Raw genomic sequence first — 133,224 nt, 5'->3', positions numbered from 1 at the left:
GGTGCCAGTGAACAAGAAGGACGGCACCGTGAGACTTTGCGGGGACTTCAAAGTCACACTCAACCCAGCACTCTGCATCGACAAATACCCAATTCCTCGTATTGAGGACTTGTTTGCTTCTCTCGCTGGAGGTCAATGCTTCAGTAAGCTGGATCTATCCAATGCATATCTACAGATGGAAGTAGAAGAGAGCTCCAAGAAGTTGCTGACCATCTCAACACAAAAAGGACTCTTCTGCTTCAATCGCTTGCCGTTTGGTGTAGCGTCATCACCCGCCTTATTCCAGAAGGCAATGGACCAGGTGCTCCTCGGACTGGCACACACTCATTGCTACCTGGACGACATACTTGTCAGTGGTCCTGATGAGCAGACACACCTGAAAACACTGGATGCAGTGCTCAGCAGGCTAGAGGAATACGGCCTGCACATCAAGAAAGAGAAATGTCTCTTCTTCCAGGAGTCCGTGGAATACCTGGGCCACATCATCGACGCTGCTGGGCTCCACAAGTCACCGGAGAAGGTACGTGCCATCGTGGAAGCACCAGCACCAGGCGATGTAAGTCAACTTCGATCTTTCCTAGGCATGCTTAACTATTATGGACGCTTCATTCCTGATCGGGCCACTGTGCTAAAGCCGTTGAATGAACTGCTGAACAAAGAAAAGAAATGGCAGTGGACGTCAGCCTGTGCATCAGCGTTCCAGAAAGCCAAAGCACTCCTGATATCTCAGGAGGTGCTTACACACTACAACCCCGAGTTGCCTCTCCGCCTCGCTTGCGACGCTTCACCCTATGGGGTCGGAGCTGTTCTCTCTCATGTCATGCCGGATGGCGATGAAAAACCAATCGCCTATGCATCCAGAACTCTCAGCAAAGCAGAACAAAACTACGCTCAGATTGAGAGGGAGGCGTTAGCGATAGTCTTTGGAGTACGCAAGTTTCACCAGTATCTGTATGGCAATACATTCACTCTACTCACTGACCATCGCCCGCTTACAACCATCTTCAGTCCAGGGAAAGGCACACCATCCATGGCTGCCGCTCGCATGCAACGCTGGGCGCTCCTGCTCTCCGCTCACAATTACACCATTGAGTACAGAAAAGGGGCCCTACATGCCAATGCTGATGGACTGTCGAGGTTACCGCTCCCTCATGCCCCCAGGGAAAAACAAGATGCAGTGGAGGTGTTCTACACGTCACAGTTGGACACCTTGCCAGTCAGCCACACCGAGATCAAGCGTCACACCATGGCTGACCCCACTCTGTCCTGTGTCATGGAAATGGTCACAACTGGCCGTTTTCCAGCTGCAAACAACGTAGCGGACGAGCTGTCCCCCTATCTCCAGCGCCGCCATGATCTCACTGTGCAGCACGGATGCCTCATGTGGGGTTTGAGAGTGATTGTGCCACCCAAACTACGCCCCTGGGTTTTGGCAGAGTTACACTCAGCACACCCAGGTGTAGTAAGGATGAAGAGTTTAGCCCGCAGCTACGTTTGGTGGCCCAGCATCGACTCCCAGATCGAGCACCAAGCAAAGTCATGCCACTCATGTCAGCGAGTGCAGAAAGACCCGGGCCTAGCACCCTTACACCCATGGATGTGGCCATCCAGTCCTTGGGAACGGATACATGTGGACTTTGCCGGTCCATTTGAAGGGCACATGTACCTGGTCGTAGTGGACGCACACTCCAAATGGCCCGAGGTGCACATCATGGATAGCACCACGTCTAGCAAAACCATCCAAGTGCTTAGGGGACTCTTTAGTCGCTATGGCATTCCACACAGCCTTGTAAGCGACAATGGTCCTCAGTTCTGCTCTGAAGAATTCATCACGTTTCTGAAAGCCAATGGCGTCAAACACATTCGCTCAGCACCGTACCACCCAGCCTCCAATGGTTTAGCGGAGCGCTTTGTGCAAACTTTCAAGCACGCTCTGAAATCTTCTAGAGGACATACACCTGTGCAACAGCGTCTAGATACATTCCTCCTGACCTACCGCAACACCTCCCATGCAACAACCAAGGAAAGCCCTGCAATGCTGTTCATTGGACGCAAACTGCGTTCTCGACTGGATTTCCTGAAACCAAGTATGGCTGGAACAGTGCACCAGTCACAAGAGGCTCAACAGCAACGGCGCCAGCTACACTCTAAACAGAGACAGTTTGAAGTTGGTGAGCCAGTGCTTGTGCGTGATTATAGGAGGGGGGAGGATAAGTGGACGCAAGCTGTGGTGATCGAGAAGACCGGACCAGTGTCCTACAAGGTAAATGTGGGAACACAAGGGGTCTGGAAGCGTCATGTGGACCAGATGCTGACTCGGTTCGAGTCAGACCCATCAGAGACTGCAGTGAGTCTTCCTGCGAGTGGTCCGATGTCACTTCCTCAGACAACCACACCTGACCCAAATACACCTCAACAGAAGGAGGATACTGATACACTTACACACACACTGCATGCTCCATCAAAAACACCCACGACACCACAGTCCACAGAATCCACACCGAACGTTCAGACTACAACAGAGACTGTACGACGATATCCGGTGAGGATCACACGTCCACCAGTACGTTACAGGGATTAGTGAATTAAAAAAAAAAAAGTTGAAGAATGTTTGCTTTCATAGAATGTTGTTAAATGGTTCTGAGTTTTGAAACTTTGAAGTGATTATAAGTTGTGACGTAACTCCTATTTTCTAGTAAGGTTATTGAGAAGTTAAAAAAAAAAAAAAAAAAAAAAAAAAAAAAAAAAGATATGATGTCTTAAGTTTGTTTCCTAAGAAATGTTTTGTTAGTGACAACAAATCTTAGTGGGGAGGAGATATGTGATGTATGTACCTAGAGATGTCCTATGTACAATGAACCCACCAGAGGGCAGACCGCCACTAGGGCATCTAGGGATTCTGAATGTAATCAGTGTGGCAGTAGTTCAATTAAAAGAAGTGAATCAGCCAGAAGTTGTCCTCCTTGCTCTGTGTGTCGAGTAATAATGTTTACTTAGTTACACTATAAGGGAGCAACATAACACTGTACATTAGCATGATTCTGCTCTTGTACCATAGGAGGCAGGTCTACAAAGCCACATGTTGTAGCAAGTACCATGTAATTCCTGTGATAAGATAACATCTTATCTACGTCAATATAAACATCTCATGTATGCAAGTCATCCATGCACCTCCAAAACCATGAGATGCATACTTTTTTGCATCTGTCACTTATAAGAGTCTGGATGGTCTTTTCCACCATTAGCTAGGAAAGCACAATGTCCATTTTTTATGGCAAAGAAATAAGATGAAACTTGGACTCCCCTGATGACAACACATGTTTCTACTGTCTTTTGGACAATCTGAGATAAGTTTGAGTATCTCGTTAGCAGTTCTGCATAGAATTATTTGTGGTCTTCTTGCACAAAAGAGTTTCAAGTTGAAATTCTTGATGCAAGGGGAGAAAACATGGTTAAACTAGCTGGATGTCAGATTTTAGTGTGTGTATACTAGTGACAGAGAGGTAATGCTCAATGTGTGTGAAGACTTGATATGAGTTCAGTGTTTTCCATACAATGTACCTGTAAAATATAAAGTGATTTTACTGTATAGTTGTTGAGTAAATAGCCTTCAAACTCCATAATATTCCACTGTTTTTAATCATGACTCAAGTTTGCAGCTTTATAAAAGTTATTTTGAATAAGTAGTCCATACAACCAACAGGTATGAGTGCAGTGTTTGCCATAGTATTTATATATGATATATGAAGTGATTTTACTTAGTTTTTGAGTAAATTACATTAAAATTCCCCATAATTGTCAATTGTTTTGAATGACGCAAGTTTGTTGCTTTATAAAATGGTTATTTTGAATAACTAGTCCATACAACCAACAGATATCAGTTCAGTGTTTACCAATCTATATACCTATGAAATGAGGTGATTATACTGTATAGTATTTGAGTAAATTGCGTTCCAATTTTCCATATTTTAAAATGGTTTGCTGCTTCCACACATTCTTACTATGGATCAGTTTGGTGGTGAGCTGTGACACAACACTAGGAAAGCAGCTGGACCAGACAAAATGTGTCTTAAATTACTGAAGTCCTGTGCTGCTGAGGTGGGGGAATCTTTACAGCACACTTTTAACCTGAAGAGTCTGAAATTTGGGAGGGTCCCCACACTCTGGAAAACATCATGCCTCATACCTGTGCACAAGAAGGTGCGCACCAGTGTGCCCAATGACTTCAGGCCCGTCACATTAACATTGCATGTTATGAAGACCCTGGAGTGACTCCTACTACACGTTCTCAGACCCCAGACTGGGCATGCAGTGGATCTCCTGCAGTTTGCATATTTGGAGCAAACTCATAAGTTGTGAGTTGAGGATGCCATCCTCTACTTTCTACATCGGGCTCACTCTCATCTGGACAATGTGGGTAGCGCTGTGAGAGTAATGTTTTTCTACTTCAGTGCCTTTAAAACCATACAGTCCTTTCCTGCTAAGAGATAAGTTAGCGATGATGCAAGTGGACCCACACCTGGTCACCTGGATCACCGACTACCTCACTAGCAGGCCTCAGTATGTCAGGCTGATGGACTGAGCGTCAGAGACTATAGTCAGCAGCACAGGAGCACTACAGAGAACTGTACTCTCAACATGTACTCTCAATATGCTCTACACCTCAGACTTTATGTACAACTCTGAGATGTGCCGAATGCAGATATTTTCGAATGGCACTGCCATTATGGCGTGTGTAAAGGGAGGACAGGAGCAGGAGTACAGGAGTGGAGGATTTGTGTCATGGTGTCATAGAAACAACTTACAGCTAAACACTTCCAAGACCTAGTAGATGGTGATGGACTTTCACATGGCCGGCCCAACCCCCCAACCAGTCCGTATTGAGGAGGTTTAAGTGGAGGTGGTTGCATCTTACAACCCAGCTAGCAAAATTTTATTGGCCCACACTCAGGCCGAAACAAAAACACACTGCCTGATGCCGGCATTGTCTCAACTGTGATGTACAGCAGGCTGATAGTTCTGACCTGAGGCTGGGAAACTCTTTGCCCAGACTCACAAGGCAGGATCACACCCTGGAGGGGGCACCGTTCCTTCACAGGATGACACATACACTCACAGACATTTTTGAGTTGTCAATCCACCTACCAACTTGTGTTTTTGGACCGTGTAAGGAAACTGGAGTACCCAGAGGAAACCCACGCAGACAACAAAAACTCCTCACAGACAGTCACATAGCGTGGGACTTGAACCCACAACCTCTAGATCCCTGAAGCTATGTGACTGTGACACTACCTGCTGCGCCACCGTGCTTCCCTCAACCCATTAATCACTAGCCCAAAATCAGTGCTACTCCCTAACAAAAAATTATTGTATGTGGAATTATACTTACAACATTACATTACACCTAAAACCAGCACTGAATTTGAGAATGTATTTTAACCTACTTAGCTACTACTTTGTCTTCTTAATGCGTTTAAGCAGGTTTATTCATTCATTCATTTATTCATTATCTGTAACCACCAGTTCAGGGTCACAGGGTTGTGTCTGGAGCCTACCCAGAGTCATTGGGCGCAAGGCAAGATCATAACCTTGAGGGGGCGCCAGTCCTTCACAGGGCAACACATACATTCACTCACACACTTGCACCTACAGACACTTTTGAGATGTCAATCCACCTACCAATGTGTGTTTTTGGCCCATGGGCGGAAACCAGAGCACCTGGAGGAAACCCACGCGGACACGGGGAGAACACACCGAACTCCTCACAAACAGTCACCCGGAGCAGGACTTGAACCCACAACCTCCAGATCCCTGGAGCTGTGTGACTGCAACACTACCTGCTGCACCACAGTGCAAAGCAAGTTTATTTCTTATACTGAGGGAAGCAGTTCTGCGTGATGTAAAACCCCTTAATAACGCTCATGTCGTCTTGTAAAATACACCATCAAAAATTTTCAAGTACAATACAAGTATTCAAAAATATAAGGTTAAACTGAAATACTTATTGGATGAGGCTGTCTGAGGCCAGCGAGAGCTGCTCACACACTGCAGTCACAGGAAAAGAGAGCAAATCTTCATTTAATTATTCTTCTGTGTTTTTACAGCGATTCACTTCTGACAACTTCTGGTTTCTCATTCAGAGTTCATTCATTTTAACGCTGTCATTCCAGTCCAGTCATCTACAAAAACTAAATAACAATATCCTCCTTTCAGCAGGACACTGTCTCCATATTAACCCTATTTATCATAATCATTTCTGTTGTTCGTATCTCAGTCATTACATCAATTTTCTAAAATATTACAATATTAACAAAGCTTAACTGTATGGCATTTAACAATAAAATAGCGTTTCTGTTTATTTAACATTTTTTACATTGCTTTCCAGACAGTTACCATTATTGTCTTTTATTTTTAGATGTGGGCCACATATGATTAATATGTATTTAATAACTTAGAGTGGCAAATGGAGGTTAGCCCACCAAAACGGAGTGAGTTTCAAGATGTGGTGCATCATGCAAAGGAAGGTTCTGCTCCAGTGCCTAATGGTGTGCCGTATCAGGTGTACGAGTATGCGCCTGAGGTCTTGAAATTTTTGTGGAGGTTGATGGTCATAGTTTGGAAAAAAGGGATCATTCCAAAAGAGCAGGCAGTGTCCTTATCCCTACAGAGAAAGATGCTGTGAATATAGAGCAGTTTCGGCCCATAAGTCTTCTTAATGTGAAGGGTAAGATTTTCTTTAGTGTGATAGCACAGAGACTTGCCTGCTTATTTGAAAGCAAACAAATTAATTGATACGTCAGTACAAAGGGTAGGGGTTTTTGGCTTTGCAGGATGTTTGGAACATAGCAGCATGATCTGGCATCAGATTCAGACAGCAAAGAAAGAGGGTAGAGATCCACATGTTGTTTTCCTAGATTTAGCGAATGCATTTGGCTCAGTGCCACATGAAATCATGTGGAAAGCCTTTAAATTTTTCCAGGTGCCAGATAAGGTTACTAGGCTTGTTACAGCATATTTTGAGGACATTAAGTTTTGCTTTAGTACAGTGGAATTTGTTACATCTTGGCAATGGTTAGAAATAGGTATAATGGCTGGATGTACAATTTCACCACTAGCATTTACAATGGCGAAGGAAGTAGTAATCAGGGCCTTTAAGTGGGTTGTAGGCGGGGAGAGGTTGCATGACAGTACTCAGCTTCCCCCAATCAGGGCTTACATGGATGACATGATGACCCTGATGACTACTGTGCCTTGCACACGGTGGTTGCTGGGGAAGTTAATCTAAGGCTAGGCTGAAAGTTAAACCAAGCAAGTCTAGAAGTCTGTCGATTGGAAGTTAAACCAAGCAAGTCTAGAAGTCTGTCGATCGAAAGGAAAACTTGTACAGAAAAATTTTGTGATGGAAGGAGAACTGATTCCTACAGTACTGGAGAGACCAGCGAAGAGTTTAGATAGATGGTTTAGTGCAGCACTAAATGATACCAACCACATTGTGTGAATAAAGGCTGATTTAGTGAAGGCTATTAATAGCATAGATAGATCATGTTTGCCAGGGAAGTTGAAATTGTGGTGTCTGCAGTTTGGCTTACTACCTATTAGATGACCGTTGACAGTTTATGACGTTTCGATCACAGAAGTAGATAGGATGGAAAGTGTTATGAACAAGGCCATAAGGAAGTGGATAGGGGTGCCACAGTGTTTAAGTAGCGTGGCACGGTATGAGAGAGGGGTACTGGAGCTACCACTCACAGGTTTAGTTGAGGAATTTAAATGCGCAAATGTGAGTCGTGAGATGATTTTGTCAGGATCGAAAGATGCAGTGGTTAAAGCAGCAGCAATGTTGATACATGGAAATCTTTTACTAAGACCACATCATTCAGAAGGCAAATGATGACTAGATTTATTCATGATCAGGAAGACGATGCACGGTGCGCAACAGCAGCATCACAGGCAAAACAAGGCCAATGGCTTTGCTGGGAGAATTTAGGGGAGCGGAATATCCCTTGGCAAGAACTGTGGGCAATGGAGGCAAGTTGTATTAAGTTTTTGCTTAAAGCAACTTATTACGTCCTTCAAACTCCACAAAATCTTGAACAGTGGGTAGGTGAAGAACCTAGTAGTAGACTATGTACAGATGTTGGCACGCTTAGTCCATACAACCAACAGAAATCCTTAGAAATAAAAGCATTGACGAGTGGTAGTAGTAATAAAGTGATTAGGTTTGTGCGTGAGGGGGGAACGTATTCGAGAGCATGCACAGGATATAAATATTAGTAGATGAGGTGAAGCACGAGATTGGAAATTACTGGTAGACATAGAGAAAAAACTGCAAGTCCCAGAGTGTATTGCGTTAGGTACACTGAGGCCAGACATGGTGCTGAATTCTGAAAGTAAACAGATAATTTATTTCATAGAGTTAACAGTTCCATTTGAGGATGCAGTTAATTTGAAAGGAAGAAGCTGAAGTATGCAGAAATGGCAGCTGAGGTGAAGGAATGCAGGTGGCAGGCATATGTATACCGGTGGAGATAAGTGTTAGGGGATTTTTAGCCAAGTCTGCCACATTCATGCTTGTGCAGTTCAGCATCAGGGGCAGCTGTGAAGGAGTTATTAGAATCAGGTGAAAGGTCTAGTCAGTGATTATGGATAAGGAGAACACAGACTAGTTGGGGAAATGCACTGTAGAGGTGCTGTTGTGATGGTTGGTAATGTAGCAGGTAAAGATCACATGGTACTGGTGGCACTGAGCATGCGTTAGCGGTGCCAGTGCAGCTAGGTACAGCCTTAGTCACCAGGGACCATCAGGTGACGGGCTCAATGATTAGCCGTAGATGGTAAGGGTAGCTGGTTGCTGATCGAATCATAAATGGCCACAGGAACTATAAGGTGTAGCTGTAGGATTGGAACATTGGAAATTGTGTGGCTGCTGGTAGGAAGAGAATGGGGTGAGCCCTATGTGAAGCTCTAATGGATTGGCATAGGATATTTTACATCTTATCTTGTGTATGATTATTATTAAAATGCTCTGATCAGTGGCAATGGCAATCGTTTCGCCAGCTGACAGTGCCAACGTGCAGCCGGAATTGGGCCAGATACAGGGTGCCGCATTCACGCAGAGACAGCAGCCAGCCGACAATGCCGAGCCTGAGCCAGAATCGGCACAGATCTATCTTGCTTGCTGGGAAGTATCTTGGGCTGCAGCTTGATGATAAACTGGACTGGTCTGAGAATACAGACATCCTGTACAGGAAGGGGCAGAGCCAACTGTATTTTCTTACTTTGTGACTGTGTTAACATATAATCTTTTATATTGTGGAAGTATGATTCAGAATTCTGGGGTTGTCAGGAACAATCTTCAAGTCTTTGTCTTGTCAAGGGTCATACATTTGATGTGATGTCACTACCAAGGTACAGGAAGCAGCCAATCAGGAGCAAGAGAGGCTCCAATTCTCAATCTCTGACGACCAATCAGGTATTCAGGGCAGGTTTTCTAAACACTGGTTAAAAAACCCAGTGGCGCCAAATGAGAAAGGGCTTCTTTCCACATTTTTCCACCCTCTTCACACACCTTCGCTTCACTTCACACTTTTTCTCTTTTAGCCTTTTTTAAGGCTAAAGAGAGAAATGACTCGGGTTTTGAAATGACTCTGCAGATGTCAGACTCTCATGGCTTTCATAAATAGTCTTGGGCCCCTCAAGCCTGGTCCAGATAGAACAGAAGTTCTATTTAAATTTTATCTCTTGTAGAAAATCATAGTTTAAGAAAAGCTATAGTTTAACTCCAGCAAAATTAAACGCCACTGTCGGAGCATGAAGGAAACCTCAAGACCTTCAAAGTGATAACAAAAGCTTCTGGACCAGCGAAGAAGACGGCCACACGCAACCTTAGAATGACCTTCGGAGATGAGGCCCAGGAGAGACCTGCATGGACGTGTCTCTTACAAGGAGGCAGATCAGCGATGACGGAGAATCCCCACAGAGAACTTCAGAAAGCCACCAGCTCCGACGGAGGGGTCGCTGTGTCTAAAAAGGGGGAGAAAAGGAAATCCCACTGCTGCAGCCTACAAGGACCGTGTCAGCAGTTCTCCAGGAAGCCGCGCCGGAAAGCACCGCACGTCAGCGACATGCTCTCAGTCTATCTCCTGGGATACATAAGGTCACATGCTTTCATTTCTTTCATTGCTCTGGAGGTTGGTGCTGAATGCTTGCTGGGATAAACAATAGCCTTTCTAGAATTTAAGGTAATTATCATAGAGAAATTCTCTCATGTATTAATCTCCCTGTTCCTTCATGTATCACTGTAATCCATTTCATTATATGAATGTATATTCAATATTCATTATTTGATATTATAATTAATAAACCAGTTGTGTGATAAAACCAAATCCTTGGTTATTTGTTTGTGTACACTTCTTGTACGGATTTATTCCTTCTAGTTCAGATTCAACTTCAGAGCCAAGAACCTACGGCGGGTCAATGAGCATAATTCATTAATAATGATTAATTGTAGTTAATCGTGCTATATAATATGTAAAGTCATCTAACATGATGACCTACATGTCCAAGCTAAAATTGGACAGGTAAAGACACTACATATTATTTAATGACTTCCAAACATGGAGCTTTGCAAAATGAATTAAATAATTAATTATTAATCAAATAATAATTAATTATCATTGAATCCACTATGTAGTGTTTATGCCACCGCAACGTGTGCATACTATTTCAACTGCACATATTTGGGGCAAAACACATGAATATCTGTGACAGTGAAATTTGTAGTTCTAGAAAATAGTCACACGTGTAATATCAGTAAAATTGAAGTCACGGGGAAAATTGCTTTAGCAGTTGTAGAAATTATTTCCCCTCCCACAAATACATCACAGTTACACCTTCACAAATCCTTTATTGCAGGTGCACAAATACAATTCTACCCACAAAAGTACAAAAATATACACTCACTGTTTTGCTACAATTGCCATGGTGAATATGGTGCAAAACACCTTCACACACGTGTATAAACATGCACAGAAGTTGCACATTCAGAAACCAATATTTTTATCTGTGCAATGCGAGTTACATACATGTATTTTTTATTTTAGGTAGGTATTGTGGGATATTTGTCTAGCACCAACACTAGTCAATGAATACACCTGCTTGAATCTGAGGCTACGAGGCTCAAATACTGTCTTTTTCGCTCACACATGACAAATTCTGCATGATTTCTTTGCCCTTGCTACCATAGTTTCCCATCTTTTTATATGTTATTCTCTGCCCTTGCATTAATATTTTATTTTCCAATTCATTTGATATTTTGTGTGTTCTTATACTTTGATCTGCTTACCATGTCTTGTAAATGTAACATCCCCTCTATAGTGAAGTCTATTATGACGTGTTTGTTGCTACTGGCTGCTAAGTTTCCTAAATTTTCTTTCTTTCTTTCTTTCTTTCTATCTATCTATCTAGAAATAACCATTTTATAAATCATTACTTGATTCATTATTAAGAGCAATAGATAATTCTGTGGATTTTGGATGCCATTTACTCAAAACCTGCACAGTAAAATGACTTCATATTTCATAGGTACATATTAGGGTAAAGACTGAAATGATATCTGTTGTTTGTATGGACTAATTAGAAATTATTGAATAATAATTGAAAAATATTTTAAAATATGGGGATTTTGGATGCTACTTACTCAAAGACTATATAATAAAATCACTTCATGGGTATATAATATGGAAACACTGAACAGGTATCTGTTTATTAGAAATGGCCACTTTATGCAGCATGAAATCTGACAAATCCTTAAAAACAATGGACAATTATGGGAACTCTGAATGTCATTTACTCAAAAACTATACAGTAAAATTATTTGGTGCATAGTAAACACTGAACTTATATCTGTTGGTTGTGTGGACTATTAGAAATAACACTTTTATGGAGCATATAACTTGAATAACCTTTAAAAACCATTTTAAAACATGGGGAATTTTGATGCAATTTACTCAAAATCTACACATTAAAATAATTTCATATTTCATAGGTACATAGTATAGTAAACATTGAACTGATATCCGTTGGTTATATGGACTGCTTATTAAAAATGACCATTTTATAAAGCAGTAAACTTGACCCATGATTAAAAACATGGACAATGCCCTGTGCACAATGGACAATTATGGGGAGTTTGAATGCTATTTACTCAAAAACTATACAGTAAAATCACTTTATATTTTACAGGTACATAGTATGAAAAACTCTGAACTTATAACTGTTGGTTGTATGAAATACTTATTAGAAATGATCAATTTCTAAACCATTTAAATGCGGTTACTTTTCCTTTAAAATTAAGGGCTTACTTTCAGGTCTTCATGCACATTGAGGATTACCGCCCAGTCATGCGCATTAAAATCTGTCGTGTGGCTAGTTTACCGTGTTTTCTCAAACGGTGGCTGGCTTAACTGCAGTGTTTGGCCTGGCGCTCAGCACTGCATGAGTGTTAACTCAGAGGGGTTAAGGCGGGAGCTTGTGTGCGCCTCGGTTCAGATCTGAGTCAGAATTCTCACAAGAAATCAAATAAATGCCCAACACTTTTTGAGGGAATTGATGGGTCGTTTTTATTTTTAAATATTGAAGAATGAAGAAAAGAATTGGGTTCCAGCAGAAAGGGCACTTATCTCATCCAGAGCAAAAGGTGCTTGAGCACCAATAATAGTCTATCTGTGCACGCGCCTGATTGCTGTCCAGCCTTACCATAAATGAAGGGGTATTTCTCCAGATTTCTTGAATCATATCATGAAGTACAACAACTTACTTAAAAGAAACACTGATGAGGTCAGGTGCCTACCTGATTGACCACTGTGAAGATCTAGAGTAACTTTGGCGGCATGGTGGCACAACAGGTAGTTTTGCTGTCACACAGCTCTGGGGTTGTGGGTTTGAGTCCCGCCCCCGCTGTGAGGAGTTTGGTGTGTTCTCCCCGTGGGTTTCTGCCCAAGGTCCAAAAAACACATGTTGGTAAGTGGATTGGTGACTCAGTGTCCCTCGGTGAGAATGCGTGAAGGACTGGCGTCCCCTCTAGGATGTGTTCCCACCTTGCGCCCAGTGATTCCGGGTAGGCCTCACCCATAAGCCACAGTAACCTTAGCGGTGGCACGGTTGCACAGCAGGTAGTGTCGCAGTCACACAGCTCCAGGCACCTGGAGGTTGTGGGTTCGATTTCAGCTCCGGGTGACTGTCTGTGTTCTCCCCGTGTCTTCGTGGGTTTCTTCCGGGTGCTCTGGTTTCCTTCCACAGTCGAAAATACACATTGATAGGTGGATTGGACTCAAAAGTGTCCGTAGGTGTGAGTGAATGTGTTGCCCTATGAAGGACTGGCGCTCCAGGGTGTACTCATGCCTTGCGCCCATTGATTCAAGGTAGGCTCTGGACCCACCGCAACCCTGAACTGGTTACAGATAATGAATGAATCTTAGTTACCATGAACGTATAGTGTTTAATGTTAATATCCAAGTATTAATCTCTTTCCTTATTGTACCTAATGATGTCACATCAACTTACAAATGTACTTACAATTTTATTCCTTACATACTAAGGCTAATTTAGGTGATTTTTTTCCCCAATTAATTCAATAACCAAATAAATCTGTTAAACTCTCAAGTTATGGGACCAAATGATATCAAAACAACTTAGAATAGTACAGATATTTATTCTTTACACACTACAAGGCTTATTTTGATGAAAAATTCAGTAATTTATTGTATAACGATTAAAATAACCATATAAATATAATAATCTTTCATGTAATTGGACCTAATGGTGTCAAACCGACATAGAAAAATATTTATTCTTTATACACTACAAGATTTATTTCATTTATAGATTATTTAATGTATAATGTTGTTAATAGACAAATAAATCTAAAAATCCAAAAGAGGTGAGACATTGTGTAAAATGTAAATCAAAACAAAATGCAATGATGCACAAGACAACATTTTAAAAGTTGAAACTGAGAAAGTTTATGGCTTTCTGAGAAATTTTTTGAATTCAAAAATTTTGAATTTGATGCCAGCAACATGTTCCAAAATGGTTGGGACAGGGGCATGTTTACCACTGTGTTACATCACACTCTGTAAACGTTTGAAAACTGAGGAGACCAGCTGCTGTAGTTCTGAAAGTGAACTGTTTTTGATTCTTGGTCAGTTATTCTGTGTTTTTCATTTGATAATACACCAGATGATTTCAGTTGGTGACAGGTCTGGACTAGTTTAGCTCTTGGACTCTTTTACTAAGGAGCCATGCTGTTGTACCCTGTAGAATGTTCATTGGCCTTGTCTTACTGATATAAGCAAGGCCTTCCCCGATAAAGACGTTTACTGGATGACAGAATTTTGCTCCAAAATCTGTAAATATCGTTCAGAATTAACGGTGCCTCCACAGATGTGTAAGTCACCAATGCCATGTACACTAATACCCCCTCATGCCACCATGGATGCTGACATTTGAACTGGTCCCTGATGGTCCTTCTCCTCTTTAACCCAGAGGATGCATAATTCATTATTTCCAGATAAAATTTCACGTTTTGATTTGTCAGACCACAGGGCACTTTTCCACTTCACCTCAGTACATCTTAAATGAGCTGGGGCCCAGAGAATGCAGCTTATTTATATCTGGTTTCTTCTTTGCATTTGTGAGTTCTAACTTGCATTAGAATGAATCATGTTCACAGACAGTGGTTTTGGGAAGTGTTTCCGAGCCCATGCAGTGATTTCAACTACAGAAACATGTCTGTGTTTAATTCAGTGTCACTGGCCTATTGCCAACACACCTCATTAATTAATTACTAACATATGCAAGGCCCAAATCCAGTATTACCTGGCTGTGGTCTTTGGGGCTTCAGATGGTACTGAATTAAGTAGAAATACTTTTATGAGGAATGTAGCAAACCAAACGGAATATAAATGCAGACTTGATTTTTTTTGTGTGTGTTTGTATGGGAATTGTCTGACAATCTGGCATATAGAGACTCCAAAAAAATTGTTCAATCAAACAAAAAAGTTCAAACAAACAAAAAAAGTTGTATGATTATATAAATCTTTATTATATGTCTATAATAAAAATGCTGATGTTTAAATCATTGCTATATACCGTTTTTATCAAGCAAAAAAGCAGCTTAAAAAAGACCTTGTTGACCAGCAGAGGGCAGCACTTTACTTGAAAAATTGTCAGCCTAATGGCCCTACATTTGCAACTTCAACTTGCAATATATATATAATTTCACCGTGTAAATGAAATGGTTTTTAATAGAGAGAGGAGAATTAAGAACAAGGGACCATTTAATTAAGACCACATGACCTTATGCTCATTCTTCCATAGACAGCTGCAAACTGTCAAGACTCAGAGGAACCAGTTCTATTGTACTTTCCTCTGTCTGTGTATTTAAAAATTCTATTACCTGATTTCCTGACACTAGTTCAGGGTTACCGGGCCCTGTGGTAAATGTGGGAATAAGACCAGCAGTGGTGTTAGTCAAGGTACAGTAATTCTGACCATTTTGAGTAAAGGATGTAGGTTTTGAGGTAATTGTCAGTGTTTCTGAGGGTTCCATATCCTCATTGCTGAGCTCCAGATCTTCTATACACACAAAGCCTCCAACATTGATTGGATTGAACGCTGTCCAACAAAGCATTGGCTCCTCAACGGTGTCCTCTTCAGGTAGGAAATTGAAATCTTTAGAAGAGAAACTGGCAACACTACGTGCATTAGACATTTGAAAGGGGGCCGCGACATCTGCTGAGGGGCCTACATAGGGGGTATGATACAGGGGTGTGAAATTCATGCTGCAAGTCATTACTTGATCCTGCACTACAGCTGTGATCTCTGTTATTTTGTCAATTGTTGAAATTTCTTCACTGTAGATTTCTTGCACGTGACTTTTGGGCATCCTGTCCTGTTAAACAAATCATATTATAGTTATTTAATTATTTTAATATCAGTGGTGGTATAACACTGAGATGCTTTTTTGCTTTTAGACATCAACTAAACCTGACAAGGACTTGAGTTGAATCAAGCATCTTTTGAGCAGGCAAGGTATTCAGTGTTGCTCCATCACTCCAGTCACACACAGACCATTTCCTCCCACAGAACTGTGTGTTCACCACTGCACTCTAAGAAAAACACTACAGTAGAGGTCAGTGGTGGACAAAGTACACAAACCATGTACTTGAGTAAAAGTACAGATACGCAAGGTAAAATATTACTTCAGTAAAAATAGAAGTCCTCAGTGTAGTACCTGAGTAACAGTACAAAAGTATATACCTTAAAATGTACTGAAGTATTGAAATTAAAGTACGATGACATATTCATTCATTCATTCATTATCTGTAACCCTTATCCAATTCAGGGTCGCGGTGGGTCCAGAGCCTACCTGGAATCATTGGGCGCAAGGCGCGAATACACCCTGGAGGGAGCGCCAGTCCTTCACAGGGCAACACAGACACACACGCACATTCACTCACACACTCACACCTACAGACACTTTTGAGTCAGCAATCCACCTACTACCATGACGTATTACGGCTGTATAATAATTTTTGTAACAAGACTCATGCTTTACACATTGTAGATGAAAAGACTCTAGTGTCAATATTGGTTCCCCAGTCTTTAAATCAAATGTCATGAATTAGTCTGAGCTAATTAGTCTCATCTTGTGTACGCAGACCAAAACAACTGTGATTGGTCTGCAGTCAGATGAACATGGTTCAAGGTGCTCAAGTGCTCAAGTCAAGAAGTCCAGAAATATTAACTCCTCTACACTACATGCCCTAAATCAAACAAAATCAAATATATATAAAGGGCCATTTACAACTGACGTTGACACAAAGCAAAAATAATTAGTATCAGAACAGAACATTTAAATCAAAACCCAATATGGGCAAGCCGAAAGCGACAGTGGCAAGGAAAAACTCCCTCAAGGCTGGAGGAAGAAATCTTGGGAGGAACCAAGACTCACAAAGTGGATCCACCCTCCTCTGATCAAACTACAGATTGAAATTTAAATAATCACCATTTAAGTGTCACTAAATAGTGCACTTTAAAGATTTGTAAAACTAATACGCAGAAGTATACACTTTCACAGTGGTATACGACACTTTAGTGTATTTTTTTTTACTCATTTAGGAACACTAGGCAAGATTTTGTTTTTTTCTGCTCCTCGGGCTCCCCCTAGTTAAATGAACTTTTACAGCAATGTAGTGAAATTGGTAGGGAGGGGAAGGAAAGGGGTGGTTTCTTACCCTCCTCCAAAAATTGCATAGTGCTGAGCCCAGATTAGCAATGAAAGAGGCTCAAGTCTCCTTATTATATGTCAGTGAAGCATCACAATGATTTTGAAGATGTAATTTTAGGGAAAAAATATTACATAGTGTTCTTTAAGCTCTCTGTTTTGTCTACATATTGGGAGAACATAGTTTGAGGTGTAGACATTGTTTTTTTTTTTTTTCCATACTGACATGATTTTTTCCATTGGAAGTCTTTTCAAAGAGAGGCACCATACCTTGAGATTACTCGGATGATTTTGGAAGAGTGTTTGGAGGGATGGTTCTGGTCTTACCACCAAAATAACCTTTTTCAGCTTCATTCTGCAATAACAAAGAGGTTTGTTTATAATCCTAATTTGTGTCATTATAATTTCTGATAGAAAATGATTTGTAGTTACCTTGCAACAGGGTATAATAGCAGAAATGTCATTGCTACTGCCAAACAAATCAGAATAACCACCCCAGCTGAGGAGGGTAGAAGTGACCAATAAGACTCTTCGACTGTTGAGAAAAAAAAAGTGTAAAATTTCCAAGCAGCCAAAACAAGCTCGTCTTTAGTGGTAATGGAGTTGCATTTGGGCAACAGGGGCGAATGCCAGAACACAAGGGGAAAAAATGTAGTTTACACATTTCTCACCTTTATCTCCAACCCAGAATAAATTCACATTTAGCATCTGAAGTTTGTTTTTATAATTTTACACTGGAGCTAAAAACGGGCAGCACGGTGGTGCAGCAGGTAGTGTCGCAGGCACACAGCTCCAGGGACCTGGAGGTTGTGGGTTCCAGTCCCGCTTCGGTGCAGTCTGTGAGGCATTTGGTGTGTTCTCCCTGTGTCTGCATGGGTTTCCTCTGGGTGTTCCGGTTTCCTCCCACGGTCCAAAAACACACGTTGGTAAGTGGATTGGTGACTCAAATGTGTCTGTGCGTGCGTGTGCGAGAAGGACTGGCGCCCCCTTCATCGTGTAATCTAGGCTCCGGAACTATGGAGAGAGATTAGTCTCAAAATACATTACAAATGCGTAAATGTTAATCCACCCAATACAAATGCAGCCTGATCCACAAATGTGGCCAGGCGAACAAACCATCGCTAGGTGGCACTGTTGTTTTCGCCAGTGTCTCAGGACTGACCTGTTGCTGTCAGGGCCGCAGCAAAACAACCCCCTGTAGGCGGGACTATGACGGCATTGGCTGCCACAATAAATGATAGACAGCTATCTCTGGCTGCTGATTGGCTGAATAAAAAGTGATGACCAATGAGAAGCGCATATTCTGTTTCGGAGCCGTGGGGTATCCCCTCCCTGCGGCTGAGAGAGAGCATCTGTCTGAAACATTTAATCATTCATTCATTCATTCATTATCTGTAACCGCTTATCCAATTCTGAAACAAATCACCCGTTTTAACAATCCAATCTCAAAATTACTTCCCGTATCAGTCCAATAAACAACACGGGTTTAGTCCAAATACTGGATGGTTTTAACGTATATTATTTGACAACAATAGTCTGCTGGATTTTAACATCGTTAAATTTAGGGCACCTTCAAAAGCGTTCCACGGTGATGACCCCCTCCTCACTGTCTGTGATATGAAGCTGAATTCAGCGGCTTAGGGGCTTTTTGTTCGAACTTCCACATTAAATGTTGCGCAAATGCGTCTCCATAAGTTGGCCCCCACGTCCTAAAACAACAGTGCCACCTAGCGATGGTTTGTTCGCCTGCTGGTCACACTTGTGGATCAGGCTGCATTTGTATTTGGATCAGGTGAAATGCGAGAGGAAAGTCTCAAAATCCAAAAACCCGCGAGAGGAAATGAACAAATGTACGTCACGAAAAACACGTGAGTGACTTTATGGAATCGGATTTCTGCTCGTGCTCTCTGAGTTTTGAGCGCCTCATCCCTGAGTTTTGCGAGCAGTTTTGGCACAAAGCTCTCGCGTGGGCGGGACTTCCCAGGGGTGCCTTTCCATTGGCTAATGAATTTTTGAGTGACAACTCAGTGCCCAAAGCATTCGTTGCAGCAAAAAGAACTATCTGTTTAAATATTATGAAAGAGGAAATTAATTAAATATCAGAGCTATTCAGCAATGTAAATGTTCACAGGCGTTATATTCTGCAAACGCGGAGTCCCAAAGTCGAATACACGCTTGCTGCATTCAGAGTCGTGAACAACGTTCAGGGCACTGAGTTGTCACTCAAAAATTCATTAGCCAATGGGAAGGCACCCCAGAGAAGCACCGCCCACGCGAGAGCTTTGTGCCAAAACTGCAAATCTCAGGGATCAGGCGCACAAAAGTCATGGAGCACAAAGGTCTGAGCTGGATATTTTGTTTGTAAGTTATAAGTTTTACGTTTGAGATCATTTTTTTTTGTGCAATTCTTTTTGGCACAAATCTGATTCCATAGACTTGACCCACAAATACAGATTCTACAATTTACAAATAAACTGGGTAAGTGGTTACAGATAATTAATTAATTCATTCATTCTTTATTTGTAACCACTTATCCAGTTCAGGGTCACGATGGGTCCAGAGCCTACCTGGAATAATTGGGCGCAAGGCGGGAATACACCCTGGAGGGGGCGCCAGTCCTTCACAGGGCAACACACACACACACACATATTCTACGGACACTTTTGAGTCGCCAATCCACCTACCAACGTGTGTTTTTGGGCTGTGGGAGGAAACCGGAGCACCCGGAGGAAACCCATGGAATCGAATCCACAACCTCCAGGCCCCTGGAGCTGTGTGACTACGACACTACCTGTTGCGCCACCGTGCCGCCCTGTTACAGATAATGAAGAAGGAAAAAAAAAAAAAAAAAAAAAAAAAAAAATTATATATATATATATATATATATATGGGGGGGCTAAACGCGTCAGAGCTAAACGTGCAGCAGATGGCGAGTTTTTTCAAGCTACAACTTCCATACAAAATATGCTGAGCCATATCTCAAAGCAAGCGCATACCACTCACTGAAGAGATTAGGGGATTAAATGTGTCATTTTTCCTGAGCAAATGTGCACGTTTTAAGCATTTTCTCTCAGGAAGCTGTTTTATAATTTCATTTATACAGTATATTTATTTATTTTTGTGCAGGGAAGCAACCAAGAGCAACTATGTTTTAAAAAATTACTGTTATCATTGTTATCAGCACAAACACTATTATTATATATTTTCTATGAGTACTTGCAAATTTGTATGAATGTATAAATAAATTCCAGTGGAGTTTGGAAGTAAAAGCACAAAAATATTGTCATCTACAAAAAGTGGGGCACGGCAGAAAAAAGTTTGGGAACCACTGCTGAGACAAAGATCAGTCTAGCAGATTGACGTAAAGAACCCTTATCAGATGTTATGTCTACCATTGAAATTTTACTGTCACTGAACTAGATCTTTCAGTTTGTCCCAGTGGCTGCATGCTTACCTTGGTGTGAAGTCTTCCATTTGACAGCAGTGCTCCATTCACTTGTAGTCCCATAATATTTACTTCCATTTATGACTTGATTGCATACCTTAGCGATGTACTGGGTATCTGGTTCTAGCATAGATTCTGGAATATCAATCCATGTTTTTTTTGCATGTATTGTTACTTCCTTCAAAGAAAGTGTTGAAACTGTTGTAAAACAGGCAGTTTTCTGGCACGTTATTGTAATTCAGTCCTTTAGTGAATCTGACTGTAACAGATCAGGAAAAGGTTCAATCTCATACTTACATTTTCAGGATTGTCCTCTTTGTGGTATGATAGTAAGTACTGGAAAGACAGGACCCGAGCATATTTATGACTCTCATACCCACTTATCCATGTAAATGTATAGTTACCATGTGTTCTATTCACCATCAAATTTTTTGGCATTGGGGGTTTGACTGTGAACAGAATAGAATATGTTATGGAAGCATCTGTTGTTTTGAAAGGCAGTAATTATAACCACATTCAAGTCATGGATGTACAATGTAAGACCCCATCTCCAAAATATTTGTAAAATCCAATAATAATAATAATGTGTGATTTGTTTACTCCCTTAAACCTTTATTTAACTTACAAAAATTACTTCTCGGTTGTTCACAATGTTATATTAAGTTTATGGTGAATGATCTATATTCTTTGTAATCTTGTGCTGAGGATTTTTTAAAAACAGTGTCCCATGAAGCTTGTCTCATGAACAAAATGAGCTGTTTAGATGCTCCTTTTATACATTTTATGTTCACCTGCTTACAGTTCAGTGTTGCAAGACAGGGTAACTGGAATGTTTTTTACTCATTTTTTGCTCCTGTCCCAAATTGTTTGGAGTGTGTTGCAGGCATAAAATTCTAAATTAGTTTATATTTACCAAATACAATCAAGTTGACCAGAAAATAATGGAAATGATTACTTTGTGTGCTTGTCAGTTAAATAAAGTTCCAAGAGAATTTAAAAAATAATTAAATAAAACATCTGATTGTTTTTAACTGCATATACAAATATGCCCTTTTTTTTGGAGCTGTAGTTGTAAATTCATAGTCTAAAGCACCGTTTCTTAACCCTGGTCCTGCACATTTATTGCTTTCCTTTCTCCCACCACACCTGATTTAACTAATCAGTTAATGAACAAGTCTTTTAGAGTAGCAGTAGGTGTGTTTAAACCACTAAAATATGCAGGGCAGGAGGCCTCCAGGACCAGGGTTGGAAAATGGGTATAAAGTTACAGTACATTGTTTATCAGATATTCCCATTGCCACTTACTGTGTTGTGAAGGTTTATATCCAACTGCCTGCACTGAAGACTTTTTAATGCCATTCTCCATATGAAAAAGGGATATAGTGTATATATAGAAGTCACTGAAAAATTGCTGTTTATCTTCAGTTGAAAATGTACAGTTATAACCATTTTCTCCTTTCATAAGTGAACAGTTAAAGACCCTGTATGTGAGAGAAAGATTCCAGTTTCCATTATAATTTTGAATAAAGCAAAAAATGACTCAACAGTTGTATTAATTTGTTAATTATTACCTTAAATCATAAAAATTAAATTCTAGCCAGTAGGAGTTATTTCCACTGTCATTGGGGAAGGTTGTGATGGATTTTAAAAAGCAGTTGATGGTGAATATATAATCAGTCACACATGTGAGTCCATTCACCTGAGCTGAAACTTCAAACAGGAAAAATTTCAGGTTAAATAATAACCAATGCATCTAAACAAGAGAAATCCGTCTCACAGATTTAATTGCTTTCCGTGCTTTAAAGTGTGCTAAGCTGATTTAATTAATGACATTTATGGATAATGTAATTATGTAATGTAATTCAAAGACAGAAACTTGTAGTACTAAATTAATAATTTTAAAAAGTACTCAGTAGAACAATGGAACAGAGCAGTGCATGTGCCAACAGTATAATTCCAAACAAAACATTTTTGGCTGCTGCATTTCTTATACCATTTGCTTTTGCTTTCAGAACATGCCCACAAGCACTTCCTTAATTCACAGTTCAAAGTCATTGATGATTACAATTCTATATATACACACAAATGCATTCTGTACCTTGTGATTGTGTAATGGTTAGAAATGTACAAAGAATTCCAAGTAGAAGCTTCATTCTCACAGAGCAGTTCACATAACTTCTGAAAGCTGAAAAGGTAGAGCTCACTTTTCTGGGTCAGTGAACCTGCACATGAGAAACAGCAAAACAGACCAAATAAATTCCACATGGGACCTTTCAGGTGAGTGTCCACAAATCTCAAAATTCTAATGACACTGGCATAACCTTTTCATTAAGGTTTTTGAGAGCCTTCTGTTTGTTAAATCCAGATAGAGACCCCAATGATGAGCAATATAAACTGCCAGAATTAAGTGTTTATTAATGACCCAAGCTTTTTATTTCACACTGTCTGAAAAACGGTACGGTACAGGTTCATTATTGCATCTACATATACAAACTGTAAATGCACTTTTAAAAGGTTCAACAGTGGTTTTTAAAATCCAGTTTAAAGTCTACATTACAATCTCTTCTCCAGAAATAGGGGTGAATATTTGTAATCCTTCATTACAGAAATGTGTCAAATAAAACAAAAAAAGCATAAGCCAGAGGAAAAAAGGTATTGGAAATTAGTGCAACTTAAATATCTACAATTTAAAAAGAATATGGTACAATTACGTTCCCTAACTAAAGGTACTGTATATGTACCTCTGAGAGTAACACCACAGAGACAGTTTGTCTGAGAGTGCAGTGGTAGAGCACAAAACAGACAGAAACAAAATCAAAGTCAGAAGTAGCAGTCACATAACATTTCCTTTTTGTAATTATTATTAGCCTGGCTGGGTTATTCATGTCACAATTTACAGACATGTCTTATACAACAAGGGAGACAAACCCAAGGAACTAATAACCCAAGGAAATGTAAAACAGGACGTGATTAAAAAAAATATGATCATATTACCTTGAGTACCAAAGCTTTGGCAGGTGAATGGGTGCTATGCTGACGCTAATCAAGCCTGGCTTTATATACACAGCGGTTCCTGTTTTTTTCTGAAGTCTAAACCTCTACACCTCTATCTTGAACATCTATGATCAGTTAATGAACCAAGCGTTTTGAAGATTTCTTTTGCAGGGTATTTACAGTTATATGTCCCTCCCCATGATCAGAAAGTGTGAATCACACAGCTTGCTGACATTAATTCATACCTAAGCCACAGTAAGTCATACAGTTCACTTTAATTATGTGTACCTTGTGTCATACAACTTACAAGCAACTAATAGTAGATGCAGTGCTCTACATTTTAAAATGCCCAAAACAAGAAATACAGCCATTAAAAAAGAATCCTCAAATCAAGGACATTAATCCAATTCTTTTACTAGGCTTATTATTAAGACCCCATTCTCAGTTCATTTTAATGTACATAATACATTTAATCTCCGCAGTTTCCCTTTATAATGACAAATGTAAACCAAAAATATTCAAATATTTAATACAGATTTAGCAGATTGTGTACAGCTCCTACAGTTCTTAGGCACGTTAAAGAAAGACACGACAATGAGGGTTTCATGTTTTCATAAAGTAAATGCTTTTTCCCTTTGTGAGAAAAAGTTGGATCAGACAAAGCATAGTTGTGCAGCATCTTCATGTAAACAAAGTGTTCCTGGACATTTACAACATATTTGCAATTCCCCATCCTAAGCTGGAAATCAAACACACCTGGCGTGACCAAGCAAATTGTTTGATTTGGACTCGTCATGACAGCTGTCAATCAACAGGGTTGGGGCAACAAAGCAAGGAAAGTGTGACTTAGAGTGTATTCACTGAATTAGGCCAGAAATCAACCACAGTTGCCAAAAGTGCTAGAGCTATAACATTAAAATATTCACAGCATATTCTCCCTGAGTGCATTCTTCAAACAATGATGAGAAAGGTCAGTAGCTGAGCTCAGCAACTCTATTTGTGCATATGGAAGATCTGATAGGGTGGTACAGCAATGGCATTATCAGATTGAAGGCACTTCATAACAGCGTCTGAGTTGGTTTATCTTCCTGCAAAGGCACAAACTCATCAGATCCCTGTCAGTTTGCTCTTGCCCACTAAAACTCAGCATAGCATAGAACTGTGTGTAAGGTTCGGGCTATCTTTGCATTGCAAGTTTCCATGTCCTCTGGACATTAATACTACCTCAAATACTGAAGATGCTCACTTTTTCAAATGTTCTTACCTAAAAAAGATATAGTAAACTTTTTATAAATCACTGTTTATCACAGGTGATGGCATCAGCTGTCTCACTCCGCTCAAGATATGCTCAGAATTGTATCAAGTCTATTGTATCTGCATCACAGAGCTGCAATAGTTCCACTGTAGTAGGTAATTAGTCAATAGGTCTGCAGTCATGCACTGTAGCACATGTAGACACATTTAAGTCCGGTTGGTTCAGCTATTGTTACTGACAGTTACAAACACCACAGCATGATGTGCATCATGTCCATGTAGAGTTCAATGAAATGCTGAAGATTTTTTTTCTCTTAAATTCAGAGACACTCCTACTCTTCTGACATTGGTATGATGGCCACCCACTGTTTGACATAGTTTGAATGGGCACCCACACCACCCCCTAGCAAAGGGGCATCCGGGTGTTCGGATGTGTCACATTCAGAGTTCATAGGACTTGAGCAGTCAGATTCCAAGAAGCCACTGTCGATGGTGTCCAAGTCCAAGCCCATTTGAGGGTAACCATCATCTGAATGTTCATTAGAACTGTACGAGTCCAAAGAGATTTCTTCAATGTTGTCAATGTCATTGGCCTCCAGCTGCCAATTGTCTAAATGTCTATGCTCCAATCCCTCCCTTCCACCCAGCTCCAGGACATCTTCCTGGTCTGAAACCCCAGGTGCCCTCTGACCAGCCCTGTGGAAACTGGGGTCAGCTCTGCTCCTGCCACTCTCTCCTGTCCACTCTGACATGGTACCCTCTTGACCAGATACCGTCACTGTATCCATGGAGATGTGGCCACTGGAGTGTGTGGTGCCCAGACTGCTCCCTCCAAGGAAATAGAATTTGGACCCAGGGTTGACCAGACTGAGAAGGCTCCAGTCCCTCAAGCTGCTCTCGCCACTGTTTGTCTCCTGGAGAAGCTCTTTCTGCAGCGGCAGAGCAGCCAGCTGCTTCTCACTAAGCACCTGCAGAGGAGCGCTCTTTTCCAGTATGTCCAGGCTGTTGAAGGTAAGCACAGGACCAACCCACTTCTGCAATAGAAGAGGAAATGTGACCATCAGTGTGCTGCATGTGACAGCCAGATTACTTTCAAACATTTTGTCGTATACTTTTTTAATTCAAAGAAATGCAACCCAAATAACAAGCCAGTATTCCTAATGCAAGACATCAGATAGCTGTACCTCTGTGTTTACTCAAAGCATGTGTAATAGATTTTAAACTAGTTGTATTAAGTGAGAGCAAAAGCTATGTTTGCACTTATGAAAAAGCTCCTCTTCAGTACTCACTCATGCATATTTAAAATAGCTTGAACAGTTTGTACTCACATTAACGGTTACTGATGTAAAAAAAAAATTCAATGCATTATACATTTTTTATTAAAAACTGATTTTGCACTGCTCGTGATGGACTGTATGCATCTGAAAGATTGGAAGGATGAGTTTCTCAGCTGTATTCAAAAGGATCCTACAAAAGAACTGACTTCACTGAGTCAATGACTGTGAGAGGTAATATTTCAATTTTGTGTTATGGATCAGTCACAGCACAATTAGTGTTAAAATTCTACCATGTTGTTTTCCTTGCTACTCAAACTCAAGTTCTACTCAAATTCTACCATGTTGTTTTCCTTGCTACTGGCTGCTAAATTATCTATCTATCTATTTAAAGTTTGCTTTCTTTTGATTAATGTGTCCAAAATGTAAACAGGGCTTTCACAATTTATCACTGTGCAAACTTCATATTTTAATCAGACACTTGAAACTATAATACATTGCTAACTGTAGAACCTTTTGTAAATTTCTGTTAAGGTTACAAACCTACTTCTCCAATGACCATCACCTATTGGGCTTTAAAATCTTGTAGCTGAAAACTTGCAAGGGGCATGGTGACATTTAAGCCTTGGAGCTATCGAAATCACAATGGTTATTATAGTGTATGTTGAGCTGATAAGCAAACTCCTACAGACACATGTGGTTTCCACATTCAGAGGTAAAGTGAGTGGAAAACTGTAACTGTGATCTCATGTTAATTTTGAGATAGATTCTATGAACAAAATGATTTCATAATTGGGGAAAGCATACTGGAAATGATGTGTTTTTGGTTTAGAAAGGGGAGACATTTGCAAAAGGGCATAATATTGTGGTGTAAAACGTATTCTAAGTACATCTTGGGGCCTCATCAAAACCACAAACAGAAGAGTCGAAAACACTGGTTATTTAAGAGTACAGTAGTTTAACTGAAGAAAAATATTTACATTAATTTAATAGTTTGAGACAGTTTTACCCAGTTTAGGTAGAAATCATATCAGTGAGTCATATCAGGTAAAATGTCTTAAATGTCACATTGCTGACTCATAACTATAGATTTTCACTTATTCAGAAAGTCAGCAACAGTCTGAAAAAGCTCAGGATGAACTCATATTTCAACAGAACTTACCATGTATATATTTCAAAGAAGATTATACAGATTATTACATTACACATTACTTACCTGTCAGTACAGTTTTAAAGTTAATTCGGTAGTGAATTGCAGGGACCCATTTTTAAATGTTTCCCTTTGTAAGAATGTCTTTGAGAATTTAGTTAGCTCTCATATTTTCAAACCAGTAATCTTTCTTAACTTAATAGGTTAAAATGTGTGTGTGTATATATATATATATATATATATATATATAAATAAGAAGATTAACTACTTAAGAGGTAGTTAATCTTCTCTTAGTGAATCTTCTATTAGTACTCAAATTTTCTACATTTCACTGTCCTCTACTGGGCATGTTATGTCTCTGCACATCACATTATCTTCTCAGCAACGTGCCAACCTTTAGTCGTCACCACTTCCTCTGGAAATATTTTCATATAATGAGGGTCATGACATAATAGAAACTCCTCCACTGCTGCTAGATACTTGGTTTTTCAAAGACATTTACAGCATTAACCACAAACCCACAAATACATAAAATGTAATAGAAAATGGTCTAAATTTCTGTGCTCTGAGAACAAGGACGCAACGCAGAAAGTTTCTTTAAGCTTCTTTAAGGCTATACCCTGCCTTACCCTGTGGAATCTTCATAAAATTTCCCCTAGAGTTGAAAACATCTATAAATAACTACCCACCTAATCTGAGTTTGAGTTTGAGCTCACAGTACTTTCCATATGAGGGGGGAACCACTACTTTCATTTTGCGCATGCAACACACGTCCACCCAGATGTCATCTCCACAGCCCTCCCTTGTGTCTTTTGAAGCCCCTTTACACTGACTCATTTGCTAAATGTCATAATCCCTTCTTGTGTGTGGTTTCACACATGAAAATCCCTCTGAGGGGCACATTGAGTCTCGTTAACACGGTTTGCTTCTTAAGCTCACATATGTATGTCTGGGTGTGTGTGTGTGGGGGGGGTCCTGATTATTTTAAAAATCTATTTTAATCATTATAACTTATTATATTGTGATGGATATCTGAACATAAATAAATTAAGTATCACCACGACCATAAATACTGTGTCCATACCTTGAAGTCCCCTTGATATGTGTGGTACAAGGGTTTGAAAAAATCTTGAGGGTTTGGGATGTACTGTAACACACCCATCTTCTTAAGCCATCCCCTAAAAAAAAAAAAAAGAAGAAATGTGAATAGAGAAGTCTTTTGTCAAACAGCTTAGCTCAGGCGCACTATGTTTATAAACAAATATGGGTTCCTCATTCCTTACAGGAATTCTGGTTCCCTAAAAATACATTTGTCAGTGTTTATTAAAAATAAGATGTGCAAGTGTGTAGAATCAATCACATTACACTTCAAAATAAGCTAAACATTTTGTAAAAGTACTGCACCAATTAAGATATACTATGGAGCCAAGAACTATTTAGGACCACTTCATTTTAAAAAGACTGTAAGCCTAAACTAATCCATGCAGCATGAACTAATGAGCTTTGCAAGACTATGTGGACAAACAAGAAAGCAATGCCTCTTTCAAATAAACCAATGTCAACAGAATTTCAGTCACATCTCCACTGAGATGAGAATTTAGTGCACTCAAAGGTTAGAATGTTCGATGCACCAAAACTGCACGCACGTCTGACTTCCTCCACTTTCTTGCCTACAAGAACCGAGGTCTGACTGCAAGCAATACTTCTCTGCCATTGTGGTTTCACTGAACGTGGGAGGTATGAAGGGACGGTACATGTACCGTAAAAGACGTGATATCAATTACTGGAAAAGGTGGAGGTTTATCAGTGTTTGAAATCAGCCAAATTGTCTAATTTGATATCTTATAGGGCAAGTGGTTTGAAGAAGGAAACTCAGATATCAGTCTATCACTAGAAAGGTGGGCATATCTTTGGAAAAGGGATGAAATGATGTGAAGCAGTTTCATATAAAGAATGATTCGAGTCAACTGGTGGATTGAGAATTTAAAATTTTAGATATGAAAATACTGAATGATATAGATTCCATAGAACTCCATGAATATATTGAAAGCTTTATACAAAATATTATAATTGTACATGTTAAGGTTCTCCTTAAGAATTATATCAAAAAAGAAAATGTAAATAAAATAAGTGTATAACTGGGTCTAAAGCTTACCAAGAAACATTGGACACAGAAAATGAATGAATGAAAGTAAAATTATTACAGCTATTTAAAATAACTTACTGCTTTCCAAAGAAGATCAAAAGTGCAAACAGGAGCACTAGCAACAGCAAGAGCAACAAGAGGTAGTGGTTTGGCTCAGTGAAAGAATCTGTAATAGTGAAAAAAGTTCATATCAGATGATTCAAAATAAGCTCTACAATGAGTCATGAAGGATAAGAGCATTACCCGCCTAATTAACACTATTTGAGAATAGCTTATTTGAAATGATTTTCTTTATCATGCACATAAAGAAGCCAGCAAATTGTTTTTAGTAAGGTGATAAACTATGTCACAAATTTCATGAAGTGAAACAGATTAAATCAGGGTTCTCTATACCAGCAAAGTCTCCTCTCTGCGCAGACAGCAATCCAATCCACACTGACTGTTCTGACCTTTAGCAAATTAGACCCAAGTGACTTTCATAACCTAAAACTTGCATGAACTGAAATTGAAATGTGTGAGGCCCTGTGACTCGATAAACTCTTTTGCTTTTGACATGTTTTTTTACCTTCTTTTGATTTTGAGACACATTTCTCAAGCATGACATGTATGGAGATTGTTTTGTTGGAGCTTCATGGGATATATACTGTAGTATTTTGCACACAGTATTTCTCAGTAAGTCTGAGAACTTGGTTCTTCTTTCTGGAATTTTGAAAAGTGTAGTGGGTAGGACTGCTCCTTTCCACACAGCAGACTAGGTTTCAATTTCCAGCTTGAGCAGTAGCACCACAGTTCAAGTCCTTGGACTTGTAAAGCTACATTAATCTGCCTCTGTAACATGATTAAAAAAAAATGTGTCTGCCTAAATGCAAGAAATCTAAAAGTTTCCAGTCTAACTTTCAGGCTAAATCTGGGTTTTGGAAAGCAGCCCTTTGTTATAACAATCTTGAACATGTGGCTTTACCAGGTTGGGGGCAGGTCCACTCAGAGCTGATGCTCCACTCACTCCATTCACTTGAAAACAATCTTGGCGAGACTGCGGCCTGGACAGAGGCTACATATGCTTTTCCAGGTGAGACCATATCACACGTGATTTCCTGGTATCTGCGGTCCTCGTTGATAGTGAACTCCTTACGTAGTTTCTGTGTAATTAATTTCATATTAACGATCAGAGACCTTTGCGTGATGCTTAATTTATTTTTAAAAATCATGCCTAAGTTATAAATAATGTTTACACTTTTATGAACATGTCATAAGAAAAACTGCATGAAGCATTTACCTCATCTAGATCATCTTTTGGCTGTAAACGCACCCTGTAAATCAAGTCATCATCCAGGCCACCATCTAATTCATAAACCATGTCCCACGAGAGGTTGAAATTCCCATCATTTCTTGTAAGACTAAGATTGAGAGGCTGCTGTGGTTTAACTTTGTAAAATAAAGAAAAGAAAGTAGATAAGCATAAGTTTATTTGCATTATTATAAAGTAATTTAAAGAAGATTAAAGAACAAGATACATACCAATAGCATACAATTCCACGATTTTTGAAGTGTACTCTGATTCCTGTGACTGTGATCGTTTTGCTTTTAGTGTGCATGTTGTATCAGGGCTCATTAGCTGATAAAAACCATTTTGTTGTATTGTGCACCAATGAAGTGGCGGCCTTATGACACAACGCCCATTCACAGACTCAGACTCATCTCTGAAAAATAAGAACACAAAATGGGTTACAATTTCCATACTGTCTCTGTCCACAAACAAAAATCAAACATGCATCTCTCAAATATAAACCTAGTTTTCTGAAAGGTTTGGTAAAAGCTGTGGTTTTTAATTATCTTGTATCTTAATTTAACTGACAAATAGACAAAGAAATGTTTTGACTGAACAACTTTATGTTTTGATTATTTGATGCCTATAACACAAAAAACGTTTAGAACAGTAGTAAAATAAGAGTTAACTGTTTATAGAATATTCAAATTAAACCATTTTGGAGCAATTAAGAGTTCAGTTTTTAAAAGCAAAAGAAAAAATAGTAAAAAAGTAAAAATTGTTTGAAATTTTGCCTTTCGCCATCTACCATAAATAAAAATGTGAGAAGATTCAGGAAATCTCAGAAGAGAGCTCAGGCAGTGTTGGGCAAAGCCATAAACCACCAGTGAATGTGCAAGACCACAGCAGTAGGCACTGATAGGGGTACCTCATTAGCCATGGTTTGTGTGACTTGCAAATGTGTGATGGTTTAACTGATATGGAGGCATATAAATGGGGATTTCATAGACACATATGCTGCCATAAGGGTATCAGTCAATGTATCACTCTACACATGCTACAATAGAGAAATAGAGATAGAGAAAAAAAATAAATTTGTAGAGAAAGAATGTGTGTGCTTGACTGGTCTGCCTGCAGTCCACATTTGTCTCTTATGTTGTAACACTGCAGATTACTGAACTGCTGAATGATCAACAATCTGTGTGTTGCCGGCATTACATTTTAAATGTGATTATTTTTACAAAACAAAATCAAACTTTCCAGTGAAAACACTGGAAATCTTTTCAATATTTTCCTTTTAAATAAAGATTCAAATTATTACAAATTCTTGATTTTATTGTATTTTACAAGAATTTCCAACTTTTCTGGAAATTGAGAATTTTGCAGCTTTACTATAATAAGCTAAAATGTTCTTAATTCTCTTGTCAGCATTTCTATTAGTCCATTAATCAAGCAACACCAATAACCAATGTAAATGGACAGTTGCGGTTTTCAAAAGAAAGAAAACGAGACACTTTTTCCTGGCCAATTAAGATATTCGGTCTGTCAGGCTTTTGCAAAAATGCTGAACAAAGTAAAGCCCTCGATAACAAAATATAAAAAGAGCAAAAGGATTTTGTCAGACCTAATCTATTTTGGTACTAATAATAATAATAATAATGACTCAAATTAGTCAGAGGCACTGGCAGAATATTTTTACGCAGAAGTTAAATAAAGCCTTTGATAAATAAAACTTCTTGCTCAGACAGGAAAAAAAGGTGTAAATGAACAATAACCTGCACTCTGCCTCCACATCACAAGACACGGGTCCTTCTGAGACTGAAATGGAACAGTTGAATGAAGAGATGTAGTCCGTGGTGCATGTGACGTTGCATGTACTGTCCACTGCAGAAGCAAGAGAGGTCATTGCAGAGGTCATCTTTCATCTGAGCTATTGCTGAATTTTACAGCTAGTAAATTTTACACTGATATAAATCAGCACAACCATAACTCTTTAAAAGCAAGTGGGGGAACTTAAGACTTACTGCACTGAACAAGTCCACAGACCACAAGGAGGAAAATGGCTTGGCATATAGCAGCCATTACGAAGAATCACAGGCAAACCCAGCGTCCAGCTCAGCTCAGACACAGCTTGTTACACAGAAAAGTGGTGAAATCTGTAATTGGAAATCAAATCCAATTTATTATTTATTTATTTATTTATTTATTTATTGGTACTAACGTTCCACACAGTCCACAAAAATAAACATGACCTTTCTTACACAATGAAGTGAAAACAAGGCATTAAACCTAATGCCACATTACCATAAACAATGAACATGAAATTTTCACTTCCACAGATTACACTGCTTATGAGGAAGAGGAAACGAGGAGATGAAAGAAGAATTAAGAACCAAGTTATCTTTATTACTATTCTGTAATCTCTTCAGGAAAACAAAATAACCATGAAAAATGTACTGACTTACCTTGATAAGCCTAATACTCTCAAAGAGGTGTTTGCCTCACGCATATTCATATTCCAGTAAAAGATTTCATCACTGATGGATCACAGCTCACACAGAATTTCTACTTACTTAACGTTTTAGCATTGTCTACTCGGATACTGCTGCTATCCTATTCATCTACATGTTCAGTCATTCAACAGATGACGTTTGGGACAGAAGACACCGAGGATGTGGTTTTTGTGGTGACCTGCATATAAGCACAAATGCGAAGCGCCACCTCTTGCAGTCTATTCATTTACATCTCCTCTAAAAGTGCAGTATCATCACTAACCAATGTTTAGATTTGTTTTGACCATAACAGCTGTGCTACATTGGTAAATCATCAGGCCAGACCTTTGAATAATTTTGCTGTGGTCAGGAAATATATCCTGAAAGATTAGCACATACATTTCCAGACTGTTCTGTCTTTACCATGGAAGATATTTCATGTGAAGTCTTTATGTAGTGCAGGAAACTGGAATGATAGTTAATTCCTAAGTATATTCTTGTTGTTCTTATATATAAAACACGTACTATCAGGGCTTTCAACTTCCTTTTAGTGTCTCTTTATGAAAAGAATAAATGCAACTTGTTTATCTGCAACTTGTTATGAGGTTAAAGTTGTAGGTTTTGCAATGGTCATTAAACTATGACTTCTACACCCAAACAGAGTACTAACTATGAGGCAGCTTGAACATGTTATGGCTTAATTTAAATGGCTTTGCTGAGATAGGTAGTGCATATTTTTATTGTAGCATTTATTGTTTCATGACCTAGTGTGGGTGCAATAAACTATTTCATGTTAATTTTTTTAAATAACCTTAAAATTGTGCTGATGTAAATTTGTCCTGCTAAACGTCTGATTTGTTTTTCCTGCACGAAGTTACTACAGTGCTTTCCATGGTTTTAATAAATGGAGGGACATGTGCAAGTTTCACTAAATTAAAACATTGTTAGACAGACAAATAACATTTGGGAAGAATTGCTAAAATTGAACAGAAAAAAATCTGACCTGTTTAGTGCTCGGACACAGGGTAAAATGCTGTCCACACTCAGCTGTGGTGGAGGAGGAAAGTCTCACTAACAGGAATCTCTCCACTGTTCTCTCATGCTGTATATAAATATATGTGCTTAAAAAAAAACCGCGTCCGCGAACGACAATGTGGTATTTGTAGTCTTTGGCGAAACTCAGTTGTAGTTCTTTCAGCTCAGTGCTGTGTCTTTAAACACGGCCGCCCAGCACGGCGCCTGTCTAAAAAACATGAAAGACAGCGCTCTGACGGCCATTGCGGTGATACTTTAAGGAGCTCAAATGCTGTAATTGTTTTCCAATGTTTATTTGTTCTTACTAGAATTTAATTTTGTCCCTAAACCCGGCCGTTCTTTTTTCTAACTATTGTAAGCGTTTGGAACGCGTTCCCTTCGGCTGAGTCTCGAATTGCCCTGCATTCCCTACATAGTCCACTAGCTAATACACGTAGCCCCTGGCGTTTACTGGCGCAAAGTAGGTGGGTAGGTGTGTAATGTTTGTAATTGACCATGCAATTCAATTTTGTCTTTTATAAAACATATGTCATGAGCTGTCAACATAAAGAGAGCAATTGTTTTGTTTAATATATGGGAACCCCTAGTAAAACTTCATCTTGATTGATTTACAAACGTGTACATTTTAAAACACAGGTTCGGTGTACATGCTAATCATCACTCGGTTGATCACACACGTAAGTAGAAAATCGTGTACATTTAGTATATTCACACACACATATGTATATATAATTTGTAGCTGGGGATGATAGATGAGGTCACACTAAGGATATAAATCAAACACTGTAATATACCACCGTTAACTTAATGTCTACAAAATTAAAAAACTAAATAGAGCTGAACCTCAATGTCGGATATATGCGCAGGCTGTAAAGGCCGTAGGGACAAGTCCTAGGGCACTCTGTAGGGCGTAGGGAGCTACATTAGACGGAACCCCGGTTTTCCTAAGCGATTATTCTGGGTTTATTTGTTAATCACAGGGTAGCTTTCACTGCTGATTTTCATCAGCTGTTGTAAATGTAGACATGAGTGGACGCAGTTGGTCGTGAAACCCGCTCTTTGATTAATGTAAGGCTTTTGATCAGGCGCCAGCCTGTTTCTCCTTTGCGGTCCTGTTTATTCAGTGTTTTTACAAGGAGGGAAACTTGGCCGTCCGCTGATTAGCGACGAATTGTGTCGAGTTTGATTTGCGTTTTTCCTCAGAAAAGTCGGGTACCGGCGCGGAGAGACTGCGGCCTCTTTTACTGAGTGAAGGGTGAGTGTGAGACAGAGGTAAAGGCCGTATTTCCCGCTGCTGGTGGGCGATGTGCGGCGCTGTTTTTGTTCGCTCCGCGGCGTCGTTAGCTCCAAACGTTAGCGGCTACTCGGCAATGCTCTGCGCCTTCTTCAGCGCAGCTTTGAACACTTCGCAGTTAAAGCCGCTTTGTTCCGCACAGGAGCGCCTCACTTACTCTCCGGCCGCATATGTTTTCTGCGAAGAGTGGTCTTTCAGTCTCTCGGCGCTGTGGAGGGCAGGAGTGCGCAGTGGCGCTGTGTGCGCCTCTCAGCGTTTACACAGCGGACACAGATTTTGCGCCAAATATGAACAAAGTGCAGTAGAAGCCTCGGCGCCAGCCGCTGTTTAACAGCAGAGAGGTGCTCCTTCTCGGAGAAAGCGGCACACTTTTGCCTTTTAACAGTTTATTTTTATTTTAATTTTTTGCCCTTATTTTGTCTTATGTATGGAGTCTTACTGATGACATCCCTCCTTAAGAAAAAAAATGACGTGCTCTCAACTTGGTGTGGATGTTTATTTTAATGTGTTCCAACGACATATTTTTGTTTACATTTTTATACCGTATTTCATTACTTGAGTACGTCGTTCCCACATCATTTTTTTACCACCATTTATTATTATTATTATTATTATTTAAAGTTAGTCTTATTTGAAGGTTCGTCACAGGTTTCTGTGCTGATATTAAATGCAAGATTGTTAACTTAGGAGTAGTTTCAATGAGAGACTTTTTGGGGCAGGTCACTGTTTAAACTTTAAAAGAGACTTTATTCAATGATTACTTTTCGCTAAAAGTGCAGGACTTCGCACATCTGTCATTTAGATGTTTGTGTCTGCACTAATGCATATAAACAAGTTTTAATTTACATTTTATTAAACCTTTACATTTAAAGTGCACGTCCAAGGTTTTTTTTTTTTTGTTTGTTTGTTTTTTATTTCAGTATAAAGAATTTTGGCAAACCTAAATTGTTGAAATAAGTGATTCAGACTGTTTTCCTCTGAAAGTGGTTTCTTTACAGAGACGTTTTTGGGAACCAGGGATTTCAGTATATACAGTTACAACTGTAGACATATTATGTACACTCCAAATCCATTAGGAAGGCACAATGTGACAACTGAGCTTGTTAATTTGTCCATGGTTTAATAGTCTTAAACTTTTGGAGAACAATTTATGTTAAAAAGTCCTTTATCTGACAGCAATATAATGAATGTGCGTTTAAGAATACTTACTTTTATAGAAGAAAACCAAAATGGCTGGAAGAATTTAAAAGTGAAAGAGCTGTAATAATTTTAACCTACTTTTAATCTATATATAACAAAACATTTTCATTCATCATTTTCAACGTTTTCATATGGGGACATGTTATATATAAATAAGTCAGACAACCAAACACTGCTGAGTAAACAACAACATAAGCACCCACACTACAAGGCTCTACATTCATATGTTCAGTTAGTCAAGTCTTTTTGTTATAAACAATATATATCTGGACCTTTTTTAAATTAATAGAGAAAAACTTTGTCTGAAAATGGCAAATATTCTTCAAATGGAGTAGCTAATAGATGTTTTGTACAGTACCTTTCTGCAAAGATACTTGTAGAAACATTACTCTCTTTAGACAACTGGTTTTGTCACCCACACTAAAATCAATTCTGTCTAATGTCCATTTTAATGATTTAAGCAGAAAACCTCGACATCTGCGACACATCCTGTTTTAAATGAGTTGAATAAAATCTTTTCATTTAAGTGTTTTGCTCAAATATACAAAAACGTGTGTGTGTGTATATATATATATATATATATATATATATATATATATATATAGAATGTTTGTTAATTCATTTTTAAAGCTCAAAATGCTGTATGTAATTGAATGAGAATTCTTCAGGTGTATTATGCAGGTGACCACAGAAACATGGCAGTTGTTGACCAGAATGTTTACTTTTTTTTTTTTGGTCTAAGGCTTGAAGTCTGGATTGCCAGTTGGGGTTGTGATGTCACAGTACACATGTCTTTGGCTTGTTTTTATTGGTCTGTCTCAGCACATTTCCAAGATTAAAAATAACATGTTGGTTCAATTCTCAGCTCTAAGAAATGCTAACAGCAGAAATAATAATAACATTTTTTAAATTAGAAAATTACACCCTCAGACAATTTTGATGTAGATGATGAATATTTCAGCCCTGCTGAGTGCTCTGACATTTGTCTGTACTCCTTCCTTCACTCTCTCTCTTGAATCTTCCCTAGGTTTGTCTCCATCATTTTAAGGAACCATAAGTCATGTCTGGTATAGCGTTAAGTCGTCTCGCACAAGAACGAAAGGCTTGGCGAAAAGATCACCCATTTGTAAGTATGACTGACTTTTATATCTGTTACAAATTACTGTACTGATTTGACAGTTTACTGATCTCAACTGCAGTGGTAAGATGAAGTTTGGTTTTATAGTTAAACATTTTTGGTTTCAGAATGTTAATCTCTGAAAACTAGTCTAAGCCTGTGTTTAATTTAGTCCTGAGATGACTTGTTTACATGCATTTTTAAATTCCATCTACAGCAGTTATACTCCACTTTGAAATAAACGTTCCATGCTGAGTGTTTCAGCTTAATTTACAGAGGAGCCCGTCAGAAAAGAGATGCAAAATCACACTCCCAAAATGGATAGGGATAAAAATATATATATAAAAAAAAAACATTTTCAAAGCACACTGCTGGTCTAAAAAAAGGAGCCAATGACTGGAAGGGTAGATGTTCACTTAAATATAGTATAACTTTTAGTTACATAGACACACACGTCATATGTAAACTGTGGAGGACAAACAACAAAGTAAAAGGTATGTTGAGTCTTTTAAACATCATGGGTACACGTGTAATGGGAATAACCACCCACTGCAAGTTTTTAATAATTTATATGTATAACAAAAACATGTTAATGCAGCATTAGTCCTCAGAATAAACTGTTCTGCAAAGTTATTTAACAGGCAAATGGTGTCTCTTTCACCTTAAAACGTTGTTTTAAAGAGTAATGCTTCATGCATTTTCAAGTTTTTCATTTTTCTTTGGATTTAAGGAGGAGAAATGGCAGTAGCAAATAAATTAAAGAAGAAAAAGAAATCTTACTTGAGCGATATTTGAGCATGTGATGTACCTTCCTGTACTGAAATTTACTTGCAAGTTTAAACAGTCTTTTTTTCTCTCTCTCTGTACTTTCTTATTTGCAAAAACGTTCCAAAGAACTATTCCTTCAGTGCTTTACTAGTGAACCAAAAAATGGTGGTCTGGTGCAAAGCCTTTTCTAATCATTTATATGTAATGATTAAAACAATGATTCTGTTGAGTTTTGCATGTACAACACTGCCCTAAAATCAACTTAACAAGCATAACTTATCTATAAATGTGCTTGATACATGGCTCTAAATATAATGCAGAAGATTTTTGACCTACTTGGGACAGTGATTTATAATGTCATTTTCTGCTTTTTAGATTTTTTGTAAAATATTTTACTAATCTCCACACTTCCACAAAAGCTCAAAATGCAGCATTTACAGGCTAATAAAGGCTATTATATATATAAAAGATAAAGGCTAGTCTGAGGGTTGTGTGAGCCTTGAATTTGTTTTACCTTCAAACCCATGTTGCTTTTTGAGTTTTGTGAGCTAACGTTTGGTGACTTTGCAGTCACCAGTGGTTAAGACATTGCTTTGTAAAGTTTTTGTTTACATCTGGTTTGTGTGCCTGCATAAGCACCAAGTGCGACTTTGTACAATCACGTCCTATATGGCTTAAAAATAAGTCATTTGTATCGGTTTAGAACAATGAGCTTCAGAACAGTGTTACTAAACACTGGATTATGCGCGGAGATGGAAAACTTTGACAACATACCTCAGGTCTTAGTCCCCACCCTTGAAGACAGAGTTGCTAGACCACCTTGTACTGAAGTCCCTCACTGAATTAACGAGATGATAGTCTGCCCCAGTAAATGTAGTCACCGCCCACGACGTTTCCACTGTTTGTGCAGCTTCTTAAAATAAAAAAAGAAGAAGAAAAACGTTGACCAGAGTTGAGTGCATATATAATTGAGGATTTGGTAAATGCAGCAGTGAACAGCTTCAGTTGAACACATTTATATGGAATCTGGCTTTAGGAAGGTTGAATCAGGCATAGGTTAAACTAGTCCTATCTGTTAATTGCCAGCTGTACTGGTATGTTTATGGGAATAGCCAAACTGCTGGACAACTGCCTCAGGGACAAGAGTTGTGCACTCTAAATCTTTATTTGATGAAAATATATATATATATATTTTTATTGCACCTAGTGTTCTTAAATGGTCTTCCAAGACCCTAGTGCATGATGCCCTCACCTAGGCAGGGTAAGACCTCTCAAGCATTGCCTTCGTGAGCAGTGTAGCCTTTTTCCATATTATTAAAACAACTGATTTGGCTGAGAGGAATTAAGCTGTCCTTCCCATCTATGTGAATAGAACATGACCAATGATATTGAAATTTTGATGTTCCTCCTTCCCACCACTGCCTTAACCACACAGGGTTTTGTAGCTGTGCCGACCAAAAACCCTGATGGAACTATGAACCTGATGAATTGGGAGTGTGCCATTCCTGGAAAGAAAGGGGTGAGAATCTCAGCTCTTGAGATTTTGTCTGTCTTTATGCTTTTCTTAACTTAAATTAACCATGGTTTAAAAAAAACAAACAAAAAAAAACATTTATCTTGTTTGTCCATTCCAGACGCCATGGGAGGGAGGCTTGTTTAAACTGCGGATGCTCTTTAAGGATGACTACCCTTCTTCTCCACCAAAATGTGAGTTATGGCTTCATGTTCTGTTGCCACTTTCTGTTTATTGTGTTGTGCAGAACAGCGGGTACCTTCTGAAATGTTGTATTGTGTTGCTAAAAAAACCCCACTTTATTTCATTAGGTAAATTTGAGCCTCCACTATTCCATCCCAATGTATATCCATCTGGCACAGTGTGCCTATCGATTTTAGAGGAAGACAAAGACTGGAGACCGGCTATTACAATCAAGCAAGTAAGCAGTAAAGAACTGATGACTTTCCACTTATTTTTACCTATAATGTATTATTAGATTTTGCTAGTGCAATTTGCTGCCTGTTGAAGGAAGCAAACATGAGCCTGAAATAATGTACGCAGAACATTTTGAGAGCTGCTTATAAAAGATATCAGGTTTGGGTGAATGAAGTTTTGAAACAAAGTCACCATTGAGTCAATACAGGGCAGATAGTATTCACGTTCAATCAATTCAAGAAAATAAAGGCAGTAATCCAAGGGGGAGGGAGGGGGTGGTTCTGAAATTAAGCCCAGAGTAGCAATAAGAGGCTGTCTTCTCCCTGTTACAAGTCAGTGAAACCTCTCAAATGATTTTTAAGGTAAAATTTGACCTAGTGTTGCTTTTAGGGATGTTCGGCTGTTGTGAATCAGGGTTAGATTTCTGTAACAACTGATCTTTTGCATGTGGCCTACAAAGACTTGCTGCAAAATACAGTAAGCATGCCAATGTCAAGAACAGCTTCACAGAGCAATTGTGAATTGTCAAGCAAGTTCTTTATAATATCAATTGGCAGAACATTCATCAAGCAGCATACTGCCACCCACTGTTTGTTCCATAGGGTGCATGTTTGATTCAGCAAATGAGTATCAGGGAAATGTCTGCTAGTTAAAATATTTATTTTAATGGTTCTGCTGAGCAACAATATCTACAAAATGGATTTTTTTAAACATAAGGATTCCACAGTTAGAAATCATGCAATGTCAAGATATACATAGTTATTTGCATTTTGTTTAATTTTTTAGTAATGTCTGTATAGTAGTTTAAAAATGCTTGCTGATTATTTCCATTGAATTAATCATAAGAATATTGATAATGGTTCAAAACAGAGCCTTAATTTAACAACATTAGTTATTTTGAGTATTGTTTCATTAACTTAATCATTTTTAATCATTTTAAATTGAGCATTTTGTCATTTTACAGATGGCAAATGACTAGTATTTTAATGTTTATTTTCGTTGATTTCTTGAATACTGTGACCAACAAAGCTTCATTGAGATTTATGATCTTGTAAACATTCAAATGCAGTTGTTCTGTCTTGGTGGAGACCATGATATATTTTCTCCCTTGGAAAATCTTGGGATTTGTTTTGTAAACTTGTAGTGGCACTGCAGCAACATAGGACTTTTTACAGACGAGAAAGGAATAAAACAAACTCTACTTTTGAGACCAGGAAAGTAGCACATTAAGTTTTCTCTAGAGCACTTTTCATATGTATAATATAATTCAGTGCTTCTCAGGGGCTAAAATTCAGAGGTAATCAAATAAAAAAAACATAAATGCAGCGGGAAAGTGTTTTTTTGTTTGTTTGTTTGTTTTAATTTTTACTACCAATTGTGCCCTTCCTCTATTGCATATAAACCTGAGTGTAGTATTTGAATTGCTTTGTAGGCTGCATCCCTGAAGGGGGCAGCATGACTTCATGAAAAACCGCCAGTTCAGTTTCTGTAAAATCACTTTCCCCCTTCTAGATCTTGCTAGGAATCCAAGAACTCCTTAATGAGCCAAATATTCAGGACCCTGCACAAGCTGAGGCATATACAATTTACTGGTAAGCATTTCAAATATCAGTGCTCTGAACCTGAAATTTCAAGTGTCACATTTAATTTCCAAATCATTGTTTGCTCAGTTGTTGTCCTTGTGTTTAACGGCATGCTGACTTTTTATTTACTTTTTCTGCAGCCAAAACAGAGTGGAATATGAAAAAAGGGTCCGAGCACAAGCCAAAAAGTTTTCTCCGTAAGCCTCAAGATTTTGCCGTGATGGAAAGAATGAGTTTTGAAAGGATCCCTTCAGTCCACTTTAGCTCACCCTTCCTTAACCCTTATCATTCACACTAATTTCCACCTGGTTTTAAAGAAAACGGAATGTGTCGTGCCATTGTCTGTCCAGTGACACTCATCTAACAAAGCACTCTGCTGGCTCTTAATTTGGCTTTTTTTTTCTCTCCTTCTCCTGCCCCCTTTTTTTTGAAAGACGTTAAGAGTGTCACCATTGCTTCCCTTGTCCCTCCCCCCACCCCCCGTTGAAGCTAATTCACGGCACAAGCACTCATACCAGGAGTGTCTGACTCCAATCCCCGAGGGTCACAAGTGTGCACGGTTGAACGTCTTCTCTGTTCTAGCCTGCCTGATTTATGAGGGGCTTATTACTTAGCTGATGAAATGACTTGGGTGTGTTTGAGCAGGGTAAACAAGACTGTGACCCTTCCATTCTTGAGAGTTTGAGTTTGAGATCATTCTTGAGAATGATCATTACAGAACATATGTGCAAAAAAAAAATCAGTGAAAAATAATAATAATCCATATGCAGTATATTGTTAAATTCCAAGTGTGAAGTTTATTTTTTCTTCCCCCTCCCTCCCCCATTTTGCTTTTATTTTCATTCTTTCAGACTGGCCTCCTTTAGACTCTTCCATGGTTTTAATGATGTAAGACTTGCTATAACTTAATGTCAGTATTTCAACTGCTGTAAAATGATACTTTTATACTTTGTTGATTTTGAACTAGTGTCTCTCTATAGAACTTTCCATTCCTGGTGCGGGCAGTGTAGACAGCATGTTGTAATATACAGTAAGATAGCATTGTGCTGCCTTGGCCAACTTAAGTATGTTCTGCGAAAAAGAAGAAAAGAGGGGGGGAAAAAAAGGAAAGAAAAAAGGCCTCTGAATCAAAACCGGAAGGCGGGTTAGTGTGTCGCTGCATCAATCTTTGTGTTTATATGGTGTTTTTGTTCATGTAAGTGTTTAGAGTAAATAAAAATGTTTATACAAAGCCAGTTATGATGTGTTAGATTTTATTCATTATTTTCTATTTGTTTAATATATTTAATATTGTGTTTCCTGTTGAATTGAAAAGAACAGCCCCTCCTTGCGCTCAGTGATATTCTGGGGAGGCTCCGGACATCACCACAACCCTGAACTGGATAAGCGCTTACAGGCAATGAATGAATAAAAGAACCACATTTCTTAGGTAAAGAATATCGTCAAACCACTCTCGGTTCTAACAGATTTTACTAAAGTTAGTTATTTAATGAGTGTTACCGCATTTCCAGTTTTAAGCCAAGAAAGTCCTTCAACGGATAGTTTCTATTTGACTTGAGACTCAGGGTATCAGACTAAAGTGAGAAGTCATGTATTCTGGTACCCCACCCCTGTCTCCAGATAGAGGCCTTGCGGTAATTCCTATCCAGTATTGTAATGGTGTTTGTTGACAGCGGCAGTGTAATAACAGGTAATATTTCAGGTTGGCTGTATTGTACTGGGAACTTGACAGTTTTGAATCTTTTTGTGTGGGATCTTCTCATTAACGTCCTACACAGCTGGAAAACAGTCTCAAGAAAGATGCTCTTCCCAACCCAACCCCCCCACATAGGCTGCCATAATTTAAGGGGAAAAAGACAATTTGCAGGAGCTTATTAAACCTAGTACCCAACTAAAGACCTTATCAGTTAGTAATCGAGTTTAACAGCATACTTATGGTCTGAGTGGGGGAGTATAGCAGTCCAGAATGATTGGAGGTTTTGCAAAAAGAATGTACTTTAATATTAATGTTTATGTAAGATTTTAACTCCAGTTTCCCCATATTTATACTATGAGTACAGGCGTACTGGGAACGTTTTTGTGTTGTCAGCTATCAAATCATCTAGGCAAAGGCATTAAATAGAAGTGCTTGCAGTTTAAATAAACATGGGCTGTGTTGAACATGGCCACACTGAAAGTGTTATATATTCTGTTGAAACAAGGCTGCAAACAAGTGCCCTTGTCACCTCCTTTCACAAAACCCTGCCAATATTCTGTTTTTGTGCCAGCCTTGAAAACCAGGATACAATACTAGTATTTCTTGATTGGGAATTGGTGATGGTGTAATGAGGCTGATGAAATCTTTTGCCATAGTTTAATGTCTCAATCATTGCTATGCCACATGGGAATTCTGGAAGCCAGGCAGCATAATTACCTTCAACAAAAGCTACTCCTCTTTTTATGTTACAGGCGATGGTATTTATACCCATTCGTGTGTGTCATTAATTGAAATATTTACAAAGATCTCTAATATTTGCATGCTGCGGTATTTCCATGTTCCATTTAGAGTCATTCATGTTGCATGAAAAGGGAATCCTTACTGTAAACTCAAAAAGGCCCAGCTGATTACTGTCTTTGAACAGCAGGTTAAACAAAATTAACGCACAATGCAAATTATGGCTCTGCAATGCAAATTAAATCATTAGTGCTGCCACAAACACCGCACATGCCAGAGCGATACAGCTTGTTTCATGTCTCAAGTCTTAATATGTGTTGGTATGCTGAGTGCAGATTCTGCTTTTTTATATGAGGATTACAGCACAGAGATTTTGCTGTCTTAAAATATCATTTACAACACATGCAAATCATGACAAAGCTAATTAGCCACGTTTGTCCTATTGAGCTATCAACAAGCGTTTGAGCATCACAGATATTAGCTAATGACAGATTTACTGACAGGGCATCATAGGACATTGCTCCCTATTATACAGTGGCAGAAAGCTTCATGTCACCTGCCAGCTCATGTTTTTCTTGTCGATGTAGATTCAGCTGTAAACAGCACACAAGTAAACGGGATTTTAATGAATATAACCCCAAAGTCCTATGATTAACTCAAGTTTCGTCTCTGTAGCTCTTCCCCGACCAATTCCCTTTTTTTTTACTGTCTGGCTGGTAACAAGACGAATAGTTATTTTAAAGATGCTGTGAGGCAGCCACTTCAAACAGTCCACACCATCTGGGGCGGTGCACTAATGATGTGCCCATGGAAACAGGGCAGAGGGCCATTGTGTTCCTGTCCTCTGATCAAAAAACCAACCAGCATCTTTCTATGACCGTTCACCAAATGGCTAGAGCACGGACAATGCTGACTTATAATGTGCGTCATGCTGAGATGTTAATTCCCTGGTCTTTTTATTGCCACATCAACCACAGGGAGAAGGTAATTTTTGTCCCAAAGAAGGCTCATAGGTTACATAACCTCTTCGCTGTTTTCGGAGTCTACCGGACACTTGATGTTCTCTCTGAGTACCTAATTAACTAGAAAAGCACAGACTATTACCCAATGTTATTTCCCCTTGCCTGCTCCAATAAAAGTAATTTGCCAGTCTTTGTGCTGCGTAGAAATAGTAAATTTTCCAATATAGATGTTGTTGCAGTTTTGGCTGTAGCTAATAAAAATATCATCAAGGAAAAATCTACCCACATGAATGCTTAATGCTCCTCGAGATCTTCATTTGATGTTGCCTCTTTACGTAGGAATGCCTCAAGGGTCATCAGTAAAAGAGATCTTAAAACAAACATTTTCATTTGATCTTGTTCAAGCCAGTTGTACACATCTGAATATGAAAACAGTATAAATGCTCGCTGGTGGCCTATGAAGCTTGGAGAGCCAATTACAAAACACCAGACACATAGCAATCATTCAAAAAATATTCATGAAGGAGTCTTCATCCAAAATAAATACATTAACATGACAAAACAATGAATGAAAGCCATCGCTACCAGTTACCCTGATCTATCTCCATAATGCTAACTAGCCAATAGTGGCTTTCATCGTTTATTAGCATTCTGAGATTGAAGCAGGGTGTTCCATTAAAGCATGAGCTCTGCATTTTCTGCGTTCATCATTTGAAAGATTGAGCACTCACCAAGTTCACACAGTAGAGGGGATTTCAGCCAAATTCGGGTCACTGCAGTCCAGTTACTCAGAAAGTCCTTGAGACGAGAGGTACCTGTCTGCTGCGTCAAGTGGCACTTTAAGCCAGGGGTTGTGGTCTAAGAGCCAAATGGTGATTAAGCCTAGTTGAATTGGCACAAAATGAGAGATACATTTATAGTTCTTGAGGTACTGTAGTATATAGCGTGTGGTAATTACACTTGGGATTGCCCCCAACAGATTACAGTTTATAGAGTATAACCTGCACAACAAACCGCAGTAAAATTAATTGTAATGTTATATCCGAGTGACTTGAAAATTATTTATAATTTTGCAGTTTTCACTCATTTCCACAGTTATCAGCCCACATTACTCCTGTTCTCTATCAGTTAGATTAGATTAGATGCCTTTATTGTCACTGTATACAGGACACCATGAAATTACAGCTGCCCAAAAGGGCTCATGTCATACAACCACATAACAAAGATATACGTCATCAAACAGAACAAGTGAGACTTGAGACAACACTGACAGAGAACGAGATAAAGTGCTGAGTCACAGATATGGCATGGAATATAAATTACACCAGTTACCTATCTTACAATGCATCCCGTTTAAACTCCTCCTGCTCGCATACAAATCACTGCATGGTCTTGCATCTCCTTAATTAACTTCTGCACCCTTACTGCCCTCCATATACATTTAGGTCCTCTGATGCTGGTCTTCTTTCCATCCCCAAATTCAGGCTGATCCCTGCAGGGGGCAGATCTTTCAGTAGTTTCCATGTCCCCAAAACTATGGAACTCAATCTCAATCTCCCCATCTCTCCTCTTCTCTCTCTCCTTTTAAATCTCAACTGAAAACCCCCCTGTTTTTTCTCATGGGTGCTATATAAATTAAACTTGTTATTTTTAAAGCCTCAGGTTGATTGATTATGTACACTCTTAAAAAATAAAGGTGCTACAAATGGTTCTTTATGGAACCAAAAGTGGTTCTTCTATGGCATCGCTCAATGAACCCTTTGTAGCACCTTTATTATTAACTGAGTAGGTCAGAATTGTCTTTAGGGAAGTGTCAGCTGTTGACTGCTCTAGAGTGTAATAAGTTCTCTGACTTCAAACTTTGTACTAACAGTCAACAAGCTTGGGTTCCTGTGAGCATCTGGCCAAGTAACTGAAATCAAATGTAATGAGGCCTATGGAGCAGATGGCTATAAAAGATATTAAAAATCTTCCACCTTGAAATTAAATTTTTATTTCATAATGTCATTAAGAAATTGTAGTTAACTGGAAGTGTGGGGCCGCATGGAGACTGCAGCTGGTATCATTTCCACACAGCTCCAGGGTCCTGGGATTCTACGTTAAATCCTTTTCAGATTTTTCTGTCAATCTATGAGGAGTTTGTTGTGTTCTCCCTGTGTTTGTGTGGGTTTCCTCTGTTTGTTCTGGTTTCTATGCACAGTCCAAAAATGAAATCCCCTGAAATGGATGAGAGGTTACAGACAATGAATGAATATGCCAATGACAAATGCCAAAATGTTAATGCATGAATAAGTCTGAATGCCCCACAGGTTTTTCTGAAACCTGTCAAAACATTTTCATTTAGCAAGAACAGAAAAACTACTAGCTATTACATAAATACTATGACAGGTTCAATATATGCCAAAGAGGGTGTTAGTGAGTCTTTAATTGTAGGGTACATAATTTTGCACATGCCAAGTTTTTAAGTTTGTCAAATAGGGTGTCACAACAGGTAGTGTCGCTATCACATAGCTCCAGGGTCCTGGGATTGTGGGTTTGAGTCCTGCTTTGGGTGACTCTCTGTGAGAAGTTTGATGTGTTTGCATGTCTGCGTGGTGCTCCTGTTTCTTCCCACGGACCAAAAACACTTGTTGGTAGGTGGATTGGAGATTAAAAGTGTCCATAAGTGTGAAATTGTGAATGTGTGGCACCCTGCAAGGGACTCGCACCACCTCCAGGGTGTGTTCTCACTTTGCACCCACAATACTTTTCTGCAAAGTTTGTGTTCATTCATTTGTTCTTTCTTTTTCTGTAACTATTAATTATTTCAGAGTTGTGATGGGTCCGGAATCACTGGGCACCAGGCAGGAGCACACCTTGGATGGGGTGCCAGTCCCTCACTGGGCACTCACCCAGTCACTGATAAACTTAAACATTCAGCCCCTTTTGAATATTCACCTAATAGCATGTGTTTTTGGACTGTAGGAAGAGACCTACACAGACACAGGGAGAACACACTAAACTAGTCATAGATAGAGCCCCTAGGTTGGGATTGAACAAATATTCCCAGTACTCTGGAGTTGTGTAACACCGACACTACTTACTGCACCACCATGTTTTTCTTTCAATTCACAAATCAACTCAGTATGACTTTTTTTCCAAAGCAATTATCTGATTATTTTCAACAATGTTAAGGTGAGGATTAGAGCATGGCTTGAAGTTAGCTTTATGTTTTAAGCTGAATGTGTTAGATATTCAGGATGTACCTAAAGGTAAATACATGGTAAACATTTAAAGCATACTTTGGATCTGTTGATGGTAGAGAGGGTTTTTCCTGCTCCAACACACTTCCATTTATCATTTGCGCCAAGAGCTAAATTGGGTGAAGCAGGGAAAAAAAAAACCCACCAGGCTGTGAAACACACGGATTCTCCAGGATCACGACTGATAAACACTACACTCCAGCAGGAGGTGTCAGGCATGCCTTGTTGATTAGTAATGCACTCTAAAAGGGCACAGCTCTAACAGAGCAGATACAAAAAAAATAAGGTTTACCATTGTACATCATTCATGAGCATTTCATGTGTTGATATATATGATGTAATACATGGTGTACATAATCTCACATTTTCAGATTTTTACTATGACTTTACATTCACATTCAGTGTTGAAATCTATAAAGGTGTTTGGATATACTGTATATTCCTAAGGGCACATCAAAGTCCAGTCTTAAAATCCAGTTGCATTTTCTCCAATTCAACCTGTTACAAACTACAAACACATATAATAATGTTGATGTCTGGTCTATGGAGTAGGCAGTCCATCATTCTGAGGACACCAGCAGGTTTTTTCTGCTTTTTAAGTAATGTTTGAAAAGCTACATGCCCTTTCAGACCCAGGGTTTTGGGACGTATTCTCATGGTGGGAGGATGAACAGAAGCAATGGATTTTTTATGAAAGCTAAAGGAAAGGAAAAGCTATATTTAAAGCTGAGAGCTTTAAAAGACGATTATATTACATTTCCTGTGGTCTGAGAGGTCTTTAGTTGCAGGGTCAGTGTCTCTGTTATGTTTCTGAATTTCTGGATTCTCATATAAATAAAAAAATGTAAAAAATACAAAATACTCCCACATCCACATGATTAACTTGCAAATCAGTGAGTGTCATACCCCTGTAAAAGTGCCAGGGCCATTAGCACTATTGAGCTCACACTCAAAGCACACGCTGATCCAAGCACATCAATTGAATCAGGAGAGTGAGCAGCTGGAAGTTGGGTCCCCAGCGCCCATGGATTCCCCAGCATTCTCTCATGCACAGTTGAAGCTTTTTAAGAGTTTTTTACTGGCCACTTGGCAACCCCTCCGCCCTTGTTTTACTGCCTGTATGTTGGATCATTTCAAAGCCATGAGAGGCACCTCAACCCAGCAGCCACGCAATTAATGGGTCTGAGGCTATTTTTAGCAGCAAGATAGCAAGCGAAAAAGAGAGAGCTGGTATATATGAGTGGGTGGTTACTGGTGGTGGTGGTGGTGGGCTCAGCGGATGGATCTAGTAAGGGTTGTGTCACTGTTCCTTTTCATTCTCCCATAAGGGGATTCTGGGTGTCACATGCAGGTGGAAGATAAATCTAAATAGGTCACATAAACGTCTAGAAGTCACTACTGAATAAAACATTAAGTTTTCTGCACTTTTTCCTTCCACTCAACTGAAAAAACAGAAGTGGTTCATGTAATTTGGTTACATTGTATGCTTCTTGCAGAGTCCCAATAAATCCAAACAATGATGTTCAATTCTGGATTATGGGATGGTTTTTTCATCGTTCTGCGAACACCACCAGAAGCTTCTTCTTCCTTCCATTTCCTTTTCTGAGAGGTATGTTCTAGACTGCTACACATCCTTTCACTCCCATAATGTTCTGTTCTTTTGGGGCCGGACACATCTGTGGGTTTTTCATATACTAAAATGTATAGTGTTTATTTCACAGTGACTGTGTTGGTGGTTTACTTGGACTTGCATGGCTGGTAGGAATCCTATTTTCTCAACAGCTTTGATTTGTTTTTTGTTTTTTTTTTATCCTTTGGGTAATCAATTTCCTCAGAAATATCTGCTGAAAAATTTATCTATTTTATAGCTTTTGACTGGAAATTAAATAAATTCTAGTGAAGGTTTAGAGTTTTATAATTTAATAATATATGGGCAGGACAGAGGCGCAACAGGTAGTGTCTCAGTCACACAGCTCCAGGGACCTGAAGGTTGTGGGTTGATTCCCGCTCCGGGTGACTGTCTGTGAGGTGTTTGGTGTGTTCTCCCCGTGTCCGCGTGGGTTTCCTCTGGGTGCTCAGGTTTCCTCCCACAGTCGGTTGATAGGTGGATTGGTGACTCAAAAGTGTCCGTAGGTGTGAATGTGTGTTGCCGTGTGAAGGACTGGCGCCCCCTTCAGGGTGTATTCCTGCCTAGCGCCCGGTGATTCCAGGTAGACTTCTGACACACTGCGACCCTGAACTGGATAATTGGTTATAGACAGTGAGTGAATGAATGAATAATATGTCGGTATAGGTATGAAATTAAACACATTTTATACATTTCAATATGATCGCCATTTATTTCTATGCATTAGCAGGTAACAGGTAAAAATACCTTGCGGTTGTCTGGGCTGTAAAGTGGATGACTAATGCCTTGAAATCAGCAGTCACTTGCATTGCAATGCTTAATTTTTGGTCAACATTTCATCAAAATGGTCTGATTTTTTCTTTATATATATATTCAGAAAGTGTCAGTTCCTAGAACCATTATAAAATTACCTGCAGGATTAGTTGATTATATCATTACATCAAAGACCTTACTGAACGTCCCTCATATATAGTAATATCTGTGGTTGCAGGTTTAAGATCTTACTCAAAAGTCTGGATGACTTTAAATGATCTGTGTGGTGCATTAACGCTTTAGCCAAAGCAAAGATCCCTGCTTTATTAAGTCCATCTGCAGAGCGTGAAACTCACTGGCATGGTTGCTATGCTGACATTCACTTAAATAATCCAGCTTCACTAACTGACAGATAATCAATAACCACAGATCAATGCTAAGTTTTTTATGAAGACCAACTGGCCTATTTTAGGGACTATGCCCACTCTGTAATGTATAAGTCTGTGTATTGCTTCTAACAATCATTGCTTACAATGTTTATAAGTAAAGTCAGTATGTTATTTAGTAACATTAGTGACACTAAAATAAATGATCCTGCTCAGAGTAAAAATCTAACGAGACAACAATGAGTGTGTTTACATGTACACAATAGTGTGTCAAAATTTGAATTTGTTTTTCACACGGTTCACACATTTAAATTGATGTGTGAACACTGTTTTTGTGTTGTCTACATAAGCTCTGCTGTCTTTTTTTCACTGAAAGTGTTTACACACATCAATAATAGAGTAAATATATTTGTAGTTATCTGAAACTTAGTATGGGTGGCACGGTGGTGCAGCAGGTAGGTGTCGCAATCACACAGCTCCAGGGACTTGGAGATTGTGGTTTCAACTCCTGCTCTGGGTGACTGTCTGTGAGGAGTTTGGTGTGTTCTCCCTGTGTCTGCGTGGGTTTCCTCTGGGTGCTCCGGTTTCCTCCCACGGTCCAAAATACACTGTGGTAGGTGGATTGGTGACTCAAAAGTGTCCGTAGGTGTGAGTGAATGTGAATTAATGTGTCGCCCTGTTAAGGACTGGTGCCCCCTCCAGTGTGTGATTCCGCTTTGCGCCAGGTAGTCTCCGGACCCACCGCGACCCTGAACTGGAAGGAGTTACAGACATTGAATGAATGATGAAACGTATTAATCAAATGGTCATGTAGACAGCATATATGATTTTCTTGAATGGGATTAAAGGAAAAACAAAAAGAAAAATACATTGTATTTACTTTATCTTAAGTGCATAAATATCCTTACTCTGATTTCTTTTCTTTTCCACATCTGAGCTTATACAACCTGCTTTTTCTTTTTCAAATCTTATCTTGGTATCTGTGCCTTTATTGCAACTGAGCATGGCAGAGTGTGAATCCAGTGACATTTCTGGACACAACCATCCATCACGTGCTTTTTTAGGACCATATGACTCATCAGGCTGTTAAGAGAACATGAAGCTTTACCTGTGCTAATAAACTTCTACACTTGGTCTGTCTGCAGGATGTCACCTCCTTCTACTGCCACGTCTAATTGGAATAAAACAGAAATGGCAGGACTTGTCTGTGGTTTACTGTCAGCTTGGTCATTCCTGCTTGGGCAATAAATACTAGCAAATTAGTTTGTCAACCTACTTATTTAGCTTTAAACAGCTTTCCTATTCTACTGAATTTTGATGAATTTGGAAATGAGCACATGGTAAAAAAACACAAGTGTATTGCTTGCAAAAACCCATTTCTCTAACTTTGCATTAGCTAAACTACAACAGAGTACCACTTAAGACTGAGTCTTAAGTTAAACTAGGATGTGTTTACTTTAAACTGTGTGTTTGTCGTGTCACACCAGTTTGAAACATGAGTTAAAAATCTCTGGTACACCATTAAACTGATGTTAAAATTTGGTGCAAATTAGTAACATGAATGAATTGTTCTAAACACTATGAAATTGATATAAAAATAAAGAAATCAGATCAAAATCTGACTGAAATCTTTTTAGTGTTAATTAAGAAAACTGATCCACGACAAGGCCTCATCCTGAGAAGCTTTTTTTTTCTTCTTTCACTAAGCCAAGCCCAACTCCTAATTAAGGTGTGTAAACACTCCATTTTAACTGCACGCTAGTCTTTATTTTTAGACTTGTTTTAGAAATATATATTACTGGATGATTCCATTAGAGATTTTACCCCCCCCCCCCCCCCATCTTTAATCTGGCGCATTATATGACATTCATTCTAATTATTTAAATTAAATAGGTTGAGGTATTTGTCACAGAGCCAGAATGTCCATCTATTAAACAAAATATATTTTGTTTATTTGCTACAAAGTAATAAAGCTGAGTAAAGTTCCTGAAAGTGTTCCATAATTTTTGCAGGTGTAGTGTGATTTACTCAACAGATTAGCTGTTTCTGAATTAAGCATGAATTTATGACTAAACTGGAGTTCCATTCACCACTGACATTTCTTTTAGTCAAAGATTAGTCTTAATCTGGGTCTGGAAAACTGGGCCTAAAGCTAATCTCAAACACCATAGTATGTTTGACTGTCCATCTATACAAATACTCTAGATCTATTGAGGTTTAGAACTCAGAAACCATAGATCTGAGACTAAAGTATATAAGGACTCGAGAGTCATGGCTCTAAGATGATTGATCTAAGACCGTGAGTCTTAAGCTTAAGAGTCTAAGCCTAAAACCATTAAAGACCACTGTGACTTAAGACCATATAATTATAGCATCTCAGACATGGATTTGAGAACATTGTCCATAGAGAGAAGAAACTGCACCCACATTATAGTGGACTTAGCCAGGTCCTGGGCTAAACTGCAGTGCTAAAAGTGATTAGGATGTGGTCAGGAAAAATTTAAATCACTTGGCCTTGATTTGGTGAATAAGACCAAGGCTTATGAGACGTAACTTTGTCTTATGCCTGGTCCACACTACAGGATTTAAAAATCCTAACTGATGTTGAATCATGAAATACCCCACGTAATGAATAACGTTTTCACCAATTATTCTGTCTATTTACTTGAATGTTGTTAGACATCAAAATCCACACACAACACACATTTAGATTATACAGAGCTGGTTTCTGCTCTGAAAAAGCCAAGAGAAAGAATAGGACGTAGCCATGATTTAGCTGCCAATGTTTTAACCTGTTCTGTACACACTGACCTGTACAGCTCGGCTCTCATTGGTTAAAGGTGAAGAGTATCAGTGTCCACCCCACCCTACAGGGTACTGAGTCATAAATATTCATCATATTTCATATTTACGATTCTCATACGGGGCTGAGATCAGAGGAATAAATATTGGATTACTGACTTCCCACATGCCTCCTCCAGGTTGTGTTCCCGCCTTGTGCTCAATGATTCTGGGTAGGCACTGGACCCACCACGATCCTGAATTGGAGAAGCGGTTACAGACAATGAATGAATGAACAAATGACTTCCCACACTACAGATAATCTAGGAAGAACATAGTTTACGGTCACCCTGAAAGCGGAATCAATTATGTGATTGTTGGGAGGAGCAAATCTACTTTAGAATCTATCCAGTTAACCTGTAGGCTGGGCTAGGCATTAGATATTGTCGCTTAGACAATTTCTTCTAAGGCTACAGCAGCTTAAGACTTGAGACCAGTCTTCTAACACGTGGACTGCAGCTTTATGCTGCTCTAAGACCCCAAACACTCAAAATCTACAGTGTGTTCCTAACAGGGGCAATGAAAGGAAAGGGCTAAATCGTGTAATCCCCCACTTTGTGCTCTTTTCTCCCTCTTTCTCTGGTTCGAGCGCAGAACTGATCGTCCCCACAGCAACAGCTCAAACTGCAAAGTCCTGCTGCACTTCCTTTGACCATATATGGCACACGGCGCCGGGCGCGAGCGCGCGCGCGGCAAAAAGCTGAGCTCCAGTCTAGAGCCGAAGCGTTTTTCTGTCAGCGAATGAGGACAAATTAACGTGTGCTTTTTCTCTCTCTCTCTCTCTCTCTCTCTCTCTCTCTCTCTCTCTCTCTCTCTCTCTCTCTCTCCTTTTTCTCTATCTGTCCCTCTCTCTCGCGCTCTCTTTCTCTCTCTGAGTTGACTGTCTCCTGTCTTAAAGGGGCACCACCGAGCAGCTGCGCACATTTCCATGGAAGAGCAGGCAGCGGCGGAGAGCAGCAGTGTGTGAGGGAGTCCACAGGTGAGCGGCTGCTTCTCTCTCTTACGTCTCTCTCTAAACTCTGAGGTACTGGACGTACAAAAGCCCATTTCTGGAACATAAACAGCCACAAACTAGAGTTCAGACATCACAAAAGGCGATTTCCCTGTGGTTTAATAATGGTTTCCTTTGCTTAAAACCTTTGTTTTGTCGTCTCCTACTCTCCAGACTACTTTTTACGTATGCCGCTGTAGTTTGTGAAGATTCACTGTCTGGGCTGCGTCGTTCTATATACTAGACCTCGCCAACCGTCATTACAAGTGTGTTTATTAGAAGAAGATGTGGGTTTTGGACGTAGCCCTAGTTTTGTTTTTCTAGAATGCCTTCTGGGGGTCACCCCGTCTATGTTATGTCTGATAGATAATTGATTGTATGGGCTGTTCTTAACCTTCATGGTCTAGTACCATTAGAAATGCGCTCATTAATGTCGTGTGTATCCTATACTGTGGTAGTGTATATTTTGGACGCAAACCAAGTCTTTGTTGTGGTTTGATGGGGTATTTCTTTATATATATTATTGTATCACCTGTGGATGCATCTCAGTAGACGCCTTGGGTTATCTGGGCGCTAAGCTGGCTAGACTAAGACTCTCCAGGACGAGGTGGGAGGAATAGACTTTCTTACTCCTTTTCAGTGTGGATGACTCCTGCAAAGAATATTCCATAACTTTGTCCGACAGTCGCATCTCTGTGCAGTGGAGAGAGCTTTAAGCCTGGGGATCCGTGGCCAGTTGCTTTTGTGGTCAGCTGAAATGAAACACTAAGCAGACCCACTCGTTGTCTGCCTAAAAGTGGGGGAAAAGCAACTCTTATCTAAAGCTAAAGGATTCGTCAGTTTTATATCATAACAACAATATAATGGGACATTTGTATTTTTACAAAACTCGTAAAATAGTCAAAATTGTGTCAGCAAGATTTGATCTGGAAAATGCCATCTATAATGTAAATTTTACACTCCACATTCAACATACCATTGTGGAAAAAATGAGTAGTTCTTGTGTGTTTATGATATGTCTTTTATGATTGCAGGTACAATGCATATATTAATATAAAAATGTAAACATATGCATTGCAATTGCAATCATAATATTGGTCAGAAAATGTCACATAGATGTTTGCCTCAATTTCACCAGAAGTCACTGAGAAATCATGAACGTTGTTTGTTCATGATTGTAAACAATGGTGTGAGAAACTAGTGTTAAAATTTTAAAATGAAGCTATGAAATAAATTATGAACCATTTACAAAATCTAATCTTCCTTAGAGAGTAGGAATGTGCAGGTCAATTTACTGTAAAATAAATAAATAAGAGCACACAAATTCCTTATTACAATTATTATTATTATTATTATTATTATTATTATTATTATTATTTCTGCTTTAAAGAAATGTAGATCCTTTGCTGAGGAAAAATGCAGTTGCCTGTGGATTCTAAACACAGGATATGATCAAATGCCTAACTAGAGAGAGAGAGAGAGAGAGAGAGAGAGAGAGAGAGAGAGAGAGAGTTAATTTTCCATTTGAATATACTTTTAGCAAACCCAAAAAAAGGAAGATAAGTTTTTAGGGCATTTTGTTTAGACTCTTTTAGTAAGGTGGCGCTGAAGTATGTGCAGGAGGGTTTGTTGCCAAGACAACAGCGCATATAAGAGATGACACTGAGACTGACAGATACAACCAAGAAATCATAGAAAATATGGACAGGCTCGGGTGACATTTTTGAGGAAAGCTGAAATCAACTGAAGGTGTCAAAACTTTCCGTTAGTTTGTGTGTGCAGATGGTCAAAAGGCTATTTCCCTTGAGGCGATGTTTCAGTGCAGAGTTGCTGCAATCCTCATGGGGTATATGAGCGAATATTCCAGAGGAGAGCTGAACAGGATCCATAGGGCCCAATAAAAGGATGTGAATGTCATGAATAAAATACTTCTCTCTGGCACTGCCTGGGTTGGTAAGTGTAAGCTGTGTAAAAACCAAGCTACCCTCACCTCTCCAACCACCCCCAAACCTTACAGCTCTGATTGACAGTTCAAATGTGTGCTTGGCTTAATAGGAGCTTTTGCGGAGAAGCTCAGCGAGATTCCACCTTCAGGTAAAAGACAGTATTTGATTCCCCACCACTTCCTTTCTGTGGATCCTAGAGCACAGAATACGAGAGTTTAACAGAGGGGAGAAAAAAGCAGAGTGAACCATGTCTCTTCTTTGTTCGGTAGGATCTGTCATTTTTTGATACCAGAGATGAACTAAAGCAGCTCTACCCTTGCTGAGACACAGTTTTGCATTTATTTATTCAAGTGTTTATTTTTGCATTTAGACATTTCATGATTGGTAGAAAAATGTGCTGCTTCTTCCACTGAAATTACTTATCAGTTTTTTTTTTCAGGCTTTTTTCATTTGCAAAGTGGTAAAAAAGACTGCACAAGTGATTCCTCAGTACAAAATATATTGAAAATTGTTTTTTTTTTCTCTTAATTAAACCACATTTTGCCTGATGTAGCGGTTCATTTGGTGTCTCACGTGGATCTATATCAGCTTCTGGTACATTCTAACATTTTTCTTTCTTTCTTTCTTTCATAAACTTTAATATATAATGCAATAATCTATACATAATATTGGTTTTCTATTTCATCATCCATCAAATATAATAGCTTGTTGCTACAGAAAAAAATCTACCGTTACCATCAATTATAACAGTCTTGTTAATCTTTATGATAAGCAACACTGGATACTACTAACAGCTCAAGGTCTCTTCTTCAAAGCCAGATAATATCAGTCACCAACTGAGACATCTTCCACAAAAGCTGTACCACCACAGTAGAGGCTGGGATTTCATAAGAGCCACAGAGAAGACCAGAGCCATGAGTTCCACTTGCAGCACAGCGCTAAGAAATCAATTACACTGTGCTCTCATAGAAGGCCAGCGTTGAATGCCATTCTGATTTGTTCTGTTACAGGGCTGAATGTAAAGGCATGCACAGCTGTCCTTCAACGTGTTTTTTTTTCTCCTTGTGACGACAGTAGACACTATTCTTCACAGTTACAGTTCTTTACTTTCCTTTACCTCCCGCTTACCGACAGCTCTCTGGATCAATCTCCATTGCAAAGTGCATGAGTGGTATCATGGTTGACGTTAGGGAAGATCACACTCGCAGATTGTCCTATTGGAAATAGCCAGCCAAGACTTAAGATGGCACAAATCCTCTGATGGCCCTTCGGAACTTTTATCACAGCCTGGGGGATTATGGTCTTTATCTGCTCATAGATCCTAATGATAAGCCCTGTGGTTCCTAGTGCACTGCTTTTGCCAACATGACTGATGGAGGCTCTGCATTTAAAGAAAAAATTGCACTGGTCACTCTATTTCAAGCTTTGTCAAGCAGAAGTGTTAGACTAGGACCAGTTTTTATATTTTATGTTCTGATGAATTGACTAATAGTGTGTGTGGGAGCTGGAAGTAGATCAGCATCACCACTCTCAATTATACTTGTTATTGGATTATTTTATATAGTAAATGAAACATTTTTGAATTGATTTTCATCACAGTATTCCCTAAAGTAGAAAACTGGCTTAATTATTTTTGCTGTATCTTCTAACAGACTGTTTTGGCTTGAGTTCATAATTGTACTTGTATTAGATTACATGTGTTTACTCCAGAAAAGCTGCTTATTTTTATACAGTGGCCTTTTATACAAAAAATATCTCAAATGCTGTTAAATGTCTACAAGTTCAAGTAACACTGTAAAAATAAATGTTTCATTTCATTGAAATTATAATGTAGGTATTTCTACTCCCAGTTTCTATATTTTGTGAAATGTTTGTTAATCAGCACAGACAGAAATGCACATGAATAATGTTGGGTAGTGGCATCACTATAGAATTTTAATGGTGGGGTTTAACCGACGTCTTAGTGTTTTTGTTTTCTAAAAATTCTAATCTATTAAATATTTGTCTTAGAAACTTCTGTTGTGTGTTATAACATATTATCCTCATGGGAAAATGTGTGTTTAAATTTATTTTATACAGTTTGGCTATTTTGACCAAGGTTTTCAAGTTGACACGTTTGGTTTGCTGTAATAGAATTTAAAGGATGTTTACTGTCAATTATGGAGATTTTAACATAAGAATAATTTGTTTATATCAGAGGCTTTTGTTTAGAATAGGAAGCAAGTCACTAAAATGGTGCTAGTATTTGCAGATACCAGTAAACCTCTGGGGTATCGACCAGGCACTAGAATAGATATTTCATTTGAGTGAGCCACGTCAGATACATGAGACACTAGCTCACCATCCTCATTTCTTTCTAGTCCCTGATATGCACACTGACTTTGTGTTTATTAAGTGGCACTCAGGTCTCAAAACCAGTGGTGGCCCTGACTCATTCTGTCACACAATGAACTCATCAGTTGGAGAAAAACACACAGACCATCTCTCACCCTGAGCGAAGGGTCTTGGCCAAATGATAATAATGCCAATGTGACCTCATGAGAGCCTTTGCCTTGTCTGATTAAGAGGCTGAGTTTTCAAGCACCGATTTGATTGGGTTACTTGGACAGTAGCAGTACAATTAAAATGTTTGGTTGTACCATTTTTTTAATCAGTCAGCTACATCATCAACCTGTTGCCACAGTTGAGTAACTAAGAATGAGGAGGCTCCTTGACATTTGAGCAATTTTCCTAAATTCTGGAAACACTGGTTTGTGCTCACCCTCACTGCTTTTTCCGACAGCCTTGAGACGGAGAGGAGAGATTTGTGATTGCCACACAAAACAATTATAGGCCCTGCTGTCATAAATAATTGTAGAAAATGATGTGCTTGTTGAATTAGTCTGCAGAGAGCTGCACAAACACCAGCCATGCCAGTTGGAAAGAAGGGGTGGACAGAGAGAACACAGAGAGGACATCTCCAGCATACACAGAAATGCAATCTATACGCTTTTAGAAGACCACACTTGTGGAATTGTATTGATGTGGTATGTATGTGATCCTACCAAGATCAGGCAGTACGCTGGTTCCTTCCACCACGTCTGGACAACTTTTCACGTCTTCAAAGATGAATGGCGAATTGGAAAGACACTATTGTGCTGAAAGGTCTTCCTCCCTTGGATGTCAAATCTTGTCAGGAAGAATTTGCTTCAGTCCCTTAACACATACAACGAGGCTGGAGAAAAATGCACCGCCAATTGCAGTGTGTCAGCCCAATGAGGGCATTATGCAGGAGCCCTGCCTGATTTCATTTGACAGAGACCACTAGGTTAATCCATCTGGGTGAATGAGAAAAGATGGCAGCGGGATGAGTTTTCCAATAAGATGGATCGCTCCTATTTTGCTGATCCGCGTCACTTGTCAATTTTATTACCATGACAGGAGCTTTGGGACAATAAGGCCAACCAGGTGGTGATCTCTCTGACATGGTGGCTTTGACAGAACTGACTTGTAATCTCTCTCACTCCATGGCATATACTCCAGGTTTGGAGGACACAGGTTGTGATGAATCCCTCTCGAGATCTACTGTTATTTCTTGTGTGCTTAACCAGCTATGAAATACTGATATAATAGTGCCAAGGCTGTTCATTGTGCAGCCTTTATGGAATCCTATGTACCTGCGTCCACGGCCCCTCTCGCTCAGCCGTTACCATAGAGACCCCTCCATGCCTAGCAGATGAAGCTGGGTCTGCCTGACTGTCTCTCACAGGAGCCACTCTGTTGAGCAACACTGCCGTTCACATGCCCAGGACTGTGTGTGTGTGTGTGTGTGTGTGTGTGAGGGGGGGTAGGGGTGGGTGTGTTGTCGGCAGTGTCCATGCTGTTGGTTTGCGCCATCGCTCCCTTGGCAGCTGGTGCCATGTGTCATGTGGCACGGTAGTTTCACACAGGCTGATGGCTGAGACAGAGTGATACCCGGTGTGAACAGAGCGCACTTAATTGAAACTGGTTTCATCTCATAGGCACCTGCTCGCCACCCCTTTGCTAATTGCTGCTGGCAACAGCTGGGAGCATGGGAATCTAGGCGGCAGGTAGCCACGACTCCCATGTGCCTCGTTCTCAGCTACTGGCAGATCCAGATCTAAAAGCAGACAGATAGGGACGGAAACGATTAAGTGTGAAAAAATGGCCAGCCTGCTCAGGGGACCCTGACCTTTCTTAATGCAAGTTTAACGGGTGTGGTGTGCAAACCACGGTCCCTTTGACTCATCCCAGTGGGTTAATGCTACCAGAACTAGACACATTTTCAGATGTATTTCCTCTGCTGCAATGATAGAGCTGCAACTAACAATTATTTTTGTAATTGAGTCATATATTGACCTTTATTTTATTAGTTAACCATTGAAACCTCTTATGAGCTCTTCTCTGTCTCAGGTACCATCAACGTAGACAAAGTTCAAAATGATTTAAACACATTGCATTCTCTTTACAGTGTGTTGACATTTGATGAATAGACCAGTAACAATGGTCCAGAATTATTTGGTAGATCATTTCCATACTTTATGAAATACTGAAACTCCTTCTCTTACAGTATATAAAAATAAAACAACCTAACACTGGTCAACCTTTTTTTTTTTTACATTTTGTGTCAAAACTTTGTCTTTACCGGAATTCTGTGAAGCTGATTTGTGACATCAGTTGTAAAAAGAGTTATACAAATAAATTTGATTTGATTTGATCTGTACTGTGAAATGGCAATATTTCATATGGACAACACAAAGACCTGTATATCGTTCTTTTGTTTTCTCCACTTTTCTGGTCAAGATTTATTTTAACTTACATTAGAAGAAACAATATGTTTGCTTTCTTAAAATGAGTAATTAATTATGTGGAATTTTCCTCACACTCAGTTTGGTCATTGCCAGTTTCCACACCTAAGCCACACTCCCTCTCAATAGACTCCTGACAAAGAAGTCTGATGGCAGGTTTGTACTTCCACCTGTCATCGTCATATGTTCGCCAAGGTGTCAGCCAACATGAATTAACTGTATATGAGTTCACTGAGGCAGCATCCAAACCAGAATATATAAAACTGAGAAGCACAGAAGAAAGTCTTGTTTTATACACTTTAATTGAGGATGACCCGTGGCAGTATTACGCCATAGTTCTTCTAACAACTGATATTTAAACTGCTCCAATTAGGTTTGTTTGGGTTCAGCATTGCTTGGATCTTGTCTCTGTCAGCATTTACAGAGTGTAGTTGATACTCTGTAGAGGTGCTCTGCCTGCTACACTTACTCATGGTTCAGCATTCACATGGATCTATGCAGAAATATAAACCAGCCTTGAGATGTCACTTGAAATCAAAAACATGACCTCTTGTTTCTTGACTAACTACACAGTTGCATCTCTATGAAGCAGTGAATTTACATAAGGAAACAAAGAAAATGAGCCAGAGTAATATGTATCAATTAAATATTCTGACAGTTTGAGGCTAAATCTAGAATCAGAATAGTGGGGTTAAACCTTTTTATTTGATATAGTAAAAAATTAAACCAATTAAAATTTTTGTTTCAATTTAATAGTCGTTCATTACTTTTTCCCTCACAATGAGTTTCAGAAAAAATGTATAAAAAGACACTTTACTTGATTTTCTGATTGTTTTCTCCATTATTTTGTCTTGTAATGAAAGTAGTTTGACTATATAATCAGACTGGGTGAGAACATGATGCCTATCTGTTATAAAAAAGAAGCATTTTCAGACTTATGTTAGAGTTACACTGTGGAATGATTTATCAAAATTTTCCACTTCATTAAGATCTCTGAAAATCCTGTAGGTTACTCTGGCCCAAATCAATCAAAACTGAGAAATCTTATGACCTTGATTCTCTTGATTTTTCTGCTGTGTCTGTATCTAATGTTGGCCCTTGACAACTAGGAAGATGTTATTCACAGTTTAGTCGAATGTCTGAGTTTATGTACAGAGAGGTATAGGATGCACTATAGATCCAGTATGAGCTTTAGAGAGAGGTCAGTACTTATCAGTTTACCAGTTCTGTGCAGTGCGAGATATTCATCATTTTGAAAATGTAAAACATCAAAAGAGATGTTTAACCATAATTTGGTTTCATTGGCTGTGAACATATGCGGGCTGGTATCTGGCATGAAAATGGTGAAGGACCTGCTGGTTTTAGTACGGGTGAAAGGAACATCAGACATGCATTGGCTGTTCTCCCCGAGTCTGATGGCACTGTTCTACTGCTTTCAGTGAAAGACGTAAGCTAAATCAAGTGAAGGGTCTTTTTTCTCCTGAAATTTATATTGTGAGGAAATACTAAAAAAAATTGGACAAAATGAAGGAAATCCTGGTTATGAAAAAACAATGATAAAAACTGAATTAACCCAATTCCCAATTAACATTATATAGACCAAAATGCATCTAAACCATTAATAACTGAAAACATTCCACATGTATGTATTAGCTTAGATAACTGTTCTTTACTCTCTCTCCCCTGTCTAAACCTGAGCACTGGCCTGAGAGCTCTGAGATCATTTGCTTTAAAAATTCTTTAAGCAGCTTTTTGGGTCCTGAGTGATAAATCAATCTAACCACCTAACTGACAAGAAATTTAGAGTTCAAGTCCTATGTGTCCCTCTGCTTCCTGGACTGTAAAAAATTAAATTTGCCCTACGTAAAATTGAATCACCCTCCAGCACAGTAGCACTTTTTCTTTATATTATCTTAGGTTATCCTAATTTACATTTCTCATACTACTTACTTTACTGTTAATTTTTTTTAATTGAGCTTACTCAAACAAGGGGACACACTTGGTTGCTTCCTCAGAAGTTACTTTGTAGTTCCTTAGTTTTCTGTCTTGCATTTTTTTCTTAGTCTCTTTTTCTCAGTTTAAGTGATTTTCAGTTCCCACCTACAGGTTACATCCCAAGCACCCCTCTCATATCAACAAAACAATGAGATGTTTATGATATTTAAACTCATAATCTTTTGTTTTCTATTTGTCAGACACAAGTGAATCTCTGGAGAAATGAAGACCACAAGTTTTCTTCATTTAACTTGTACAAAATATGAAAAACTCACTCATGTTTTCAGTTCTTATGCACATTCATTGAGTGCCTACCAAACTGAAGAACTGAAATAAGCCCAGTAATTTTTGTGAGCCATCTTACAAAAACATGGGATTTAATGAGCTGTTCATATTTTGCTCCACTTCTAATGTCAGGAAGCTTTACAATTGTATAACACCCTCATTTGAGTGTCTCCAGTAAAGCGCTGGAGCCATGTTTATTTGAGAGCACAAAGACGAGGTTAAACCAAGCAAAACATTTACAATGAGTGTACTGAAAAAAAAAGAACCAGGGAAAAAAGAAAAATGACAGCTTCTGTGCTTCGCTTCTTTCTGCTAGTGGCATATTATCATTTAACAGAACAGGCGCTGAAACAGGTTGTTTGGAACAGGGCTGTTTAGACAGGGAAAGAAAGGTGCTCTGTTATTTGATTCCTGTGGTATTTTGACCAGGAAATGTCACAGACTTCTAATTAAGACCTCAGAGATCTGTGTAAATAAACTTGTGAAAAAAATGGTGTAATATGTCCCTTATAAGCAAAGACTTAGCCTGTAGGACTGTGTAGGTACAGAGGCAATTCACATTTATGTCCTTTTTTTGATACAGAAATCTAAGCAGTGTTGGCATTCTGGAGTTGTCACAACTAGCTCACTGCTTAATTATCAAAAGATCATTAATTCTAATCCTAGTGACTCCTCAGCCCTCTGTGTTCAGATGGATGAGATGAGAAAGTCCTCACCCCACCAGACTTGAGGCACTGTGTGATACGAGGAATCATAGCCTGTGGGTGGGAATTAGCAATGACTAAATGCAGGGAGTAATTGAGTAATGAGAAGGCAAGTCCCTTTTTCTGCTATTGAGTAAGCACAACCTAAACTGGTTGACTTACCCCAAAATGCAGTCCAGAATGAGAGTTTTAATGAACGGGAACTAGACTAAACTAGACTGAACTAAAAAGATAAAATTGACAATAAACTACGCAGAGAGTTGACTTAAGATTTAAAGTTGACGTTTATGTATGACTTAGTTTAGTTTAGTTTAGTATACAACATGTTGTAGCATAAAGTGGTTCCCACAGCTGACAAAGAAAACAACTGAAAATTTAGTTTTAATCCTGCATTCGTTCTTTTCCTGGAGGTGCCGTAGCCTGCATAGTGATGTATTTTCTATCCTAACACTCATTTCCACTGATAATTGATTAGGATTTATTTGATTCCATTGGATGTGTTAGGGATGGATAAAATGTGTAAGACAAGGGTGCTTTAAAACTGCACCACTATTCTCCCTCCTCTTGCTGTGATTTCTATAGGTGAAAATCCAGTCTGAAATTTTGGGGCTACAAAAATAGATTGATTGATGCCCAGCTTGCCAAGGTTATGCATATCAATATTGCTTGTCTACACTATATATTTAAAAAATGAATGTCCAAATTAGCCCGTTTATCATAAGTGACATTTCTCAGATTTATTCGAAAGGAAAAGCGGATGGCATTGCTTCCAGTCTGCTTTGAGGACCATCAGCATGTCATGGCTGTCTGGCAGCTCTATCAACCCAAAGGAAAATATATTGCTTTAACATCCTGGTTCTGATTAGATTTATAGGCTTCAAATTAGGGCTGAAATAGCACCATTGCAGTCTGACACTTACACTGGACTAGACCAGTTTACTAATGAAGAATATGATACCATTACACACAGCAATTATAAAATTGTATAAAATGGCTGTGAGAAAAGCTGTTCCTAGTCTCCTAAGCACATACAGTGAAGTAGGCTGGGTCTTGTACTGTGGTTGTGTAAAAGGCTTGCTGCGATTCCTTATTGTGGTTTGAAAGGCCTGTCAGACTGTGATGCTGTATAATAGACTCTAAACAGACTGAATACGGAGCTTTGTGCCTGCTGAAAAAAGAACTTGCCTTTGAACACCCAGATAAACGTTTCTCTTTTTCCTTTTTCTGCACTCTTCATATAGAAGATGAGGCATGAGTAGGCTTTAGAGCACCTCCCCTTAGCATTTAGGGATTTGACAAAAGGGAACATTTGCTGTCAGTTTTCTGAACGTGGTGTTTGTGTGTCTATTTGGAATGTCTCGATCAATCAAAACCCCTCCCATCATCGTTTAGTCATCTCCCCCTCCCTTCTGCGTTTTCTGCATTTGTTTGTTTCATTCCTGTCGATTGGTCTTTCTTCCCTCTTCTGTAGCTTTGGCCTGTCACGGACTGACGGAGGCAGCGCTACATCACTGAACAAATTCTCAATTTTACAGATGCGTTAAAAAGACTTATACAGATCTAAAATGATCTATGCTGCCATAATTTAATGAATGAATTAATCTTCTGTAACCCTTTCATCCTGATCAGGGCAGTGGGAAGTCTAGAGTCAACTCAGAATCAAAGGGCGCCAGGCAGGAACACAACCTGGACAGAGTGCCAGTCCATCATGAGGCATTACACACTCACACCAAAGCTAGGGCACCTACTAGCATGTGTTTTGAATTGTGAGAGGAATAGAGAACACTTGGAGGACACCTACATAGACACATGGAGAACACACCAGACTCTCCAGACAATGACCTGAGGATTGAAACCAGTACCTTATAGCTAGCAACACTCCCATCTGTTGCACCACCATGCTTCCTTTTAATATTTACTTGCATTTTTTACATTTTAGTTGTTAATATGGAGCTGACACAGTGTTTGCTTTTTAGAGGACATCATAAATTGGTGCACACCCAAATACTGAAAGAGGTATTTAAAGTCTTCTGCATTCAGCTACAAAGCAGTGGATTGTCATTCTCTGGAGGGACGGAACACCATTTAAAACATATTGGATGAGCTGAATTGGCATTTTGATACAAAACTAATCATCCAATATACTGACCTCACTAATGCACTTGGGCCTGAATGCATTCAAATCCTCATAGCAGTGATCAAATATTCCCAAAAGAATATTATAATAATATAATAAGACTATTACTGCACCACGAGGGATAAAGTTGGCCAGATAGAGCATGCAATTGACTTGGGGATACCCTCAAAAAAAGCAAACAATTGCAGCTTTCCAAGGCTAATCACTCCAGTGGGTCCTGGGTCTGCCTTGAAGCCTACGGCTAGTTGACCAGGCCTGGAGGCCAGTGGGAGGCTACCGGGGGCTTCCTTATCAGATGCCTGAACCATCTCATGTGGTTTCTTTTGATGTGAAGTGCTCTTCACCCTATCACAGAGAGTGATCCCAGCTGTCTGGCAGAGAAAATTAATTTCACCTATGTGCAGTCTTGATGTCATTCTTTTGGTCATTACTGAAAGTTCATGAACATAGGTGAGGGTAGGAATGTAGATTGACAGGTAAATCAAGAAATTTGCTTCATAGCTAAGCTCCTTCTTCAGCAACACACTCCGGTATAGGGTCCACATTACTGCTGCTTCGGCACCTAAGCTATGATTGTTAAGTCACATAGATACTTAAAGTAGTCCACTAGGGTAGGTTTTCTTCCCTGACCTGAAGGGAGCATGCCATCATTTTCTGGGACATAACCATAGCCTCTGACTTTGAGGTGCTGATCTGCATGCCACCTCAAACTTAGCTTCAAATTGCCCAGCTGTTTGTTGAAAAACATTATAAGAAGAAGTCTGAAGGACAGCATTGTCTGCAAATAACAGAGAGACAATCTTGCCTGGTGACATAAAACACACAAAGTGAGAAATTACCCTTAATATTGTCATTAAACCTCCCTTAATGTTACGTGGGTTGCAGAAAAAAAGAAAGTGATACCTAAGGGTTTACTTAAGGAAATCATCATAAACCTTGTTTACAAACAAGAGGTGTTTTTTTCCCCCTCAGACATGTTCCACCTTAAAAGAAGCAGAGCTCCTGAATGCAAACAAACCAGAGAGAGCTGCAGTTCCCCACAATCGTAGAGGTTCCCTTTAAGTATTCCCTTAAAAAGAGTAAAGTTTCTTAATGGTCAATTCCCTTTGAATAATTTAAGGGACTTAAACGCTCCTTTCAACTCTCAGCGATGGACCACTTGGCTGAGCTTTTGATCATGTAACTAGGTGAAATTTTTGAGATACAGTCCTCTAGACCATCACCAATCTTATCCACAAATGGCTGGGGTGGCTGCAAGTTTTCATTCCAGTTAAGCAGAGCACACCTGATTCTACATGTTTAATAAGCTAGTCTCCTCTCTAAACTGCTAGAATGTGTGCTTCTGTTAGGTTGGAACAAAAACCTGCAGCCACACTGGCCCTTTGTGGATAAGGTTGGTGACCCTGCTCTAGACCCTGATGTGCTTGTTAATATACAGGTGTATCTCAATAAATTAGAATATCATCAAAAATGTAATTTATTTCAGCAATTCAATTAAAAAAGTGAAACTCATATATTATATCGAATCATCACACACACTGTGATCTATTTAAAGCGTTTATTTCTTTAAATGTTGATGATTATGGCCGTCGTTAAATATATGAAATCTAGCGAGTTAACAGCGAGTTTACAGAGGTGTCAATCACAGAGCAAATCTGCGAGCTAATCCCGCCCGCACTCCGCCCAAGTGTAATAGTGCGGCGTCTCTTCTGAGACTAAGTGGTTTTAAAAGACAAAATATTACATGAGATTACAGTTTACAGTAGTTTAGGAGAACGGGTTTAAAGGGCGGTGTACTCCAGGTGTAAATAGTTAGGACATTGTCATTTAGCCGCCCTCACAAATATTTTGGAGACAGGCCAGTTTTATCATAACTCATAAAATTCAATACATTCTTCACACTTCAGTCTCCAGATAATATTTTATATTAGGTGCAGGAGATTGATGAATATTGTGACGTTTATGGTAGCCATAATGACCAGATCACTAGCTACTCCACACGACTCTAGCTGTTCCACTTATCCATACAGAGTTGTGCCCTAATCACTATATACTTCACAACATAGTGAGCAATGTAGGGAACAGAGAAGGGGGCCATTTGAAACACACCATACGTCAGGGCCAGACTGTACAGTTGATCCGGAAGTTCTGTCGGGTGCTACCTTGTTGAAATGTGCTACATTGCAGCTCTGCGCATGCTCAGAAAATTGTAATGTTTTCATTTGTTTTTCATGTTAAATCTGTTTTTCTCCGGTGCATTACACATTACACAATCTGAACGAAGTGGAAAAGTTTGAATATTGAAATGACAAAATGCGAAACAGCGAAGGAAATAAGGAGGGGTGGGGTGTTCTGGGATATATTTCAGTTGGCTCCGCACAGATTGTGCTGGATTGCCCAGTTTGAGTTGGTTTTAACAGACTCCCCCAACTATCCTTCCTTTTCTCTCCTCTTTACACATTGGAACCACTCTGTTTTCATACCAGCACCACCTGAGATTCGTATTTTAGTGCATATGTCAGACTGCACAACATTAATTTGCTTTCCTGTCGAAACATTAAGAACAAGTTATACAGAAACAAGCCCCCCAAAAATAAACAGTAAATCAAACTTTTTGATATAGAAGTCTTTAAAAACCATTCTGATAAAAGCAAAACCTCACTCAAATCCCTTCATCTCGCTCGTTTCGATCCCCCCTGCCCCATCCAGACCAGATGACAGGCCAGGTCTGTCTCACCTTGTGTATGACCTCCCTGAACCCACAGAGAATTAACTTAAGAATTTGCAGCTGGAAAACAAAAATAAATTAAAAAAAATGTAACCTGAGGGTTGTTCTCCCTGTCCCAATACTCACACTTGTACCCTCATGCTCCTTTGCACATGTCTGCTTAGGATGCAAGGCTTTAGGGTGTCCCAATTTGTATATATTTTTTTTATAATGTTCTACAGAAAAACTGTGGTGAACTCGTCAAAAAGGCATTAACGTGTGTCCAGTGAGGGTTATTCTGAGGGACAAGATGAGTTTTGCTTTGTAAAAGAGCAGAACATTAAAAGCTTGTTGGTCACAGCCTCCAAATATCCACATTATAATAAATAATCTCATCGATTTTAGACATGTATGTTGAAGTGTTTTATAAAACACTGTAAAGTTAAGCCCAGTTTGGCTTTTAGCGGTGGTGTTTAGCATTTAAGTTGTAGTGATGTAATCACCTGAAGGGCGCAAGTGTCCCATTCTGCTCTTAATGCTCTCAACACTTGAACACCGTGTGCCTCTTTTGATCACACTTTGATAACGTCATCAAACGTCTTTGAAGTGTACACTTCCAGGAAGGCTTTAGGGCTTAGGGCAAGAAAGGGAGGTTAAGTGGTGTCAAGGGAAATTTCCCACCATCTTGACATCGCCCAAAAAGAGGCGGGTCTATACTGTAAAAAGTTGAGTGGACTGTGATACTAACGTTGATTGGACTGTGATACTGTGGGTTAATACTGTTGTAGAATGAGAGAAAAAAATGCCCCCGCTTTCCCTTTTGCTGTTGTGTCGCCCCATCACCCTCATGAACAAACCAACAATGCAGAGCCAGATGCCAGGTCTGGCCAGCCCACAGTACCCAGTTTGGTTCAGAGGCAGTGTGGGAGGACCATGGGGATCCCCTTACCCACTGTGCAAAAGGCCTCTTGGTGTTGCAGAACCTGGCAGTGGAAGAAACTGACTCTTTGTATTATATATACTATGACACTCATTGTTTGTGAATATGCATAAGCCAAGATTTTGCTTCAATGCAAATATCAGAGAAGGGAACTTTCTTATTTGAGAGGAGGCCTTCTGGAAGAGGGTCTTCTACATTAAAAGTTCCTTGAGTTAATTTTTTTTGCTGAAAAATTACTTTAAAATAGTTGATGAACTTAATGTACAATCTTCTGACTCTCCCGTCACCCTCGTGCAACCTTTGATAAGAACTCTGCAAGTGCTGTGAACAGTGTATCTAATTGCTGGCTTTTGATGTCACATGACTGGCCACTTGTGGCCACTCAGACAAACGTGCTGGTAACACACATCAATTAAGCGCAGAACACATGCAGAACTGGATTACGGGAAGGAGGCCGTGATTACAGTAATTACTCATTACCCTCTCTGTGCACCCAGCCAAAGGTAGGCCAGCGAGGTGGACGTCGGGTTAATTGTTTTTGTTTTCCCTCCAGTTTTGGTTTGGGTGGTGGTGGGTCTGTGTAGGGGGGATTTAATTCACCAGAATGAAACTGTCATGGTCGCCATCAACCCACACATGTGCCTATAATACAGCACTGTCTCTGCTGTAGGTGGTGAATGAGCAATGTCGACGCTGCTGGAGCTGAAGAGCAGTGTGCTGAGGCAGGTGCAGAGGAGCCAGTCTCTGAGGAGCAGAAGGGAGCCTCCTCCAGCTGCTGCTGCTGGACCACTAACTCCCACCAGGGCCCCTGAGCAGGTCATTCTGGGGTGAGTTCACACTACACACTGACAACGATAACTCCTGATCAAAACGTTAGAGTCACCTGTCATATTAATAATTGCTGTTACTTCATTATTCATTGTTGACTAACACAGTGTGCTGGTGAAATATTAAATGCCAGTGCTCTCTTTGAAGCCCCCCAGATTGTGCATGGTTTTGTTCCAACCAAATTTGGTGTATAACAGTTTTAATTGTATAGGGAACACAGATGATATATTTGAAGACCACTGTTACACAGTGTAGACTAAACATTAAGGGTGTCTCAAAGATCGGTATCGGGGCTAATCACAGCATTATTTTACAAATATGTATCAGCTTTATTGGGCTCAATCTTAAGTCCGATCCACCGTAACCTCAAGGCAGCAAGATCACTCTCCCTCCTCCTCTTGTAGCACGCTTTGTAAATTTTGTTGTGATCTTTCTTTCTGACTCAAATACACTTTAGCACAAATACACTTTCCCGTAAGTTGGATTCAGAGCTGGAGCGTGAAGGAACATGATTAGAGTCGTTACCCGTCCCGTATTTGGACACTAAATGCCGTGTTGTGTTTTGGACCCATATGGGAGGCATTTTATTCTGTTTTTTGAAGCGAGACTGTTAATACCATGATTTGTTTGAGACACCCTGCTCTCCATCAGCTGGAGGAAGAGGAGGATGCTCCATGGCTCCTAAAGAGAGAATGGGCTTCTCATTGGTCATCACTTTTATTAAGGCAATCAGCAGCCAGGGTTAGCTGTCCATTTAGTGCTGCTGCCAATGGAGTCACACTTCCACCTTCAGTGGTTTGTTTTGTGGTTGCACTGTAAGTCAGTCTGAAAGTCAGTGCTGAAAATATAACTTATTTTAACACCATGTCTTGAAGAAAGTCAGGGCTGGCGCTAGCCATTTGGGTGCCCTAAGCATTGTGGTTTCTTTTATACAAAATGTACATTATACACAAAAAAAATACAAAATTTCTTGTTATACAAACGCTTTGTTCTACTGGCAAGTGATGGGCAAGCATCATCTCGCTGTCTCTTCTATTTTCTCCTTTCTGCTCTCGACTCTTGATGCATTTTCACGGCCATGTCCAAACACAGGTGCCAAACTTGAGATTAAGGCATAATTGAACAGACCACTGGGAGGCTGGGTAGGGATGCATCACAGGGAGACAAGAGAGAGGGCGGCAAAGGAGATTAATGTTACTTTTGTTTTGCTTACATCTATTAACATGTTTTCCTTATTTATAGTAATCCACAGGATAAGATGTTAAATATCCTATACCAATCCATTAGAAATTCACCATATCCTCTTCCTAACTGCAGCCAAAATATTTCTGTTGTTGAATCCTACCCCACAAAACTAAGGTTGCTGTTGCTGTTTATGATCCGACCAGCAATCAGCTATCCTTAACAACTACAGTTACTCACTGAGCCCAGCTCATGAGTACACAAACCACCCACTGTATCACTAGCTCTTCACAGGGGTCATCGGGTAGGCATCTCCCTTCGTCAGTGTTTTGCTGAATTAAGCCAGAGCACCTCCAGAAGGCTTAACAATGAAGTCTGGTGTCCCAGACCCACCCACCTCCAAGCCAGCTTTACAGTCCTACCTTACCCTTTACCATTGTGGTGGAAGTTTTACCCTGAAAATATCAGACAGGCAGTTCTTGTGTCAAGTAACAAAAAGATTTATTAAGAGTAAGGGAGAGCGTGCGTTGTTGGATGAAACCAGCGGACACACTCACACTGAGAGAAGGTTACACACAGTTTTGTCTTTTCCTGACGATGACGTAAGGACAGTGAAACAGAGCTTGCTCAATGTTCTGTAGCCTTGTTCTCCTGTCTTATCAGCTTCAGCAACCTTGTAAGCTTGGTTCTGTAGCCTTGGTTGTGAGTACGCGATGTTCGTGTTGCAAGGTGCAACTGTCAGTTTAATCTGATGAATGTGAGCACCTGCTGGTCACTTCTTCACATCAAACGCCAAGGTACATTTTGCTCAGTATCAATCATAAATGAGTTTGTCATTACACCATCAACAACCATAAATCCACACTGGCCTCCCTGGTGACTAAGGCTGTACCTAGCCCCACTGGCACCATTAATTCATGCTCAGTGCCACCTGTTGATTATATGATTATAGTTATTTTGATAATTTTTCATGAGCCTGTTTTTTTTGGTTCCCTACATGTAATGCATGACCCATGTGGGCAAAGCGCCAATGCTGAAGAAACTACATTTCATTTCATTTCCCCCTCAACACATCTGACTGATCAAAGTAATTCTTTATACATAAAAATCACATTAGATCATTACATGTAAGATAAAAACATTTAATTATTTATATGAGCCGTTTGTGAAGGCACCATTTCATTACTTTGTTATTAAAAAAAAAAAACAGCAGCTTGGATGCAAGCAATTTCTGTCTTAATGTGAGAATGCAGTTAAGCAATGCGAGTTAAGCAGAGACACTTGGCTGAGTTGAAGTGTGCACTGTGTAACAGTGCTATCTTGGAAAATCTTGGATTGGGACTTGGTATCGGCAGATACTCAATATTAAAAGACTCAGATCAGGATCGGGGCACAAAACTCGATCGCAACAGCTCTACTAAACCAAAATGTTTGTTATTAAGTAGTCTTATTCCTTCAGTTCACATATTCATTTTTTTTTGCAAAGAAGGTTAGATTCGTTTACACATGTAACTGAATTTGACTTACAATTTTTAAAGTAGTGTTTTCAAATTTTTGAGCCTACTTTCAGTGAATCTGAATGTTATAGGATGCGTGGGTTTATAGCACTATGCTTGTATTTTTCATACCTAACTGTACCATAACAAAAGGGAATGCATGCATGTTAAAAAAGTTTTGATGCATATTTATACGTGTTCAGTTTCCCTAAATCCCCAGAAATGTGTTGTTGCTGGTGGTCATTGTTTATATTGATGTATTTACTTCCCCCTAAACTATCAAAACAGATGGCAGGATGAGTGTCAGTGAGAGGGCTACAGTGAGTCACAGCGCTAGCAGACACCCACAGTGGCTCTACTGTATTTATGCTTTGGAAAGTGACTCAATCTCGACATCTTGCTCTCCCACATTTCAAATTAACTGCCGTTTCAAATAGCGCACAGAGACGGGCCTTTGTAAGGATTAAGAGACAATTACCTTTGCAGCTCATTAAGACGGAAATGGGTTGAGAGAGCAAGTAGAATGGAATCTTTCATTCACGCCCAATCTTCAGATCATTTCAACACGCTGCAGATGGAAGCAGTGTGGTCGGTGCCTGCCTAATAACAAGAACTCAAGTCCTGGCTGATCTGTTGTAAAGAAATGTGTTTCGGGAGGCCCAGGAGACACTAGCAATTTCGGGGTCCATAAATATGGCTGCCAGCCGTAACATGCTTCACACTTTGGAGGCTGCTGTTGGAAAAATTGGGCCAGCTCCAGACATTGCATCTAATCTAGTTTTTCCCAGTGGTGCATTAACTCTGTCATACTTAACATTTCACCAGCAATACATTCAGAAACATACAGGGGAATGTGCTCTTTAACCCTTTATGGTTGGTCTTTACTCTTCTCTTTTTTGTTGTTTCTCAATGCTTTTGTGGTATTTCTTTAATGAGTAAGGATTGTTAAGTATCAAAGCTAAATTCTGTGGAAACCAACATTTAAAACACATTAATTTTGTATTTAGATTATTTAAACAAATAATTTATAATTGCTTATAATTGATCACAAATTAACAAATGCTGTTAATGAGCTGATTCCCGGTAGGCTCCAGACCTACCGCGACCCTGAACTGGATAAGCAGTTACAGATAATGAATGAATGAATGTTAATGAGCTTGTGCCATTGATGTTAGCCTTCTTACTCCAGGTTAATGACGGAGTTCTAGACGGCTATTAGCTGTAAACTTCGCATTAAAATGTTAACATTGTGAAAATTTCAGATAGGCAGGCCTTCATTAAAGACATTAGGTTTTTCTACTTCCATGTTTTCTGTAATAGTATAAAAGAAGCCTAATGCTGCCCTTATTGTTGGATGCATCATGATGCATAGTTTGTGTGGATGTACGAACACATTCAGAACAGAGTTCACATCTCTAAGAGCTAGTATAGTGTGTAGTGAGAAGTGTATATTTATTTATTATATATTATGCATTTTCAAAATATCTTTAATGAATTCTCAACTCTGGGCCAGTTCGAGTTCTTTACATATTAAGAGAAGTGCAGCAGCAGCTTTGAATCATTATCAAAAGATAAGGCCATAATAGCTGATTTTTTTTATTAGCCTTCTGAAAGTTCAGTTGCATGGCATATCACGTACGGCTCCAATTTTCAGTGAAAAACCTTGCACAAACAAAAACAAACATGTGCACAAACAGCTAATTCCTAACCAGACTAAACATGTTTAGGTGTTTGGACAGGAACTAGTTTGTTTGCTCAAAATAATTTAATCAAACAGGCACAGTTGTCTGAGTGAGCACAGGTGTAGTTAAGCAAATTACTTATGTTTTTTCCCCCACTACCAACATCTCAATCTGACTTGTTTTGATTTCTTTTTTAAACAAGCCTGATGTCAATGCCAAAAGTAAAGGGAACATAAACCTTCAGGTTTCTATAGCAACCAAAACATCTCTTTTCCAACTGTTCCTGAAATATGAACGTTTTTGTTTTTGTTGAGCGCATGTCATCTGTCTACTGGGGGAAAGCACTACTATGTGTGGCACTGAAAGAAAAAAAATAATTGTTTTGGGCTTGATTTGATATTTTCGTGCATTCCACCTGGCTCCATGTTCTAAATACATAGCAGATACCTGCCATAGATGTCTGTTCCTGTCTGTTAGTTTGCCGCAGCTGCCTTTTCCCATGGTGCTTTTCTTTCTTTCTTTCTTTCTTTCTTTATTTTAAACCCCCTTCTTGTTTTGGCAAACAGTCTTGTTTTGACATGGTTCTTCTTACATTTAGCAACAGTTTTTTTTTTTTCTAAAATTTGATTTCTGAATAAAAGTTGGTCTGTATAAAAGTAGTCATCAAAATAATTATTTTATCAATAGGCGTGTGGGCCACATGACATACAGAGTAGCCAATAATAAATATATTGCATACAGAAAATTAAAGCTGAGTCTGAGGAGGTGAAATTACTCAGCAATTTTTCATTTCCTTTCAGCAAATTTGAAGCATACGGTTAATTATAATTAGACAGATTTCCATCCAGCTGTCAAATTACAGTCAAGCAAATTATATTAAAGTGAGTAACTGAAAAAAAAAGATAAATAATGAAGTTTGTTCTGCTCTGTACAACAGAAAAAACTTTCAAGTTCATGCCTCACTTTTGTGAGGTATGGAGTTTCTGTGGAGATTTAATATTGAGTAACTTGTTTGGTTTGATTTCATGGCTGTATTTCGCATAATAAAAGTGCAGAGACCGAATACAGTAGCAAATATAATAGATAAATGTCACCGGTAGGCGTCATAAGTAATTTTTCTGTCTAGTAGATCATTACTACTTTTTGGTGATGGAATAAAAAGTGGATCAAGTTTTAAATTCATCACAATTCCTCTTGTCTTGTTGTAATAGCAGAGCTAATATTTTAACAACAGTCTTGTTATTTTTTCCACATTTTCCCACTGTAATTCATTTTTTCATACACATGTATGTCTGTGTGTATGTTTGTATCTTCCATCAAGACTTTAAATGAGTATGTAAAAATACACATAGAAATGCGTGGATGGAAACCTAATGACAGTTATTTTGATGTTTCCCTATAAAGGAAATAAAATACCTGTTGACTCAAGACCCTTAAAATAAACATGAGTGGGCAGGTAGTTCAGCATGTAATAGAAGCGAAAGGGCTGTAGCACCTTCAGATTCATTTCTCTTATAAATGACTTTTTTATGTGTTTTTTCTAACTATAGGAATGCATACATTGTCTATGATAACTGACTGTATACTATAAATGATTTGTTAACCATGGGGCAAGGAAAACAAAATAAATTGCAAAACTTGGTAAACTGTAATCTTATTGTGTTAGGTGACAGAACCGGTTCTGCATTATTTATAAGTAAAAGGGGAGAAAATTTATGAATGAACTGTTCATCATTCATATGGTTTATTTCCTTTTAGAAAAGAGTAGAGGGAAATTGTTTTACTTGTCACACTTTCATACAAAAACAGCCTTATGAAATGTGTGTTTTTGTCCTCAGTGGAAGCATAGTAACATGTTTATCGCTACTATGCATACCTAACATCAGCTGGGGCTACTTATTTTTCTGAGTAATAAAGCCAGAACAGAGCAATGCTATCTCTAACTTCTCAGGCACATTCTTAAAAGTGACATACTTTTTCATAGCACATAAAATGTTTGTGACATGCTTTGGACAAAATAACACAATCACTCTCATCCTGTTTTAACAACCCCATTCAGAATGACCAGTTTCAGTGTCTGTTTCTTTAAACGTTAACAAGTGACACTTTACCCCAACATGAGCACATTCAGTGAGAAGTGAAGCTGTTTGATTTTTTCTTCTCATTTTTAGTTTTTCTCGATCCCCTAATTTCTCTGAATCCATTGTCTATTTTATTCCATTTAACCTCATATTTGCACTCCCACTGGAGATATTCATATTGGAGATAGTCAAGACAAGAGTGTGGGAAATGCCTGTGCGCTTTGTCAGAAGCATAGTAAAATATGAACTGCTTGATTTATCCCATGCTTTCTGATTTTGACAATCCATAAAAAGGACTTGGTTATTTTGTTGGTTTATTTAGTGCTCCAGGTACTCAAACCAATGTGCAAATATGCTGAAAAGTGTTAAAGACCCAAGGCTGCTGCAGAGCTTGGCTGCATTTCTCGGCCGCTACGCCATAGAAGTCTGTTCCAATGTGAAGGATCCTTTATGTACAGCCTAGAAATGCAGCCTAAGTTTGTTGCAATTTCAAGGACGCAACAAACGTATCCTCCATAGCCCTCAGCTAACCACAGTCCTCTGTGCACCTCTGGGGCGTTGGAGAAAATAAGCAAGACAGGAGCTCCAGAAATTTCAGGCACAGAGTTTGTTTCCCTTGTAAAGTGTAAAATTTACTAATTAAAATAATTCTCTCTATACCATATTAAATCAAAAAAGCTTATTGGCCTATTACAGTATTATAGATAGCATAAATTTGATGTAGTATTTTATTATTTAATTCAAGTTGAAATTTAAATGTTTAAAGGTGAAATTTGAGTGTTTAAGATTGAAGTATGAGTTTTAATAACATTTTTAACTAAACTAAATTTATAATTTAAACTAGTATTATCATGCCAGATAATATTAATAAGCAAATACCGTCTATTTTATCTTTTATCTATTTTATCATGTTACTGCTTTGAGGCAGAAAAGATCGTTTTTGTGACATTACAGTGCAGTTCTATTTGTGTAACCTAGGTTACTAGCCTTCATAGGACACGAGTCTTCATAGAACACATCCTACCTCGGCTGCAGCCTAGGCTTTGGACAGAGCTTATGTCTTTTACTTATTGGCAAATACAATTTTATCTTTAAACGATTTTCTAAAACATAAGGCAATTCACTGAATTGATGATCTATATTATTTCTGTCTTCCTGTGGTGGATTATAATACTGATTTCAGAAGTTGAACACTGATCCATTCAATCATTTACTCGAGCACTTAACTATCTTTGTACATTCCTAAAAGAGATTAGGAAATGCTGAAGTATCCCTTTAATGAAATGTGTTTTTCTAGGCTTGTTTGAAGGCTTCTGAAATGCTGGTCGTTTTTTTGTTTTGTGTGTGCATTATTTGGTGTACACCCACTGTGGAGAAGACTAAACCAGCCAGTCCCAAGTGATCCGGTTTGTTTTGCAAATCGTCTCCCTGAGCCAACAGAGACTGTGGAGAGCGTAAGCCGCCAGGCTGCAGGCGACACACTCGCCATCATTATGCTTTGGGGAAGCTGTTTGTCTCCTTCATTAGTGCCAGTGTGAAAACTAATGCCTCTGACCCAGACGCATGCTCATTAATATTATGCAAATGGGAGAGAGCTAGGCGACTCCTCCTTGGCCCATGGGCTGTATGACACAAGACAACCCTGATCACGTCTTGGGGTGGGGGTGGCAAGAGGACATGACCCTGGCAACCATGTTGAGAATCGATTACGTGGAGACATTTCCCACCAGTAGGTCGTGGAGGGGTTGTAGTATGAAAATAGGAAGCTGTGGGGAGAGGAGGAAGGGGGGTGTTGTTTTCATTATCTGTTTATTAAAATTATTATTATCTCATGACTCAGCCTGGTGAACCAGCTATGAAACTTTTTACTTTGATCTTAAGGAGCTAGTTTTGTTTTAAGGAGACATGTGGAGAACAAATTACTCACCTGGAGACCCTGACTGGGCAATTTGTCGGTGCTGTGACTGGTTGGGGTGTGTGTGTATGTGTTTCTTCTGAATGTTGTCATGTTATTACACATTTAAAACAAAATTAGAATGCCTTGAGTTTTGTGGGTGATTCCTACCATGCATTCAAGACTATGACAAGCCAGCAAAGCCTAGTGATAAGTATGCAATTCATAATTTGAAAGCAACAAATCAAATAGCAATGGAACCTGAATTGTCAGTGCTTTTTTGTCCAGTCCTGGCAATCAATATCCGTTTGTGTTTTCCTTATTTAAACAAAGCTGACTCACCTTATTTAAAGCTCTTAATTCCCTGCCTGGAAAAAAGAAGACAAACAGACCAATGTGGAGATGAGAATGAAACTCATCGCTCCATATATAGAACGTTTGATTTGGCGTGTATATTAATATAGTCATGTGTCCCTAATTGCAGTTTAGCTAAATAGACTTTAATGACTTTTGTGCCTTTTTTATTAGTTTCAAAAATAGGGCGCCATATTTCTGCAGAAGTACCTGCTTGATAAATTGGGGTATTTGGCTCAGTGGCTTAGCAAAACTAATTATCACATGATATTCCTGCAGCCTCTCCAGAATAAGCCTATAACTGAATAAAGGGCAGGAAATGTGCTACATCAAACTGCTTTGATTATATTTTGTTTGCTAAGCCACACAATGTGTGTATTTGCAATGAAATCCTAAGGGCTTGTTATTAGGTATGACCAGTGTGTTTTCTTGTGTATGCGCAAATTAAATCTTTACCAACAGGAGTAGCTGCAGGAAAATCTGTGACAGAACTGTAAATGACCTGGTTAGGCTAAAGGTCAGTCTTTGTGAGTTTAGAAAGAACTGACCATGCATTGAGAAATGAGAGAAAAACTACTAGATCCGGAGGAAATGAATTTCGTCCAAATTATATTTGCTGAGGTGTGAGCGAGCATTACTTATTTTTTGTAATAACCCACAAAAATAATTTTTCCTCCAAATGTTGCCAGGGCCCAAAGAATGGTTATTGCATACTTAACATTTAATATAGGAAGGTATATCCTTTTGTTGTTGCTGTGTGAGTGTGTGAGTATTTGCACATGTACTAGCTCATGTTAAGAATCACCTACATTTAAATATTTCACCATTGAATTCTACACATTCTCAGCACTACCATTCCAAGGTCTGAATAATCAAAATAAATATTATTATAATAATAATAAAAAGGGCTTCATGGGGAGAGTCTGTTTCCTAGCAACATGAAAGGGGGCTGGCATCCAGGGTTTGTGTGTGTGCTTGTGCGTGAGTGCGTGCGTGCAGTGCATTTGTGTGCTTCTGTGTGTGCAGAACAGTAACAAAAATCCATATGCTCCCATTGTAATCATTTGCAAAGATCAAAAAGCTCTCCTCTCCAAAGTAGTAAACAAATAGTGTGAAGCCAGGCTTAATTACAAATATGTTAAGTCCTGTATAATGTATGAAAAATTTGAATATTGTTCACTTCTTAAATCAAGACTAATAATTAGATCTTCATCATTTCATTTTAATACATTATTTTGAAAATTGTTGCAGTGAACAGAGGGGTTGCATAGATTTTTATTCCAAACTGCCTTATCCTTGAGCAGTCTGAGTAGTTTTCCCAGAGCTCTGCCACCATGCATGCTGTTGTTTATTCGTGGTATTAAATGAAACTGAGAACATGCTAGCTAGCATTCAGGAGCAATAAGAAACTTATATGGACTTCACCAGTAGCTAAGACCATAATGTCTTCTTGAATTACACGAGCCTCGCAAGCTGTGCCAATCTCCATAAGTCTCATGTGTAGCATTGGCAACTGTGTGCTACTGATAACAAGGTAGTACTTGGCTTGATAAAGAAGCATTTGTTTCCCCACTAAAGTGTGTGGGATTAAAAGTGGTAAACGTGTCGGTTGGTTATTCGCATAGGTTTTTGTTCCATTCAGTGAGTCCAATTCCTGTTGGCAGTGCTTTTCTATAGGACTTATACAAGCCATGTTCCAGTTAAGTGCAAGAGATTTAGAAAAGTAGGAAAATGACCATGCCAGAAGTATTCATGCTCATTTCTATTACATAAAATCACACAGACTTAGAAAGTTCAGACAAAACAAATAAAATGTTGGATATGGTCCTTTAGTCTTCAAGGGGTCCACTGTAACAGCTCAGCAGTTAAATATTTCAGAGTTAAAAAAAGGTTCACACTCCACTCAGTGGTTCCAGAATTATTCCTGTAATTTCCTTATGGGATCTTTGGGTGTTTGGCGGTTTCCTAGGTGGAGGTCCTGTTCATTAGATTTGCTCAGAATGGCTTGGCTGATGATCTCGTACTCTCTCCCTGTGCATTTCTATGTGCTTACAATCCACAATCATTGATCAGATTGCTAGACAAGCTCTGTGCTGGAGCCACAAAAGTCATGTCAGTTTTTTTTTTCTCTCTCTCTCTCTGTGCTCATGCTTGTAAGTTTTTTAATTAGCTCTCCACAAACTTTTGACTGGCACAGCATTGCACAGGTGACCTCAAGAGATTTGTGAGCATGAGCAGAAGAACAAACAGACCATCATGACCTTTTCCCGTGATCTGGGCCTCTACCCTGAGATGGCTAATTTAACTTTTTATTAATGATGCCAGAAATTCCTGCAGACACCCAGGGCTCTGTTGTGTTTGTTTTGGGGTATTGATCAGTGACAGACTGCGGATTAGATGTTATTGCAATAAAAGAAAAAAGAAAATAAGAATGGACCTGATAAAGTTTAAAAACCAATGTGATCTGACATTTAAAAATTGCTTCCTTAATAGCCTGTGATTAATAAATTTATAATATTAGCCTGTGTCTTCATTGATGGATAATCATTGTAGAATTTTGCCATGCAGTGACTAAACCACAATAGACAGGGCAAAATCTGGCACTGTGAATATCCATCCTTCTCTTTTCTATTGGCTGACCATTAAAAATTGAGTTCAACTGGCTTAGGCCACCCTACGTATATTTTGGCACTCCCAAAAATTACTTCACAGAATTGTTTTCGGTATTATCATGTTATTAATGCACTTGCTAATAACATTGACAAAGCTATACACTAAAATCATAAAAAGATGAAATGGATAACTTCACAGTTTCAGTCCAGGCGATAATGTGTTTGTCACTTTGACACCTTCAACTTTGACATGAGTATCTTGTTTGGATAGGTTGTCCTAAAATCTTAGTTTATATGTGTGTATATATGACATATCTGAAATATAATTTCTGACACTGTTCAGTAAAAAAGAAAACTTTAAATAAACTTACCAACTGAAAACCAATTATAAATAAGCTCATTATTAACAGAGACATAAATGCAAGAAATAGACAGCATCTTGAAATTGAGCTGTAATTACTTCTATGTGCAAGAGTTCTGATGTGGTCTGATTACCTTGCAAGCCAGTGTCTCCTTCTGTAATCTCTCTTTCACATATTTGTCAATTTCTGAATGCAAATATATTTGTTATGTTTATACTTAATTTTTATAAAGTATATCCCACAGAAAAAAGCTGTTCTTTACCATTTCCTTTTTAATGCTAATCCATGTTGGTACACACTTAAACGAATGTTACTGCTGAGTTCACATGACAGCATTTTAATTTGAAATTTGCATTTGTAGGTATCTTTGAAGTCGCTGAACTTGCAATGTGGTTCTTGGGTTGTCTCAAATTCAAAGAGCGTTTTGCAGTTTTTTTTTTAGCAAGCTGGAACCCAGCCGAGCACACCAAAGGACTTCTTTTAGTCTCGTAGGGTTCCTTCCAACTCCCCCAGTCTTCACCTCCCTCGAGGAGACAGCCAGAATGTACTGAGAGATAATCAGACACCAGCTGTGACGATGTTAATAAAGAAATAAAAGCTTCTGTCAAATTATTATGCCTAAGAATCTGGTCAAAAATGAATTAATGTAGTACATATTTTTAGGTATAGAATATGTAGACAAAGTAGATAATAACTAATTAACTGTTTGTAGGTAAAGGTAACACAACATTAAACAAGCCACACTTAAGGAAGTTTTATTTTATTATTTATTCTAGTGGCATTTATTTCAGGTGATTGAGACTTGTGCCCAGGTCTACAATTTGTAATTATTTCCTGGTTATTCATTTTCTTGGTTACATTTTCAAAAGTAACACTCATTCATGCCTTATTTGGACCTTTCCAACATTTCCATCTCATTTGGACTTATATAACATTTTCATCTAAAACTGAAATAAATAACATATTTCAGCAGGCCCTGAGATGGAATTTTAATAGGTACACCTTGTACTTCTACACATTGGCCTTTACAACATTGCTTTCTTAATATTGGGTAGCATCTAACACTAGGCTAACACTTCATTGTGCAGACTTGGGTTTGGTTTCCTTCCATGCAAGTGCACTGTGCCATATCAAATCTTCCTTGGGTGAGACTTTTAAATTGCCTACATATGTAGCACTACTGAAACTTTAAGTTGCTCTGAATTAGACCATGTACCAGATGCTGCATTGTAAATGTAAAATTAATGACTGTAGTCCATCAATTGCAGCACACTCATACATGAATGGAAAATAGCCGACATTAATAAAATATTATTTGGGTGGTGTATTATTTTATCTAGTGTATTAGGTGTAGCAGTGTTTCTGGATCAGTTTCAGGTGGAGAATAGCCCACCAACTACTCATAACTGAAGGATAACAACCTTTGTTATTCTGTAATTGGAAATGTAGAGTGGAGTATGTGTTTAAAAGATATAAAAATTAATAAGATATCATATGAATGTAGGTATCACATCCCATATCTAATAAACTGGCATCTCATTCTTGCCATCTGCAGTGAAGGCAGTATGTATGAATATCCTGATAAATATTCAAGGTTGACCAGTACAATTCAAATGCAACTCATTGTAAACATTAGCCATGTAGGTGGTATGTGTGAAAATGCCTGGCAAATATTCATGGTACACCATTACAAACATTCAAATGTGATGTTATATCAATAGAACAGATTGTAGGATATTAAAGACAGTATCAATTGATAAAAGCTCTTTCCCCTCCAGAATGTGATTGTGCTTGTTGTCAAAATATTGTGCAGACCACTGGTCTGTGTTTGATAATGAGGGTGAGAGAGACAGAAGGATAGAGTGAGAAAGACATTCTCATTCCTGCACTGACTCCTGGAGTCAGGAGGGCAGAGCAGGGGAAAGCAGCGGGTGGGGGTTGGGGTGCTTGATGGACAGTGGGGTGGGGGGTATTCCCAAGGTTCTCTAGGCAATCTCGACCAATCCCGCTACAAAAATGTTATCATCACCATGACGACGGAGACTGGGAAAATTAGCAGGAGGCGGGGGTCCAGGAGTTCACCCCACTTCGCGGGAGAAATACATCAGCTCCCTCTCCTGCCGATCTCATCCTAACAAGATGAATTAAGTCAGATAGTGAAAGATTTCCACCGCTTCGAGACACGAAACCCTTGTTGCACCAAGACTGATGTCTGCTCTTCTAGCTAAGCTTAGGAGTGACAAGAATGAGGATATGTCTATCATCCTGCTTCAGCTGATGGAGGCTGCATCTAAGAGACTAGCTTCTGGCTGTTGTTTTTCAGGATTTGGCAGAGAGGCAATCAGAAACCTTCTCACCTCCTATTCTCATTAAAACAGGGGAATTTGCCAGATAAACTAGACAAAACAACCACCCGCTGACAAAGTTCTGTAGTCAGAGAAGCTATCTTTCTAAATCTCCAGCCAATTTTGTTTGTCTTGTCTGAATGTCGTATAATCCTTCGAGCCGATGCCAAAATACCACAGGGACTTTTAGCAAACTCTTAAAATCTACATCTGCCGAATATCCCTGATGGATCTAACTTGGCTTATTACTGCAAGTGACTGACACCTCGGTGGTCCCAAATGGGCTGCCTGCTAGTGTCTGCTAATGATCGCACAATGCTGCATCAGAGGGGAATCCTTTCCTCCTGTTGAGCTCTGAAGCGAAGCATTTTTTCCTCTTTTTCTGAGACTTTTGAGGTAAACAAATATGCAATGCATTTCTTTTTATCTGTTTTGCTGAACAGATCTGTTTGTGTTACAGGGTTGCCAAGGGGAACGGGGAGTTCTTTGACCGAATGAACAAAATCATCCAGAAGCAGGAGAGTCTGTTAGCTGCCACTCAAGCTGAGGTAAGTATAGGATTCGCAAGGGATTGCACGCCCCAGCGTGCTCCAGCATCCCCACGAGTCTTCCCATGGGGAGGCAAGTGGGAGAAAGGCAGCCTAGAGGCTGTAGGAAGCTCTGTGTGCAGAAAGAAGGATGAGGCTGGTTTTAGAGGCTGCAGGTTCAGCCGTCAAAAGCTGCTCTCAGTGGCTTTTGCTCTGTTACACCCACACACAAAGCAAGTGTCTGATTTAATTTTCCAGATTGAGAGGTTTATAGGGGAGCACTGCTCCCCCACTGTTCTATCACTGAGGTTCTGAAGAAAGGAGAAATCAATAATAAAGGCAGACTAGCATAGGGATTCATTCTTTACCAGGAATTACAAAGAAAGCGCAGTCTTTCTGATAATGGAATAGAACGGCGTTTATATGGACTGCTCCTAGCAGATCCAAAATGGTTCTTAGTTCTGCATGGTGACAGAGCTGGATATTGCTGAGCAATTTAGGGATTTGTTCCATACCCTGTGCTCTAAGCCTCGACTCAGCCTCTTACTCCTCTCTCCCTCACACGTATCAAGGAGGAGATTATCGCAGGTCCACCGCCTCCAGAGCATACAGACCAGGCCTTCGTTCCAGAGAAGGCCACCAGAAATGAGGTGAGACTTTTGACTATCCCAAGAAAACAATAACAAATGTTGGAGCATATAGAGCTCTTCTCCATGTAAATAAGAAATTGTATTACAATGATTATCTTTTTTCCCTTGTTGAGTCCTTATCTGTATTAAGATATTCCTGAAAATACATTTTACTCTGTTTTAAACACCAATGGATGTTTTTAGATATGTGTGTTTATGAAAGGCAAATGTTTGTTTATTGAGCCGAAAGTAAGAAAGCTGTAATTTAAAGACAATGTACACGATTGTAATCAAATGCATTTTATAAAATTCACAAGATATTTCCTCACCATTTGCTAGCTCCTCAGTCAACTTACATGCAGGAAACCGGTCTATTGTGTTTACATAGCCCCAGAGTAAATGCAGTCAGTAAATGCTAAAACAAAAAAAATACAATTGCAAAAAAAAAAAAAACTTTCTCTCTGTCTGCTGATGGCAGAAGCAGGATTTTAGATAATGAATAGAGCCCCAAATGTTGAAAATTATGAACCAAGATGAGGATATTGCTCTATTCCTGAGTGTAGAATTTACATATTTTTGCTGTTTCGGCTCACTTAAGGTGGAAATGCATTACCAAAACAACTCAAGTTACAAATGAGTTTCTGTGGTAATTTGAACAGTGAATAAAAACTTACAGACAACACATACAAACAACAGTTGTTTTTTTTTCCATTACACTTTTAAAAGACACTGAGCTTCCAAAATAAAACAAACCAGAGAGAACTGCATTTCTTCACAATCGTAGATGTTCCTTTAAGTGTATATACTTGAACACCTAACTTGTGTCTACACTCATTGTTAATTTTATCAGCTCCACTGACCACACAGGAGCACTCTGTAGTCTGTTTCCCTGAACACGTATTTATCCCCATTTGACCATGTTCTTCAATGGTCAGGACCACCACAGAACAGGTGTGATTTGGGTGGTGAATCATTTTCAGAGCTTCAGTGACACTGATGTGGTGTTGTGTTAGTGTGTATTTAGCTGGTACAAGTGGATCGTGCTTGAGTTTTTAAACACTGTTCACTCACTGTCCACTCTCACCTCATTGGTCCACCTTGTAGATGTAAAGTCAGAGAGAGCTCATCTGTTGCTGCACAGTTTGTGTTGGTTGTTCTCTAGTCCTTCATCAGTGGACACAGGATGTTTTTGACTGGGTATTTATGGTTGGTTAACTATACATAGTCCAGCAGTGACACTGAGGGCTTTAAAAACTCTAAAAGCATTTTACTGTGTTTGATCCACTCATACCAGTGCACACACTAACACACCACCACCACATCAGTGTCACTGCAGTGCTGAATATGATACACCACCTAAATCATGCCTGCTCTGTGGGGGTCCTGACCACTGAAGAGCAGGGTGAAATGGGAATAAGATAGAATGCAGAGAAACAGTTGGACTACAGCCTGTTATTGTAGAACTACAAAGTGTTTATATACATATATATTTGTCAGGTCATATATCTTTGGCCAAAAATACATTCTGCATTGCATATACCAAATGAAATGCATTTCTTAGTCATTATTTGTAATTCTTATCTGGCGTTATTACCATCAAATCCTGCAGCTAGACTTGGAAATGTAAAAACAGACAGATTATTCCAGCAGCCCTCCTGCTGTTTCTGTTTCATTGCCTTCTGTTTGCACATGTTTTTTTTTGTTTTGTTTTGGTTCATGTCTCTGCCCTTTGCTCCTAGTGTTTCCTGTCTTAGTCCTGCACCGCACCTGTGAATTTGTGGATGCTTCATATCTGTCCGCGTGTTTAAAAGCTGTGAGTCTTTGTCTTTTCTCTGTCAGCCATTGTGTGTGTTACTGTGCCAGTGTTTTGAGTCTCAGCAGATATTGTTTGCGTTTGTTCTCGGTTATGCTCTGTGTGATTGTGTGTATACAGTGCTTATTTTTCATGTTATATTGAGTAATTTGATCCACTTGGTTTTGGTTTGTTTTATTTTTATTTTTTTAGTCTGTGTTAAGATTAATGTTCAGTGTGGTTTGTTCTACTTTCATTTATTTTCCTGACCTTTATTTTACTATACTTTTTTTGTGGTAAATATAATCCAGCTCGTATTTGTTTCCGGGCTCCATGCCTCTTCCTCCCCTCGTTATATTTTCAAACACATAAAAAAACCTAGCTATCCATCAGACAGGGTCCTGAGGTAAACAGTCAGACATAATTTCTTCAGCATGTTTAACACATCAATGTCCTTACACCATTTTTAAAAATCTCTGCCCTGAAACAAAAGCTTAATGCCGTGACCTTATCCCTATTTTCACACGAATAGAAGGGCGAAATATGGTTTAAAACTATGCTTTCAAAAATAAATAAGTACATTAAAAAAAGAAATACATCAGTAGTGTCAAACATAATCATTTTTCCCTTTGTCATGTCCGTGTTGAGTGAGAAACAAGCTGGAGTGACTCTGGAGTACAATGTTATTTTTATCACAGAACAGCAGCATAGTATAAACAGAAAGTAAATACAATGAAAACACTGTAAACTATACAAAAATGGCGTACAATAAGCCATACAACACAAAAGGCCTAATTAACTGATGAGTTGATGAGCTAAACTCTGCAGTGCTGTGGCTCTCCAGGGCTGGATTCTGACTCATGATGAGGATATATTTAGAGATTTTGCTAAACTTATAGTTATAGAAAAATAAAAGATTGTAGCCAGGAGTGATTCGGAAGTGAAATACTTTCCTACTTGCCCCACTTTGGTTATGTAAAGGGTACTATGTGTCACTTTTAAGCATGGGTAAACAAAGTGGCAGAGGCATGTTTTAAGGTGACCACATTAAGTTTTAATAAACACAGTGCCAAACATGGAAAAAACACAATACTAACACTAGTAGACACCTTAAGACCAATGAAAGTTGACTAGAGGCTACATGAACCAAACTTATGTAGCAAGATATAAGGGACTGCACCTGTAAGCTGTCACATGACTACTCAATCTCAAAGGTGTGGGGCATGGCCAAGGAAACAAAATGGACCAAAAACAAGAAAAATCTAAACCCAGAACACACAGAAATTAAACTTAACAAAGTCCTCTTCACTCTTCCGTGCACCAAAAATGATTCGTACAGAAGCTCTGAACATAAAAGAAATTAACAACATAATATGAATTATTTGGCATGTTCAAACAACATTTCTCATTTAGCTAGTTTTGCAGTTACTGTTATTTAAACTCCAAGACTTTTAGTCGTTATATAATAACTTTAATTCACACTACATGACTTTTATTTACGTTCTATTTAAACTACAAAAATTGTACTTTGTGCCCATTTTTTCCTGTTCAGCATTTTACTTTCTTAACTTTTCAGCACCTCACAGATAAATGGTGCTTCATTATATTAATCCTCAAGAGATGTTGCCATGGTAACTTGTGTCCCTACTGCATCCCTCTCAAGCGCCACAAGGGGGGTTCATGCAAAAAAGCATGAACAGTGGTTCTAACTATGGGCTGTTCCTTACCACCAAACTATAATACTACAAGAAAACATTTAGGAAAAACGAAAAAAAAAAAAAACTAAATGGGGCCCCCTTGTGACTTTTTGCCTTGAATAGCTGGATATAGCTGGAAATGGCCCTGTCTGTAGCCAGTAAAGAACCCACTAATATTATGGTATGATTCAGTCATTGTTTCATTAACAAACGTCCCCCCAAGGACTTAAGCGGAAGTTTGTTTTAGAGGGATGCATAGTAGCAAGAAATTTATAAAATCTGACAGGTCTTATAGGTTAGTCTTTTTTTATTTTAGTGGTTTCTTTAAAAATGAGGAAACCTCCCAAAATATGCCAGTGTTAAATGTGAAAATATAAACCAGGTTTATAGGTCTAAAATTTTATTTAAAACTGATGTAAATGCACTATTCCATATTTTATACCAAATCCAATCAGAAATTTTAAGTAACTGAGGTATTTTTGACTGGCACTGTATATGCAAAATATTCAGCCGCATTCCAATAGTATATATATGCAGTGTTTATTTCAAGTTGCTGCATTTGTGACGTTTAAATAGTATAGATCTAACCAGTCTTTCCCCAGCCATTTAATCATGGTAATTACAATTTAATCACAGATCTCACATTTCAGCTCTCTCGCTTCTGCACCCCAGTGCAACTGAATGTATTCTGCATTACATGTTAACTGAAATTGTTTTCCTTTAGCTTGACTTATTGTATGAGGAGGCGGTCTACACTGTGGTCAATCGAGTCGGGGTGCCATCACCTGAGTATGTGACCAACGAAGGGGACATGTTCAACTACCTACAAAAGGTGACCACTTTTTTTCTCTTTCCATTTTTTTTACTCTTACCTTAAAAATGAACAACTGGCACAATCAGGCTGTTTCCTTTCTCTATCAAGATCCACTGAGATACAAACAATTAGCTGACTTTGATTACCACCAAATGCAGAATGAAAATGAGCAAATGAACACACACACACACACACGCACACACACACACACACACACATTTACACTAACATTCCCTGTTACTATTGTTTTGACCTATCCCTCAGAGAATGGAGGGGAAAGGGGGTCGGTGGCTTGTTTGCTTTGGGTTGGGTTTTATGAATCGTAGCAGATGCTCTTGTTTCAGATGTGATTAAACATCAAAGCCCACGCCTGCTGGGGATTGATGTTCAGCGCTGATATTACATCCGCTCAGCCACTGTCACTCCAAAAGCCGCCAGCCTTGTCTTCGTCTCCTTTTACAAGGAGGTGACATTGAGCTCACTGTTTGAAGTGCCCTCTCTGTCTTACTGGCAAAGCAACAGCTAAGAAAAAATAGTTAAGGTATTTTTACCTCAAATATCACCTGTCAGTTTGAGTTACTGTTCAAAGCCAGAAGTGCTGGAGAAGTTCTTCCTGCTGCATAGAACTAATAATTAAAAAATATAAAACACAAATCAATTGACCAAAATAATTTGTTAGAAGAAACTAATATAAATATTATTCAAGTGCTTTTTTGAGCTGATATTTTCCTCATTAATAACAACAAATTATATCTTTTAATCCCCATTCAGACTGGGCTCATTTTGTAAGTAAGTTTCTTAAATGAATGTAGTACTTTGTATTTGACTGACTAATTCATATGAGTTTAAATGTCTAATTTTTGCAGATTATCCTAGACCATTGGACAGAACATTCTTAGCTCAGATGCACACATCAATCTTACACCTCAAGCCACTTGTAATAACAATAACAACACAGCACACAGAAGCATGTATTACTAGACAAAGAGCTCAATTGTTTTCTTTCATTTTCTCCCCATTTTTAGTCATTGTCAGTTGGACATGTTAGCTACCAAGTTGAAGTCTTCCCCAAAGACATGTAAAGACAGCCAAGGCATATTTGCAGAGAGGAGAACACTAGCTGCCCAGTTCTGTTATTTTAGTTAACATATGCCCACTATGGCTAGCATTGTGCTGGTGGGCGTGGGAGGGCCATACTTCTCACCAAAGAAAGAATGAAGCTAGTTGTGTACTCTGATGTTCAGCTTTGTGTGGCAGTTGCATCACTGGGAACTGAAAAATCTGCATATGATAGAGATTGTGTTTTGAAAGTTACCCCACTAGAGAGCCTCAGAATGCTCCAGGTTAACTGGAAAAAAATGCTGATGTTGAAATTTTGTACTGGATAAAAATAGTGCATATTTTTGGTAAAGCAAATTAATCCAACTAAAACCTGTTCATAGTATCTGTCAAAGGTTCATATTAGTTGCTGCATAATTAACCTTGACATGAGTAGCGGACTAATGTAAGGTGGCTTTTCTGACAATTATTATTATCCTGTTATATTTCATCACAGTTGGCATTTCTGAGCATATTGTCAGATTGATCACCACTACAGAACACTTTAGAAGATTTCTCAAGTAGTGAAGGGAAGGTGTCTCAGGTTTAACTCTATTGAAGTGAACTTTGCAGACTGAAATTTTAATTAAATCTTTAAAAAAAATCAGTGAATGCAGAATTTTCCATAGCATTTGTGTCTGCAGCAACTGTCTCAACAATATATCACACAAATTTCTGCAAGTAATATAGTAGATTTTTGCCATTTTGGTAACATCTGGCCAAGAGTTCAGATGTTCCTAGAACAGCTTAAAGGAGCTAAATCAGTGAATCATAAACCACTTCAGCAAACTGTCAATGCAGTTTATAACCTGAATCCTTGATTAAGCTGATTCATATGTCTGAGTACCTGTTCAATTGATAACAGTCTTTATCATGTTGTCTCTCTACCTCAGGTGTTTGACATGGGTCAAGAGGAGCATGACATTATTCTGCAGCGAGTGCGGGAGTCCAAGGTGAGGGTCTTTATGAAGGCCTGCAATGTTCATCAGCAGTTATCTCTGTTCTGTGTCTGTGCCTGAGCAATCTCATTTCTATTTCTATGACCGTTATGTGGCCAGTTAGACCTACCATCAAAGACTGATTCAGCGTTTCCTCTAGAGCTCGTGTGTGTGCTAAATTCATCCTGATCAGTGCTTAATTTGAATTGGATAATTACTAGTATTAGTACAATAGGAAAAATAACTTGGATTTAACATACTGATTCACAGATCATCCATAATATTATGATCACCTAATTGTTTCTACACTTACTGTCCATTCCCTCAGCCTCACTGACCATACAGGAGCACTTCATAGTTCTACAAACTGACTGTAGTTCACCTGTTGCTGTGCATACTTATTACATACTTGATTTCACATGTACCGCCGCAAAATCACACTAACAACAACACTAACACCAAGTCAGTGCCACTGAAGTGCTGAGAATGATTCACCACTCAAATCATACCGGTGGTCCTGTGGGAGCCCTGATCATTGAAAAACATGATGATAGGAACAAACAAAATATGAGGAACAACAGATTCTGTAACTGTAAACTACAAAGTGCTCCTGTATAGTCAGTGGAGCTTAGAAAATGGACAGTGTAGAAAGAAGGTTGTGGTCATACTGTTGTGGCTGACTGGTGTATGTTCATAACATATGACTTCCCGTAACGTCAAACTTTATTGGAGTATGCCTTTTGCCATTTTTATGCGACCCTCACAAATATCAGGTGAACTTAGTTATAAAGATAGATCAGTTGAGTAAAATATATAAGATAAAAACTTGAACAAATTTAGATTGAAAAGAGGAAAAAATACCAGAGGTAAAAGCAATTTGTGAATACCAGGTTTTCCCAGGAAAATCACAGAAACTGAGAAAAGGAACATTGTTAGACCTGTGAAGAAAAAACCCAAAAGTACCCTCCAAAGAAGTGTGTGGGGTAAAAGTTTCAGTATTCACCATTTGCCAAATTAAAAAAAACCTGTACCAAAGCCCAATTACAAGATGGAGACTTGTAAGGCAGTACAAAGAAAGACAGAAATATCCTGCCAAGTTTGACCTATGAGGCAGAGAGAAAGAGTGAGCGAGAACACTAATGAAAGTAAAGCACATAATTTAATTCGTGAGCATGCATGGCAGGTGGTGGAACTTACTAGAACTTTATTCTAAGTGATTTGGTATCAGTCATATTGGTTCATTCATCATGGTTTTTTGAAAAGTCTTTTTAATTTTGAAGGAACCATGTGAATAGCATCATGAATCTCTATCATTTATCCTCTTGTTGTTATGAATGCATTCAGATTCAGTCCTTTAACCCTTAGAATTCAGAGCAATTACAAAATATTCAATTTTTTAAATTAAGTATTAGCAAAGAAAATCACTTGTACCAGCTTGTTTTGAAATGATCTTACATTTTTGCAGGTCATTTTTGAAGCCACTCTTAATATGTAATGTAAATATTAGTGAGGCTAACTTTGTATCTGGATGTGTAATTTATTAATAAAATTTAATAGCATAATGTAAGATACTACAGGTGAATTCTAGGGTTTTATTTATTTATTCTTTAATGCAAATATGTCTTTTTGATCCAAATATGTGTTTTTAACAATAGTCGAGAACAATATATCCTCATTTAGGCCAAAAAACACTCTTCATGCTAAATGAGATATGATGATGTATTGAAGATTAATGGAATGTTACAATTCAGCTTATGAGCTGACATGATAATGACTTTTGAATATCTAATACATTGACACAAATTATCAATAAACACAGAATTCAATTAATGAAATATACAACACTGGCAGTCACATTTTATAGGCCTAAATCTTTCCACTAATGCCATGTTATAAATTGCAGCTTACTGCTCTGTTGCATTTTAATTCTCAAAGCACTGAGCTGAGGCAAATCTGAGAACTCCTCTTGCCATTTGTTGAATTTTCTTAGCAGAATGACTTGTTATCCAGAGCCACATTGTACAAAAGGAAAATTATAACTTTTTGCCATTACTAATTGTCAAATCAGTTTCTATGTCTCTATGGCATCCACTCATTTTTTCAGTATTATTTAAAAAATGAACATGATGTGTGGATTTTCGTGCATTAACTCCATTAGTATCATTGAACAAAGACCTCATAACAGCTAAACATTCAACTACAATTTTGAAACAAAAATACTAGTCCTGATGACATTTTCTAGGCATTCAAAATGTGTGTGTGTGTTGGGGTGCTATTCTTATCAATTTGTCTGTTATAAAAATTTATTGATAAATTGATATGTGTTTTCAGTGTTCTTTGTCTATTTTCTTTGTAATAGTAATGATACAAAGCAAATATGCGGTTTACCCAGAACATCATGATAAGCAGTGTACATTGAGTTGAGCACTGTTTTTTGTAATTTGCACAGAAAATGAGACATGAGCCTAAAAAACAGAAAAAAATGTATTATTTGTCCTTCATGCAACTGTAAAGGATGTATTTAAATGTCACAGTGAAAGAGGCTCCAGGCTCCTTAGGCCATGCTTCTACTAAAAGGTTGTGAAGGAAATGGAGAAATATTGTGCCATTTAAGTGCTGCTCACAATGAACACCTTTTTTGCTCACACTCTGATGGTGGTCACTTTGGAGCTCAGAGAGATACAAAAACCTCACACTTTGCACCTGAAGGAGAGAGAGAACCTATTGATTGCTGTGCTCCTGAAAGGGTCAGCTGCCACAGGATTGCATAGTGCGAAACTCAGTTTGGATTTTTTCAAAAATCTTCACAGAATTACCTTTCGTTTTGTTTGCATGCTCCTGCAGACCACCCAAGCTTAACCCACATGCTGGAGAGTCGTCTGGTAGATATTCCATTCGGTAAAAATGGGACTTAAATGTGTACAAGAAACCTAATGACCAGTTCTCAGTAACTTAATACAATCTTAATACATTTTGTCCTAAATAAGTCTTGGTTTGTGTGTACAATTGAAGGAAAAATCTTCAGTAGATAAGGATATTTACCCTACATATACATGTTTCAAGATTTCTTTATTTGTGTATAATAGCTCTAATTGTGGTTCACTAGAGTCCTATAGATTTAGCAGTGGCTTTGTAATTCTTTCCATACTGGTAGATCTCAGTGACCAGGTTTCACATCTGTTTTGAATCTTTTAAAAATGAGCTTTACAGTGCAAGATTCTTTTTAAGTGATATTTAGATAAGAAGTAAATTGTAAATTGACTAGGGTTATCTGACTGATTTAGTAAATAATGGGGCATTTTCTCACAGGCCCAGGTTGTACTGAACAGCATCTTTTCATCTGCTTTACTTTTTAATTTTTCATTTAAAATACGAATAAAGTATTAACACATTCAAATAACTTTTCAAAGTTCAACAAAAAGTATGGCTTAAATATATTTCCCAATCTTTGTGTGGCACAATAATAGTGGTCATTAAGAAAATCCATGTTTGCAGAATTGGTCTTACTAGTGTGCTAAGAAAAGAAATGTTTTCCCATCTTTCCCATCTATTTCTTGGCTTTCCCAGTTAAAGTAAAATAAATTTCAAAGCCAGTAGTGAAACAGGCTTTTGTTTTCACACTCTTCTCCTGGATTCTTTCTTTAACTGTGCAACCTTAGGAGGTCCTGCTGTGAAACCTCCTCATGAAGCAGAGCAGCTAATAAGAGATTTTGTGACTGTTACACTTTTATAACCTGCATGCCTGACCCTTTTTTTTTCAGAGAGCAAGCTATTCTCTAAGGGTCTCTGTCATGAAAGGCAAGAATCTTATGGCCAAAGACGCCAATGGTGAGAAGTTTTCTTAGCTTTTGCAGCCTTTACAGTATTCAAATACTCTAAGAACAGGTTTACAGTAAAACATGATGCGGCATCAAACTTTTTTGAAGTGTCAGTAAAAGTTATTTTATTAAAAACCTGTTTCCATTTTAGAGACAGGTGATGCCTCACATTTTCTATTCTCTCTGATGCCAAGAACAGCCAAGGCTAGATATGTGTACCAATATGGATATTGATTAATGTATATGTCTTCCAATACCTATACATGAAGCAGCCAAATGTTTAAACCCACTAATAGGTGATGTGATTAACCATGCTTATCTGATTACCATGGCATCTGCCAAAGAAGGGATGTATTAGAGAGCAAGAACTTGTGAGGAGTTCCCTGTTGCAGTGCATAGAAACTACCAGCAGTTTTCTCAGGAATGAGAGTGGTCTGTGAAGCAGTGACAGGATCATGAGGACACAAGGTTCACTAATGTGTGAGGGGAGCAAATGCATGTCCATCTGGTCCAGTTCCAAAGAGGAGCTACTGTAACAAAAACTGCTGAAAAATATCAGTTCTGACTCTGATATAAAATTGTTAGAGCATACAGTGTATCACAGCTTACTGTGTATGGGGCTGGGTGCCCATGCTGGCCCCTTTCTTCTTCACACATCAATGAGAGTTGAGTATCAGTGAAACTTTCTCAGACCACCTTTGGTACAGAACACAGCTAGACTTTGCTTTGTCTGTAAATATGAGACTTTGGAAAATGCATAAGAATATGCCAGGATATAAACATAAGAATGATCAAATGGATATGCTGTGTGTGTCATTCCTGGATGAGTGTAAACGTATTTTGGCTCCCTGCTGGCTGTGTAGGTTACAGTGACCCATACTGCATGCTGGGAATTCTCATGGGACAAAGCCCCCGAGAGACAGAGGAGAGGAAAGAGAGGAAGTTCAGTTTCCGCAAGAGAAAAGAGAAATTAGAGAAGCGCTCCAGCGTCAAGGAAGTGCTGGCTGCAAGGGACATCCAGGTGACCGATGTCAAACCTGAGACGCTGAATCCTGTGTGGAATGAACACTTCATTTTGTGAGTCAAAATTAATCAGAGCCATGTCTTGATTTAGTTTGCTTAACAAGGCATGAGATGCACAGTGATGGAAATGCTGTAGATAATAATTGGCTAATTTGTTTTTGTACATGGATATTTGTGAACTTATCACACTCAGCTTGAAATGTTCCCCATGTGCACGAGTAAATTACACTGATACATGACATTTATCTTTACATCTTTTGCTACCCAGTGATATTGATGATGTCCAGAGTGATCTTCTGCATTTGGACATATGGTAAGAAGTTTGCAAAAGTATGAACTCTTGAATACATAAGAATTGCTCAAAGGCTGAATGCTGTTTATCTGTATTTAGGAGGCCTTTCACATATTAAGCCTAGACCAAATGGAATTAACATGTTCATTCATAATTGATTCAGCTATTTGGATCTGGGAAAACAGGCCCTTTTTGGGCTGGTGCAGATAATGTCAAGCAGTGGTCTCACTGCTTTTTTTAAATTACCTCAAGCTTCTCCTAGAAAATAAATTATTTCCTAGTTTAAACAGAAGTATTCTAGAATTTGGAAATATATCTAGTCATCCTGGTCATATCATTACTTGAGTTATATCAATTATTTTTGTGAACACACTTGAAAAATGCTCTATAAGAGAATCTATGCGTCATATATACACAAACGTGTTATTATGGCAAGACTTGTGCCTCCCCAGGAAAGAAAGACACTGGAGGCAGAAGCTGTTTGGTCATTTTGCCATTTGTTAACACAAAACAGCATTTTAAACATCAAACAAAAACAGGCTTAGTTCCTCTTTCTTTCATTCTACAATTCCTAGTCCTTTATACCTATTGCCATACCTAGTGACAATAGGTACCGAGTGAGGAGAGTCATGTGTCCTCATCCCTGTCTCAATGCTTGCATCTCAGGTGGAAGTTCTGCAAGTCAAAATATCTTAGTTGTTACTCTGCCAGGGAGGCATTGTTGGGCAGCATATTGGCTTTATTAGCCCCCTCCATCCTGTCCTTCGTTATCTTTATTTGTAAAATTATGAAAATGAAATGTGCAATTATTTGTCATTGTACAACGAAATGTGTCTTCCATATTTCACCCATATGTGGCAGTGAACACATTAGGGATGTGTACACTCACCCAGAGTGGCAGGCAGCCACCCTCAATGCCTAGGGAGCAGTTGTGGGTTCGTGCTTTGCTCAAGAGCAACTCAGTCATGGACTGAGGAAGGAGCACAGTGTTGTTCCTTCACTCCCACCACCCCCAAATTAATTGCCGGTTGTAGGAATCAAACCAACAAACTTTTAGTCCTAAGCACTCTTCTCTAACCTTTAGGACACAGCTGCCCAAATATTTTAAATATCCAGTGAATCTTATTTTGAGTTTTATTATTTGTGCGTATTTTGTTCTTAATCAAATATATTGTTTTAATTTGATTTAACTACAAAGGAGACGTAAGTGTCTTATTAAGAAAAAGGTTTGAGATGAGCAGAATTAGACCCCTTTTAATAAAAGCAGAGTCAAATAGGATTCCAAAATTCTAGATACCAGGTTAATAGTGTAGATTTACATATTTCTTGGAGAAATGCAGAATTTAAAGATACTAGAGACCATTGGAGGTTAGCAAGTTGGATGGATATAATCAGATTAATCAGTAATTAATCAGCCAATAAGAATCCTAAAAACTATTCAGACTATTCAAGAAAAACACTCTCCATATATTCAGCAAACATATCTGCTACCAGACCTCATATATTACAAACAACCAATCGTTCTGTAAGTAATGAACATTTATGAACATTATTTAACATTATTTGGAACCAGATGGGACATACATTTAAAAAAATATATTATTAATTATTAAGTAAAACAGAGTTTTGAATCTGCATGACTGTGAAACTGAACTATTTTTTGTTTTGTTATTTAAATAAGTAACATGAGAGGCAGGCCCTAAATGAACCGGTGTGGAATGACCCAGTTGCTAAACATGAGTATATGAGATAATTGCATTTGAGAAGTCCATTTTTGGCTGAATGTTCCTCTCTAACCAGTCTGTGTTGGTTAAATTGTAAGCAAACAATCCATCTCATGAACGAGATAACCCAGAAACCCATTTTCCCTCCCCAGGGATCATGATGATGATGTGTCTGTGGCTGAAGCGTGTCGAAAGCTGAATGAGATCAGTGGGCTCAGAGGAATGGGCAGGTATGTCCTGCATTGTTGAGAGAATTAGCACACAGTTGGAATGCCAATGGAATGCCAGTTGCGTATTCTCCCATTTATGTACCCTTCAACCTATTATTACATTTAGGTACTTCAAGCAAATTGCCAAATCTGTGAGGGCCAATGGGGCGGCAGCATCAGGCAGCGAGGAGAACGCAGATGATTTTCTGGGTTGCCTGAACATTCCATTAAGTGTAAGTTCAATTGAATACTGAGTGATTTAGTCCACACCAGTGCTTCTCTAATGGGGAGATAGAGCAGTGTTTAAGGGAGTATGCAAGAAATTTGACAAAATGTGATTAAAGCATAAAATATTAGTCACCAAGCAGCCTATTAGGCTAATTTAAAATGACTGTGACTAACCACCTCAACAAATTTACAGCCCAAAGGCTGTAAAGCAGCACTTCACTCATTGCAGTGTAATTCATTCGCAAATCTCATTGCTCTTGGAAAGCTGGCAGTATGAAGAAAAAAGTAAAAGTCTATAGAAGTTGCTCTTCCTTGGCTTCAGTTACAGCTTTGACTTCTCTAGGACAGCTTTACACTAAGTACTGGCACTTTTCTTTCAAGATTTAACTGCATTCAGCCACATTAGCATGAGTGAATTTAGACTTATTTTGGATGGTTTGTAATAGATCTCAAATGGGATATCAGCTCATCCCAGAGGAAACAGTCCCATTGCTTTATAGTCCAATGCTGGGGAGCTATATACCATTCTACAGTCTAAGAATCTAGACCACATAATAATTGAGCAAAGTTCCAGAATGTCTTATTGGATTAGCAGTGCTGTTTTAAGATGATTATACAAACTCTGCTTGTGTGGTTGTGAGTAGGACATCATTAAATAGATGAATTCATTAATTATAAGGGCTGTTAAGATCCTTTTGTACATATAGCTAAATTCACTATTTAGAATGGTGGTCTACATGCATGCAAATCTTTTTGTTGTTTTGGATTAATTAAGGTGGAAATGTCTTCAAACCCTGGAGATGGCTAACTGCATACAGAAAGTGCTACAAAACTAACGTGTTACAAATGAGTTTCTTTGGTAATTCCAACAGTGAATAAAAACATACAGACAAGTTAAATTTCTTCCACTTACAATTAACAGTCATTTATCTGCCCCCCAAATATACTACTCCACCTTTATAGACACTGAACATAAACAAACCAGAGAGAAGTTTCCCCGCAATCATAGAGGTGTCCTTTATTTAAAAGACTGTTTAGATAAACTAGTTCATTGTTATAATATGGTTTTAGGGGACAAAACATTTGTTCAAACAAAATGCCAAGTAAGTGTCTCAGGAATCTGCATTTGTGAAATAGATTGGAAATACAACTGTTGATTCTCTCCCCAGGAGATTCCAGTGGTTGGCTATGATAAGTGGTTCAAACTTGAGCCACGGTCCAGTGCGTCTAAAGTGCAGGGAGAATGCCACCTGATCCTGAGGCTCTTCACCACTCAGGTAGCAAAGTTTATCTGAAGTAGACTTTAAACTCCAAAACCTCCCATCTATCCCCCCTACCCATTTTTGGTTGGAATAATTAATGTTTTGGGAGATGTGCAGCGTTAATTTTTAAAAGGTGTAGACTCTTCTAATGCTTTCCACATAATACCTTGCAAATTATAGCTAATGTTCTTCAAAACTCTTTAGTGGTGGGTAATTACTGAAAAAAGGCAAAACCATTAAGCATTGTAATTTTCTAAAACTCATTCTAAAGTCATTTATTAGTAACACAATCGACAAATACAAAGGTTTAAGTGAAATGATTTTTTGACCTGGAATAGAATCTTCTCTATTCTAGTTTTGCATTTACTTTTTTAAAAGTGTACTTTGTTAAAATACGCTTTTTGTCCTGTTCTGCAGAGAGACACGGCTTTGACTAAAATGGTCTCAAATGTGGTCATCCATCAGAAGATGCTGAGTCAGATTTTGGAGTATGAGCATAACCATGTTCAGGTTGGGCTGTAGTATTTATATCTAACACAATTCTCTCATAGACATTTTTGATCCTGACACATAATGACAAGTATCTTCTTCTCTGGAAACCCCTGCAGAAAGAACCCTATAACTGGAATGGACAAGTGTGTCCAGCAGCATGGACTGTGCTTTCCCATCATGCTGTGCAGTCTGACCTGTCACCACTACAGCAGTCAATCATGTATGTCTCTAATTCCAGTGCTATATTGAGAACAACATGGCTGTTTAACAACATATCATACTGAAGATAGGTGTATCACACACACACATATATATATACATACACACACACATATTTACATCATTCACTTCATGGCCTTCCTTCAGATTCAGCCTTCTAAAACCATGTTGGGATTGAAGGAGTTTCTCAGGGGGGTAGTTGTAATGAAACATTTCGCATGTCTTTTTCGTCTCCTTAGCAATAAAACACCAGAGTGCCTTATAATTACTTCAGGACGTTAGTTTCCCAAAATGCACTTTAGCATCCAGACCTTATCGTTGGTGCCAGAATACAGGCATCTAGTAGTGGTCAACAGGTTCTCCTGCTGTCCACCACTGACAGGTTTCTTTCACCCAGCCGGCATCAGCTGCACTCATTACAATGTCACGGGCACCAAATGTGTCTGTGTATTCTCCATATCAGATTACAGTTTATTATACATTAAATACAACATGGAACATTGTTAAATTTGTGTCAAATATTTAAGATTAACCTACAAAACATATGGAGGGTGGCTTAAATACAATTAATAAAAACTGTTTTATATCTTCACATGTCTTTGTAAAACTGAAGATACAAATAACAGCAGTTCTACATTGTGAATTATGGCATTAAATAAACTGTTAATACTCTTGTTTTTATATCAGCATTCATCAGCACTACAACACTGAATATTTTTAAATCTCTTTTGGAGAAATCCATTTTAGCTTAGAATGTGCCCATTAATAAGTTGCAACACCTTTTGTGTGTTTACAGTTTAATTGTTAGGGACGAGGGGTGCGGACTGACGGATGCGGACGCAAACGCTAATAACACAGACTTTATTCAACAGGAAATAAACGAAACAAACATTAACGAACTAGAGGACAAACACTAAAAGGGGAAAGAAAAAGACTGAGAACGAGAATCGGGAACAAACATTACGAAGGGCAATACAATCCAAAGAACAACTGAACGAAACATTACCAAGAACAAGGCGAACATTACAAAGAACAATACAATCAGAAGAACAACTGACATAGCAAACCATACGAAGAACAAATGAACGACAACAGGAAGTGAGGGAAGGGGACTTAAATACAACAACAAACGAGAAACACCTGAAACGGATAACAAGAGTGACGAACAAGGCGGAACAAAGGCGGGGCGTGAACGACAACAAAACAAAGCCATGTGCTGAGATCAGGAAAACAGACGAGACGAGGGCGTGACATTAATTGTACCTGTGTTTTTCTTGACAAGGCAGAGATACATTTTAATTTCTTCATTAGTTTAGTGGTACTTGCTGTCTTCTGATAAATTTTAAACTTACAGCTAGCTTTCTTTTTAAAGGGCAGAAATGTAACTTTTTATGGTGAATTTATTCAGTTTGGAATTTCTAAGGTTACATTATTCATGATGCCAAATTGCACATAAAAATTACATGGTGGCGCAGCAGGTAGTGTCGCACACACAGCTGTAGGGACCTGGAAGTTGGGGTTCAAGCCCCACTCCAGGTGATTGTGAGGAGTTTGAGGTGTTCTCCCTGTCTCTGCATGGGTCTCCTCTGATGCTCCAGTTTCCTCCCATGGTCCAAAAAAGCACATTGGTAGGTGGATTGGCAATGCAAAAGTATTCATAGGTGTGTGTTTGTGAATGAGTGTATGTCACTCTGTGAAGGACTGGTGCCCCCCCCAGGGTGTGTTCCAACCTTTTGCCCAATGATTCCGGGTAGGCTCTGGTCACACCGCGACCCTGAACAGGTTACAGACAATGAATGAATGAATGAGAATACAGTACTCTCAAAGGATTTAGGTAAAACTTGAAAAAGAATACACTTTGATGGATATAAAGATATATGAGGGACAAAAGAAAGCTACTTTATGATATGGTTTATGTTGATATATTTTCTTACACTGTCAAAGGAGTCAGGTAAATATATCATCATAAAATCATATATATTTGGACCAAAAAGATTGCAGTAAACCAATGAAATACCATCCAGATAAAGACTTAATATCTAAACTAGTGTTTTATTTGTTTTGCAGTCGCTGGCAATGCTACAGCAGCCACCACCGCTCTCAGAGAATGTGCTACTCTCTGCTTTTTAGGCTGCTAAGGGCCGTGGAGGCAGAGTGGGAAGCTGGAGATGCAGAAAAGGAGCTGGTAGGACTTCTTCTGTTGAAAACTCATTGATTTAGAATAGCAGGGAGGTTTCATCTGGTGGTGAAAAATCTTGAATTCTCTGATGTCAAGGGCTTTTGGTTTAGATCCGGAGAGGTTGTGAAGGTCTTAGAGAGATGCTTTGAATTAACTGATACTCAGCTAGAAAGAGCTATAGTATGGAGAGTTTCTGTGTCTCTTCTTGCTGTTAATGTTGGTAATTGTTGTATTTGCAGGGGAGCCTCTTGGCACAAAGCTTTAAACTCTACTGTGACTACTGCTTGTCTCTAATGAAGAGCATGAGGCAGGTTTTTCCCTGTACCAACACTATTGCCATCACACGGTGTGAACTGATGCTCAGGTAAACACAAATACAGTGTGGGTGCCTTTTAATACAATGCTGTGTAAAGATGTGGCACAAAAACTAGTTGCATCCAAAATATTTCAATAAAAAACTTTTTGCCACACACTATTGGCTAATTTTAGAAAAGTTAATTTAAAAGTTCTAACGTTACTTTATTATACATTCACAAAATGTGTCCTACAATCCGCTTAATATTTACATAAACCACATCACAAATATTGGTTAATGAATACTGTGGAAATGTAACCAATTTAAAGCTACTTAATCAACTGTGTTGTGCTAGCAAGCTGGGATGTTGTTAAAGCTTTCTGCAGGACTGTAAAATAAGATACAGCTCAGACTCTTTCTTGTATTAAACACACAGCTATCAAAACATCCCTAGAGTCACTCACTGTGGGAAAAAATACATAGTTGACATTTTGACTGCAAGTTGTTGTCTGAGAATCAACCTCAACTCCCAAATGCATTGTGACATATCATTTAAAGGCATCTGGTGTGCTTAAATGTTATAAAATAATGAAAACCATTAAACATGATTGGCATACATAATAAGACAAATGTTAACCTCGCAGAAAAACGGATTTGAATTTGAGTTTAAAATGAATGTTGTATTAACAAACTTCAGAATTTAGATGCTCAGCACAATGTTTTTTTTTGGGGGGGGGGGGGGGGGGGGATTTGTACTAAAAAGTAAAAAAAAAAAGATGTATACTTTACACACACACATACACAAATACAGTTCTGAAAGCACTAAAGCCGACAGTCTATTCAAATTTAAATCTTTCTTGCCTGTCAATAAAGCAGCTGTGTGTGTGGAAACTGGCGTTGCTGTGCCCTTTCTGGCTCTGTACTCTCTAGGGGGGTCTGTATCGGATAGAGGGATTTAGAAGAATTGATATCCTGTGGGGCTTTTTCCACTGTTGCTTTTAAACGTAGTATAGTGCACTGGCCACCAAGGAGTTGGTCAATACTACTAGCGCTTTCACACACACAGATATTCCACAGTTTGATTAAATAGGCTGACAGAAATGACAGATGGGGTCCTTGTCTGTAAGCTCTAGCTATTGACAGTATACAGTGGAGTGCACATGCAAATTGTAGCATGCACTTGATTTTATAATGTGGAGGGATATTCTGTGCGTTTTCTTCTGCTTTGTGATTATTTACATTGGTCTATTTTGCCCTTTCAAATGCAGGACTATTGGGCAGGTACAGTCAATGCAAGCATTTAAGGCAGTTTGTGCCAACCGCAATGAACTACACCTGGAAATAGCAACTGTTATAAAGGTATGACGGACCCAAACTAACCACGAGTGGCTATTTTTATCAAACATTGAACACTTTCAGAGTTATTCAGGTCCTCTCATAATTTTTCACTCTGTATACAGAAAGGCACCGTTGAGTGGTACGAAGCGACAATTTCACACTTCAAACCAGATGAAGGGGTAAGTGTCTATTTTCAAACAAAAAGGGAAAAAGAACAGCTCACTAGGATTTCTTTATATGTCACATTTCATTAATGGGTGTCAGTCTGAACAGCCAGACTGATGGTATAGGTGCAGAATCTTTTGCTGACTGATGGCCTGTATTCCCTTGGCTGCAGACTCTGGAGGAGCAGTTGAAGAGACTGGTTCAAGTGGTGGATGCTGTCTGTGTAGATGTGCAGAGAGGGCAGAATGTCTACAATAAGCTCTTTCACAGGTAACAGCCTAAGATCTAGCCTAATGCAGAGCTCAGTTACAACTGTGCTATATGATAATATGTTGCAGCATGGTATAATTAGCATAGCAAATTACATCTATGTGATTTCATGAGTGTAGGATGGAAATAATTTAAAGGACTATAAAAACAATAACCCACTTAAGACCACAATTTATATAATTTCTAACATAGGCAAGGGGAATTCTTAGGCATGGCACGAAGTGGAGAAAAACACATGAAAAATAACACATAAAATAGCACAACCTAATGTGGCTTTACCAGTACGAATAGTACAATCATATAAGTGCAGAAACTATGCTTTAAAAACCATGAATGATGCAAATATAACAACAAACAATCTTTGATTTTGCTCAGTATGCTCATTTCTTTTTAAATTCTTCTCTAAATGTTGGCTTTTACAAATCAGCAACCTCACCTGAAAGAGAGACTATGTTCATTACTGCCTGAAAGAAACTGATTTTTGTCTTTCAGCTCAGTGAAGGTGGACTTCTTCAGTATCTCCTATCGACAGTTGGAGAAGCTGGTGCGTATGTAAATGTGAATGAAACATAGTTCACCTCCAATTAATTTTCCCATTGATAAACATGAGCTGGGAGAAAGAGTGGCTAATGGAGCACCTTGTGTCCAGGTGGCCGATGACGTGAGTGTTGCCATGGAGCGAGTTTGCGGGACCTTGGAGCAGGAAAGCTCTCGGCTGTCCCAGACCATGGGGGAGACCCTATTTGAGCTGTTCATGTCTCTGAAGACCCTCAAGCGTTTTAGAGAGTTCCTGCCTCTCAAGTGAGTCACCATGTCCCTAGGAATCCATCTGTGAGGATCAGATGATTGCTGAACCCTAAGCTATGCCATATGAAAGAGAGTGACTCATACAACCAGAGAAAGTTGTTGTAGCTATATTTGGCTCAGCAATCTTCCCAGTGATGCTTAATGCTCTACCAAGTGCTATATATAAATGAGCTGCTTTCTAGGTAGGCATCTGTTTTGTGTATGTTTTTTTTTCAGAGACACCAAGATGCTGGCACTCACTGGATTTCACAACTGGTTCAAAACCTCCATCCACAAATGGCTGCAGATTGTACATGAGAAATCTATCGACAGGATCCGCAAAGCGGTGGAGATGGACCAGGCAAGTTAGAGCAGAAATGAGGGAAAATATAGAAAGTCCTTGGCTGATTGCGCAACAAGCCTTAAGAGACGTGGCAGTATGGCATGTTTTTACATAATGACCCTAGAAAGCTGCAGTCTATCTGATTTCCATTTCCTCTGGTGTAAAAACTGAATAGTTTTCTTCAGTCTTGCACATAAATAGCTCACACTGGAGTGTGCCAGCAGGGTGTACCTTCAATGTTTATTTGCCATTTAAAGTGAGTGGATATGTAGCGAAAGATTCATTGCAAGTGTCTCAGTTAAATGTGTGTTTGTGTGTCACAGTTGGAGCAAGTCCCACAGGCAAGACACAGCTTCTCGGCTGTGGATGTCACCACGTGCTTCGGCCAGGTGCGAGAATTCTGGACACAGCTGGCCTGGCCCGACTCAGCAGGGGCCTTCATCTTCATCACTCGCCTGACTGATGTGAGCCGATGCCCATTTAGATCATCTTAAAAACACCTTTAATTAACACTCTGTAGCAAGCCCATTCAAATCAAATTTAGATATTTTTTCAGGTAATGCAAGTTTTAGCCTTGAGGAACCTTCACATAATATTCAGATTATATTTCCTGTGTAACCTGCACATTGTTTTCACAGGTCTGAGTTTTAGTGGAGGCTCTTATTTTTAAATACTTAATGGTCAATCAGAACAGAGCATTTATACATACAAGTCATGAAAACCCAGTACAAAACATCCATGTTATTTAGGAGATAGTAATGTATATATGTGTATACAGACACACACCACACACATACATACATACACATTGTAGTTAAACCTACATAAAGTGTACAGTGGACTTCAGAGATAAATTATTTAAAATATGGGTCATTGAAATTAGTTGTTCTAAGCAGTGGAAAAAGAATGTTTCTCTTCATTATAGAACTTCTGCAGCGAGGCAGTATCCTATTCTGAACTCCTGAAGCGCAAGATTGAGAGGAGCCAGCTGGGTCGAGACCACCGGAGCTTCACAGTGCAGGTACATCCCCCTGGGTGGCAGAGGGAGGAGGGGTAGGACTTTCATTGTGTGGCTGAGTAAATGTCAGCATGGAGTTTTTCTCCCTCACAACACTGCCATTTCAGCAGCATGTCTGAGCTGTAATGCTTTTGCCTTCGTTAGTCCTGGCTTTTCAGTTCTCACCATTTATGTCCAGAACCTCTGCCTTCCCTCCACCCTTTCTAGACCTCCTTATTTTCTCCCTCATTTTATCCCCTTTGCTCCTGTCACGTCCCTCCTGTCCTTTTCTTCTTCTCCCTCCCTCTGTTCTTGAGCAGCTTTGCGTGGCACTGAACAACACTGAGCATGTGCGGGTGTACCTGGCGGGGTTGCCGCGGGAACTGGACTGGCGGGGGGTGGAGCAGGCCATGGAGGAGTCATGCGGTGCTGAGGGAAAGGAGCAGGTGAACAAAGCCCTGAATGGGCAGCTTTACAACGCTGACCTGGACCTGCAAAGGGAAACTAAGCGCATCATCACACTCCTTACTGATAAGGTAGGGAACACCTTGGGCCGGTCATCACAAACTTATTTTTTTTTATATGATGATATAATTCTCTGAATGCATTCCCGTCTGAATGTAGCTAAAATCAAACCAAGGGCCCTGTGTATCAATAGGAATACGCATGATTATTCACAAAAATTCACTACATGTTAAAATTTGGAGACACCCCTTATAATTAATGAATTTAGTTTCTTTGATATGTCAGTAGTATTTAATAGAAGGTAAAGGTGTATTCTGTGTTAATGATTTGACTTTTCAATTTGATTTTTCACCACATAACCAAATTTCTCTACTTCTCAAATGCTTGTGTAAGGTAAAATAATGAGGTGAAGTTTCTTGAGCTGCTTAAGAATATTATGTAGCATGTCCCATAAACAAAATGTAGAATCAGGTTAGTGTGAGAATGAGTAGCATGGCATAAAATATGTATTTTTCATAGTGAAAAAAAATTCAGTATTACGAAACTGATGAGAAATCATATGTTATGTCCAAATTTGAAGAGTTTCTGCAGTTTCTTAATTTGACTGTTTTTGTTTTTCATGTTTTATTGTATTGTCTCTTTGGGATATTATCAAAAATGGAGATACTCAGAGAGCAGAAATGATAAAAATGCTGATTCCCATTAACAACGTATGGAGCAGGTATTATATAATACACTATATTGCCAAAAGTATTCGCTCGTCTGCCTTTGCACACATATAAACTTGAGTGACATCCCATTCTTAATCCATAGGGTTTAATATAATGTCAGCCCTTCCTTTGCAGCAATAACAGCTTCAGCTCTTCTTGGAAGGCTTTCTACAAGGTCTATGTGAGTGTTTATGGGAAATTTTGACTATTCTTCCAGAAGCGCATTTGTGAAGTCAGACACTGATGTTGGATGAGAAGGTCTGGCTCCAAGGCCAGGTCTCCGCTCTAATTCATCACAAAGGTGTTCTATCGAGTTGAGGTCAGGACTCAGGCCAGTCAAGTTCTTCCACAACAAACTTACTCATCCATGTCTTTATAGACCTTCATTTGTGCCATGGTGCACAGCCATATTGGAACAGGAAGTGGCCATCCAAAAACAGTTCCCACCATGTTGGAAGCATGAAATTGTCCAAAATCTCTTGGTATGCTGAAGCATTAAGAGCTCCATTCACTGGAACTATGGGGCCGATATGAACTACTGACAAATAACCCCACACCATAGCCCCCTTCGCCAAACCTTACACTTCACATTAATGCAATCAGACAAGTACTACTTTCCTGGAAACCGCCAAACCCAGACTCATCCATCGGATTGCCAGATGGAGAAGCGAGATTCATCCATCCAGAGAACTAGAGTCCAGTGGCGGCATATTTTACACCACGGCATCTGACACTTTGAATTGCAGTTGGTGATGTAAGGCTTGGATGCAGCTGCTCAGCCATGAAAACCCACTCCATTAAACTCTGTACGCACTGTTCTTGAGCTAATCTGCCTACCACTTTGTGGCTGAGTTGCTGTCATTTCCAATCACTTCCATTTTGTTATAATACCACTGACAGTTGACAAATGTTTGTTGAAGCAGTCTGCATGCCTAGGTCCTTGGTTTTGTGGCCATGGTGACTGGAACACGCAAATTCAGTGATTTGGATGGATGAGTGAATACTTTTGGCAATATAACATATAATATAATATAATATAATATAATATAATATAATATAATATAATATAATATAATACAATGTAATATAATATAGTATTTTATTTGTTTATCTCTTAAAATTATGCGGTAGAGATTTTGGTGCAATGTAACTTTACGATGTAGAGGAGGGAGTGTCTCTCTGGACTAACTGGTATTAGTCATCAATGTGAAACCAATAAATTGCAGTCATTAAACATGGAGAGCATTCATAGCATCTTTCATTTTTCTTCTCCAGCCTTTGCTGCTTAAGAGGACCTTTGAGGCAGGCCATTATGGGGCACTTTTAATAAAGAGCTTATCACCCTGTATTAGCTTCCTTTGCTAGATTAACTCTTGCGTGCTGTGCGGAGGGTTTTTTTGTTTTTGGAAGATGATGATGATGATGATGATGATGATAATGCTTTGTTTGGTCATTTTGTGCAGATGCTTCCTGAGCTCAGAAGATACATTCAGCACATCAGCCTCTCTCCGGACACCATAAACAACGATGATGTGAGTGTAGTGGCCCTCTCTGTGAATGCTTATAGTTGTTTTTCTTAACTGACATATGCATCAGTGACAGCCCTATGTTGTAAATGTCTCCAGGCAGTGTCTCCACTGATGAAATACCTAGATTCCACCTTAGTCATTCTCAGTGAGTCATTGGTGAAGGAGAACCTGGCAAGGTAATTACCTCCCACATTACATATTATTACAGTTCTTGAAGGGAATGGCTTGTAATAACACCTCAGGTAGTAGTAACTGTAAATATCAGCGACATGGGGAGTATTTATGTAGTTACATGGCTGCCTTTTGTTGGTAATGGTGACAGAGAACATCAGGTAGATGATTACTGTTGCTGTAGGTTGTTATTGTGCATGTGGAGAGTGTAGTTCTCCAGTGCTCCTGCTCCTACAGGGTCCTGCAGAGTCTCTGGGAGCTGCTCTTGAGAATGATTTTGGATACAGTGGCAGAAAACAGAGGAGTACAGGTGGAGTTCTACACCCGGTTCCAATACACCATCGAGGTTAGTGACCATGAGTTGGAACGAGGGGAAACTACTGAGTATTTGTAGTCAAACGTTTGTTTGTTCATTCACAGTCTGTAACCACTTATCCAGTTCAGGGTGTGGTGGGTCCGGAGCCTACCCGCAATCACTGGGTGCAAGGGAGGAACACACCCTGGAGGGGGCGACCGTCTTCACACATTCACTCACACCTATGGACACTTTTGAGTCGCCAGTCCACCTACCAGCGTGTTTTTGGACTGTGGGAGGAAACCAGAGCACCCGGAGGAAACCCACGCGAACACGGGGAGAACACACCAAACTTCTCACAGAATGTCACTCGGGGCAGGCCTTGAACCCACAGCCCCAGGACCCTGGAGCTGTGTGACAACGACCCAGCGCCACCAGCACTGCCCTTTTAGTCCATAAGTAATGAAAAAAAAATTGTTTTGAGCTGTAAGGCAGGGTTAAGCATCAGTATTTATGCCCAGGTATCCATGAGAGTACAATTGGCTTTATTCTTTGCAACTGTTTTTGACCACACTACACTAAGCTGTAGGACACATTCTCTGCTAGCTACCAGTCATTCTGAATCACTTGAAATTTTTTCATTTAATACTTCAGCTTCAACTTTCAGCATCCTGGCATCATAGGCCACCATCAGATATTCATCAGTCATCTTGGCAGCCACTCGTCCGTGTATTAAGGGGAGTCCCCACAAGAATGACAATGTGCGAGTAACGCTATTCCAAGGGACAGGAACTGGCAGGAACGCAGAACAGATTTGCATGAAAAGTCATGAGTTGCTGGGTTACGTGGGCGAACATGCTGTGTTCCATATAGTTGCTCTATTAGCATAGCAGGATCCCATGCTGTTAAAGTGTGCGCAAGTCTGCTAGAACGCACAGGTCAAGGGGCTTCCATTGAAAGGTGGGCAGGACTTCAGTGATGTCTGGTGAAAGGCTGTAGACAGCTTGGGATATACATCTGCTCCAGCACCTCAAAAAACTTTTGGAACTTTGGTAACTGCTTGTTTTTTTAACAAAATAAAAAACATTATTTTCCATTAATGTAAAAACATTTTGTAAAAAATCTAATTGTAAATTTGAAGCAATGAAGTTAGTCCATTTTTAATTAAATATACATATCATATAAAGAGCTGGATTTTTCATGTCAGAAGAGGAAAAACAACCATAGATGGAGATAAAAGGATATATTCCAACAATAATTCTTTAACGAAAAAATGTATTTAATTAAAGTAATGAACCTTAATTTTACCAGAGACTCAAGGGTTAGGATTTCTTAAAATTTGCTTTTATTTAATACACTACCAACCTACACAGCTGTCCTTATAGGCAGTAGCGAGCAGGACAGCCTTTTAAATATTGAGACACACTGCATATATACTGCAAATGTGTCTTGACTGAATGATTACATTTGGGGTAGGAGGAAAATTTTGTGAATTTGAGTTTTTGGCAGAAGTGTGGCACAGTCATGCAACAGGTAATGTCGCTGTCACACAGGTCCTGGGTTCTTGGGTTGTGGGTTCAAACTGTGCATTGGGTCACTGTCCGAGAGAAATGGAGTGTTTTCTTTCCACAGTCCAAAAACACATGTTGGTAGGTGAATTGTCTATTCAAAAGTGGTCATAAGTGTGAGTGTATGAGTGAGTGATGCCCTGTGATGAACTGGTGCACCATCCAGGAGTACTTGCACCCAGTGATTCCCGGTGGGCTCCGGACCCACCGCAACCCTTGTTAAAGTGTTTACAAACAATGAAACTAATAATTTTTGACAGAACTATTGTTTTAATGACAGACGTTTCCTTTCAGACTCTGGTCCGGTTCTTCCATGCTGATGGTGAAGGGCTGCTCTTGGAGGATCTCAAAAGTGGAGACTACAAGGTTAAAATGGCAAATTAATTCTGAGGCAATATAGGAGATTTCATTTACCAATGGTAGCTGACTAAATGGCATGTCTAGAAACACTTGTGCTGTTTTTCAGGCCCTGGACGAGGAGCTGCGTCTGAACAAGTGTTCATCCTTTGAGCTGATCGAGCAGTACTTCCTGGAGAAGATCTCTCAGCAGGTAGGCTGCCATCCTGCTGGGCACTGCCTCCAGTCCCGTAGAGAGAGGAGGTGTTGATTGGGAGCTGAGACATCACAAAGACTTCACTTCCTCTGATGATTAAAAGTTTACGCCACTCATTTCCAGCTCAACCTTCATGTGTTTTGCACCAAGCATGACACTCTGGGTGCAGTCTCATGCTCATATTTGCCACCAGAAGTCATTTGCTTAATGTCTGAACTGAAATGTCTGAAATGTCAGAACTGAAATCCTTCACTCATTTTCTAGAGATGTAAAATTCAACTGAATTAACTGTGAATTTTTTTGCATAATGCAATCATTCATTCATTCATTCATTATCTGTAACCGCTTATCCAGTTCAGGGTCGCGGTGGGTCCAGAGCCTACCTGGAATCATTGAGCGCAAGGCGGGAATACTGGAGGGGGCGCCAGTCCTTCACAGAGCAACACACACATTCACTCACACCTACAGACACTTTTGAGTCGCCAATCCACCTACCAATGTGTTTTTGGACTGTCAGAGGAAACCCACGCAGAAACGGGGAGAACACACCAACTCCTCACAGACAGACGAATCAAAGCCACAACCTCCAGGTCCCTGGAGCTGCATGACTGCAACACTACATGCTGCGCCACCGCGCTGCCATTATGCAACCAATCATTGTCTATAATAATATTCATTTTAATACAAACATATTTTTGTATATATGTATAAATATACTTGGGGTACCTTATATGTATAAATCTATTTCTTGCAGAAATTGTCAAGATGTTTTAACATAAAATCCAAAAGGTTAGCACAGAGATTGATATTTTTGGTATTGTTTTTCAGAGAATCCTGAAGCACAGTCGTTTTGGCCGCATCAGTGTGAAATGTTATTATGACGCGCCTGAGCAAAGACTGACTGTGGAAATACTGCATGCAGCTGACCTCATTGCCCTTGATGCCAATGGTGAGCATATACAATATTTCACATGAACATGCCCTGATTTACGATTGAACTTCTAAACCTAGACATTTTCATGTTGCATGCTATAACAAAAACTGCATTTTTAAGACTGATCTGCAGCACTCATTTTTTTTTACTAATTTTAATAAATGAAAAAGCACCATGTTTTGCCAGAATCTTACTAGCCTTTTTCTAGGTATCAATGACTTTTGCATACTTAAAATGATATGGCCCAGTCGTATAATAATATAGATAATATGCTTGGAATGGCTGAGAGTTTTATTTTGTTGCCATGTCCTTTATTGTAGTAGGTTTTAATAACTTAAAAAAAAGGATTTGGTTAAATGGCCCATAATATACTTTTTTTCTGTGACCACCTTACTCCTGTGGCTCCTCTGGCCATGCCAGAATGTTTGAGGAGAGCTGTTCTGAACTGTATATATTTTGCACACCTGTAAAATATTTTCTCCCTCTTAACTCCACCAGGGCTGAGTGATCCATTTGTCATAGTGGAGCTCTGTCCTCACCACCTCTTCCCCAACTCCAGGAGTCAGCGAACTCAAGTGAAACTCAAAACACTGCACCCTGTTTTCGATGAGCTCTTCTATTTGTGAGTAGACCTGACAACAAAATTGTGTATCTTTAATGATTAGAATGCAACAGCAATAGAATCATAAGTAGTGTATGCAGTAAAATGTATAATATTGACAATTCTAAATAAAAGATTGGGGAAACTTTAAAAGAGCAGGTGCTTTAGACGGGAACTAGATGACACCCTTACATAGATTTTGTATACCAGCTGTTTTTTCAGAAGAAAAAATCTAACTTAAAGAGCATTACTTTAAACTGGAGAGTCTTTGGAAAGTTTTCAGTTGTAACAGTAATTAAGGTGACATGTAAATGTGTAGTTATGGGAAGCACAGCAGTAAATGAGGACGTTATGGTGATAAACACACATACAGTGAGTGTGATACTGTGTTTGTGTGGGTTTTTTTTTTTTTGTGCCCCGGTGCCCTTCTACATTAAAAAAAAAAACAAAAAAACCCACACACATGGTTCTGTCCCCTAAGTTTTGCACCATTTCTGTCTCCCATATTATCCCCTATAATATCCCATATACCACACTGTCAACTGTGTGTTCTCACACACACAGTGTGGGTAACTTTTCTTAATCCCATTGGTTTCTTCACAGCCATGTGAGCCCTGAGCAGTACAGACACAGGTTTGCCTGCCTCACCTTCACTGTGATGGACTATGATTGGCTGTCCACCAATGATTTTGCCGGTGAGGCGGTGGCACCCCTGAGTGACTTCTGCTGGCCAGGCCGACCCAATGCCACTCCAGCTGGGAAGACCGTGCAGCCCTTCATCTTACACCTGTCCCGCCAGAAACCCAGTGGTATGCATCCTTTCACTCAATGAAGACAGATGAAGAAGCAAATGGAAAACAATAAGATAAGGGTTAACACTTAGTGGTTGTCCCTTAAGGACGTTCATCTAAATCTAAAAATATCTTTTCTAAAGAACATAACTACTTTAAAAGATGAAAAGGTGCTATGCTAAACAATAATACATTTAAAAATATTCATAATAGATTTACATTTTAATGAGCACATAACTCTCATGATGTTTGTGCATCCTCAGATATCTGAGAATGACCGTGCATCCAGAAATAACGAAACCATTAATTCTCTGAAAGCTTGGGTTAGTGCAAAGAAAAATGTATACTGTGTTTTCACTGAAAAACTTAATTGTGTTTTGTAAATACACTGAACTATCACTGCATTGGGAGCAACTGCCTGCCTGGGAGCAACTCACTGTCTATTTTATCAGCTTCAATGGCCATACAGGAGCACTTTGTAGCTCTACAATTACAGACTGTAGGCCATTAGTTTTTTTTCTACATACTTTCTTCTCCCACTTTCAATCTGTCCTTCAATGGTCAGAACCACCAGAAAGCAAGGTGAAATGGGGTTAAGAATACTTATTTCACTGCTTTATATATATATATATATATATATATACCCATAAAATATGTATGATTAGTTTAGCTGATTCAATGCACAATGAATGTAGAGTTCATTCTAAAAACCCAAAGGAAAAATCTCACATAGGCAAGTCATCCATGCTGTGGTCACTGGTGCTCACCTCACTCCCAAACCATGAGAGATGCTGGCTTTGCACCTATTGCTGATGATAGTCTGGATGGTCACTTTTAATTAGTACAGAAAACAAAATGTCCATTTTTTGTTTTAAATGAAAACAAGCTGCAAATTTAACGAATCCTTTTTACTGTCGTTGGTCTATCTGAGATGAGCTTGGGCCCAGAGAACTCATTAGTGTTTCCACACAGAATTGATATATGGTGTCCCCTTCTGTAATAGTGTTTCAGGTTTCATTCTTGATGTAGCAATGGACTGTGTAATAGTAGACAAGTGTTTTTCAATTGCTCCCAAGCCCATTTGGCTATATTTATGTTGGTAGCTTGAAGGCTCAAAGGTTACAACAGTGTTGCCCAACACAGACATATGTCCAGATTAACTCAATCTTTTTTACACATCGATGGTGAAATAAATGGAAATCTCACTTTGAAATTTTCAGTTTTTGGTTTTGAACCATCAGACAATTCTCACACAGTTACTAATATTTGTTGCAAAGAAGGAACTTTGGTGGAAGCTCCTTTTTTACCCAGTCATGATGCCCTAACCTGTTACCAATTAATCTGCTTATTATTGAATATTTTAATTTGGTCTAGACAATAATTCAATATCAATATATGTCACAATATAAAATGTTTCAATAACAACGATAAGATTTTTAAACACATTTTCAATGTTTCAATATACAGTGCCTTGCGAAAGTATTCGGCCCCCTTGAACTTTTCAACCTTTTGCCACATTTCAGGATTCAAACATAAAGATATAAAATTTAATTTTTTTGTGAAGAATCAACAAGAAGTGGGACACAATCGTGAAGTGGAATGAAATTTATTGGATCTGTCAAACTTTTTTAACAAATAAAAAACTGAAAAGTGGGGTGTGCAATATTACAGCGCCTTTACTTTCAGTGCAGCAAACTCACTCCAGAAGTTCAGTGAGGATCTCTGAATGATCCAATGTTGTCCCAAATGACTGATGATAATAAATAGAATCCACCTGTGTGTAATCAAGTCTCCGTATAAATGCACCTGCTCTGTGATAGTCTCAGGGTTCTGTTCAAAGTGCAGAGAGCATCATGAAGACCAAGGCACACCAGGCAGGTCCAAGATACTGTTGTGGAGAAGTTTAAAGCCGGATTTGGATACAAAAAGATTTCCCAAGCTTTAAACATCCCAAGGAGCACTTTGCAAGCAATCATATTGAAATGGAAGTAGTATCAGACCACTGCAAATCTACCAAGACCCGGCCGTCCCTCTAAACTTTCATCTCGAACAAGGAGAAGACTGATCAGAGATGCAGCCAAGAGGCCCATGATCACTCTGGATGAACTGCAGAGATCTACAGCAGAGCTCGAGCTGTTTTGCAAGGAAGAATGGGCAAGAATTTCTCTCGATGTGCAAAACTGATAGAGACATACCCCAAGCGACTTGCAGCTGTAATTGCAGCAAAAGGTGGCGCTACAAAGTATTAACGCAAGGAGGCTGAATAATATTGCACACCCCACTTTTCAGTTTTTTATTTGTTAAAAATGTTTGACACATCCAATAAATTTCATTCCACTTCATGATTGTGTCCCACTTGTTGATTCTTCACAAAAAATTTAAATTTTATATCTTTATGTTTGAAGCCTGAAATGTGGCAAAAAGTTGAAAAGTTCAAGGAGGCTGAATACTTTCGCAAGGCACTGTACATATTTTACAGCATCTTTCACTGATTGATGTTCATCGTGTACAGGGTGCTGCCGTCAGTTCGTTGCATGCAATTTTAAAGTTGGTTTAAAAATATTAATATAGACAAAGGTTTATGTTTCATGGTGATGTCATGTTTCCTCTGGGAAGTTTTTCTGTGGATTTTATATTGCTCATTGATATCAGACTTATATTGTATCTACCAAAATTAAGAAATATACTGTGATATAAATTCAAGCCATATCGTCCAGCCCTAATTTAAATGAATCTTGATATTTTTATAAATATTTGACTCAACTTAATTTGAAACATGCTGCAGGCATCCAATTCTTAATTTGTTTATATTTGCAAAATATATTTAATTTGTTCAGTGAAAGCCCTGAAATTGTTTCTTTGTGTTTTTTTAAGTTTAAATAATTTTCAATTTAACACGTCCCACAATTTATCACCTCAAACAACTGTACAAAACATCACAATATTTTTTGTATTATGCTAGGTTTGCAGTGTATAATCACATAATTGATACTGGTGTCGAAACCATATGAAATTGAACTACAGAAATGCTTCACTGTTTTCTTTAGATAAGTGCATATGAGGAGCCAATAAGAGATTGTTACAGCAAAAGAAAAAATAGAAAGTATTTCAAGAGACAACAGCATATTTAGCTCAGATGTCGGTAACTATTGTGTAGAGCTTAATTATTTTTAAATCACCTCACAGCTTGTGGTTCACCTGTAGAGTTTTATTGCAGTTCAGACCTTATTCACCTGACTCACTTTAGATGATCTTAAGGGATACATTAACTGAATCAGGTGAATGAAAATCTAATCATTATAAAGAATGAATTGATTATTTCCCTCCTGTAAAGCAATCTTATATTTTTGGGAAAGACTACGCTGATAAAACTACATCAACAACATCAGTTAACATGCTGTGTTCGTTGTAAATGGATAATCAAAGTGAAGCCTTTTTATCCTTTGTTAGCTTCCAAATGTTTGCTGCATTCTGCTTCTCTCTCTTCCAGTCACCAGCATAGTGCATGCATTTTAGTAGCACCTTACGAGATACCCAGTTACTGAAGCTTCCTCAAGCAAGGGCCTTGCAGTTTTCAGAGCAACTATCACACTTTGCCAGATATAAATTTTCCCTTGAATGGATATCCAATTACTTTCTCAGCTAAGAGGCTTTATATTAAGAGGTTATTTCAAGCACATGTCCCACTGGATTCCTTCCTTACTCGATCTGTTTTCCTGATCCAGAGAAACCGATCATGAAGATGTTGGAGGCGAGAACAGGAGACCGTGAGGCTCAGGAGTTTGTGCGAAGGCTGAAGGAGATTGAGAAGTCGATGGAGGAAGAGTAATTTTCAGCAGTGGTACACACTGTTTCCAGCTTTGTGCTTTTTCTACCTGTTGTACTGTTTGCTATTTAAAATGAACCACTTTTAACTGTGTAATTTTATCTGTTGTCTAGAGAAAAAGTGAACTATATGAAGACTCTGTTTAAAGATCAGTATTTTGTCTCTGTTCAGCACTTTCAGGGCTGTGTCTTAATGTTTTTGGCTCAGCAATGGAGCTTGTGAGAATTATATGAATATACCAATAGTATATTTTGAAGTATGTTTAGTTGGTTGTTGAATTAGATTTGAAATGTTACTTGGGGTACAGTTTCCAGCAACTTGAAATCTAAGTAAGGCTTTATGAGGAGTCAAGCTGAGATGGTAGATTTACTTTCTTCAAATCGGTTTACAGCAAATACTAACAAAAAAGGCAAATTTCATAGAATTTATATACACTACATGTGTTTTGCCTTTGTAGCAAAAAGGAGGAGCAAGACACAACTTTTAGGTAAAATATCAAAGTAAATCTTTGTGTTTACATTATTGATGGAGACGTTCTGTTATGGGGTAAAAAAGTTTTTCGTAAAATCTTCTATCCAAAACTGTGAACGTTATATACGTTTGTTCTTGAATCACACTGGACTGTGTTGAGAATGTAACTGTAGCATTTCTGTGAGACCTTGTCTTTCTTAAAGAATGTTTGTTCATGCTATAAATGGTTATTCAGTTTTAATGGGTTTGATGTTGAGATGGTTTTCCCCTTTGTCTCTGCACTTCAGTTTTGTTATTGGCGTCCCAGCACTTGAAACAAATTCAACAAAGAGGAGGCCTTCTAATTTTCTTCAGTGCAGAGTTTATATCATTTTAAAGTGTTTCCATATTTTCAATGCTGCCATTTTATTTTTATATATGTCTTTTTTTATATTTATTTATTTATTTATTGAAGGGAGCATATATAACAGAGGATGACTAAGCATAGTTCAGCTCCTTTTCTGAAAGGTTTTCACCTTCAGGTTTGTATATGCAGGTTTTTTCTTTGGCAGAATGACTTAAAAGCCCTCCCCATTTTCTTCAGAACTCATTTATTTGTTTATATATTTCCAAGCAGTTTATTAAAAAGTAACATTTTTTGGTTCGATTTCCACAGCAGGAAAATAGTAGAAGTTTTCTGTTTTCTTTCAGTGCTTAACCTCTCTTTGTGTTCCCTCTGCACCTGTTTTTTCTTTTTTTTTTTTTTTGCTTTGACCTAAACACGATTGACCTCCCGTAGGTTGAACACTAGACAAAAACAAGGAAGAAGGAACATCCCTGCTGCCCAGCAAGGGCAAACACTTTCTCTCAGCAGTCTGTGAAACTGTCGGCACTTCTCCTTGTCCCCATGTGACTTGACTAATGGTGTATTGTGCGCGCGTGTGTGTACGTGTGCAGTGAACTCAATAAAGAAAAACAAGAACAACTGACGAGAACTCATCAAGAGAAATGTGTTTTGAGTGAGAAGGCTTCATTTGCAGGGGGTCAATAAAAGCTCAGGTGGAGGCTGGACATCTGGTCCACGCTGGCCTCAGGTCACACACTGGGAGATGCAGTCATGGGGAGCTGAGAGGGTCTCACAAAGGACCAGCTGAGACCTCATCAGCTTTATTAGCACCACATGCACTCAATCCTGTAAACCCACATATCCTGTCTTTCTTAAGAGCTGCATTTACTAACGCTGCCAGATAGACCTTGTTCTCACAGCCAGCGAATTAAACATGCTTTTTCAAGTTTTCAAGCTTTAAAAAAACTGTATATAATTCAGAGGTACTGAAGTACACTGGTTGTACATTCATTCATTCATTGTCTGTAACCACTAATACAGCTCAGGGTCGCGGCCCTGTTCTGCAGGTTTTGCTTAAATTGTTGCATTATATTTGGCTGAGTAAATACATGTAGATATTTAAACAAATATTAAATGAGACAAAAACTTATTTACGGAGCAATGCTGTCCAAGATGAGAATCCCAAACACGATATATATATACATATATAAATATATATATATATAAATAATCGCTGTGGTCATGTCAAGATATACAATTGTGGTCAAGATGTAACATTAAATATGAAAGCAAATCTGCATCAATAATACTTTTTAACTAGTACTAGAAGTACTGCCTAAAATGCTGCATAAAACTGGGTTTGGGACCCATGTGTATATGGATATTATGATTAATAATACTATATGACCATATATTAATCAGACTACACTGGATACTAAATTGCTGCTTATGTCATTTCCGTCTCTCAGCCAGTGGGTGTGGTCAGGCTTTAAACTGCCAAAGCCGGAAAAACGTTAACTGGGGTCCACCACTAGGTGTCCCTAACGATTCAAGCATTACTAACGTCATTTCTTTAGCTGGAAACTAGGTGGCATGCTTCCAAATGAATGAAAGCCAATAATACAGGCTTGTATGCTTTCTAGGATTCGTGTACATATGTTGTTTATTGTCTTGTATAATTTCCTGTATAAAAGCATTATGTTCAGACATTTTGCTCTTCATATAAAAGCACTGTAGCCCAGAGCAATAGGGAAATTAGCCACAGGAGGAAAAGGTGTAGCAGCGTCTGTATGAGAGGAGCGTAGCAACATCATACTTGTGAATACGCATTAAAACAGAGCACAGACACCCAGCTATTATCTTCAATTTGCCACCAACTTGAAAGTTCCATAAATCACAACAGCAGCAAGATGAACTTGCTTATCCTGTACAAAATATAATTAAGCCCTGTGATTTCATTCCAGCATAGATTAAGGTGTTCTGTGTCGCTTGTGCTTTTCCATAGAACACCAGCTCCACATCTGCTACACACACACACACACACACACACACACACACAGGCGTCATAATATACAGTGCAGTTCATTAATAATACTGACATAATGTTTGTTGTTTTGGCCTTGTACTCCAGCATACTGGATTTGAAAATACTGGCTCCAAGTGGAGAATGTCAGCTTGAAAGGAATGCTTCAGGAAGGAAAAAAAAAACAAGTTAATTTACACAGTTTTCCATTTATTCCAGATGTAGTTTCCTAGACATATTTGGAGTCCAAATTTTGACTTTTTAGTTAGCACTGGAGCTACACGGCTAGCTAACACACACTAGAGTTCAGCAATCAGCCAGTAAACACATCCAGCAAAGCTTCTCAAAACCCATTCAAACTTAATTCAATATTTTTTTTCCAGTAAAATACAGTTATACATCTTATAATTTCTTTGCTGTGGTAAACCAGATGTGAAAACATTTTTTAAAAATGGTCTGGAAAAAAGCTAAATCTCACCTGCAGGTAGGAGTCAGTTTGTCTGTTGTTGCTGGCGTTAAACAGGATGGTAAATTAGGACTCAATAGATACTCAAATCGTTTCCATAAAAACATGCACAGAACTTCTCTCAGCCTACTTAATCTACATTCATATCTTCATAAAGCTGCTAAAGTCTTCTCAATGTGGTTTAGGACAAACACGAACACGAATTACTTTGAACTTTAAAAATGAACCAACCTCCAATGTGTAGTTCAATACTGCAGTCAGCCATTTTATACAATGGTTTGCTGAATTCCATCTCTATGCAGAGTCTAACTTCAATTTGTGTACACACAAGTCATACTGCACATAGATTTATGATCTCTGTTCTTCCTATTTTCATAAATGCTCACTGTATATTAACAGTAGAAACCAGTGAAATTACTAATGTAATGTGTAAAATCCGTATTGGGTGATATAAAACTTATATAACTTATCTTATTTTAACACATTACTTGTCACTGAGAATGACTGCCAGCTGTTTTTGACTTGTTAATTTATAAGGTTCGCAGTAAGCCTAAAATTTCCAAGTATAAGGCATCTGTAACCATAATGCTTTATGGAAATATTGATGTTTTGAGTAGGTCCAGAGATCATCTTAGCCATGTTTTTAAGAAAATGTTTTAAGTGTCATTTAAATATTGAAATTTAACGTTTGAACGTTTGAACAATTGGAAAGACACTGTGGACATATTTATTCCTTTATAGTGAATTCCTTTATTGTTAGTTTGTCTTTTGGTGTTTTATTTTGCTGAAAAAATCAGTGATTGGTGATAAGGTGATTGGTGTGTTCTCCGAGTGTCTTCTCCCAGTTTCCTCTGGGTGCTCAAGTTTCCATTCAGCAATTCAAGAAACCCGTATGTAGGTGGATCGGCTCTGTGAAAGTAACCATGTGAGTGACTGAGTTTGTGATGCTCTATGAAGCCATCGAGAACCATTCATTTACAAAGGTAATTCAAAGTGTTTTCTGGAAACAGTATTGGCAAAGTACAAAAATATTAAAACAATGAAACAAATAAAACACTAAAATAACATTTTAAACATCTTTAAAATAGAAATAAGAGTAAGAATTCTAGCATGAAAGGCTATAATAAATTTAAACTCAGTAAAAAATTGCAAGAGAACTGTAAACTAAATAGAAAAAATAGTGAAGAGTGTTTTAAATGGAGCTTAATTCTTGCTCGAATAGGAATGTTTTCAGCCCGCATTAAATAGTGTCTAAAGGCAGGGCTCTTCTAATATTCTCTGTTAATTGGTTCCATATAAGACAGATATAGTAGCTAAATGCTGCTTCTCCCTGTCTAGTCTTCACCTGAGGCAGAACTAACTGACCTAGTGCCTAGCGGTCCAATAATTGACACCTGGGGGACACCACAGGTCACTGGCACTGTTTCAGAAATATTTTTTTCTAATTTGACTAGTCTTAGCCATGAACTGAAATAATTTAAGTTCCTGAAAGTCCACCCAGTCTGTGAGCTGGTCTATAATCATTTTATCAACAGTGGTGTCAAAAGCAGTTCTAAGATCAAGAAGTAATAAAAGAGACTCTGTATTTATGCGAATGTCAATACTTGCTTTAATTAGATCTGTCTCTGTGCAGTGATTAGGCCAGTCTCAATAAGGTTGTAATATATATATATATTAGATTCTGTGTTTAGAGCCAAAACAACAAAAACTGTGCTGAAACGCCTTGACACTTTGACCCAGTGACACTGCTTATTGTCTCGTATTGCCTGGTTTTCTGTGATTTTTAAGAGGTATGTGAAATAGGACTGGTTTAGCCTCTCCCCACATGTTTTCTGCAATGGCTGGCAGTGGCTCATAAAGCTAGCTATGGGCTGTTAAGCTCTAAGTAGCTCCTGCTGGTGGTCAGGGCCTGTTGGTCATTACACCTGGTGTGTGGGCCTTTAAAGACACAAGGTGGCTGTTTGCAACTCTCTATCCCTCATACGGGGCAGGATAGAGATGAGAAACCAGGATTTTAAGATAAAGGAATCGTTCTGTACTTTGGTTTAGATTGTCACTAATAGATGCCAGCCCCAACAAAGGAACATATTTGTCTGGTGTGGTAAGTTGTTCTGAATTTCCTTACTGAATCATATCATCACACTTGACCAGTGGCACCTGCATATCAAGCACAGTAATAAATAATAAACATTTATAAATAATCATGTGAAATTAATTCATTTTTAAGTTCTTTATCCTGTTCAGGGTTGCAGTAGGTTCTGAGTCTATGTGGAATCATCGGGAGCAAGGTGGGAACACATCCTGGACAGGGCACCAGTGCATCACAGGGCACCACCCACACCTATGGACACTTTTGCAAAACCAATTTACTACCAGTGTGATTTTGCATTGTGGCAAGAAACAGAGCACCGCGCCTTGCCTTTCCTTTCCTTTCCTTGCCAGAAACCTCTGTTGCACTATGTATTAACTATTGTAAGCATCTTTGAGTTCTTGAAAAGCACTATATAAATATAATGTATTATTATTATTATTATTATTATTATATTTATACACTAAATCAATTAAGTGTTTTGGCATAGATTGCAGTGCTGCCAAAGAAAAAATGTCCAAAAGTTCACACTGTTAAATTGACAGTGTCTTTACTAGTCATTCATTCATTATCTGTAAGCGCTTATCCAGTTCAGGGTTGCGGTGGGTCCAGAGCCTACCTGGAATTATTGGGCGCAAGGCGGGAATACACCCTGGAGGGGGCGCCAGTCCTTCACAGGGCAACACAGACACATTCACTCACACACTCACACTTACTGACACTTTTGAGTCACCAATCCACCTACCAACATGTGTTTTTGGACTGTGGGAGGAAACCGGAGCACAGACAGTCACCCGGAGCGGGAATCGAACCCACAACCTCCAGGCCCCTGGAGCTGCGTGACTGCGACACTACCAGCTGCACCACCATGCCGCCCGTCTTTACTAGTCATTTACAAATAATTATTTTTTGGCCTCTTTATTTATTATTATTATTTCTTGTACAACAACAGACAAGCATACAAGTGCTGGCTAAAAAAAATTCTATTTAGGGAACTGTAGAATGAATAAAGAGCAGTCTCATTGACATAGTTATAGAGATTGCCAAAGTTTAGAGGCTATAACACCTGAAGACCTGTCACTCGCTGAGGTGTGAGCAGCATGTTAGAGTCCGGTTTGCTTCTTCAGGACCTGAGGGCATGAAGGTGGAGGTGAAGGGTGACACATGAAAAGTCTGCATATAAAGTACAAACCTTTACACACATTGCAGTAACCAGTGTAGTTGATGGAGTAGACCAGGTCACCTGCTGTAACACCCAATTACGGGCACACACACAAAAAACAAACCACAGCCTGTTTTAGTCTGTAGATCCCAGAAGACTGGGAGGAGGAGGTGGGAGGACTATGACTGAATTTGTCTTTCTGGCAGCGAAAGAATGACTCCCACTGTAAATGCATGCATGTAGAAATAGAAGTATATGAAACTCTCTCTCTCTCTCTCTCTCTCTCTCTCTCTCTCTGCTCTGGATAGCCCCAGGCACAGGATACAGACTAATGAAAACCAGAGTGCAGAGGAGGTGAGACTGAGATAGTGAAAGAGAGAAAAAAGCGGAATACTTTGATATGACAAAACGCCTCCTATCTCTGACGTGAATATATTCACAACAGCACACTCGGCCTTCAGTAACATTGTCCTCTTAGAATCTTTGGAGATACTGCATATGTCGTTATCAAGCTGGTATGTCATCCTTTAATGAGAAATGGAATAATTCTCCAGAACTCCTCCGCCTTTCTCCTTAGGGTGTTTTGAGCTTGTCAGCTTTTGACCCCTCATGTTTCATCTAATCTGTTGCTTTGTTATCAAAAGATGTTTTCAAAAAAGTTTTCCAACTGTTCCTCGGAAGAGCAAAACAAGGGCATAGCCAGGATCATGTGCCGCAAACGGTGGAGTGTTTGGCCTGTTGGAGGGTGGACAAGGAGGAGGGAGAGAGAGAGAGAGAGAGAGAGAGAGAGAGAGCGAGAGAGAGAGAGAGAGAGAGAGAGAGAGAGCGAGAGAGAGAGAGAGAGAGAGAGAGAGAGAGAGAGAGAGAGAGACAGAGGAATGTTGGCAGGGTAACACGCTAAAGGCTAACTGTGTCTTTGGCTCTGGCTCGGGCAGGTACGTTTAACAGGGCTCTGATCCCCCAGCGCCTTATCTGCTCTCATGCAGCCCTAATCCCTCCAGAGACATCTAACACTAAAGAGGCCGTCTGCACGTCTTCCCAACCGCAGCTCTGCTGGATTACACCTGCACCGTCCCATCTCTGCTCTCTCTTACCTGTTCAACCCTCAAGCACAGGATTACAGTTATGATATGGCCACAGAAGCATTTACATCAGAGATTTATGCGCGTTGGGATGTCATTAACTGCTTAGATCGTTTCACTTTAGTCCTGCCCAGACTTGCTCAATGTATGTGGGGACTCTTCTCACAGGGAACTTCCAGCCTCCTGGAAGGGAGCAGCTCAAAGCAGCTGCCATCAAAGCTGTGGAAAAAAAGAGTGTGAGCCGGTTCTGAGGCAAAAAAAAAAAGAGCTCCACAAAGACCCCATTACTTTTCAAAGTGTAGCAAGAGTGCTGCCAGTAATGAGGATTGGAAGTTGGGAGTTGTGCTATCAACCACAAAAGCAAACATAAACTTGTTTGACCAGAAGCAGTCAGAAAGAAAGTGGACCTAATTCTTTAGCTTTGCGCTGACAAAGAGGTAATTAGATTCCTGGAGATAAGAGTAGGACGCGGGCACCTGTTGAAGGAAGACTCTGTGGAGGGCCGCAGGTGGGCTGCAGATTGGCTGTAGTGTCGGGGTAATTAGGCTTTGCAGAGAGCTGAAGCAAAGGATAGGCTAGCACAGCAGCTCCTTTGTGGCTGTTGTCAAAATGGACCAGGACTGATATTGGACAGTTCAACCCGCAGGCATGTGTCAGCGGCTAACACAGTGTGGCCAGAACTCCAAAGCCAGAGCTCAGCTTGTTCTATTATGTTCATTTTACTGCTTTAAATAACTCAGATTTGTTGCATACATGTGTCTGTGTCTTTTTTACTTTTTTAAAACTGCGTGGTTACAAAACAGCATTGTTTCAGATCAGTCTGGAACTCATTTGGCTATGTTCAGAATGAAGTGATGCACGTCTGTTGCCTCAGTGTAATGTTGTGCTGATATTTTCAGAGCTGTGTGGTCACATTTTTTCAAGATTTTTCCCAATCTCCACCATTATCCGAACTTATCAGCTCATTCACACTAAAGACAGATATGGAACTTTTAGCTAGATTTCTGTACAAACCCTTACAAACAGAGTCGTATATCGTTGTATATCCATCATGAGACCTGTTCAAAATGAGAACCTTCAGGACGGAACTCATGTTGAATCTTTTGCTGTGTGTACAATTGGCCTCATCATCTTCAAATGTCAGCAGTGTGTCAGCAGGGCTTGGTGTTGACAAAATATATGTATGCAAGTAGAGATAAAATGTGTTGACTCTAATGAGTGATTATGGGTCACTTAAAAACACAAATGTGAAGTTTCCAGGAAAAAAAACCCCACTATATTTGCATACTTATATCACTACAATCATATTCTGGTGTTGAGAGTATGCATAAGGGTTCTTTCAGTGCCAGGATGTGTTCACACTGATGACAGATATGGGTCATTTACAAACATGAATATGAACTGTCAAAGCAGAAAGATTACATTTCGGCTCTAAGTCAAGACAGAACTATGAGGCTTTTTATGTGAATGAATTACAGTGGCATTGCCCTTGCTCAGCTGCTTCCTTAAAAAGTGCATAGTCACCCCATTCATCTCTGAGTGAGAACCAGAGAAAGAGAAAGCCCCATTTGGAAATGAAGAATGAAGAAATGCATTATTATCTGAATAACTACAGCACTATTCAAAGGGCAGAGTGAGAGCCTGTATAGAGGCCCATCTCTATGATTAACCAACAGCCATTACATGCATGGATTATGGAACATATTTTTTGAAAGGTGAAGTCTAGGCTCACAAACTTATAAATACAGCCAAAAACTTCAGAAACCACCTCGTCATATCTTCTGAAATCAAGGGCACTTCTAGACAGTTAGTCTCCGTTTGCTTCAGTAACAGCCTCCCCCTTCTACAAAGGCTTTTGATTGGACCTTTGAACATTCCTGCTTGAATTCTACTAGGTCAGGTACTGATGTTTCATGAATGGTTTTTGGATCGCAATAGCCATCCAACTCATCCCAGATGTCCTGGATGGAACAGCATCAATACTGGAGACTTTTAGATGTCTCTAGCCAACACTTGGCTTTGAGCATGGTAAAATTAGGCTCATTAGTATCGTATATTATTTTATGCAGAAACCGAACTATGTAACTTTTGGAGGAGGGTAGGAAACCGCCACACTCCCTCCCACTCCCCACCCTTGATTTCAGGACTGTGTTGAAACTATGCAACTGTACACTGTCACTATGGTTGTACCTATTTTGTCCATTTAATTAGGGAACATAACTGTACCTTATTCTATTATAAGTGTAGGCTTTAAAATTATGTTGTTTTAGTTGTTCTCCTTCTGGAGAAGAGAATGTACCTTTAAAAAACACAACTGGACTTTAAAACTAATTTTGTACCTATAAAGATATATTAACGAAGAATGTACCCCTACTGTGCCTTTTTGTAGGGGGAGTCCAGGAGCAAAAATACCAAAACTGACCTAATGTTCCTGATCTGGACTGTTCTGACTGATAGGTGAGTGCAAGTTCTTTAAATGGGTCATGGTCACACAAGATTTGTGTGCACTAAGCTAAAACCACTTATCATCCACAAGATATAATAACACAGATCAGCTGACTGAGCTTCAGTAACTCCAGGGTTATACAGAGACATATGATTTCTTGAGTATAGAAGTTGTATTGTTTCTGTTCAGTGGAAGGCATTTGCAGCCATGTCTTTATGAGTTATACCAAATCATCAATGAGTACACATACAGTTCATCCCTGTAAGCAAAGCAAAGGCTGTGTGTGTGTGTATGTGTGTGTGTGTGTATATATATATATATATATATATATATCATGCCTTGTCCCTGTTTGCAGGTTTAGCATTAAGACCAAAAACAGAATTACATGGGGCCACAGCTTGAGATGAACCAAGCTTAGAGGCCTGTATACTCTGCATGCTCATGCAATCTGTTAACTCCACACTGGCTTCCTCCCTCAAGTGCAGTCAGATCAGATAAGGTGGGCTGGCTGTGTTTGTTATACAGGCCCTGGGCCAAGCTTAAGATGCATATAAGGAAAGCAAGTCAGTGAAAAGAGCAAGATTATCTCACTCTTATAGCAGACTAAAGTTTGGCTTGGATTTGTTTGTGGGTCTGCTCAAATGCTCTACTGGGTGAGGCCCTGGGGGGAATAAGCTGCCCATTATTGTGGCAAGTCTAGGCCACATAAATGCTTTGTTTATGCCTATATCACTACCCCTGCTGTAGAAGCACACTCTGCTTCCCTCATCATACTCTATATGTCCAAAGCTTTGTTGGAAGCTCTTGTAATTAGCAAATTCAGCCACTTTAATTTGGATCTATTGTGGGCACAGACCTTCAAATGTGAACACACAGCTTGTATAATCTCCAAAGAAAAGTATACAATGGGATGCTGTGGAGTAGCTGCACATGAGAATAAAGTCACCATACCCAATTCTACCACAAATTACCCAGTTCTTCTACTCATAAAACATGTTTTCACTGCTTAGTTAAAAATCTAACTTAGGAAAGACACACTGAGTTTTTTTTTTTTTTGCTCATTAAAAAACTCCTCAGTGATCTGCATGTCTAAGCTCCACGCCACAGTAGATAAGTAATGCACCAAGGGGGAGAGCCCCATGGCTCACTCAGTAGAACCAGTTTTAATTGAATGTGAAGGACCACCACTCGTGTATTTGTCTTTGTGCTTCCCCCCTAGTCCAAGCCCTGTCCTCTGAAGCACTAATGCCTTGTATACGGCACTCTCCTCCCCCCATTCTTTAGCAGCACGATGCTGTAATCTTCAGTTCATTTCCTGTCCAAGCCCTTCACATGCAGGGCATGGGTGGGTCAAGTGGTCAGTAGCCGAGACCCCCGAGTGTCCCCAGCCGCTTCCCTTTGATGTGTCAGAGGCCCAGAAAAGCCACAGGTCTCCATGACCACAAACACAGAAAGGAGAAGAATGGTACAAGTTGCTATGGCTGCAGCCTCCTGGTTCACTCTGAGGTCAGCAGACGTCCTCCAGCTCCTTAGCGGCTCCGCTAATGCACTCCTTGGCACATCCAATTAATACAAATGGATGTTTTTACACCGCTAGGGTTTCAAAACTGCCCTGCTGGGCACTCGCACAGGGCTGGACACAGAAACCTCCCAGCAGGACCAGGCCCGCTCCAACCGTGCTGATTCGAAGGTGAATAAAGTAAGTGCATTTGTTTGATTGGTGTGCCCATTTAACGGTAAGATCTGGTCACACTGGACAGCTTTGTGCTGGGGGTAGCACAGAGTGCCAGCCATTCAGGAGCTTGGGCAGAGTGCCAGGAGGTGCATTTGAGGGGCAGCACGTCCCCTAGAGAACCCAGTCACACAGCAAGAAAACAATATAGCACCAGGCCCTAAAGGGTGCAACAAGCTATAATGGAAGATAATGTATAGGAACAGTGCTCATGTTATACATTATCTTTGTGATTCACAAGCTGTACATACAAATGTTTGTTGACCCACCTTTTATCTCAGCTATATTAAGGTACACACACTGTTAGTGTGATGCCCTTAGAAAACTGTAAAACAAAACGTGATGCTTTACAGAAGCTGCACCTTAGCTTAAGCTCACCATGCCAACTCCCAGTGTCCACTAGAGGGGTATAAAATCCTCTGGGTTTAAAGCTGTTGAACTGTGTGTGAACAGCGTAAAATACCAAAATTTTACATTAACTTTTTTTATCATTTAATATGACACACTCAGGGCAGTACAATGTTGTTACACGCACTGTTACTGCCCCAGGAATTGTTTTCTCGGCTATTTTCTAGCTCTCCAGTCTGTTATTTGAGCCCAAAACCGGTATAATGTGTTTTAGGAAGCCACAGTATCTTTTAAATTGTAAAAAACATTGTGTCTTTTTCTGGTATGCTAGGCTTCTCCCTCTCTCAGCTAACGGCAAAGAAAAGACATCAGTTTTTTTTTTTTAAGTCAACAAATAGACTTCAAAATCTTGAAAAGCATGAACCGAGATAAGCATATTGCTCTATTCCTGTTCCATAGGTGGGTAATATTGGCTTATTTTTGCTGTTCCTGATTACTTAAGGTGGAACTGAAGCCAAAATCGGGAGAGCGCTTACAGACTGAAAACTAATCAATTCAAGTTATAGTTGAAATTCTGTAGTAATTCAAACACTGAATACAAATGTACAGAGAGGTTAAACGTAAGTCACATACAACAACGGTTATATTCTTCCTCAAACACTCTGTTCCACC

The 133,224-nt window shown here is 39.0% G+C and overlaps 4 protein-coding genes across 8 annotated transcripts; 2 read left to right on the top strand and 2 right to left on the bottom strand.

The window, feature by feature from the left end:
- Positions 1-15,114: 15,114 nt before the first annotated feature.
- Positions 15,115-23,755, bottom strand: il21r.2 (interleukin 21 receptor, tandem duplicate 2). The gene is made up of 9 exons (XM_066673762.1): positions 23,727-23,755; positions 22,831-22,954; positions 22,304-22,442; positions 22,038-22,213; positions 21,030-21,181; positions 20,742-20,910; positions 17,720-17,822; positions 17,558-17,642; positions 15,115-15,952 (listed from the first exon to the last, which is right to left on the bottom strand). Exons 2-9 carry the CDS (start codon positions 22,883-22,885, stop codon positions 15,365-15,367), a joined length of 1,467 nt encoding a protein of 488 aa, XP_066529859.1. The 5' UTR covers positions 22,886-22,954; positions 23,727-23,755; the 3' UTR covers positions 15,115-15,364.
- il21r.1 (interleukin 21 receptor, tandem duplicate 1) lies at positions 23,158-34,496 on the bottom strand. 2 transcript variants are annotated; one of them, XM_066673760.1, is made up of 9 exons: positions 34,313-34,496; positions 32,842-32,973; positions 32,593-32,701; positions 31,069-31,250; positions 30,827-30,975; positions 30,512-30,689; positions 29,629-29,716; positions 28,489-28,582; positions 23,158-26,014 (listed from the first exon to the last, which is right to left on the bottom strand). In XM_066673760.1, the coding sequence occupies exons 2-9, from the start codon at positions 32,897-32,899 to the stop codon at positions 25,313-25,315; spliced, it is 1,560 nt and encodes a 519-aa protein (XP_066529857.1). In that variant the 5' UTR covers positions 32,900-32,973; positions 34,313-34,496; the 3' UTR covers positions 23,158-25,312. The 2 variants fall into 2 exon arrangements, with proteins under 2 accessions (XP_066529857.1, XP_066529858.1); XM_066673761.1 differs by lacking the exon at positions 34,313-34,496 and adding an exon at positions 33,283-33,417.
- Positions 34,497-34,596: 100 nt separating this feature from the next.
- Positions 34,597-43,471, top strand: ube2ia (ubiquitin-conjugating enzyme E2Ia). 4 transcript variants are annotated; one of them, XM_066673766.1, is made up of 7 exons: positions 34,597-34,617; positions 37,866-37,964; positions 40,159-40,242; positions 40,358-40,430; positions 40,548-40,657; positions 42,166-42,245; positions 42,377-43,471. In XM_066673766.1, exons 2-7 carry the CDS (start codon positions 37,899-37,901, stop codon positions 42,435-42,437), a joined length of 474 nt encoding a protein of 157 aa, XP_066529863.1. In that variant the 5' UTR covers positions 34,597-34,617; positions 37,866-37,898; the 3' UTR covers positions 42,438-43,471. The 4 variants fall into 4 exon arrangements, with proteins under 4 accessions (XP_066529863.1, XP_066529861.1, XP_066529862.1 ...); XM_066673764.1 differs by lacking the exon at positions 34,597-34,617 and adding an exon at positions 34,661-34,808; XM_066673765.1 differs by lacking the exon at positions 34,597-34,617 and adding an exon at positions 35,297-35,412.
- Positions 43,472-55,365: 11,894 nt separating this feature from the next.
- On the top strand, positions 55,366-121,845 carry baiap3 (BAI1 associated protein 3). The gene is made up of 34 exons (XM_066674277.1): positions 55,366-55,460; positions 71,665-71,821; positions 86,291-86,378; positions 86,930-87,007; positions 91,200-91,307; positions 93,281-93,340; positions 97,087-97,153; positions 98,007-98,220; positions 98,435-98,479; positions 100,335-100,412; positions 100,519-100,624; positions 101,789-101,896; positions 102,299-102,391; positions 102,490-102,593; positions 104,660-104,777; positions 105,011-105,135; positions 106,335-106,425; positions 106,527-106,583; positions 106,742-106,839; positions 107,332-107,383; positions 107,489-107,640; positions 107,863-107,986; positions 108,292-108,432; positions 108,894-108,989; positions 109,286-109,501; positions 111,604-111,672; positions 111,766-111,845; positions 112,078-112,186; positions 113,998-114,069; positions 114,170-114,253; positions 115,085-115,205; positions 115,689-115,812; positions 116,395-116,600; positions 120,308-121,845. Exons 2-34 carry the CDS (start codon positions 71,679-71,681, stop codon positions 120,409-120,411), a joined length of 3,531 nt encoding a protein of 1,176 aa, XP_066530374.1. The 5' UTR covers positions 55,366-55,460; positions 71,665-71,678; the 3' UTR covers positions 120,412-121,845.
- The last annotated feature ends 11,379 nt before the right edge of the window (positions 121,846-133,224 follow it).

Source organism: Hoplias malabaricus, chromosome 6, assembly GCF_029633855.1.
Source record: "Hoplias malabaricus isolate fHopMal1 chromosome 6, fHopMal1.hap1, whole genome shotgun sequence".
Classification (NCBI taxonomy): domain Eukaryota; kingdom Metazoa; phylum Chordata; class Actinopteri; order Characiformes; family Erythrinidae; genus Hoplias; species Hoplias malabaricus.
This window is presented reverse-complemented; position numbering and strand designations above follow the sequence as displayed.

What these genes read in the sequence shown, in the direction of transcription:
- il21r.2 (XM_066673762.1), bottom strand. Translation starts at nt 22,885, where the DNA reads ATGAAGCTTCTACTTGGAATTCTTTGTACATTTCTAACCATTACACAA. An exon ending in CTATTATACCCTGTTGCAAG is followed by an intron (nt 17,643 to 17,719) that starts GTAACTACAAAT and finishes TTGTTATTGCAG; the next exon opens with AATGAAGCTGAAAAAGGTTA. An exon ending in ATCATCCGAGTAATCTCAAG is followed by an intron (nt 15,953 to 17,557) that starts GTATGGTGCCTC and finishes TTTGTTTAACAG; the next exon opens with GACAGGATGCCCAAAAGTCA.
- il21r.1 (XM_066673760.1), bottom strand. Translation starts at nt 32,899, where the DNA reads ATGGCTGCTATATGCCAAGCCATTTTCCTCCTTGTGGTCTGTGGACTT. An exon ending in GATGTGGAGGCAGAGTGCAG is followed by an intron (nt 31,251 to 32,592) that starts GTTATTGTTCAT and finishes CTTATTTTTCAG; the next exon opens with AGATGAGTCTGAGTCTGTGA. An exon ending in TTGATCTTCTTTGGAAAGCA is followed by an intron (nt 28,583 to 29,628) that starts GTAAGTTATTTT and finishes TTTTTTTTTTAG; the next exon opens with GGGATGGCTTAAGAAGATGG.
- ube2ia (XM_066673766.1), top strand. Translation starts at nt 37,899, where the DNA reads ATGTCTGGTATAGCGTTAAGTCGTCTCGCACAAGAACGAAAGGCTTGG. An exon ending in CCATTCCTGGAAAGAAAGGG is followed by an intron (nt 40,243 to 40,357) that starts GTGAGAATCTCA and finishes TGTCCATTCCAG; the next exon opens with ACGCCATGGGAGGGAGGCTT. An exon ending in GAGGCATATACAATTTACTG is followed by an intron (nt 42,246 to 42,376) that starts GTAAGCATTTCA and finishes CTTTTTCTGCAG; the next exon opens with CCAAAACAGAGTGGAATATG.
- baiap3 (XM_066674277.1), top strand. Translation starts at nt 71,679, where the DNA reads ATGTCGACGCTGCTGGAGCTGAAGAGCAGTGTGCTGAGGCAGGTGCAG. An exon ending in CGGTGTGAACTGATGCTCAG is followed by an intron (nt 105,136 to 106,334) that starts GTAAACACAAAT and finishes TTTCAAATGCAG; the next exon opens with GACTATTGGGCAGGTACAGT. An exon ending in ACCGGAGCTTCACAGTGCAG is followed by an intron (nt 108,990 to 109,285) that starts GTACATCCCCCT and finishes GTTCTTGAGCAG; the next exon opens with CTTTGCGTGGCACTGAACAA.